The sequence below is a fragment of the Micromys minutus genome (assembly GCF_963924665.1).
Source record: "Micromys minutus genome assembly, chromosome: X".
Taxonomy (NCBI): domain Eukaryota; kingdom Metazoa; phylum Chordata; class Mammalia; order Rodentia; family Muridae; genus Micromys; species Micromys minutus.
In genome coordinates, this window is record NC_137970.1 from 101,196,495 (window position 1) to 101,340,022 (window position 143,528).

Below are 143,528 nucleotides of genomic sequence, written 5' to 3' on the forward strand. Positions count from 1 at the left end.
AGAATCCTGTCTTGAAAACAGGCCTTGTTCAGTACAACAAAAAATAAAAATAAACCACATGTGTTGACCTCATCTTTCATAGAGGCTTAATCCGACCCCCTTCAAATCAAGTGAACCTCCTCTTAGTTGCATCTTGCCAGGCTTAAAATATTAGGACATCTTGTGTCATGCCTTATGGGTAGCCAAGCAGCAATAAGAGATGGCAAAGCACCATTTGATAGCATGTGGAAAATGGCAAAAGGAACAGGGTTGAATTCAAGAGGGTGGGCTCCAAATAATTGGTATTCTGACAAAGCTCTGATTTTTCATCCCAGGGCATGTCTTGCCCTGTCCTGCATTGTGGTATGGCCCTGCAAATGATAGAGGTGATACTTGAGGCTAAACCTCAACTGGCACTGTGTTTTTCTGAAGTTAGAAATCAGACTGTGTGGTCTTCCATGGCCTAGGCTGATTAAATGTATACTGGGCAAATGGCAATTTATAGCAGTAGGTGATGTGATGGGGGAGTGAGCATCATTTTGATCAATTTCAAAGATCAGAGCCTGTAAGAGGCTCATTTTACAATCAAACCTGTCACCTAATATCATTCAATCAACCAAGAAGGACTTTGCCTGAGTTTTCTGGCTTATGGCATATGGTCAGCATCTTGGAGTAGAGGGGGCCAGTTTGTGATCTGGGGTAGCCTACAATTCCTTCAGAATAACATAAAGACCAGTGGCTATTGGTTGAGGGTATGGGTCAATCAATAGCAGCCAAGGCTCTGGGCTCTATATCTAGCATGAAGTGAGGAGAGAAATAGCATTACCCTGATTTGAAAATTATAGAATGTATATATATAAACCAAAATGAAAACATCACAAGTCACCATTTTTGTTTTGATGTATCAGCTTTAAAAATTAATTTAAGAAAATTTAAAAGAGCAATTTATTTGTTCTGTTTCTGTTTTGTGTTGGTTTCTTTGTCTGTTTGTTTCTGAGACAGGGTCTTACTGCATAGCCCTATCTATTCTGTACCTCAGTTTGTAGACCAGGCTGGCTTCTAACTCACAAAGAGCCACCTGCCTTTGCCTCCTGAGTGCTTGGATTAAGACTGCATCACCACGCCTATCTCATAGATGGAATGAAGCTAGAAAGAAATTAGCTGCAAGTAGAATAATTACTGGAAGTTGGAAATGTGGGAGTGGAGAAAGGGGCTTGGATTTGATCGGTGTATGTCACTGCATACATCTGTGCTACACTGGACTATTTTAATATACAGAAAATGTGTTAGTCGAAAAATAAGAATCCAGAGAGAAGACCTGGTAAGATGGATCAGGAGGTAAAGGTGCTTACTGTTAAGACTGACAACCTGAGTTTGATTTCCATGACTCACATGGTGAACTGACTCCAGAAACATGCTTTTTGACCCCACACATAAGCCATGACATGTTATATGTACAATAAATATGTGTAGTAAGATTTTTTAAGAAGTTAAAAGAACAATAAAGATTAAGGTAATAGTTGCAATTGGAACTCAGAGATAAGAGAAATCATACGTGAACACTAGTCCAAGGCAGGGTTTAATTTGGGTTGAAAGATGAAAGGGAAGGGGAATGGCATTTTATATGCAGTAGGAACGAGACAAAGTTTAAACAGCATAAGTCAGATGTGAATGTATTTGTATGCACATGTGAGTACATTTTATAAGTTACGAGAAAGGCCCGGGATGGTGGTACATACCTTTACTCCCAGCACTTGGGAGGCCGAGGGAGGTTAATTCATGAGTTTGAGGCCATCCTGATGTACATAGAGACTCAGGCCAGCCAGGGCCAGTCTCAAAAATAAAAATAATAAAAATAAAGTCATGAGACAGGACGTAGCAGGAAGGGTGAGTTGAGATCATGGACTGTTATAAGATACTTTGGAATTGATGTGTTGGTGACAGACAGGCACTTTTTGAAACAGCTGTGTAACCTGGAATTCACTATTCAATCCAGGTTAGTTTCCAACTCAGAAGTCTCCTGAAGTTCAGAATAAAGGTGTGTACCATTATGCGCAGCTCAAGTATATGTGTTATCCATATGCATCAATATTTGCATATGTGAGTATAAACTTGTAGGTGGCATGCCTGCATGTGGACATGTATGTGAAGGCCAAGAGCTAATAAACTCAGGAATCTTCCTCACTCTACCTGTTTCATCCACTGGGGCAGGGTCTCTCGGGAGAACCTAGAGCTTGTTGATACAGGTCATTAGATAGCTAATTTGCTGCAGAAATTCTGCCACTACCTTAAGATCACTGGAACAACAGGGTGTCAACAGTCACCTGGAATTTCCATGGGTTCTGGTGATATCCAGGTCCTCAGTGCTTTCGTGGCTAGCACTTTATTATTGACTGATTATTACCCCAGACCCACTGTACATTTTCTTGACTGGCTGGTCTAAAACTTGCTATGTAGACCAAACTGGCCACAAACTCGGCAGCCTCTGACTCTGGGCACTGGCATTAAAACCATGTACCACCGTGCCCAGCCCTGGTCATATTTTATGCATTTAACGATGATGGCATCTATCTAGCTCATTGAAGGCAACGGACATTGATTAGATGGAATAAGCCACTTAATTTTTAGTTCACTGCATTACAGTGACACAAAAACACCAGAAAATTAAACTGCACTGTTAATATCATAAAAACAAATACAAACCTGGTTTTCTTTAAAAGACAGGTTCACTATGTAGTCCTGGCTGGTATGCTTCTTGCAATGTAGACCAGGTAGGCCTCTCACTCACTGAGATCTGCTTGCCTCTGTCTCCTGAGACAATGCGATTTTTAAAAATGGAACTCAGTGAATCCTGCTGGAAAGGGAGAGGAAGGATTGAAGGAGCTAGAAGGTCAAGAACACCACAGGAAACCCACAGAATCAACAAGCCTGTACTCATAGGGGCAGAAACTAAACCTACAATCAGGGAGCCTGCATGGGTCTAACGGAGGTCTTTTGCATATATATTACAGTTGTGTTGCTTGGTGTCTTTGTGGGACTCCTAACAAAGGGAACCTGCTTTTGGGACCCTTTACTGAGTTACCTAGTCCTGCCTTAACATGAGGGGCGGTGTCTAGTCTTACTACAACTTGATATACCATGTTTGGCTGATATTCATTGGAGGCTTGCCCTTTTCTGAAGAGAAATGGAGGGAAGATGTAATATATGAGAGAATCAATCAATCAATCAATGATTTTGAAATGTCCTATTCCATCTATATAAGCATCAGATACTACTGCAAAATGATTCCTATTTTATAGGGTACTGAGGAAATTTCTATATACCAGTTGGACATGTCCTGAATGAGATCATAGTTCACTAAACCTGTTTCCACATAATAAGAACTTGTCCTAGTACAGATAATCCTTGTAATCAAACATGGTCTGTTCTGGTATTCAGAAGAAATACAATTATACATTTCAAGTTTAGTTGTTTATTTAATCAGGCAAGCAAGACTGGAGAGATGGCTTGGCAGTTAAGAGCACTGGCTACTCTTTTCTCAAAGTCTCAGGTTCAATTCCTAGCACCAACATGGCAGCTCACACGGTCTATAATCCTAGTTTCAGGGAACGCCCTCACATAGACATACACCCATGTAGAATACCAATGAATAGAAAATAAAAACAGTAAGTCATAAAAAATCAGGCAAGTAGCAATTTTCTGTTTATAGAGCTATTCATTCATAGCTGCATTCTCAATTCTGTGTGGCTGAGGACAGAACATGGGACCTTACACATGCTACACACAGGTGTTCTATCATTGACTGACGGGACTATTAAAAAGTAGTAAAAATTTTTCTTGATGAAACTAGATTTTACTTTAAAATTTTTACTTCTTTACATTCGAAGCTAGGGATTGAACAAAGTTCCTCCTATATTCTAAGTATACATTCTACCACTGGGCTACCATTGAGAACATTTTAGCACTTATATAATTTAGTTGGGCCTTTGGTATAGTTCTGTAATCACAGCTACTAAAGAGACTATGGTAGTAAGATTACAGGTCCAAGGCCTACTTGGGATATAGTAAGTTCAAGGTCACCCTGGACAACTTCATGAGATTATTTTGAAATAAAAGCAAAAAGGGAGACAGGATATGGCTTAGTTGTAGACTTTATTTAGAATGTAACACACACACACACACACACACACACACACACACACGACCAATTGACTTCGGGGGCAGTTATTTGTTCAATGTAAAGCTGAGTGTTTCACTTTGTTTATTTGCAGATATGGCCACGAGCAAGACCTTAATGTCATGGTGCCTGCTTCCAGAAAGCCATTCATCAGCAGTGAGAAAGACATAGGGTTGGGTTTGAAAGGCCAATGTGTTCTTTATAGAAAGAGTGAACTATAGAAGTAGAGCTCAAGCTGGGTATGGCAGTATACACCTTTAACACCAGCACTTGGGAAACAGAGGTAAGCATTTCATGGAGCCAACATGTTCTACACAGCAAATTCTAGACCAGAAGAGCTACAGTGAGACCCTACTTAAAACAAAACAAAACACCAACCAAACCCTTTCCTTCTTCCCTTATAGGGCTAGAGAGACGGACAGCTCAGTGGTTAAGAGCATTGGTTGTTTTTGTAGGGGACCAGTGTTCAATTCCCAGCATCCATATGGTGGGTCAGAACTCAAGTCCAAGGGGATCTAGCACCCATTTCTGACTTCCACAGGGACCAGGCACACAAGTTGTACAGATGTATGTACAGGCAAAACACACATATACATAAAATAAAATCCATGCTGTGGGCTGAGAGGTATTGCAGGCCAAGATTAGAGAGCTGACTGTAGTTAGTGTAGATTGTTGAATACATGGCTGAGAAAAATGATACACTTGCTAGTAGCTGCTGTCAGCTTGCTGGTATGCATATATGTCCCCCTCCATCTACTTACCCCCTTTAAAGGAAAACAACCAAATTGAAAAGAATCAGATTTTAATTTGTGATGTGTGCATTTATACAGATGAAAATATTCACAGAGGCTTGTTCGATTCCTGCTCCTACATAAAGAAAAAGTATGCTGAATAAAAAATGTTCTTTTATCCATCCATTCCCATCAGGGAGGGAAAAGTGCATGTGTATTCCATAATAGGGGTTCAATCTTCATGAATGTTGAAGAGTTTGGCTACTTCATTGAGATCTTCATGTTGCTCACCGTCCTTAATGATCTGAGGGATAGAGTAACAATAGGTTCTTAACTCATTTCATGTGCACTCTGTCCTGGCCCACACAATGGGGCTGCCTGGCCCACAAACTGGGCTAGTATCCAGTTACACACTGGGAGGGGATTGTGGGAACAGCTTTCTACTAACCCCAAATGAGCAGTTTGACAACCCTCAGGCTGCCCAGCCAAGTTTCAAGTAAAAAAAAAAAAATGCTGCTGAGGCAAGGCTATGCCTTTGTTTTGTTTAAGTACAATATGACCTTGATGGACAATGCATTTCAGGGTACCAGGTGAAGTCAAAGGAATGAACAACCCCCACTCTCATCTTCCTCTAAGGGCGCTGACAGGCACCTACCTTCCTTGCAATTGGCATTCGGTTAAAGACGTTCCATAGCACAATCCCCACTACAACTTTGTCCCTGAGGTAGAAGATGACACCTTTGCCGTAGTCCTCCCCTTCAACAGGGACCTGTGGGACTGCAAGGTAACTGGGAGGAATTTTGATTTCAGAAGCTTCTGACTCTGTCTCACTCTCCGAACGGATGCCAGTTCCTGTGGCCAATTGCACAAATACAAAACCAAAGTTTGGTCATTTTGAGCTTGAAAACTTCTAGAAGGCAAGTGGCTTTGTATATAAGTGTATAAGCACACATGTGTATGTGCATGTGAAAACCTTGGGTATCACCTCAGGATTGTTTGATTGTTTTTTTAAGAGAGGGATTTTCTCAATGGCCTAGAACTCCCCAAATAGGCTAGGCTCTTTTAAATAGGCCCAGAAAGTCCCAGCAAACCTGTTCCTGAGCCCCCAGCGTTGGAATTACAATCATGTGCCACTCTGTCCGCCTTTTAAAACATGGTTTCTGTGGATTGAACTCAGCTCCTCATATTTACAAGGCAAGCACTTTTCTCAACTGAGGTATTTTCCAGGCCTAGAAAGTTTCTTTTGAAATTGGCTTCAAGCTACTTCTAGATGTTTTTATTCTTCAGTGTATTCTCTTGCCATGTTTGATTAACAGAGCCAAGGGAAGTTCTTTCTTGCTATCTCCAGGGCACTGCTGAACCTCACCTTACATTTTACTACTTCATTTATATTTTGTGCTATAGACATTTCCAGGTATCTGGATCTTTCCAAACTATAAAGTCTTTGAACCCATCCTCTCACAAGCATGATTGTACTGGTTAGGGTTTTGTGCGTGCGTGTGCGTGTGCATGTGTGTGTGTGTGTGTATCAATTTAATACAAGGTAGAGTCATCTGAGAATATCTGCCTCCATCAGACTGGTCTGTAGGCAAGTCTGTGGGATACTTTGCTGATTAAAGATTGATGTGGGTGGGCTCAGTCCACAAGCAAGTACTGAGAATACCACCCCCACCCCCACCCCCCCCCACCCCCCCCCCCCCCCCCGCTGATGGTTCTTCCTTGTATCATCAGCTAACTAAGCCTTGGGGGGATCAAACCCATAAGCATATTTTCTCCACGGACTCTGCTTTAGTTCCTGTGGGGCTGCACTAAGTGATGAATTGTGACCAGGACATTTAAGCTGAATAAATCTGTCCCTCCAAGTGGCATGGTCTCTTATCACAGAAATAGAAAGATTTAGAACAGTAGCCACTAGCCACATACAGCTATTTAAATAATGAAAATTGTTTGTAATTAAATAAACGATAGAATCCTTTTCTGAGACAGGGTCTCAAGTAGATCAGGCTGACCTTAAACTTACAGATAATGTCCTGTTTTTTCCTTCTTAAAAAAGTGCCTTGTCCATGAAACATATCCAGCAAAAAAGATGGTTAAATAACTTAAGCCAAGGTCATGGAATAAGGCCAAAGAGCTAATGAAAGAGATGTCTATAGGAGGAAAGCCCATTCCAAGAGTAGTGCCTCCTCTCTGAAGCAGACCTGGCATCCACATCTGACAACTGGAATTAGAGTCAGCTTAAAAACTCCTTAGCCCAATTCTTTACTTGCCAGGATCCAGGGAAGGCAGCAGGTGCTGAGGCTGCTGAGGTGAGGCTGAGGCACTCACCTGGTTCTTGAGATTATTATGGAGTAGGCCATTTAAAGAAAAAAGTTCAGGTTTGCTTCATCACTTAGATTTTCTCAGCCCTGAGAGACAAACTAGAATCACTGAGCAGGATGCTGTCCACTGTCTAGGGTGGATACATATAATATCTGAGTCTCTGATTTGACCAGAATATCTGAACAGCAAAGTGTGAAAAGTCTGGGTTTGGTTACTTTTTTCAAAAAAGCACAACATAGAGGCTTTGGAATGGCAGCAGCCCTCTGGCCCATACAGAATCAACTTGTTCAGAACTCAGGCCCACTACTTCTCAACATTCTTCCTGAAGAAGTACTTGGACTTCCTTACCCGACTGCTCTGTGGCAGATTTTGGGTTGTCTTGTGCAGTTGCTTTTGCAAAAACACCAACTGTGGGCAAACTACTATCCACCAGACCAATAGCTTCATAGCCGACATCAGGACCCAAATCACTCCTATGGAAGCAAAGAGGACATTTTGTCAAAGGACCATAAGGAATGACAAAGAGATTTACTGTTACCAGGATATCTGAGGACATGCATGAGAGCAGGATTATCTCAAATAGCATTGTTTTCCCTTAAGAAGCTGCTATACACATCATACCCATATAATAAAGACTTAAGCTTCCTGAATTTTATGATTTTTATCCCATAACACATATGGGGTGGTATAGGTTCCCAACGTTGTTTCTTTTCAAGACAGGATCTCATTGTGTAACCCTGGATGTCTTGGAACTAGCTCTGTAGACAAGACTAGCCTTGAACTCAGAGGTCTGCCTGCCTCTGTCTCCTGAGTGCTGCGATTATAGATATGCACCCCCACTGCTTGGCCCAGGTTCCCTACTTGTGATACTCTGCGTTTCTTTAACTCACATTAAAACTGCCTTTTTGGAACTTTAAAGTGTGTCCTTTTAATGAAAATTGGAATCTAATGATTATGGTTTTATTAACTTATAGTATTACCCCTTGTTTTCACAGAGTGACTTCCTTTCTTCCTCCCTTCCTTCTCTGTGTGTGTATTCTTACATATATGCATGTGGTATGGCACAGGTGGAGGTAAGAAGACAATTTGCAGGAGTGGGTTCTCTTTACCATGTAGATCCCAGGAATTAGATTTAGATGGGGGTCAACAAGCTTAGCAACAATTTTTTACTTGCTGAGCCACCTCACTGTGACTCCCTTTATTACCTACATCTTTCTTAATATATCCGAGGGACAGACATCATTATAATGCTTTGAGGTATAATCTAAGTTAGTGCTTCCACTAGTACATGTTTTATTTTCTTTTGCTAAAATAAATTTAGTATGTTCAGAGGAGAATCAACAACAAACCCTTAGAAGATATACCTAAGCCCAGATAACTATATAATTCCAGACTCATTTTTTCTAATGGTGTTGTATGCACTGACCTAGAAATCTGTTACTTTTTGGTGGCTCACACATAAAACCATGTGTGACTGTCCTATAAAGTATTTCTATTAGCTGTGAATATCTCCAACATCAACAACTAGTCTTCTGAAACCTTGAAGCTTTTCTTTCCATAGTTGTAGAGTACTGGACACTGGCCAGGATCCTATCCATGCTAACTCTTCTCCCATTAATCTATGCTCCATCTCTTTAACATGAGACAAAACCCTACTAGATTGTTGCACACTAGCCTCAAACTTGACATTCTCCTGCCCCAGCTCCCTACTTAATAGGTAGGATTATAGTTAGGCACAGTTTCAGCTAACCTTATCTTTTAATTAAAAATCAAAATCAAAGAATACTAAATAGGATTAGCCCTGAGGACTTGAGAATGTTCAGTACCAATCAACTACTCGATAAATCATACTCTCTCTTTCCCTTTTTCCTTTTAGAGACAGGATGCTTCAGGATGCTTTTCCTGATTGGGTTGGGTTTTTGGTTTTTGTTGTTTTTGCTTTTGTCTTATGTGTCTGGGTGTTTTGCCAATATGTTATCTATCACATACATGCCTGTCACCCATGGAAGCCACAAGAGAGTACCGAATCATGGCCCACCCATAACCTTTTAAAATTCAAACAACTGTCTTATATATCTGTGATTTTTTTTTACATTACTGTAATAGGGCTTTACCATAGGCCTAGCTCGCCTCACACAGCTAAATCAGGCTGGCCTTGAACTCACAGAAATCTTCCTGCCTCTGTTTCCCAAGTGCTTAGATTAAAGGCATATGCTACCATTCCTGGCAAATTGCTGATTTTCAAGGTTACATGAACAGGCTGTGTTTTGCTAAGTATGTTGAGACCATTAGGGACACTAGTAAAGAATAATTAGAATACACTGCAGCCTACTCTTAAGGCTATAGCTTTGTACCAACTACTATCATTCACAGTCTTAGTTTCCCAGAAGCACTGGTGCAATTACCACTCATTTACAAATGTCCAACAGGGTACTTTTATTCAATAACCCCTTAATGGACATGAGGTGGAACCTTTTCCCTTATGTAGAAAGGTAAATGGACTAAAAGGAAACCAAATTACAAACCAAATTAAAAAAAAAAACTGTATTTTGAGCTCATTAATTCAGAATTCTAACCAGTTATGTCCCCAGGGCACAAAATTTTACCAGAACATTGACTGATGCCAGTATGGCTTAGCAGCTCCAGTCATATTTTCTCCAGCCAGTCTTCCACTCACAACAGCATGATCATGATGTTCTACTCGCCTTCGACCCAACTTTATATCATAGAAGCATGCAGCATCTCCTGCCTTCAGAAATAAATTATGGAAATAATGTATTTAAAAAAAACAAGTCAAAGGCAGAATATAAACTCTGGGCCCTAAAGGACCTTGCAATGTTAATGTTTACCATCTATAAGCTAGAATTATTCCTAATAAGCAAGACTCCATTAAAACAAAACAAAAAAAAAACTCCCTTAAATCTTCTTTCCTTTGTGTATGTCTATTTCTCCCCATTTCGTTATAGCACATAGGCTAGTTAATAATGGAGTATTGAAGAATACTCTTCATTATTTCAGAGATAGGGTCTCTCTATATAACCCAGGCTGGCCTCAAACTACTGATTCTCCTGTCTCAGCTTCTGAGATCACAAGCCTTCACCACCATATTCACCCCAGAATAATCTTTTCTCTATATGGAATGCAGTTTTCAGATGTGACTACATATTGCCTAGAAATCTTTCCTAAGAGGAGTTTTTTCACTATTCAGTAGTCAGTCACTATGTGGTTATGGAGTGTTTACTGTTTACAAAAGCTGGGTTATTGTACATGGGCTGGTAAGATAGAGTAGCATGAGTCTTTCCTATGAGGAGTGTAGAACCTAGTACAGGAAAGATACAGCATTGTTCTTAACCACAAGGCAATGTAAACAAGTACTATGCCCTAGAAGAGGTATAGATTCAACAAGCTAAGTGCTTCTGAGAACCCTCAGCTAGGAGTGAACAGGGCCAGCTTCATGCAGGATGTGGTATTTAAGCTCTTCAACTCTTGTTCATTTTTATAGTTATTTAGACTCCCCCAAAGCAACCTAAAAATCCAATAAGTGAACAACTGCAAAGCAAACTATGGTCAAGTTAATGGGATATTATGTAATCATTGAACTGTTTACAGAGTCTGAAGTGACAAGTCCGAAAACACTTACTTTTACAATGTTAAGTGAAAAATAGGAGAATTCAAATGTTTATATATAGTAGGCTCACCTCAACCACATAAAACGAAGGGGGAAAACCCTTATGTTCAAGAAAACAAAGGGAAGGAAATAAAATAAAACATTTCTGGTTGCTACAGGTGACTGACCCATTTTTTTCTTTCTTGTCTGTTTTCTATGATGAACATAGTACAATGGGCATAAAAAAAAATTCCAGACATTGGAGGAGGAAAACAACCTTGCCCATCACCTATGGCCTTAGTTACAGAAAATACATTGCAGTGTTCTAGCAAGGAGGAAGTTACCTCGGAGTTTCTATATATGAATATCTTGGTTTGGCAATAATAGGCTTTAAAAATAGCTGAAAATAGTACTCAAGGAAAATGCAAACAGAATGACTTTCCTTTCTAGGAACACACTGGGAAGGTGCTTCACCCTTCTCTGGACTTTAAGCTATGGGAACAGGAGGTATGTCTGAGAGCTGGAACTACAGAATTGTTAGGAGTTCAGTTCCCTTAGCCATACACTTTGCTCCTCTCACTCCTCCATATCTTGCAGATGGGGCCATAGGTGCTCTTCTAATACAAGCACTTCACAGGTTCCTAGTGTCTCTCCTCAGCCACCAAACACTTTGACTCTATTTGGTTAAGCTATTACTGACCTGGGTTTGCTTGCTTGCTTACTTTTCTTCTTTCCTACTGAGCTTTAGCGCTTGGCCAATGAATCGCACTAGGGTGTGCTGTAGCACACTTACCACCCAGATGTTAGAACGTGCTTGCAGTTCTGCGTTTACCCGGAAGCCACCAAAATCTGAATCTATTTCCAGTCCACCAGTTTTGGCCAACTCGACATTGGGTTCTAGGCCCACAGCTGTCACTATGTGGTCAGTTTCTACCTGAAAGGAGAAAGTGATTCGGTCGATAAGCAGCTTTCACTGATGTTCCTTCACATCACAGTGTTATACCACATTAAAAATCAGACTTTCAAAAAGCTAATGTCCTCAGGAGCCCAATAACTCAGGCTTTTTCTATTCTCAGTAGTAGAATGCTTTTGTAGAAAAAATAAAAATAAAGAAAACTGTATTAGAGCTTCATAACTAATCATAGATGAACTTATTTCCAGTAAAGAGACTTTAAGCTCTGCTTTTATAAGAACTCCCAAGCTCCACACATATTCCACGTCACCTGAACAGAAAGCTGCTATCCTAGGGAGGACTAAAGACTAACAGTCGGGGGAGGCTAAGGAAAACAGCTCCCATTGTGTCCACTCTAGTTTTCATTATCCTATTCTCACAAATCAATGATGTCAAGTAAAGAAATGAGAATAAGGAAATGGAAAGGAAGGACTGGAAGGCCTTCTGGCATTCTGTCTCCTTCTCCTTACCTTTCTTCCATCTTTCAGCTTAATGAGTAACTTGCCACCGCTGACTCCAACGGATTGTACAATTGCGTTGGGCATCACTTTCACTCCCTCTGTAAGGAAAATGAGACCCAAAACTCAACTCACAAGCCTGGGATCTCTGTGAAAAATAAGGAAGCTGGTTGGAGGCCTCCTGTGTGGAAAAAATCAGTCATCCTCAGATGCAGGCAGCTTTGAGGAATCAACTACAAGTACCTACACACACAGTCCACTTTTAGCATGTCTGGTAATGTGGTGCCTCAGATTCTGAATGCTTGTGACCTTGTCTGACTGAGCAACAGTGAAACATTTCCTCTGCCAGGTGTCAGGAATTATGTCAAGGGAGTTCCCAAAAAAAGCTAACTTTGCTTTTAGTTACTCTCTAAGAAAGCAGCTATGGACAGTCTTTCTACCTCGTTTAACTTTTTCCATGGTCCAGTTGCTGAGGTATTCAGGAAGGATCTTCCCCATATTTCCTTTCTCAGGGAAGAGCTGGATCACTTCTATGCCTGTGGCTTGAGCTGGGAAGGAGAAGGGAAACTAGTTATAGAAGGCAAAAGCCAGTCCCTGAAGTTGGAGGGGAGACAAAGGAGAGTTAGTCAATCCTGAGGCCACTGCTCCTGCCTGTGGGGCACTAGGGCAAGATAGCCTTAATGGTGGAGTTTATTCAAAGGCAAACACAGAGGTGCCAGAACTCTGTCCCTGGATTAAGGTACCAACTGTGAATTTAGTGCACATCTACTCAAGAACCCAAGGGTGACATAAGTGCTTTTCAAGCTCTGAATATAAAGCACTCTCCTAAGAAGATATCCAGAGTTTAGCATGTGCATTCACATAACCCCAGCCCCATCCCCACCAAAGAAACAAATAAATATCATTTAAGACAGAAACACAGTGGCCATGAAAAATTCAAACCAGAACCCACATATCTGTTTAGGGGAACCATAATATTCCATACAGTTCTTTAGTTTCTATGGACCTTTTCACCTTACTAACCCACTTCTTTACATACTTGATTTCTAAAAAGTCTTGTAGAGAAGGTACAGGAAAGGAAAGAAAGCCCTACCGTAAAGTTATTTATGTTACAATTTTCTGGTCACTGAGGGACTGTTCTTATATGGGAAGAGGAACCTCAACTGAGAAAATGCCTCTGTCAAAGGATATGCAGGCAAGTGTATAGGACATTGTTTTAAATTAATGGTTGGTGTGAATGGGCCTAGCATACTGTGGGATGTACCATCTTCTGTAAAAAAGCTCCTGCCTCCAGGCTCCTACCTGACTTCCCTCATTGATGAACAGTGATGTAGAAGCATAACCCAAATAAAACTTCCCCACCCTAACTTGCTTTTGGTCATTGTCTTTATCACAGCAACAGAAACTAACTAGATTGAAACCCTCATCCAAATCTTAGTACTTAGCTTTTTATTCTTTTTTTTAAAAGAGATTTATTTATCATTATATGTAAGCACACTGTCATTGTCTTCAGACACACCAGAAGAGGGCATCAGACCCCATTACAGATCTGATCTTTGAGCCACCATGTGGTTGCTGGGAATTGAACTCAAGACCTCTGGAAGTGCAGTCAGTGCTCTTAACCACTGAGCCATCTCTCCAGCTCTTAACTTTTTATTCTATAAAATTCTTATTTGGGGGAGAAGTGGGGTGAGGGAAGGTTTGCTTTGTAATTCCAGACTAGCCTTGAACTCACTATGCAAGCCAGTCTAAAACCTAACTCAAAATCTTCCTGTTTCTATCTCCTGATTTCTGGAATTATAGGCATGTTCAAACATGCCTGAACTCATTTTGTAAACACTGATCCAACCCTAACTCTTCCTGGCAAATATATTTCTGGAATTGTGACAGTTCACCAAGATGTGTGATATATGACTAGAGAAAGAAAGTTGAAATCAGTTCTCAATACTCACACTTTCTGCCAAGAGCACAGGCCAGTTCACTCCCAAGGAAGCCTCCACCAATAACTGTAATTGACTTGACTTCCCGTGAGATCTTCTCCAAGGCTCGAAAATCTCCAATCTGCAGGATCATATCAGTTTAGTCCACTGATTTCCCAAAGGGGCACAAGATAATAATCCAAGAAAACATTTTCCTCTAAATTTACTGCAACAGACATTTGCACATAATATTTTGTACAAAGTGGCTCAATTATACCCTTTATGTTATTAATGTGAATATTTTTCTCGACTGTAACATTTCTTCTAGCAACAGTGGTTGTCAACTGACATCAGTTTTTCTTCCCAGTCCAAGGTGAGTAGTATGTGGCAGTATCTAGACACAGTTTGGCTGTCTGGACAAGATGCTCCTAGCCTCTAGTGGAGAAGCCAGTGATGCTGCCAACATCCTATAATGCAAAAGACAGCCTCCCACACAAAGAATTATTCAGCCTAACAATCAAGAACTATAAAAGACAATACGAAGAAACTTCATTTGATATGTGTAGATAGAAAATTCTGGCAAGGCATAGGGTAAAGAAGCAAACAATCTCCTTTCCTTTGTCCTTGTATACTCAACCTTTTGCACAAGGAGTTCTGGTGGATCAAATATGAGAGAAACCAACTGTAGTAGGGCAATCAGAACTATATCAAGCAATGGAAACCAAATGTAGTTTTCTCCTAGAAGTAGAGAAGCCTGAGTAAAGTATTGGAAGTGCAAGGAGAAGTGACTTGCTCCAAAGCCAGACAGCAAGTCTGAGAAGAGCTCTGAATAGAACTTGGATCTCACAATTGGAGAGAGAGCACTTGGGGGGACACAAAAGTGTGTTACCCCTTCAAAACAACACACACTAATGCCCAGTAAAGCATTCACCTTTCTGAAGAGTGTTGTTCTACTCTTCACCTCTGCTCCAGCCCTATCAATGGCAGACAGACTTCTTGGAGTGCCTCCTGGAAATATAAGAAAGAAAGTCCTTTAGCCTGACAAGCAGGAGCTAGCCCAAATAACCTCTAAAGGTAGGAGCTCTCTGCTTTGACTGTGTCACAGCAGTGGTGGTGGTGGTGGTTACCATGGAGTGACTGACTAGTAGATAAGATAGTTTGCCTCACCACAGGCTCCTTCTCAGTTTCCTTTAAGGAGAGCTGACTCTCCTTTTAGGGGACCTTGCCTCAATGACTAGCCAAGCCAGAAAGGCTTCCTTCCTTTTCCCATGGCGTGTGTTTGTCTCTCTGTGTCAGTTTTCTGAGACAGGCTATTACTATGTAGAGCAGGTTGGCCAGAAACTAACTAAGATGACAGCCACTTCTTTTAATAAACTTTATTATAAAAATTGCAAATAAATAAAACATCACACACTGAAGCTAACCAGATATCTACATTCAAGATTCTGGACATCAGTTTTCTTAAGGATAAATTGCAATGTCTTTTCAAGAGAAGGGTACACTCTAAAGTTTGAATTAGCTACCACAGTAGAGAAGACAGCAACCTCCAGAAATACTCACCTGTTGCAATCAAGCACTTTTCAAAGGTAATCTGAGAGCCATCATTAAGTTTCACCATGTTGCCTCTGACATCCAGCTGTACTACCTGGTACAGTTGCATACATACACACAAGAGGTAGAGATGAGTAAGTTATGAAAAACCACTACGATATAATATTCACCACTTAAAAGTATACAGTTCATTGGTTTTTAGTCTACTCACACAATCTAATTGTAGAACATTTCATACCCACCAAATTAAACAAAAAAAAAGCCTCCAAACATATGTTGTCAATTCACCTCAATGAGAAGAATGTTTTTGACCAACACCACCCTTAAGAAATTGTTTCTAAGTAATTATTGGGGTTTTTGGGGGCGGGGTTAAGACAGGGTTTCTCTGTGTAATAGCCCTGGCTGTCCTGGAACTCACCCTGTAGACCAGGCTGGCCTCCAACTCCCAAGGATCCACCTGTCTCTGCCTCCCGAGTGCTGGGATTAAAGGTGGATGCCACTACTGCCCTGCCTAAATAATTACTGGGACCATAGTTTTTAGGACCCAGTTTCTTCAAGAAACCATTAGCATCAATAGGATCCCCAAACTTTCATTATGATTTACTGAAATGGACAATGGAGAACATCTTTTCTGCCTTGTCATTTAGAATCCTTATTTCTTTAACTCTACTGCATTCTGAACATCTCTGCAGAATCTTTCTTCAACTTCTAGTCTTCACTGAAACACAGCTATCCCTTTGGAATGTTACACTTAAGAGATATCACAAGTGTAGGAAGAGGAAGGTGTTCTAGAGTCTGACTGACATCTATTTACATCCCTTTAAATCACTGCTAGGAAACCACTTCCTACCACTGCTCCTTATCTCTAAGGACCCTAAAATTTGGCTCCTATTTTCCTCTGTGCCAGACTCTTGTTATCTCCTAAACTACTACTTCCACCTCAAATATCTTACCACAATTTCCTCTCAGGCTCACTGGTTGTTTGGTTGTCTGGTTGTTTGTGATAGGGTCTCATTATGTAGCTTGTCTGGCCTGGAACTTGCTATGTACACCATGCTTGTCTCAAACTCACAGAAATCCACCTGCTTCTGCCTCTTGAGCACTAGGATTAAGGCACACACCACTATACATGTACACAAGCCTAGCTTTGCTGCTTTCTTAATTCTCATTATTACTAACTCCTCAGTTTTTGTTCTGTTTGTTCGCTGCAGTGTGGAGAATGTACCTGGGGCTTTGTATATGTTTAGGCAAGCACTGTACCATGAAGCTATATCCTCAGCTCAGCCTCACTGTCTTCTGTATTTCCAATTTTCTGATTATTTGGTTGGTAGTTCCATTCCAAGTAATTTGGACCAATGGTAGACTATTCAAATGGCTCTTTTGTCGGTACTCTTAATCCCCTTGTCTTCACTAGGGTTAAGAGCTTGAATCTGAGAGATGAGTTTGCATTATCTGCTCTATTCCTTATTAGCTGTGAGACCATCCCATCAAGAAATACCTGTTAAACATCTATGGTTCTTTACAGGCAGTTCTAAGTGCAGGAGACACAGCAATGAGAGACATTATTTTCTCTGCCTTCAGAGTATAGTAAGACAAAAGCAGCAATTTAACAAAGATCAACAATAGTAAGGAGTGGCAAATCTGATAGACATGGGGCAGGGCAGGTGGCACTAGAAACATGGGGTGGGGGCATTTGAGTCAGGTTGAGTTGGGTAAAGCTTTCTGGAGGCAGCAGCATAACCTCCTTTGCTTTGACCTTGGTAAGTTCTATCTTTAATACACCTGACAATTCAACATCTTTTTCCCCTTGACAATCACTATACAGCCTGTTTTATTGTGAGATCAAGTGCGGCCATTAGATGTGCCTGTAGCACAAGCATGACACATGGTAATGCATCTGTAACCCAGTGCTATGGAGACAGAGACAGGCATACCTCAGAGGTTCGATAGTCAATTTAACTGAGTTAGTGAGCTCCAAGTTCAGTGAGAGACCATGTCTCAAAAAATAATGTGGAGAGAAATAGCTAAGATACTCAATGTCAATATCAAACTCCACATGTGCATACACATACAGTAGTACTTACATATACACATGCACACACATATGTATGCACACAAACCAACCCATACCTTTACTTCCTTTTTTCCAGCTATTGAATAAGGGGATCTTTCTATTCCTATGTGTCTCTCCATTTTATTCTCTTTCAGAATCTTCACCTGGTCCATTCATTCCTTTGCCCTCCCCTGTGTTCTTATATATCCAGTAAGACCAATCTTTAATCCTATGTCCTCCTCAAACTTTTGTCCAATTGCCATCTCTGCTTATTTAAACTTTTAATTTAGGATTTTCAAAAAATAATACCCAAACACTACCCATTATTTTATTTACTTACTTTTATTGTACTAAAATTGAACCCAGATCCTTGTGCACGCCATGTAAGCTCTCTACCACTAAGCTACACCTCTAGCCATTAAGCTTTTAAGAGATGGGGGTCACAGTTTTTTGCCCAGATAGGTCTACAATGTATCCCAGACTAGCCTTAAAATTGTAGCAGTTCCTCTGGAAGTAAGAGTGTGACCGACCATGCCCAAATTTCATTTAAACTCGTGTGTGTATGTTTTCATGTCTGTGTGGATACATGTGCTCATTCATGTACAAGACAAACGACAAACTTGGGTATTGTTTCTGAAGCCCTTCCCTGTCAACCATTTCTTTTTGTATGTTTGATTTTTTTCTAGGTCTCATATAGGAGGCCTGGAATTCACTAAATAGGTTAAGGTAGCTGGCCAGCAAGCCCTAAGGATCTACCTGTCTCTGCCTTCCAAGCACTGGTATTACAGACATTTTTCCACTACCTCTGGATTTGTTGTACATAGGTTCTGGATATTAAACTCAGGTCCTCAAACATTTTACCCTTAGATCATCTAAATCTACTGAAAGAATAGTGGAGATGATGCAGCGAGTAAAGCACTTGCTATACAAGCCTGAGGAACAGGGTTGGACCCCAAATACCCACATAAAAACACTGTAGTTGTAACCACTCACTTGCAATCCCAGTGCTAGCAAAGTGGAGACAAGACTTCCAGGGTGAGCCAGCTAGCAGACTAGCAGAACCAGTAAGCCCTACGTTCGACAAGAAACTGGCACAGTAAACAGGGTAGAGAGAGGTTCCATACGTCAACTTCTAGCCTCTACATGCATATGCACACACAATGTCAACATGAATATACACAAGCAAACAACAAAAAAATAAAGGTACTTTGACTTTTCAGTGTTATCTAAACCCCAGAAGCGGACACCTTATAGTTCTTTCCTTACCAAGTTCCTTGGCGATGTTCTGCTTCTTCCAAGTACCTAAAACCTTGGCTTTTATCCCAGGTTTCCTTGTACTTCTAAGTTATTTCCTGTTGTTTTTGTTGTTTGAGATAGGGTCTCATTAAGTAGCCTTGGCTGGCCTAGAAACTCTATGTAGATCAGGCTGCTCTCTAACTTGCAGATATCTACCTATCTCTGCATCCCACATGCTGCAATTAAAGGCATCCACCATCATGCCTGGTGTTCAAACAGATTTTTATCTTTCCCTACCTTTCCCCTTACCAGATTTTCCTCTTAAAATGTTTTTCTGAGCTGGGGGCTAGTGGTGGTGGTGGCACTATTACTCTAGCACACAAATAGATACTTTGTCTCTTTGTTCTCCATCTCCCACCTTTAATCCATCTTCAAGCCTTAGGGATGTTTGCCTTTAAAGCATCCCTCAAGAATGGCCCTCACTCTGATCAAGTATTTTCTTCCATGCTGGGAATCTAATGTGGTTCTATACAAGAAGTAATACATTATTAGGAACTTGGGCTCTGACTAAAATTTTTGGGTTCCTCCTCTCTAGTAAGATAAGCCTGGGTTCATATTCTGTCTTCCATTTACTAGTTGTACTAAGTTTAGGACAGTTAACATTTCTGTATTACATTTTTTCTCTCTGAAATGGAATTTATATGTTGTAAGGACAAAAGAACTGTAAGATAATGAACATAAAGCATTTAAAAAACTTGGCTTATAAGATTCTAACATGAAGGCTGGGAATATAGAGACTAGCACGCAGGAGGCCCTTGGTTCAATCTCCAGTAATGTGGAAAGGAGTTCAGAGTCACTGGACTGGGGATGTTGCTCAGTACACAGAGTGCTTGCTCAGCATGCAAAAAGCCCTGGATTTAATCTCCAGTACTGAATAAACCAGGTGTGGTGGTACTTGCCTATAAACCGCCACACCTAGGAGGTGGAGGCTTGGGACATGGAAGCAGGAGGACCAGAGTTCAAAGTCATCCTTGGCAACATAATGAGTTCAACATCAGACTGTGCTACGCAAGAACCCATCTTTAAAAAAGGGGGGCTGGGAGAGCTAAAGAGATGACTCAGTGGTTAAGAGCACTGACTGCTCTTCCAGAGGTCCTGAGTTCAATTCCCAGCAACCACATGGTGGCTCTAGACCATCTGTAATGGGATCTGATGCCCTCTTCTGGTGTGTCTGAAGACAGCTGCAGTGTACTCATATACAAAAAAAAAAATCAATCAATAAATAAAAATGAAGCTAAAATAGGTAACTACATGTTATCCCTTACAGTCCTCATCTTCATGATCATTACCACCCCATCCTAATGTGAACTCTGTTTTGTCTGAATTATTACAATAACTTTTGAAATAGTCTATCTCTATTTTTAAAATTTACATTATAGCTAGGCAATGGCGGCACATGCCTTTAATCTCAACATTCAGGAGGCTAAGGCAGGTGGATCTCTGAGTTCAAAGTCAGCTTGGTCTACAGAGCAATTTCCAGTATAGCCCTGGCGACACAGAGAAACCCTATGTCATAAAACTTTTTTCAAGTTTATATGGATGGGTGTTCTGTCGGCATGCATGTATGTGCACCATATATATGCACCTGGATTGTTGTGAGACACTATGTGGATGCTCTGAATTGAACTTAGTTTTGTTAGGAGAGCAGCCGGTATTCTTAACTGCTGGGCCATTTCTCTGGTTCCTCTATCTCTAGTTGTAACCCTCTGAAATCCATCACGTTCCAGTCAACAGTAATTATCAAGTGTCACCAGCTCACTAGTACACACTGAGTTCAGGCTCTCCTACATGGTGAAAAAGCTTCCATAACCAATCCCTACTAAAAAGTTCTCAGTTTTGCCTCTTGCTACTTCCTAACTTGAATAGAGATTTTAAATTCTTCTTGTATGCACACCTTTAATCTCAGCGCTTAGGAGGCAGAGGCAGGCAAAGATCTCTGTCAGTTCAAGGATTGTCTAGTCTATATAGTGGGTTCCAAGACAGCCTGGGCTACACAGAGAGACCCTGTTGCAAACTACCCCTCTAAAAAAAAACCCAGACAACAACAAAGTAAAAAGAAAAAGTTTTCTTATACTATTTCCTAAACTATCATTTCTTTTAAGGTAGACAATTATTCTACCCTAAACTACACCTCCAGTCCCCCCATCAAGTTTTCTGGTTTCTGCTTTACTGGTAACTAGCTGCTTGTTTTCCTTGAACTAAATTTGTTTTTCTGTACTGCTGGGCACTTGCTCATCATATTACTTCTTCCCTCAAAAGTTATTCTCCTGAATGTTCTTTGCTCCCATGTAGTCTACGCCTTTTCTTTAATATTTTCTGCTCTAGGACTCAGGGGGTAAGAACACTTGCTGTATGAACATGAAAACATGAGCTACAATCCTTGAAACTCATGTAATAAAGCCAGACATAGCAGTGTATAAATCTTTAAACCAGGCATTGAGAAGAGGCAGAGACAGGAGGATAACTATAGCTTGCTAGCCACCAGCTTGGCCTCAGGTTCACTAAGAGACCCTGTTCAAAAGGCATATATTAGGCAAAGTAGTCGAGTGAGACACCTGACACCCTCCTCCTTACACTACACTACACTACACTACACACCACACACACACGCGCGCGCGCACACACACAAGCAAACACTCATAGACACAAAATAAAATAAATAAATCTAAAAAGCATAATTTAGTAAGAGTTTAGGTCTATAAGAGTTTTTCTCCAGGAAGCTTCCCTTGCATTCATTACTGCACTGCACACCCTTCCTCCTACTAGCTCCCAGCACACAGATCTCCCAGACAGTTCTGAAATGTGATTAGTTGTCTGTGTTCCCGCTCATGTCTCACTACCAGCTCTATTACAGAAGGAGTGTCACAGTGAGTCTTCCAGCCATGCTCTTCATCCCCTCTATTAAAACACTGACATCAGTTTACAAACATAGTCTACTGTTTCCCATTAATAAAGGACAATAAAACGAAGCCTTCCCGGGACCCCACAAGCATCCTCTGATAACTGCTCTCCTTATTTAGGCAAAGTAAATTTTCCATGGTGCATTATGACTAAAGTGTTATATTATGCCAAATTTGGTCTAAACTCTTGTTATCAACAATTTTGGAGAAAGGTAAATCAAAACAATAGGAAGGAGGAAAATGCAGAAGAACACAGAAGAGTGGCAAGAGCATGTAGAATTCTAGTATCTGACAGTGGGACTTTCCCTGGCAAACCTTAGGACTTCATACTCTAGGCTTGGCTATGGGCTTTCTCTAAATAGACATACTAAACAGTATTAATCCTAAAATGCTTTGGCTTTTCCTTGATCAAGTACAACGAAAGAGGAAACATGAATTGAAGAAGAAAAGCACACCACTGTACTTGCTGGCTGATAACTACACTGAGCTCCAAAGAGAAAGTAGCCTACGAGCTCACCTTCTTTCCAGTGAGGACAGCCACACCACCATTCTCAATATGAGGCAGGTCCTGAGCAGAGACATAGAAAGAAGGTGGCTGGAAATATATGCTGTATGGGAAAGAGGAGAAAATTATAAGCATCTGGTATTGCTATAGGTTCACCTTATAGTTTTAGTAAAATAATGTCCATAGGAAAAATACATTCAGGCACATTTCTTCCAGAATGTTTCTAGGTACTAGAGTTTGGTGGTGACTTGCTTATTGAAAAGTATTATAGATCAATGGCTCAGTTGGGTATTTAGCCCCTTAAGACATTTGGCAATTTTTGGAGACATCTTGGATTGCAACTTTTTAAAAAGATTTATTTATTTTATGTATATGAGTACACTGTAGCTGTTTTCAGACACACCAGAAGAGGTCATCAGATCCCATTACAGATGGTTGTGAGCCACCATGTGGTTGCTGGAATTTGAACTCAGGACCTCTAGACGAGCAGTCAGTGCTCTTAATCACTGAGCCATCTCTCCAGCCCTTTGGATTATAATTTAAAAGGGGATGATACTCTATCTGGTAGCTAGAAATAAGGGTGTGTGCTATACAGGACAACCCTTACATCCAAAAAAATGATGTTGCCTCAAACAGCAATCAATGATGTACAAGCATGAAACTAAGCTGTAGATGTAGAACCATTTCAAACTAAGAAAAAGGGCATTCAAGGAGCTGAGATTCACACATTGACCCCCATTAATTTTTCAGAATGATGCTGCTGGTCAATGGAGCAAGCAAGATCTTGCTCCTAGATGTTTCTGTCTGAAACAATTAAGCTGGTGTGTTGGCATGTATCTAGAGTCTCAACTACTCAGGAAGAATGGGGTATATTGCTTAAACCCAGTAGTTTGGGGCTAGCCAGGGCAACAAAATGAGAACACAATTTTAAAAAACTAAGTAAATAATTATGATAGATTAAGCAGGTAACTTGATTGATTATAAGTATGCATTCTGTCTGAAAATGAAACATAATAGTAAAGATGAGGGACACAAACACATCTTGGTATTTAAATTTTTTTTAGATTTATTTATCTTTGTGGATGTTTTTCCATGCATGCTTGTCTGTGCTTGCAAGAGTCAGAAAAGAGTGTCCTATCCCCTAGAACTGGAGTGTCAGATGGTTGAGAAACCACTTTGTGACTGCTGGAAATCAAAGAAGGATCCTCCACAAATGCAAAAGTGCTTTATAATGTTAACCCATCTCTCTGGCCTAGATTTGTAAGATTTCAGAGAGAAAAACACTAGAGCCCCAAAAACAGTACTGGAATTGAGAGACCTAAGAAGTAATTTAGAAGAAAAATGCTCTGAGCCTATAGCTCCAAGACTTGAGGCGCTTTGTTTGCTTGTTTTGTATCTTTGAGACAGAGGCTGTTACTCAGAGGCTAGTCTTGAACTCCTGATTGTCTTGCCTTATCCTCCCAATGCTGGGGTTTCAGGCACCATTATGCCCACTAGCTCCAAGTGTTGTCTGTGCATAGATTCTGATAATGAGGCTCTTCATTATAGACTTCCCACTCTACCCTCACAATTGGGAATGCTGGCTAGAATATCAAAGTGCCATTAATGGCACTTTGTTTTTTTTTTTTTTTTTTTTTTTTTTGGAATACAAAAATAGAGCCTCTCTTTTGTTTAAAAAACAAAAACAAAAAAACAAACAAAACAAAAAAGAAAACCCCAACAGCAAACAATATGCACAACTAGAGGTAGCTCCCCAGCTCCTCCCCTTGGAGTCTGCGGACGGGCAGGGAGGGGCCAGGCAAGCCCCGGGGCTTGGGGCCCAAGTCCTCTGGCTGCCCCCGAAAGCTTCCTGTGAAGGGCTGGTAGTTGAGGAAATCGAAGCGCCATGGTGTGGTGGCCCCGTGGCAGGCGCTTCATGAAGTGCACCTCGAGCTGGTGCTGGTTCATCTTGGAGCCCTTGCAGGTAAAGCCATGTACCAGCCCTCGTACTTGGCATTCTGCAGCGCCGTGTAAATGGCACTTTGTTAATGCTTGCTGTAGAGGTATAAGGACCAAGTTTTAGCCCCAGAACCTGCATAAAGAAGCAGGAATGGTGACATGCACCTTTAATCCAAACACTGTAGGAGCAAGGACGAGAAAATCCTTGGTGTTCATTGGCTAGCCAGCCTAACCTTATTAGGTGAGTCCCAGACCAGTGAGAGAACTTGTCTCAAAAAAATGGTAGCTGGCACTTGATAAATAACACCAAAAGTTCACCTCTGGCTTCTACATGTATAAAGGCATGTATGTAATGTATGTATATGAGCACACATACATACACATGCCCAAAAATAAGTAAGGGTGTCAAAAATCAGCTTTACTTGCTTTTATGTGACATGCCTAGGTATTTATAAAGAACTGACAACACCATCTAAGCTAATCACCAACAGAGAAATCTAAACTAAAGGTCCTAGAAGTAGGACCTAACACTGTACAGTCCAGCGTTAAACTGCTGACTGCTGGTAGTTTGGGGAACAGAAGTTAGAATGTTCTTTGTGGTCAGTTGTCTCTGAGCCTGAGCACAACAGCAAACTCCCACGTACAGCCTTCCAATTTTTCATCCATGGTCAATGACAAAATCCTAACCTGCTCCCCATGCTCAGCTGAAAAGGATGGTCAGGCCCATTTTACACACCTTCTCTCTTTTCCATTCCACTGTCTGAACTGCAGTGTCTTTGTGACATTTGGATCATCTGAAAACCATAATTCTTTTGAAAGAGGAGGTCGCATGTATGGCAGTTCAGGATCTTCAGACACGATCAGGACCTGTAGATACAAAATGATACTTATCAGAGATGAGTAATTTAAGAGGAAAATATTAAAGCATCCACACTGGCTAAGTGCTTGCACACTGTACCCTCTACGCCAAGCAAAATAACATGCACCTTACCCTGGCCCCAGGATCCCGAGCCCGGATGGATCTAGCTGCTGCAAAAGCGGCAGTACCTCCACCAATCAGCAGGAAAGGGACGTGACTTGGTACCCTGATTTGAGGAACTGAGCCTCCCTCTGCAGGTGTAAAAGAAAGAACAAACAGAGTAAATCTTCTAAAAGGTTCTGATGAGTCCTTGGCACTGTTTTAAAGTCACTTGGCATTCATCTCACTCCTTTACATAAAATAAAACAATATACCTATGCTAATCAAAACCTTATTGATTTTAAGTTATAGCTCAGTGCTGGAAAGCTTATCTATAAGGTCCAAGATTCTGGGTTTGACAGTCAGAAATGAAAAATAATAAATAAAGACAACCCCCCCAAGCTTCATAACATTATAATGGAAGGGGAAAAGCAAGTATTACTTTTATTTTACCAGTACAAAAACATTTTAAGAGGATGAACGAACTGTAATGTCTTTCATTCATTAGGACTATACTAGCTCTAAGGCCTACCTTAAATATTAGTCTTTTCCTTATTTCTCCCCTCTTTTAAAGATATGGTCCTACTATGTAGCCCAGGCTAGCCTCATCTTCCTATATCCTGAGATTAAAAATATATACCGTCACACCTGGTTATTTTTTCTCAAATATATAAGAAAACATATATTAAAAGGCTTCTGCCCTTCTTATTATTTTTCTACTGACCACCAGGAAAATATCAAGTTCAGTTGCACCTTTTGTTAGCAATAAAGGGGAAACACCAAGGAGGTCAATTGGAGATTATACAATGTTCATGAAGAAGGGGGCATTATTGAAAAAAGCAATACAAACAGCCCACCCAGATTATAGACCTAATTAAAGGATTAAAATATTCCTCTTTGAAAATCCAAGTGAATCAAATAGAAGGCTAGAGCTTTGTGCAACAGGAAAACACATCAACAACAACACAAAACTCTAAAGACTCAAGGGAATTAATGTGATTGAAAAAGTTTAGTCACTGGAAAAACGGCTTTCTTACTTTTCCAGTAGTTTTTTTCACCAAATTTAAATCAACCTACCTTCAAAATTCTTGACCCAGAGTGGTTCTTGTCTAAAAGAACTACAGGACCAAAAAAACTTTGACTAATTCCAGGTTATATCTTGTTTTACATGTACTTTATGCTCATTGTAACTAGTAAGATTTTAATGCATACTATCAAACCTTTAAAAAAACCAAGTAGTGACAAAAATGTATTCATATACTTTTATGTAAAAATGCTTTTAAAATCTGTACATTTATCTCTGTTTTTTAAAATAAAGTTGTTCAATTAAAAAATAAATAAATAAATAATAGCTTAAAAAAAAAAAAACAAAAACTTCAGGAACAAAAATGGAGCAGAGACTAAAGGAAAGGCCATCCAGTGACAGGCCCAGGTTGGAATTCATCCCATGGACAGGAGCAAAACCCTACTACTATTACTGGTGCTATATTGTGCCTGCAGAAAGGAGCCTAGCATAACTGTCCTCTGAGAGGCTCTATCAGCAGCTGCCTGAGACAGATGCAGATACTCACAGTCATTGGATGGAGGTTGGTACCCCTATGGAAGTGTTTAGGATAAGGATTGAAGGAGCTGAAGAGGCTGGTAACCCCATAGGAAGAACAGTGTCAACTAACCTGGATCCTTGGGAATTCCAAGAGAACCAAAGAAAATACACAGGCACATATGTAGCAGAGGACTGCCTTGTCTGGCTCAGTGGGAAAAGACGTACCTAATCCTGTAGAGATTGATGCCCCAGGGAAGAAGAATGGGGGGTGTGTGAAGGTGCGTGGGGAGTACTCTCTCAGAGACAAAGGGGAGAGGGGATGGAGTGGAAGAACTCTTGGAGGGGGGACCAAGAAGGGGGTAACATTTGAAATGTAAATAAATAAAACAATTAAAAAATAAATCCAACATAAAAAAAGGACAGGTACCCACAATAATTTTATTCTCAAGCTTAAAATGCCAACCAAATACTTTAGGAAACTGCTCCCTGTTGTGGGTTAAACCATAGTTTCTAGACACTTACAATCTCATTGTTAAACTTCAACAAGATTATTAGCAAATCATAGTACCTCAGCCTTAATCACTTTTTCTTATTTAATCTCAAGTCCTCTAGAGACTTAGGGGAATCCTTACCAGAGGCAATGGCTCTTCTCTGTTTCTCTTCTGGTGACAGTCCTAATCCCATCATTCTTTCATTATATCTTTTTTGGTCTTCTTTTATAGTCTTGTAGGCCTGTAGACCCAAACATGGAGAAAGTTTATTTCATGAAACACGCATCTCATACCATAAGCTAATATCATTTCAATTAAATGAGAAGCTTTTGTCTACATTGAGGTTAGTTCCTTTGTGCAAAAACTGCTAAGACAAATTTTACTTTTTTAGTACTAGGGATGAAACGCAGAGCTTCATTCACACTAATCAAGCACTCTACCACTGAACTTTAACTCCAGCCCAAAGTTCTGTTGTCAAGAAATAAAACTATTCATTGTGCACATATTTGCTAAGGAAAGAATACTTGAAAGTAGATCAAAATGCATCAGGTTTTCTAAGTCTCTCGGTAAGAAACTCTTCTGATACTAAATTCAGAAAGTAGAACTAAAGGAAATGTAATTTTAGTAAGTATAAAAATGGCTATGCGGCTGGAGAGATGGTTCAGTGGTTAAGAGCACTGACTGTTCTTCCAGAGGTCCTGAGTTCAAATCCCAGCAACCACATGGTGGCTCACAACCATCTGTAATGAAATCTGATGCCAGCTTCTAGTGTGTCTGAGGACAGCTACAGTGTACTCATATAAATAAAATAAAATCTTAAAAAAAAAAAAGAATAGTCCTCTGAAGTTGGGGATGTGGCTCAGTAGTAAAATACTTGACATGAGGCCCTGGTTTTGATCCTTAATACCATATAAAAATAAATTAATAAAGAAAAAAAGAGACTTTCTGTGACCACTTTACAGAACAGATCGTTAGGTGACATGCTGAAAAATGGGGAACCTAAGCCTTGAGAGGTTATTAAACCAGATGGTTTAGTCTTATTAGGAAGAGTGAAGAGGAAACAGGCTGGAGCTTATGCTCACATATGGAGAGGGTCATCCCAACGGTCTAAGCCATTCTACACCTCCTGATGCTTTCACACTTGTAAAGAGTGGAGCAGGGACGATTTAGTGAAAGGACTAAATTAAGGTTAGATGTGGATTACATCAGCTTTTAAGCTCAATGTTCTAAAATGAAAGTTAGTTTACATACACACTAAGTAACAAATTCTATTCCCCAAAGGGTTTCTGTATTCCTAGTTTACACAGATTTTCAACTAGGGCGTAAATACATTCTGGCTAAGAAATACTACAAATTTATGAGAAATATTAGTAGAAACAACCTTTCTAAACAAATGGATTGCAAGATAAACTGCAATTTTTTAAAATTTCAAGTGCACTGGTGTTTTGCCTCCACGTATGTCTGTGTGAGGGTATGAATTACAGAGAGTTGTGAGCTGCTACGTGGTTGCTGGGAATTATTAAATCTGGGTCCTCTGGAAGAGCAGCCAATGTCTTAACTGTTGAACCATGTCTACAACCCCCTAAACTGCATTTCTTACTGTACATCCTGGGAAAGTGTTTTTCAAAGCCAATGGAACAAAGAGGGTCAGGATGATAAAGAACACTTAACATAGGAATTATTGAAGGATTAATTATAGTCGAATTAAAAACATTTCTTCAAATGAAAAAAGTTGTGGAAGGGATATTGTTAAGGACTGAATTCTTCAAATCATATGCTAAAGCCTTAAGTGCCAAAATGACAATATCCAGAGACAGGAGTGGTTACAAAGAGAGGAAGAGAAATCAGCACTACCTAATTCACTGTCAACATGCTATAGGTATCTCGCCAAATCTGGGCAGATTTTAAGTTTCTCCTATGACTAATATGAATTTCAGAGAAAAAATGAAGCCACTTGATAGCAAGTTTTCAACATATTTAAAACCTGAAGCACAAGTATACAGACTAATTTGATAAATGTAGACAAAAGCTTATCATTTAACCTGAAGGCATTATAATATGTCTATTACAATCAGTGTTTGGATAAACACAGAGGACAATGAAACATTTAACTGAATAACTTGAGAGAAATTTGTATTTTGCAGATATTTCTAAGACAGGAGAAAGCAACAGTGGCCAGACCATCTTGTGGCTTGGCATCAAGAGTATATGCATGGTTGACTCCGTGGGAGCCATCTAACTCTGGTCAGCAACACAAACCAGAGGTTTAACAGATTTGAATCATTATTAGCATATCTAATGCAAACACTTTAAAATTATTTTTAAATAAATGGTATAGAAGAGATATGAAAAACATGAAATGGAAAAGTTAAGGCTCAGAAGGTAGAATCTGAATCAATAAGAGGTGTTCAAGACAGCACCCTACACGGATGCTTCAGCCACTTGTATGACCAAATTAGAGGTAACAAAAGGGGACACTGCTGAGTGAATTTAGTTGGAAATAGACTGTGGTTTGGGAAAATACTCCAATCTGTATGGCTTTGAGGACCTCCTCAGAAGCATTCAATAAAATGCCTTTTCACAGCAAAAGCTGAGTTAATTGCTTGCCATTAAAAAGAAAAAAATTACATTTTAGCTAAAAAGATTCAAAGTAGATGGTGCTCCAGTTCCCTTTATTTGCTTGTTTCACATTTCCTGAGACTGTTGTGTTAGACATGCAGCACTAAAGCACAATATACTTCAGCAGCATCAAAAATCAGCACAAATTTGAAAAAAGTTTCAAAAAAGGTTGATATATTTGGCACTAAATTTATGGGCTTGGATTGATCTAGTATAATTTCAGTGGTTTAAAAAATAAGATTTGAGTACTCTCTAGTGACTGACAATGTCCCTTTAACAAATGTCTATAGAAAGCACATGCTGTGAATATTTTACTGTACTCTATGAACCAAGTTATTATTAGTACCATGGTCTTACCCACCCTATCCCCAAACATATTTTAGCATAAGCATCTTACATAATAAATTCCTGCCCCAGTCACTGTTGCTCCTACAATTAAGAAGTATACTAGGCTGCTGCCATCTTTCCCAGAAGCACCTGTAGACGCTAGTGATCTAGAAGGGGATCCTAGGAGATGACACTGCACAACTGTAGGTAAACATACAGTCAAGAAGGAGACAAAAAGAAATAGAAAAAGCACTAAGTATTAATGAATGAAACATTTAATACAAATGCAGAGAAGCATTTTGGTTACTGTGCTAAAAAAATGAAAAAGAAAAAAAAATTAAAAACTGCTCCAGGATTTGGAGGAGAATGAATGCCTCTCTTGTCAAAGTGTGTTATCAAGCAGATTTTTTCTATATCTTGCTCTGATCTAACTTACAGCTCGCAGGAGCTGGCTACTCTTTTTGTGTACTCTGGATCAGGTTGAACTATGAGAATATGGGTAACTTCAAATAATTTTCATGCCCCCCCACCTACTGACAGAAGAACAAAAATAACTTTACTATTATCAGCAGAGAAAGAACTAAGACTACACACTACAGTGGCATCCAACCTTTTGTTCTCAGTGTGCAAAGCAAACAGCTTTTTTTGATCAAGATGTTGGTTAGTATCATCAAAGAAAACTCACCCAACCTTGCAGTACACTTTGTCAAGTTAAAAGAAAAAACACCCACAGAATAAATCCTCTGTGACCTGCTAGGATGCTCAGGTCATTTAAGAGATGTAATTGTGCTAACAGTATGAAACAGTTAAGCTCCCCTAAATGCCATTCTACAATTGGAGGGAGATATTAGGCCCATTCCTATAATTTACTCTTTGAGTAGGACCCAGGGATTGGGTTTTCCTTTTAGGGATGTTTATTTTTTTTTTTTTTTATTACTGAAAGCTGTTTATTTAAGCTATCAATCTCAAGCTAAGAAAAAAAATCTTTTAAAAATTGACAAATTAAAATCAAATATTGTGCTTAGGAGCTGCAGTGAATTTAACTTTGTTTACAGGTTACTTCATCACTATCAAGAGAACAAGTGTAATTTTATGGGTTAGTCAAGCCTAAGGAAACACAGCAGCTTTCACACAAAGAATAAAAAGACAAGTAAAAAGAGCAAAGATCAGTCAATTCGAGAGTAAATATCAGTCATCCCCACACAGGCTCCCATAAACACTTTAAAGAAGGCCTTTGGAACTTTTCCTACAGGAGAAAGCAGAATTAGTTGCAAAAGTTTGAAAGCAGAGTACTGAGTTGCTCAATGGAGCTGTCTGGCAGCTTTTCTACATAAGCTGCTTTTTACTTACATATGCACCAGCTCCTATTGTTGATAAGCCCACAATAAGGACTAACACAGAATTATCCATTTTGCCCCCTGATGAACCAGAGCTAGCCATTTGTCTTGCCATCTGGAGTTCTAGAGGAACACGCCATTGCTGGAACAAGTTGCCTAAAGGAACACAATTTGTTAACACATATACAAATAGAATAGTTAACACATCTTTATGATTAAATATCAATGTATTATAGAAATAAAGAATTATACCTTGGGCTGCATGATGTTTACTGTTCTATGACCAAGAAAAATATAATCAAAACTATGCACATAAATACTACAGATATTTATATACAACTTTGGCTATCAGACTTCTTTTTTAAGGCAGGGTTGTGCTTTATATCCCAAGCTGATATCAAATTTGTAATCATACTAAGCCTAAACTACCATACCCAGTTGAGCTGTTGGAGTTCTCAAGAATACAATTTAAATGTTACTCAACGAGGACATTTATAGCTCGTGGAAAGTTGGTTTAAAAAAAAAAAGAGCAGTTCAACAGATCTTTAAAATTCAGTAAACACCAAGATAACCTATTTAGTAAATAGCCATCCCTTAGTATCTATGGGGCTTAGATTCCAAATCCCCAGAAGGAACTAAAATTCGAATATGCTCAAGTCCCTTATAGAATATAGTGTGGAATCTGCATAAAACCTATGCTTATAGTCACATACACTTCAAACCATCTCTGAATTACTTGTAATCATTCATACAATGTGAATAGCTGCTTTGCTATATTGCTTAGTGAAAACCAGAAAATAAAAAATAAAGCCTGTACATGTTAACCACAGAAATTTATTTATTTAGTTATTTTTTTCTTGAAATAGGGCCTCACAATGTAGCTAGCTTGCTAAGTATCCCACCTCTGCCTCCCAAATGATACATTAAAGTCGTACATCATCATGTCTGGCTTAAAAATACTTTTGTTTAATGGTTGGCTGAATCCATGGATGTAGAACCAACAGATATAAAAGGCAAAAAGTACACAAAATTGACCACAGGCTAGCTGGGACATTATGATGACCATTTCAGAAACAATCTACCAGGCTCAAACCTTGCTTAATTACAACCCTGGAATACACAGTTCTGTCTTGTGTGAAAAGTAACATGTCCTAGAAGAAAAAAACATTAAATATCAGAAGGAAGTCAAAACAAAAATTTCATAATGAAACTTAACCTCGCACAAATAACTGAAGAACTTAGCATATATTCCAGAATGACAAGTGCTGGCCAATATCTTACTGTTTCTCTTTCAAGATAATAGTCATTTTTATTTTTTTTTTAAAGATTTATTTATTTATTTCATGTGAGTACACTGTAACTGTCTTCAGATACACCAGAAAAGGTCATGAGATCCCATTACAGATGGTTGTGAGCCACCATGTGGTTACTGGGAATTGAACTCAGGACCTCTGGAAGAACAGTCAGTGCTCTTAACCACTGAGTCATCTCTCCAGCCCAGTCATTTTTATGTACAAATGCTAATTAATTAATTAATGCTAAGTAATAATCACACAACCATGACATACTATGAACATGAAAATGTAAAACATTTCCAGATTTTTTTTCCCAATGGATGATGACATTTTCAGATGTGGCCCATCCTTAGAACCTTCTCAGATTATTCCATATGGATATTCACTACTAATTTAGAATGGTGATTTTATTTTCAGCTTTGTGAGCAGTCTGGTCTCTGTAACAATCAATTCTGCTGGGTATGAAAGCAGCCCCACAAATACACAGGTCTATGTTCCAATAAAACTTTATTTATAGCCACTAAAATCTAAGTTTTAAATCATTATTAAGTATTACAATATAGTCTATTACTAAGGCTTTCTTGGCCATTTAAAATATATAAACACTGCTGTGTATGATAGCTCACACCTATAATCATAGCACAAGGGAGGCTGAGAAGGAGGATTACTGCAGATTTGAGGCAGCCTAGATTACAGTGTGAAAATGGCTGAAAAATACCTAAAAACTACAAAAGTAAATGAATAAATAAAGCCTTAGCCTAAGTTGGGTCATGCCTGTAATTTCAATTCTAGGACTTGAGAGGTTGAGGCTGGATAATACTATATTAAAAGACAAGACAGACTAGAACAAGACGTTCCTAGGCCAACTCAAGCTACAGAGTGAGAGTCTGTCTCAAAAAATAAAATACATCAACAACAAAAAGTAAAATGTACTTCCCTTGTGTACAGCTGTCTGATCACGTTTGGCTGAGGAGGAGGAAGAGTATGTACACTTTGATCAAAAGTGGTAGTTCCGGGGCTGATGGTCCCTCCTCTCCGTCTCATCTCTCTCTCTGACCTCCTTCTTCCTCTCTCCCCTCCCCCATTCTCTTTCTTTCTGACTCTATTCCCTTCTCAACTCCCTCCATGCTCTAAATAAACTCTGTTCTACGCTAAAAAAAAAAAAAACACCTTCAAAATATGTCAAAAATTTTCTGACATATTTGTTAGGTAGTCACTTATCAGGCCCTGCTGCCAGGATTTTTGACCTAGTAGTTCTAGATAGAACCTAATAATTTGCATTTTATGTTAATACCATGTTGTGTTTTGTTTTTTAAATTACCTTACTTAGTTTGTGTGAGTGTGAGTGTGTGTGTGTACAAGTATACAAAGATTTCAGAGCACAACTTGTAGGATTGAGTTCTCTTTCCATTATGGGTTCCAAGCACTGAATGCAAGACTTTGAGCAACAAGTGCCTGTAACTGGTAACACTATTCACTGGCCTTCTTTCATTTTGTGAGACAATGTCTAGCTAGGCAGCTCAGGGGAATCCTCTGTCTTAGCATGATGTCTTAGACTACAATTTGAGGCTTGGGGTACCACACAGACAGACAGACAGACACATACATACATACACACACACACACACACACACACACACACACACACACTACTTATCTCTAGTTCTAACAAGGTCCTGAATGATGATGATACTAACCTTATAAACAGGACACTATTGGAAAAACCACAGTTCTAAAGGCTGACAGATAAGTTCTTAAGCCTGACTAGGCTTTAAAAGACATACAGAAGCTGGGCATAGTGGTACATGCCTTTCATCCCTTCACTTGAAAGGCGAAGTCAGAGACCTTTGTTGAGTTCAAGGTTCCCTGGTCTACAAAGTAACTTCCACACTACCCAGAGCTATATGGTGAGACAGGGTCTTAATAAAAACAAAACAAACATACATGGAAAACAAGCATACAAACAAACAAACAGAGCCAGACCTGGTGGATCAGGCTTGAGATCTTAGCTACTCATGAAACAGGTAAATTCATAAATCCAAGGCCTTCCTGGGATAGAGTGAATTCAAAACCAGCCAAGCCAATTTAGTGACACCTTTTTTGAAAAAAGAATTTTGTTAAAGGGGCCGGGGTCACACCTCCAAGACAGGGTACTTACCTAGCATGTGCAAAATCCTAGGACCAATCATCAGTAGTGTTCAATTAAAAAAGCAAAGGCTTTGGTAGTAGTATCCTATATAAACTTACAGAGAGAGGAAAATGCAACAGTCTCCCTTTCCTTTCACAGTGTCAGGGCACACAGGGCTAACAACAAGTGCAATACAGGTCTGCAGTATCTTATTAAACTTCTTGGGAGCGTAAGTATTTTGGAACTCAGAGCAGATTTAAGTATACAGCACATATACCTGGCATTGGAAAGGGCAGCAACCTAGACTCAAACACATTAATTCTTCAAGGAGAAATTATACTATGGTACTTCAAAAACATGATTAGGAGCTAAAGTGATGGTTCAGTGGTTAAGAACACTTTCTTCTCTTTCAGAGAACCTGGCTTTGGTTCCCAACTCCCACACAGTGGCTCCATCTGTAACTCCAGTTCAGACATTCTGTTCTGACCACCATGGGCAATGAGCATGCATGTGGGGCACAGATATACATCCAGGCAAAACATTCATAAAGTTAAGGGAAATAAATCTAAAGCTATATTCTAAGTAGCCTCTTTCCAATGTAGATCAAATTTCATACTGGGAAGTGGGTTACACAAACATGACAGTCCTATTTCAACTTCTAAAATATAAATAAGAGACTTTAAACCTACACTCTCTGGCAAAGGAAATAAATTTTTCATTATTCTTATTGCTTCTTATCTGGCTTAGAACTCCTTGTTGTCATAAAATAAAATGGTTTAATTTTTAGAATAGCCAATTTTAAAAATAAAAACCCTAAGTTTATCTTTTCTTCTTTTTCTTTTTTTGAGCAGGGTCTTTTTTGTTACCCAGGTTAGCTAGCATCAACCTGGTAATTCTGCAGTTTCTGAAACCCTTAGCATTGTCCTCCATTTTAATCTATGAAACTATCCCAATGCCTTTGCTCCCTGTAGTTTTAAATTTTTATGGAATCAAGGGAACCACTGATCACAACTGAGACACACCTCTCCACTTGCCTTCTGAGAAGTAACTTATTTTTGACTTATTATTGCACCAGTTACTTGTTTTCGATTTTCTGCAGCAACAGAAATTATTTTGTACTTACACTTAGAATACAACTCCCAATAACTCAATCTGTGCTTCTGTAACACTTTCCTGATACAGGGTAGAAAATAGTATTTTAAGAGTGAGGATCTCATTATGTAGTCCTGACTGGCCCATATCTTGATATATAGATCAGGCTGGCTCTGAACTCAAAGAAATCTGTCTGTCTTAATATTCAAAATGCTGGTATTAAAGGTATATACTGCACCTGGCCCTGGTTTAATATATGTTGCTAAACAATGAAAGAGAAACAATTTTTTTCTAATTTGATTGATATTGACCAAACTTTCGTTGTTTGATTTTTGAGAATTTGGTATGTAGTCCTTACTTGCTTCAAATTCATAATCCCCAACCTCAGCCTCCCTAGTACATTAACTAGACATTTATTTCTATTTGTTTTGTTTGTTTAGGCATGGTTGTAACTCTTTGCAATCCTTCTCCTATTGGGGTTACAAGTATGAACCACGACTCTGGCATTGACTAAACATGAAAAATTATTTGAGAAGATTTCTAACCAGAACTCATTAATTTCATGTTGCTTAGTAGGAAGATATTGGTAAATTTAAGTACAACAGAGTATCACTAGAGTAATACTTTAGCCAGCAAGCTCATATTTGGAGGCATCAAATTTTTCTATTATCCATACTATCAGCCCTTTCTAGAAACACATTTATACACTGAAGCACTTAGGATTGCCACATCATTAAGAAGTCTATATGCTCTTAAAGCTTGATTCCTAAACATTAAATTAGTCTTTTCAACATGGATAAAACACAGCCTATTCAAGGTACATACTGTAGGTAGATGCCTTTCTGTAAAGAAATCAACAGCTATTTAATTTCATCAGCCTTTGAAAAATTATCAAGCCTTTCTGCAATTTTAGAAGAATAACTATCCCCTGAGATCTCTCAGACACTAAGTCACCAACCAGGCAGCATGCATGAGCTGGTCCATGACCCCTGACACATACACAGCAGAGGACTGCCATGTCTGGCCTCAGTGGGAGAAGATGTGCCTAATCCTTGAGAGACTTGAGACCCCAGGGAAGGGGAAGGTCTGATGAGGGGCATCCATTTGGAGGCAGGGAGCGTAGGAAAAGGATGGATACTGTGAGAGGGGGGACTGGGAAGAAGCAACAACTGACTGTAAAAAATAAAATAATTAAAAATGATAACTATAGTACCATATGAATCATCCTCACAAAAAGCACAAAAGAAAAAAAAATGCTTTAGATAACAAAAAGGGAAAGAAAGAAACCCTTCTCTGGGAACTCGGTATGTATCAGAATTTGTACAGAATGTTTGGAACACAAGACCAGATAGGACAAACTCCCAGTTCCTGGATTTAGGACACTGAAGTACCTATTGTTATTCTGAATATGAGAAAATATCCTTGATGCAAGTCACAAGAGAACCAAAGTTGCTCAGTTTGTCATAATTCTTAAGGCAGTAGAAAAGAAAAATAAGAGTCTCTTGCAGATCCTGGAATAAATGTGGGGTTTATCCTTTATTCAATTCATATAACTAGGCAACTTTCAGACACATGGTCTAGAAAATTGGTAACACATGCAGCAATTCCCTCAAAATATTAGAAAAAAATCTAACTCATTAACTGCTTAAAGAAGAAGTTGTCCTGTCAAAGATTTTCTTCTGGAAAGTCTTGAGTAGGCAGGTTGAGTCCAGAAGACTCATTGGGGCTTTAAAATGATGCCACCAAGCATAGTGGCTCAGACCTACAATTAAGAACTCTAGAGGCTTATCTCCTTGTACAAAGCTCAAGTGCAAGTGGGTTAAAGACCTCCACATAAAACCAGGTACACTGAAACTAATAGAACAGAAAGTGGGAAAGAGCTTAGAACACACAGGCACAGGGAAATGTTCCTGAACAGAACACCAATGGCATGTGCTCTAAGAGCAACAATAAGACCCCATGAAATTGCAAAGTTTCTGTAAGGCCAAGGACACTGTCAAGAAGACAAATGGCCGCCAAGAGATTGGGAAAGGATCCTTACCAATCCTACATCTGATAGAGCACTAATATCCAATGTATACAAGAAACTCAAGAAATTAGACTCCAGAGAATTAAACAATCCTATTAAAAATGGGATACAGAGCTAAACAAAGAATTCTCAACTGAGGAATACAGAATGACCAAGAAGCACCTAAAAAATGTTCAACATCCCTAGATATCAGGGAAATGTGAATCAAAACAACCCTGAGATTCCACCTCACACCAGTCAGAATGGCTAAGATAAAAAACTCAGGTGACAACAGATGCTGGTGAGGATGTGGAGAAAGAGGAACACTCCTCGGACTGTTGGTGGTGTTGTAAGGTGGTATAACCACTCTGGAAATTAGTCTAGTGGCTCCTCAGAAAATTGGACATAGTACTACCTGAAAACCCAGCTATTTCACTCCTGGGCATATACCCAAATGATGCTCCAACATCTAACAAGGACACATGTTCCACCATGTTCATAGCAACCTTATTTATGATAGCCAGAAGCTGGAAAGAACCCAGATGTCCTGCAACAGAGGAATGGATACAGAAACTATGGTATATTTTCACAAGGGAATACTACTCAGCTATTAAAACAATGACTTTATGAAATTCCTAGCAAATGGATGTAATTAGAGACTATCATCCTGAGTGAGGTAATCCAGTCACAAAAGAATACTCATGGTATGCACTCACTGATAAGCAGATACTAGCCCCAGAAAGCTCTGAATACCCAAGAAACAATTCACAAACCTTATGAAGCTCAAAAAGAAGGAAGGCCAAAATGGGGATGCCTCAGTTCTTCTTAGAAGGGAGAACAAAACACACTCGGGGAGGGAATACAAGGTCAAATAGAGGAGCATGAATTGAAGGAAAGATCTACAGAGACTGCCTCACCTGTAGATCCATCCCATATGCAGCCACCAAACCCAAGCACCATTGCTGATACCAAGAAGTACTTATTGGCAGAAATGAGATAGAGATGCCTCCTCAGAGACTCTACCAGTGTCATACAGATACAGCTGAGCATGCTTGCAGCTAACCATGGGACTAAACAAAGGGACCCCAAATGAAGGTGCTAAAGAAAGGACTGAAGGAGCTGAAAGGGGTTGCAACCTCATGGGAAGAACAACATTATCAACAGAACAAACCCTCCAAAACTTCCATGGACTAAAACACCAACCATTGAGCACACATGGAGAGACCTATGGCTCCAGTTGCATATGTAGCAGAAGATAGCAGTGTCTGGTATCAATGGAAAAAGAGGCCTTTGGTCCAGGGAGGGCATGTTTTCCCAATGTAGGGGAATGCTAAGGCAATGAGGTGGAGAGGGTGATTAGGAGAGAGTGCACCTTTGTGGAGACCAGTGGAGGGGGAGGGAGGATGGGAGAGGAGTGGGGGAAGGGGATAACATTTCAAATGTAAATACAGAGAGTATCTAATAAAAAAAGAACTCTAGAGGCTAAGACAGAAGAAGGACCATAAATTAGATCAAGATTATACTTAGCTACACAGTAAGCTGTAACACCTGGAATACATACCAAGATTTTTTCTCAAATATCAAAAATCAATGTGCCATTTGCCTGTATCCACAATCTAGGATTCTAGGCCACAAGGAGCTCAGTTTCTTCTTTAAAGATGCAAAAATTCAGGACACGCTATTGGTGAACATCTTTAATCCTAGTACTGAGAAGGCAGATCCAGGCAGACTTCCATGAGGCTAACCTGGTTGACACAGTGAGTTCCAGGACAATCAGGGCAGCATAATAGACCTTGTCTCAAAAAAAGATGCTGTGATTCCAAATAAAGAAAAATCGTTAAATATTTGAACCTTAGGTCAGGGAGTTAAGTGATCAGTTTGGTCACAATAGGCAGCATAATATTTGGTGAATAAATATTACAGAAAACAAAATATCTATTACCAACCCCTTCTCCTGCCCAGTAATAGATACAGACAGAGAGTTGTGACTTAGTTACCTTTAATCATTTCTAGAAAGAGGCAGAAAATCCAAATAAAGCAGAAAAGGAGGTATTGAGGTTTCAAGAAAAAAAGCAAAGTGTAATGGAAATGAACCTAACAATGGCAAGAGATATCGAGGACATAATTTTAATGCAGGCTCAAGGTTTACTGAAACATGAAAAATAAAAGCAAAGGATTGCTAACAACCTGGCAAGGCATTGGGGGGAGGGGATAAAGAGGGCAAAGTGGTACATCAACCTTGTCTCTTGCCCACCTCTGTGAAAATGAAATCAGATTAAAGGCAATTGGCAAAGTAGCCATAAAACATTAATTCCTACAATGAGAATTCGTAATTTCTTTAAGAAATTGTATCCCTACCCCCACTCATTTTTAAAGCAGGTGATGTCATACTCTGGTGCATGGACAAAGAAGTGTGTGCAAAAAGATGGATGGGTATGTCAGGAAGTCGTGGTATTTCCTACAGGGAGGCCTTCAAACAAAGCCAGGCAGTGGGGGAAGAACATTTCAGTCTGAATTTTGCCACATGTCTAATATTACAATCAAATAAATATTTAATTGATGAGAACATTTGGTTAGCCACCAGCATTCTGGCAAAAAGGCTATGCACTGAGAAAAATAATTGCACAATGTTAGAAAGGGTAGTATCTTTGGATTATCTAAATTTTTAAGTATTTCTCCACAATTTACATACAGTACCACCATTTCCTTGCACAGAACTCATACAGATTATAATTCTATTTACTGGGTTTTTAGGAAACCTAGAGGTGGCTTCTTTTTCTAAAACAGAAATTCTCAACTTCCAAGAGATAACTGAAATGGCATTTACTTTTTTGAGACAGGGTCTCAACTATATAGCCACGATTGGCTTAGAGCTTGCTTTGTAGACCAGGATGGCCTCAAACTCACTGAGATCTGCTGCCTCTGCCTCCAGAGTGCTAGGATTAAAGCCATAAGACATCATACTCAGCAGATAACACCCATTAAGAAATATTTTTGACTCATACCAAGTGGACAAACTATCCAAACAAAGGTCCTAACAATTAAAAAGTGTTTTCCATTTCTTATCCCTAAACAACACAAAAGGAATCTGCACATCCAAAAAGACTCAAGGGTAACAGTTGATATTATAAGTGTAATTACTCTAGGATGATGATTTTTTTTTAATGCTGATTTTAAAATACACCTTGGAGAAGGGGGGGGGGGTCACTCATTCCCACAAATCTGTATAGGTAGAAAAGAATATGACTCAAACCATGGATATCAGAAACACAATGGGCTAATTAGTGGAAAAAGAAGCTAATTCATTCTTAACTGTTTCAGGTGAAACTTTAGGAAGCAGGGTTGGGGTATAACAATAGGATATTGTTATAGACTTGCAGAGTAGATTTAGCTCTACCTACTAATTATGTGACCTTCTGCAAGTAATTTCCCCTCTCTGTTCCTCAATTTATTATCCATAAAATGAGTGGGTTGGTGTTTACCACAAAATCCCTTCCAGCTCTAAAGTTTGATGAGACAACGTTCCAGGGAACAAATATAGTGTGTTCTAAAAACATTCATTGAAGCATATAAGACCAGCAGGGATTGAAATGTCTGGTCGTCTCGAGTCGATTCCTAGCTAATTGTCCTGATGTCTGTTTTTTACTGGTGATACACCGTTTCCACATCGTAGGGCATTCAAATAAATATACAACTCTTACGCGGAGTTTTGGGAGGTAGAGTAGATAATCTGATTTACAGGAGAAACTCGTGACGGTGTCCCAACCACTAAATGACAACATCCATCTGACCTCAACGCTTTAAAAAGGCAAGGCGTTCTGTTATCCCCAAATCGCAAAGTCTCCCATGAGAAGGCCTCATGCTGACTTCTAGGATTCAAATCTCTTGAAGGTCAGGCCAGCATAAGTGTGCCTATTCCTCAGCTTGTAAACTCTTGGGTTCATATCCCGCCAATTTGGAATTCTTGCGACTGTGAAAAAAAGTTTTTTTTTGTTGTTGTTGTTTTATTTTGTTTTTTTGAAGGACAGGGGAGCTCTGCGAAGGATGGGGAGCCATTGGACTAGGCCATTGGACTTTGAAGTAGGGTAAGGGGTTGCCTGGGACGGGTCAACTAGTCACCTGGAAGCCGGTTCCTCTGTTTCAGCCTCTGGACGCACACGGTCCGCACCAAGGGCACCAGTTTCTGCTTGAAAGCACCCGCCAGGCCTCCACACCGGAACATTTCGGCGACCGCTCCTCGGAAGCTCCCGCTCCTTCCTTTTCTTTCCACACACCGCCAAAGGGGTCAAACACCACAGGCTCAGGTCCGCTCCCCCTCCCGTCACACGCACAGTACGCAGGCTCCTCCTCCCAGCCCCGAGTGGACATTGGATAGAGAACCCGGCCCGCTAGAGCCAGGGAAAATGCAATGAGGCCGGAGACCTACTGCGCAGGCGTAACACTCAGCGCCGCATTGCAATTGGTCCCACAGCCAGGAGGTCAGCGCATGCGTCCAGCTGCCCACGCGCTCTGCAAAGCCCCCGGCCCCGCCTCCGGATTTGCAAGTTTCCGTGAGTTAGAGGTGCTGTCATAGGTTGAGCCGCTTAGGAAACCAGTTCAAGGGAGACTTGTGCCCGGAGGCTGTGGGTGGTGCTGCCACTGTGTAGGTAATGGGAGCTGATAGCAGCTCACAAAACCAACCCCAGAACCTTACTTTCTGTTTTTATGTGGTTTAGGCAACTAGCTACCCAGCATTTAAGCCTTTCTGAATCTATTTCTGTGATCCAATTGGATCTAGCCTTTCCCCAAGTCCTACTCATCGTACCGAACTTCCCGAATCCTGAATAAACTTTCATCTTTTAAAAGTAACTGGCACTTGAGCAGCCCGGCTTTTTTTTTTTTTTTTTTTTTTTTGAAAGTGGGGTGGGGTTGGGCGTGTACTTCCCGTGTTATAGCTCCGTTATCACTTTCCTATGCTGCACCAAGTGCCGTGGATAGTCTCGCGCTGTTACGTCTTTCGTACTTGAGAAGAGGAGGCTGACACAAAAGTTTGCCTGACAGATTTTCTGTCAAAGAAATACGAAGCAGGACTTAGACAGTTGTGGGAGATATAGAGAACTGAGAGAAAGTGGGTATTTTGCTCTCGTGTGGGCGGAACACATACTTCCTTTTCAAAGACTTGAACTGCAGATTAAGTATTTAAGGAAGCTGTGTGTAATGGCTGCACTCCCAACACTGGGGAGGCAGAGACAGAGATAGGAGATCAGGAGTTCAAGGTCATCCTCAACTAGTTAGTGAGTTTGGGGGGAAAGCCAGAAACAAGATGGAACTGGTGGCACATGCCTTTAATCACAATGCTAGGGGGACAGATGCAGGAGAATTTCTCTGAGTTGAAAGCCAGCCAGGAGTACATAGACCCCCTCTCTCAAAACCAAATGGCAAAAAGACAGCCCCCCCCCCAGCTCCAAAATACAGTTAATGAGTAACATTTTAAAGATTTATTTTATGTGCATGACTCTTTTGCTTGCATTTACGTCTGTGCACTATGCACATGCTTGGTGCCCTCATAACATCAGTTATGTATAGCTGGATATGGAGGTGCCAAGAAGTAAATCTCAGTTATCTGCAAGAACAACCACTGAGCCATCTTTCTGGCCCTCATGAGTGACCTTTTCCCCTGTTTGTAGAAAGGATTTCTCTGTGCAGCCCTGGCTGTCCTGTAGACCAGGATAGCCTCAAACTCACAGAGATATGACTACATCTGCCTCCTGGGTGCTGGAATTAAAGACCCATACCACCACTTCCTGGCTTTGAGTGATATTTTTCATCTAAATCTGCTTTGGGGGATGAATACTGAAAATATCAATTCCAGAATAAAACACATTGTATATTTAAAGACATGATAGATATTGCTTCTTGTTATTTCTAGAAACTCACAATATACTGAAGGAGAGAGGCAAGAGGATCCTTAAGCCCAGCAATTTGGGGTCAGCATGAAACAACACAGTGAGATCCAATGGACCGATTTACAACAGCAGCAAGTTAATATAAGCACGAATAGGTTTAATACAAAATCAGTTATGTCTGCTAATAAAGAAAACTTTGGGGCTGGAGAGATGACTCATTGGTTAAGCGCACTGACTGCTTTTCTAAAGGTCCCAAGTTCAATTCTCAGCAACCACATAGTGGCTCACAACCATCTGTAATGGAATCAGATACCCTTTGGTATGTCTGAAGACAGCTACAGTGTACTCATATACATAAAATAAATACATCTTTTTAAAAAGAAAACTGGAAAATGCTATCAAAATTATGATCGTCATGTGCAATTATGAAACAATTGAACATACAAAAATAATTTAATAATGCATAATTAAAATAAAAAATAGGTGCAAAACATGTAATTTTTGTGATAGGTATAAATGAGGCATTTTTCTTGTTCTTTTCATTAAAAACTAGTAAAATATTCATCAAATATTCCAAAAGCACATGATAAAAAATTTAATTAGGATAAAAACTCATTGAGAAATATTATATTTCTAAAAATTAAAATTTCAAATTTACAAAGGTAGATCAGTGACAATTATTTTTTGCCAGAACCATCTGAATAATTTTAAGTACACACACACACACACACACACACACACCTGTGTGTATGTATATATAAACTCTACCCATAAGTTGGCAGCAACATCTTTCTACTGAATGTGAAGAATGTGACATTAATAGTTACTTCCTCTTTTTTTTGAGACAGTCTTCTATAGTCCAAGCTGGCTTCAAATTCACTATGTAGCCAAGGATGACTTTTAACCTCTGATCCTCCAGCCTCTACCTTTCCAGGGCAGGCATTGTACCAACTGAGCTAACCTGCCTATCTTATCATTCTAGTTACTCTTCAATGGGTATAGATCATCAGAGGCATCAGACTTCTTACAAGAAATGATCAAGTAATAATTTCTGTTTTTAACAATTGGTTAAGAACATTTGTTCTTGCAGATAACTGAGATTTAATTCTTGGCACCTCCATATCCAGCTATACATAACTGATGTTATGAGGGCACCAAGCATGTGCATAGTGCACAGACGTAAATGTAAGCAAAAGAGTCATGCACATAAAATAAATCTTTAAAATGTTACAATATCAATTAAAAAACAAAAGTACTATACCATGGTGGTTGGTATTCATAATGATGGGATTGGATTAACAAAGTCATCTCTTGAGGTTTTAATGTTGACTAGCATAAGTTATACATACATCTTCAACTTAAGAATAAGATTAAGTAGAAGGCTGTATTTTTAATAACTTGAACTTGGCTGAGCACTCACATTCTACTATACTGGCACACACACACATCACTCAGATACTGAAGTATTTTATTTTCCTGTAGAGGGGTTTTAATCCAGCAACATGGCTCCTCTAGCAAGGGATCACATCCAAAGATCTTCTGCATCTGTGTGGTTTGGCTGGAATATACAGATATACCTTTAATCCCAGAAGACAGAGGCAAGCAGATTTCTGAGTTTAAGGTTAGCCTGGTATAGAGCAAGTTTCAGGTAAAGAAAAGCTTAGGTCCAGGAATGATGGTACACACTTTTAATCCTAGCACTCAGGAAACAGAGGCAGGCAGATGGAGCCAGAAGATTAGAACAGATTGCCAAGGTTAGTATGAGGCCAGCAGAGCAATTCAGTCAGAATCTGAGAGAAGCCAGTTTAAATCAGTCAACTTAGAGAGGAGTTTGAGCCAGAACAGCTGAGTTGAACCAGCCACCAGAATTCAGAAAGAGCTAGAAAGGGTGATATTATTCAGAGGTCTCAAAGTCTGAAACCATTCTGGGCCTAGATTAGATTTTGCAGTGTATAGAAGCTTCCAGGACTAGGCCTAAGTTATCAGATGGAAGCTGCAAGCCTCTGAGATGTCAATTACATCAGGTGAACAAAAGTTACTTTTACATTTTTCCTTAGTGGAAATGGATTTAGTAAAATTTGACTCTTCCGGTAGATCAGCCTCACAAGCAAAATGGCAACTCATGTGTGCTGCTGGCTCCCCTGGCTTTGATGACATTAGCAATATCTCATATGTTGATGCTAACCGTGTATGTTAGTGATACCTTAGCTTATGAAATATGAGGGAGATGAGCAAATTCCTAAAACAATCATAAAACAGGGGCTCTTTATTGTATGCAAATTGTACCTAAGTTGTTTTCATACATTTTAAAGCTGAAAGTCACTTTTGGTAGAAGGAATATGGGTCTTGGCCAAGTTGTATGATGGTTAGTAAGCCTTGGGAAGCTGCCCTCTGAGACCATAATAAAAAAAAAAAAAGTTGTATTCATTTATCATCTTCCAAGCATAATCTAGGCTTCTGGCAAATTAGACCCAACCACTGTGTTCTACATTCACTTGTAGGGGGTGGGTGGAGCCTCCTTGGGATTCCAATTCCCCTTGAAACTCCACCATTCTGAAACAATGTATGGCACTGTTAAGGGCTCAGAGTATCAGGAATTGTGGGGCTTATGCCATGTCCTAAGTGCCCTCACCTGGGCTTGTAATTGTTAGCTACAGAAAGAAAGTCCCCCTTTGCTGGAACTGTCCCCACTAGTCTCCCCCCTACTCCTAGCCTCTGAACGGCCCTCTCCCGCGGCGGGCCTTCCCCATTGGCCAGTCAAACACAACCGACTGTGACAGCCAATGGGAGCCGCCCTCCTGAACATTCAGAGGGTGGGTGCTCGTGGTGTGATGAGGGGAGGTTGGCGCCTGGTACGCGCCCCCCCTACATCTGGCAAGTCTTTGACAGAAACAGTAACACCCCCTACACACTCACGCCCGTGCCCCGTGTCTGCCTCCGTTCAGCTGCGTGGGGGCCCTCCACAAGCCACTGCGTTTACTCGTGTCCTGGCAGTGCCTTCCCCAATTCCTTGGGCACCAAAGAGTGCACCTGCTTACTCAGTAAGACTGAATACCTCTTTTTCCTAAGACTTGGGTGGGGGGGTAGGGAACCACAGCGGTGCCGGGTGTCAGTGGCTGTGGAGGTGTGAAAGAGGTATCTCGGATCCCCTACCCCTTATTGCTGCACGGGACTCGAAACTCTCCTGTGACGCCTGAGGGTACAGTGCTCTTTGTCCTCCTTAGCTGTGCTCACTGCCCACCGACCCGGTGAGCTCTAAGTGGGGCCGGGAAGCCTGATAATCCATCACAGAACTGGGGACAAGAAGGGAAAGCTACCCTGAGGTGGTGTGCTCCACTCTCCTCATCCCTTCCCTGTTCTGATTAGGCTTTCTCCCTCCAGTGTGTCTCTGGGGTCCAGCAGGGGAGGGTCTAGGCGAAGGCGCGGCACAGTCTGAGCCTGCAGTCCCAGATCCCACACACAGGCAGAAGGAGACCTCTCAAGGCTGGCCCATTCTCCATTTCTTCCCTCTTAAGCTTTTGTGTCTGTGCCTTTGAGCTGAAAGGAGGGTGCACTACGGAAGGAGGAGGGGTGCCTGGGGTGAGAGCACCCTCTTCACGCGCGCGCGCACACACACACTCATACACGTTGCGGGCGCACGCACACACGGGCGGACACACACTTCCAGACGCGCGCACGAGCGCACACACACACACACACACACACACACACACACACACACACACACGCTCACACACGCACAAAGCTCTCTTGCTTTGAGCGCACTAACGTGGCCGCTTTCTTTGTGTGGAGCCCTCGAGTGGGGTTGGGACCCGGGTCCTGTCCCGGGGAGATGGCGCAGCCCATCCTGGGCCATGGGAGCCTGCAGCCCGCCTCAGCTGCTGGCTTAGCATCCTTGGAGCTCGACTCATCATCGATGGACCAGTACGTGCAGATTCGCATCTTCAAAATCATCGTGATTGGGGACTCCAACGTGGGCAAGACCTGCCTGACCTTCCGTTTCTGCGGGGGTACTTTTCCAGACAAGACTGAGGCCACTATCGGTGTGGACTTCAGGGAGAAGACCGTGGAAATCGAGGGCGAGAAGATCAAGGTGATCCAGCTGGTCAGGTCCGGGCAGGGAGGAACCTGGGAGGGGGTTTCCGCCTGAGGTATGTCGCTAGTGATAATAAATGACTAGCTTTGGTTGTGTCGCCACCTGCCGAGCTCAAGACCCTGGGCACATCCACAACCCTTTTAGCGTCTTTCCGGGGGCCCATCCCCACCTAACCCAAAATTTCTGGCAAACCAGAGTGGTTGCCTTTTTACCCTTTGCCCCTGCCTGACAGCTTTGGCCTGGAGAAGCAGGTTTGGAATTATCCTCAACCCTAAGTGGGAGAGAGACACCTCTGAAGACAGGAAGGCCTGAAAAGTCCTAGTTTTGTGAGATGGATCTCAAAGCACTTTATAATACATTTTGAGGTCTTTTATCTTTTCTCTCTTTTGGGTGTCAATACGCTGAGGAAAAAAAGTCATCCTGGCTAAGCTCTGTGGGAATTCATGGGGTAAGGGTAAGAACACTGCTTTATTTTAAATTTCAGTTTACATTTGAGACTAGAGCTGAGTTGGGCTGGACGTGGGGTGGAGGATAATTGTGTCACAAAGCCCTTTAAAAAATCGAGACACCATCACCCGCTGGCTCTTCATAATCTCCAAGAACTTGTTGGGGGCAGTCTCTCCTAGATTCTTGCTGCTTTCCCCGAGTGGGGTGAAGCTACCCATTACTCATTCCCCTGGTATTGTCTACAGAAGGCCTGTTGGGAAACAACTTATCTGAGAGTCAGGGGAAGTGCCTTGACTCCCTCTCCATGGTTTACTAAATAGACCAAGTACAAATATTTTTGTATGTTCATTTAGAGTAGTAAAAGAAACTCAGCAAGACAGGCTATGTCAGGGTGCTAAGAGGGGATCACAGGAAGCAGGGGATAGATAGCAACGACAGCTTTGTGCGTCATAGAAAGCTTCTAAGAAGACATCAGGACTACTAAACACCAAGTCCTCTAGACTCATGGCTGGCCTTTCTTGAGTAGGACCCCTGGGGGGCAGAGATGAAGGTAAACTTCTTGCTGGTCAAACAGCTGAAGGAACCACATGTCCTGTCCTGTGCTCTGAGTGACACAGACAGGACCCGGTGAACTGGAGAGAATGAGGAAACGTCCCAAATTGTGCAAGATTTCTTGGTGACTGAAATGATTACATTAAAAAAAATGACTTCAGCAGATGAGCCAAAACCCTGCACAGGTGGAAGGTAAGGAGAACCCGGGTCCAGGAGTTCTCATCTGTTTCAGCTCTTCCCAGTCCTTTTAAAGCCAATGCGGGTATCTGTCCTTATCTTTTTCAAGGACTCTTCATGTTGAATGTTTGCATGGGTCAGGGCTTCCTCCTCCACAGTGTCTAGTTTCTTTAATATATGGCTACAAGACACTGGAACGTCTAAGACATCTTTTTAAAAAAACCGAAGTAGAAATAAATCTAAGGATGCATTTTGAAACACCTTCCAAATCTTTCATGTTTAATGTTAGCATTTATTTAAGATCAAGTGTTACAGTGAGCTAAAGAGTTTGCTGGGCTTCAGAGGTGGGGCAGCATGTTAACGCCATCTGAAGTTCGAGTGGTGGGAAAAAAAGGAAGTGCACGGGAGTCTAAGGGGGAGAGAAAGATGAAAGGGGATAAAGGGAAGAAGGGAAATGAGGGCTAGGAGGTGAACAGAGAACAGAGTCATCACCCAATGGCCTTGGGGAGGGTTTTAAACCATTACCCCACCCCCTGTACTTAACCAAACTGGCTTTCAAGTCTCTGCCAAATATCCTAGACTTTTTCTCCCCAGAGGGCAGAGCCTGTGACAGTGTGACTCACTAGAAACAGAGATCAGCACATCCCATGCAGATAAGTGCTTAATATGGGCTTTGGGGGGAAGATGATATTTTCCAAGAGGACAAAGCCTTGCAACACAGTTCAAGGAGGAACCTTCGAGGACAAATTTGTCAAGAAATGTCATTGGAGTGTAGGACCTGGGACATGATGACCTTGCTCCCCTTTAAGCTGTTGAAACACTAAGGACAAAGCTGGCAGGTGAGAGACCAGAGTGTCCATGGGAAGATGGCAGAGCCTGGCAGTTGGCAGGAGATCAAGAAGGACATAGATGTGCTTCCTGCTTTTCCTGAAAGAAAAAAGTGCCAAGATATGAAGATGACTACTAGTTTCAGTTGCCCTTTGGGGGAGAGAAAGGTGCAGTGTGATAGCCCCAGAGTTCAGCCAGCAATAGTAGTCTGTCAGATTATAAGTAGAAGCCACGGCAGGGGACTGGTAGAGACTCCTCACTATCTTTTCTCAGTTCTAGAGTAGTGTATTACCTCTCCTAGGCTTGCCCCCTTGTGTCCCTGGAGTGGCACATACGACTATCTCTTTTGGAGAATGCCTGAATTTGCTCATTCAGAGGACTCCGTTATTCCAACTCTAGCTAGATCTGATGCTTTTAGCCTCCACAGATACATTCACTCATGAGCACATACCTACACATAATTAAAAATAATAAAAATAAATGTAAATGAAATAAAAACCCATTTATTAACTAAACAAAGCCCAAGCTAGGCATTTTATGTCTTATTTGATACAACAACCCTAAGAATTAAGATTTTAAAATATTTTTAATTTTTAAAATCGACAGTGTATGTCTCTGTCTCTGTCTATGTCTTTCTCTGTTTCTCTCTCTCTCTCTCTCTCTCTCTCTCTCTCTGTGTGTGTGTGTGTGTGTGTGTGTGTGTAAAGGTACATGGTGTTCCACAGAGCATGGTAGAGTTCAAATGACAAATTGCAGGCCCCATTTTTTCTTTCAGAAATTAAAGTCAGGTCATTAGGTTGGGTGCCAAGTACTGAACCATCTTGCCAGGGTAAAATTGGGATTTTTTTTTCATTCTCTTTTGACAGATAAGGAGACTGAGTTTGAAACAAATGAAATACCTTGCCAGAGATAGTTTGTTATTGCTAGCATTTCAATTGAGATCCAGAGTCCATGTTCTTTATATTGAGTTCTACTTTAGAAGGCAATCTAGGGCTGAAGAGATAGCTCAGTGGTTAAGAGCACTGACTGCTCTTCCAGAGATCCTGAGTTCAATTCCCAGCAACCACATGGTGGCTTACAACCATCTGTAATGGGATCTCATGCCCTCTTCTGGTGTGTCTCAAGACAGCTACAGTGTACTCACATACATAAAAATAAATAAATACATCTTACAAAAAGAAGGCAATCTAGTTTACTAGGATTGGGAATGATATGCTACCAAGCAGTCAGTCTTATTGTGCCTAGGCAGGGAGTTCAGGCTATGGTCCAAGGATCAAGGAGAACTTCCTCATTCAGGAGGTTTGGGGGTGAAGTCCAGTGGTAGAGTGTGTTTAGCATATGTGAGACTTTGGATTATATCCCCAGCGCCACTAAAGAAGTGAAAAATAATTATACAAAAAAAATCTATTTTGCTTGTACTCAGAACCCACAACTGAATATTCCAAGTTGACTTTTCATCCCCTGACTGTCTCACTGTAGGTATAATATATACAGGTGTCCAGAGATAGAAAAGAACATTGGGGCAAATCCCCTCTGATCCAAAATCCTCATTGTAGAGATAGGGAACTGGAGCTCAGAGAAAAAAAAAAGTGACTTACCTAAGATCAACTGTACAATGCCGGCCTCCTAATCCCTTTTCCGGTGCTCTTTCTGGGTTTCACACTGCCAGGCTTAGGAGAGTACGTAAGTCCTAAGTCCATTTAGCCCAGAAGGTTGTCTGTGCAAGCAACATGGTGGGACACCACATACGAAAGCTAGAAGCTTTTTCTGATCAATCTAGGAAAGATGGAGACATCTTCCAACTCCCAAAGGAAGGGTGGAGCTTCTCTTAATAACCGTTATGCATTATGTATGTGTCACCTACAGGTTTAGCTAAACCATATTGTGTCTGTCTCAGCCTAAGAGTATCAGAAACCAAAGAATAGGGTGGGGGTGGATAGACATTGTTGAAACATTCTTGGTAAAATTACAAGTAGCTCTTTTGCCTAGTTTGGGTACTCCCACATGCCCAGCACCCCCACTGTGGGTTGCCTATGTCTATAAGCAGGCATGGGCTGGACTGTAGAGTTCTTCCTATCTGCTGATCACTGGGGAAAACACTTTCCTGTGCTATGTTACTAAGTGCAAGGAGGCTGAGCTCAGTGTTCCTTACAAGCTCCCTGCAGTCAGAATGACATCATATCTGTGGGGGCTTCTAAGCTTCCATCTTCTGTCAGCTTAATGATTAATTATCCATCACTGTGTGTTCCTTGTTGTCTTCCCCTCTCCTTCTCTCCTTCCATCCTCTCTCTTACCCCTTTCCCTTTCCTAGTCCCTCTCTCTCTCCCTCTCTCTCTCTCTCTCTCTCTCTCTGTGTGTGTGTGTGTGTGTCTGTCTGTCTGTCAATCTGTTTTTGTCTCTGTCCTTTTTATTGCCACATGTCTCAGGTTCATGTATGTGTATATCTTAGATACACATGGAACAGTCCAGTTAATTAATAAAAAAATATTTCTTTTGAACTTTCCATATCCACCAAAGGTTGTAAATGCTTTTTGTCCTCACTTATGCCTTCTGCCATTGGCTTTCAACAAAAGAATACCTATGGTTCATTTATAGAATGATGCCAGCTATGTCCCCTGAGGGAAAAAATACTTAGGTCAGCTAAGAGACTGTTCAGGGGTTGGACGGCTTGCTGAAACTCATTTGGGCAGATATAGTTCTCAGGAAATGGTTAAAAAAGGCAGTTTCTCTGTGGCAGCTCTCCATACTGTGCCCTCCCCTCCCCCAGCCTTCATCTCTTCCCCATTAATCTGGGCCTATCCCAAGCCCGTCATGGCAAATTGATACATCTTTCTCCCTGTCCACCCCACTGGCTGCCCTTTGCCCCGTTTCAGCTTCTAGAGCCAAGCTTGCCAGAATGAGAAACAGTAGGTCCAAGGCCCAGTCCGGAAAGTTTCTGTTCTTTCTGAAACAGTGATAACAGCTAATACTCACTGAGCACGACCCCTTCTACCAAAGCCGTTTCTTGTGTGTCATCTCATTGGATCACCCTAGCAACCAGGGAAGCTCGTGTGCCCATTATAGAGATGAGGAGAGTGAGGTGGCAAGACTGAGGATTTATACTGAATGATGGTCATCGATCAGTCCTACCAGATGGATTTCAACATTTTTAACCTGGAGACTTGCTCGCGTCTAAATTAGAGTGTTTGTCCAGTAATAAAATTATAGTCCTTAAAAAAAAAAGAAAAAATCTGTATATGTTTAGGGTAGATGCATACACACATATGTATGTATATATATGTGTGTGTGTGTGTGTATGTGTGTGTACACTATATATGCTTTAGAGATAAGATCTTATATAGCCCAGACTGGCCTGCCTTGAACTCCTTATGTAGCCAAAGATGACCTTGAATTTCTGATTCCCCTACTTCCATTTCCTGAGTGCTAGGATTTCAGGATGCCCCACTAGGTAAGGACTATGTGTCACTAGGATTGAACTCTGGGTCTCATTCTTGCTAGGCAACACTTTACTAACAGAGCTATACCATCAGTCCCGCTCTCCTTTTCTAAACATTTTATTCTCAGTTGGGCTCCACGAATACAGAAGGGCAACTATAAACAGTCTTCTTTCCACCCAGGCCTGACACATAAATCTATCTACATGGCACTACACTGAATCTACATGGACAGCCAACAGAGTGAGAGCAGCTAGAAAGACAGCACACTGGCTTCTAGTTAGTAGCTGAGCAAATGAATAGTCATTCCTTAGCTGACCCTCACTCTCCTCATCTCTATAATGGGCACACGAGCTTCCCTGGTTGCTAGGGTGATCCAATGAGATGACACACAAGAAACGGCTTTGGTAGAAGGGGTCGTGCTGAGTGAGTATTAGCTGTTATCACTGTTTCAGAAAGAACAGAAACTTTCCGGACTGGGCCTTGGACCTACTGTTTCTCATTCTGGCAAGCTTGGCTGTAGATGTTGAAATCCTTTCAGACCCAGCTTCCTTCTCCTCCAGTGTCTTTTCTTAGAGTTGTACCTGATTGTGTTACCAGTTTTCATCTGAATCCACTGAAGAATAGGGCGAATTTGCTTTTGTTTCTTGGCCAAGAATCACTTGGTTCTGAAAGTCTTGTGAGACGACAGGGCGAGAAGCCGAATCAGGCTTAGTGCGTTTGAGGGCGGAGCAAAGGAGAAGAGCCAGATTGTTTCTTATTCCATAAGCAATACATTAAACCAAGCACTTTTGATCATTTGCATTGAATCAAATATTTTAAGAGATAATTTAAAACATGAAGAAGGGGGTGTACAAGGCAGTAGGTAAACAGTACACCATTTTATAGAGGGCATTTGAGCGTCCATGGTTTGGGCACCTGGGGGTTCTGGAATATGTAGTAGGCAGCATCTTGCATAGCCAAGGAATGGCACCAAAGCATACCCGCACAATTGCACTTACTCACTTCATTTTCCAGATGGGGATGCTGAATAAAGGACCCACAGCTAGCACGAGATTTGGACAGAGATTTTCATTGCAGTTGGTCTGACTCCACTGTACCCTACTGGTCCTCTGAGAGTGATGAGGATCTCAGGCATGTGTAGCTAAGGAGCAGGCCTCTACCATGTCTACTGGGAAGGAAAGAGAGGGGAGAGGGAGGGAGGGAGGGAGGGAGCATCTACTTTCACTTTTTAGCAAGGATGAAGGGATTGTGAGACTATTGAAGACAGGAAAACACAGAGAGTCCATTCCATGTGCTCAGTGAGGCCTGACTGATGCACTTCCTGTTCAAAGGCGCTGAAGCCATCCGACCTAGTTTTCTGTTTTCTGCTGGGTGTAGCCTGCTTCCGGGCTTTAGTCTCCTCATGGCCCGGGTGTCCAAACTTTGGATGTGGTTTCTATAGAGCAGGGAGGGAGAAGTAACTACTCCTGAACTACCAAGTCTCTGCATCATAGCTTTCTTTGTAGCTTTGGAAAGGTGGAGGCGGTCTCCAGCAGAGGGGCTCTCCTTACAGTTTTGGGGACTTGAGTGGCGTACACAATTAGGACGCCAAGGAAAAGTCAAGCAGTCAACCTTACTCAGCTTTAAACACCTCGCACATTCCCACCCGTGTTCCTGCAGGTATTTTTAGCATCCTGAGCTCATGGTGTTAAAGCATCTGCCACATGCCTTAGGGCCGTTAGGAATTCAGCTTCACTCAGAGGCAAGAGTTAAGACTACTGGAGACTGGGGGTGGGAAGTGGAGATCAGGAGCCAAGTGGAAATGATATTCTTGGACTAGGCCTGTTTTCTTTTCCCTGACCTCCATCCCTCTCCCCATCTGCCTCTCTTTCTTCCTGTTCAGAGCACCAGAGAGGTAGAAGGAATAAAAAAAAAAATAGATATATTTTTGTCTCTTCTTACAGAAACAAATAAACCTTTGAGGATTTTTTTTTTTGGTTTTGTGTGTAACCACAGTCAGATGCTTTCTCTGAAACGGCTTTGGCAGATACCTGAACTGTCCAGTGCTGGGAGTTCTAGTGGCTCAGGCCAGGACTGCTTTTGATCGCCACCACCTCAAAGATGTACAGTCCAATGCTGAAAAATACTGCTGAGTTTAGTCAGCAAGGGAGCAGCACTCATGGACACAGAGCACACATATCTATTCTAAATGCTATGATGTAGACCCAAAGTGCAATTGCTAAGAGAAGTTAGACACGATTTGCAGGTGTGTGTGGGCGGGGGAGGGGGACGGTTTGAAGAGATGGCTCAGTATTCAAGAGCACTGGCTGCTCTTCCAGAGGTCTGGGGTTTCATTCCCATCACCCATATGGTGGCTGATAACCATTTGTAAATCCAGCTCCAGGGAACCCGAATTCTTTGACCTCTGCAGGCACTTGCATGCACGTGGGGGCACAGGCCTACATGCAGGCAAAACACTTGTACACATACAATATAAACAAATGAATAAACGATGAATAAATAAATAGTTTAGAAAACATGTTTGAACCAGGCATAATGGCACATGCCTTTAATCTCAGCACTGGGGAGGTAGAAGCAGGTTAATCTCTGAGTTCAAGGCCAGCCTGGTTTACAGAGTGTGTTCCAGGAAAGCCATGGCTACACATAAATATACGGTTCCCCCCAAAAATGCCCCCTCCCCCATCCCACTCCCAAAATTCAGGATGATGGTGGAGACACCAGTTAAGTCTTCAAGAATGGGTGAGATTGGGATCAGGAAGGGGAGGCAACCAGATCTACTGTGGAAGGATGAGCAAGTGAATCAGAGTCACAGAAAGATGTGGCCAAGTAGCTTGAACGTAGACTGAAATAGGTCAAATTAAGAGTGAATGAAATACTTGCATTTGACACCACATGCAGTTAGATACCATAGTCTCCTGAAGAGGCAGATGCAAGCAGGGGTTTAGGTGACTATGGGACAGCAGCACTCATAGGGCAATGGAGGGGAGACATCCAGAAACCTAATGACTCCTGGTGTTCACGGATGGGGAGAGGAGAGCCTGGCCCAGGGTCCATGAAAATCTAAATAGAAGCTGAAGGTGGTGACAAATTACAGTGACTGGGACAGAAGGACTGAGGCCAAGCCAGGCTATAGTGAGCCGTCAAAGCAAAAGTCACTAAAAGATCTTGGAAAATGAAGGAGAGCCTGGAAAATGGAAACCGGTGTTCGGAATGATGATCTTAGGAGATCTTCAGTCGGCCAAGAGTCAATTAGATTCCAAAGATTAGACACAATGACTGCTAAGTCCAAATAAAGACTGCATACTTCATGTGAAAAGTCACAGTCGTCAAATTAGTGGCCACAACAACATTTTGTTTCTTAACTGAGAATTTTATAGGGTCTGGAGATCATCATTCTGAGCGTGAATGTCTGTTGCCCCAGGCCTTGCATATATAACAGAAAATAAAATTGGACTTGAATATACGTTGACTCCCAGAGTAATCCCCCTGGGAATTATGTCTGTGCATATGCTACTGATACCAGATTTTTCTCTTCATAAATTGGCCTTTATCCCAAAAGCCAAGATGCAGAAGAAAAATAGAGCGAATTTAATTATCTTTTACATAACAAGGAAGTGAACTTAAAAATAAATTGAAAAACAGGCATGGTGGCTCGAACATGTAATTCCAGGTTGGCTGAGACAGGAAGATCATGGATTTGAAGTCAGTCTAGACTGCATAATGAGATCTCAAATACATAAACAAACAAACAAAATTAAATAAATAAATAAATAAATAAATAAATAAATAAATAAATAAGACTCGATGGTGAGGATTTAAACACTAATTTCACTTTTCTGGTGGGAGGAAAGCAGGCTCTCATATAGCCCAGACTAGCCTCCAACTTGTGTTGTAGCTTAAGCTAGCTGGACTCAGTCTTTCTTGTAATGCAAAGAAGGTGCACGCCTATAATCCAATAGCTCAGAAAGGTTAGTCAGGAGAATCACTAGTTTGGGGCTAGCTTGGGCTATATAGCAAGTTGGAAGCCATCTTGAACTATATATACATTAAGACCCTGTCTCAAAACAAAAAAACAAAAAAACAAACAAAAAAAAACAAGTATTTACTGTATTCAAATAACCATCACCATTCTGATGTATACGATTCTAGACTTTTCTACAAATATGTTTATGTTGTATATTTTTGGAAATTGAGACTATTATCTATCATATGAAACAGATTTGGGACTGGTTAAAAACTGAGCACACCAGCCCTGAAATGTTCTTTTATATGTTTTTTCTCTTTCTCACTTTGTCTCTCTGGTCTTTTAAGACAGGGTTTTGTCATGTAGCCCAGGCTGGTCTTGAACTTTCAGCCATCTTTTTGCCTTAATCTTGTGGATTGCAGAAATTGCTGGAGTTGCAGGTGTGAACTGAGGCCAACATTACTGTGTGTGTGCTATTCCCGTCCTGGTGAACGTTGTTTTCCTCCAGGAGCAATAACACTGTGATGAAGACAGTCTCACAGACTTTGAGGGCATCCTTTCAATGAAAGCAGGATTACAGGACTTAAGAGTTGTGAACATCTTTAAGATTATTGATAAAATTGTCATATTGCATTCCAGAGAATTTGACCAATCTGGGTACTATTTTTTTTTTACTAATTTTTAAAAGATTCATTGTTTTATGTGTATGAATGTTTTGCTTGCATATATGTGAAGTGCACTAGCCTGGGGCTAGCCAAAGTCAGAATAGGGCATCCAATCCTTTAAGACTGTAGTTACAGGCCGTTGTGAGTTAGTAACCTTATGGGTGCTAGGAATCAAACTTGGGACCTCTTCAACAAGCGCTATTAACTACTGAGCCAACTCTCCAGCTCTTGTGTACTATTTTTATATTACAATCCTTTAAACTTCTCTCACCAGTATTTTTATCCAGAAAAAAAAAGAAGAAGAAAAGAAAAACACCTAGAAAACTCTAAAACTTTTTCTGGGGTCCATACTGCCAATCTGTCAAGAAGTTCTTGTTATATCAGGACTTGTAATCTCGTTTTCTTTTTTTTTTTTTTTAAACAACTTTATTTTACAAAACAAAGATAAATGTACAGATTTTAAACATTTTTTGCTTAAAATTATACATTTTTGTCAGTACTTTTTTCAGATTTTAACATAATTTTTACATAAAACTATATGAATATATTTTTTAGTCAGTACTTGATTTTTTTCAAGGTTTGATAGTATGCCTTGAAAACTTAATAGTTACAAAGAGCATAAAGTACATGTAAAACAAAATGTAACATGGAAATAGTTAAAGTAACCTCGTTTTCTAATGCTTTAAAGAATATGCATTTGTTTTATTCTTTTGAGACAGGGTTTCTCTGTGTAACAGACCTGGCTGTTTCGGAAATCGGTAGTTCAGGCTGACCTTGAACTCAGAGATTCATCCATCTTTGCCTCCCGGGTGCTAGGATTAAAGGCACCACTGCTCGGCTCAGACTATGCTTTTTCTCTTCTGCTCTTGTTTCCTTTTCTGACTTTACATTTGGGTTTTTGTTGCAGGTTCAGGTGTGGGACACAGCAGGACAAGAACGCTTCCGTAAAAGCATGGTTGAGCATTACTACCGCAATGTGCATGCCGTGGTCTTTGTCTATGACGTCACCAAGATGACCTCCTTCACCAACTTAAAAATGTGGATCCAGGAATGCAATGGGCATGCTGTGCCCCCACTAGTCCCAAAGGTGCTTGTGGGTAACAAGTGTGACTTGAGGGAACAGATCCAGGTACCCTCCAACTTAGCCCTAAAATTTGCTGATGCCCACAACATGCTCTTGTTTGAGACATCAGCCAAGGACCCCAAAGAAAGCCAGAATGTGGAGTCAATCTTCATGTGCCTGGCTTGCCGACTGAAGGCCCAGAAATCCCTCTTGTACCGTGATGCTGAGAGGCAGCAAGGCAAGGTGCAGAAACTGGAGTTCCCACAGGAAGCTAACAGCAAAGCTTCCTGTCCTTGTTGAAACCAAATGGTGTAAATACTCGAGAATTAGCACTGAAGTTTTTTTTTTTCTTTCCCTTTTTTTCCCTGTGCCTGCATAATGCTTACACCTGCTTGTTTCCATAAAAACTAATATCAAAATAAAATTTGTATAGATTATCACGTGGTTTTGTGTCTTGCTTTCTTCCAGGAAGACCTTTTCGTTTGGGGTGCTGCCATGAGAAAGCAGAGGCTTGCATCTGATAATAGTAGAAGTCCATCACTGAGTTACATATCCACCCACACGGGAGGCTTTTTGACAGTCAAAAGCCTTTTGTTTGTCTGTTTGCATGTCTGCTTTGTTTTCTTCCCCCAAGACGGGGTTTCTTGGCATAGTCCTGACTGTCCTGGAACTCAGTTTGTAGATGCGGCTGGCCTCAAACTCAGAGATTCTCCTGCCTCCGTTTCCCAAGTGCTAGGACTAAAGGTGTGCGCCACCCTGAAGTCTTGAGAGGAGATATGGATTTAATGTTTTTCCCGGATTTCCGAGGTATGTGCCTTTGATGCTCTGCTTCCTTTTCTAACGTGTAAAAATAGGCGGCTTCACAATCCTGGTTCTTTCACAAAAACTCCATTCCCCACACATTTATTTCATCATGAGAAGTTGATGTTTGTTCCCTGTAAGTCTAACAAATACATACTATGCAAAGAATGCCATGGAATATATGTCACAGGAAGACACATCCTGTCCAAAGGTCGCCATGACCCAATTACAGAATAACAAAATTACTTAGAAACAAGAATTCAACAACCGGGGCTGGTAAGATGGTGCAGTGATGAAAAGCACTTGCTGTTCTTGCTGAGGACCAGGTTCAATTTCCAGCATCTACGTCATGGCTCACAACTGTTTGTGACTTTAGTTTTAAGGAACTCATGCCTAATTCTTATCTCCTCTGGCACATGGTGCACATTCAGGTAAAAACACTCACGTGCATAAAATAAATCTTTTAAGAATAATAGAATTAAGCCAGGCAGAGATGTAGATCTCTGTGACTTCAAGGCCAGCCTACCTTACAGAACAAGTTCCAGGGCAGCCTAGGGCTATTCTATTACCTAGAAAAACCTTGTGTCGAAAATCCAATAAAAAAAGAATCAGACAATAGTGAGTATAAGGTTATGTTGTAAGAATATAGAACACTGTACACTCAACACCAGTGACTGCTTCCAGAAAAAGATTGTATTTATCTTTTTATGTTTTATTATATTTATTTATTTGTGTGTGTGGTGTGACAAAGCATGCCAATATGTGTGTGGAAGTCACAGGACGGCCTGCAGGAGTTGATTGTCTCCTTACACCATGTGGGTTCCAGGAATTGAACTCAGGTCATCAGATATGGCAGCAGCACCTTTACCCACCGAGCCATCTCTCCAGCCCATATTTTATTTTAGTTTTTAAATGGAAACTAGGAAAGGGCATTGAGTCAAAAATAAAATCTTCTAGAAATCAGACAATCATTCAAAGGATATACTTTTAAATCATACAAAGCAAATATAGTATTATATATGATTTTTTCAAATCTTTTTTAATTAAAATTTTTATTGGATATTCTGTGTTTACATTTCAAATGTTATCCCCTCCCCCCCACTCCCATCCCTCCACTTGCCTCCATGAAAGTATTTCCCCTCCCAACCACCTTCTCCATCTCAGCGCCTTGGCATTCCCCTACACTGGGAAACCGCACCTTCACTCCATGAATTTATTTTTATGTTAAATAAAAATAGGGTATTTGCTCCTTTGGAGAAGGCCAGTTTATCTCCTGAACTACCTTTAAGTTTCTCAAGGATCCCAGCATGATTCACACAGTGAAACCACCTGGGTTAATCCAAATCCTTTGGCTGCCCCATGTCCCTAAGGGGCTATGCAGGGGTGTTAGGTTCAATGAAACATCTCATTCGGGATTCTCTTGAATGAGTGGTTCTCAAATGCTGGTTCAAGCTAACTGTGGGGTCGCAAATGGCTGCAGTGCAGATTTCCAACCCAGTCTATTTAGAAACTCTAAAATGGGGCTCAGAAATTTGAATTCTTAAAATGTTCACCGATGATTCTGTGGTGTCTCCATGGCTCTTTGTGTGTACCTTTCTCTAAGCTTTCTGACAAGCTCTGAAAGCAGAAGCTACCTTTCTTGAGTCACAATAGTAAAGCCAGCTGTGTGAACAATAGGGGCACTCTGGGTTTCCAGGGAACCCAGCTGGGTGAAGTGGATCCTTTCAGGCTCTAAGCAAGAAAAATGAAACTATTTTGGTCATGCCCATTGTCCGTGGGCTGTTTGCCTGAAACTAGTAGGTAAGAGCCTCTTAACTTCAAGAGACTTGGGGAGACTAATCCTGAGTATACTTCCACTCTGAGAGCCACTCTAGATGCAAGAGACAAAATTGGCTCTGGAGGGGAGGAGCGCATGTCTAGCACACGCCCCCTGCTGGTGAAGTTAATTAATGCAGCAAAGTGGGTCTGTTCTTGAACAGTGTCTGAATTTGCTCAAGCTGCAGGAACAAATCCTAGTCCCAACTCAGGCATTTAGGCAACAGAAGCTAAAATAGTCTTACAAAAGGAAATGGCCTGAAGGTGTTCAGGAATTACTCCGTCAAATCGCTCTGGTTTCACTCTCCCCAGGGAAGCCTGTTAAGAGCCATGGCATAGCAGCAGAGTGGACAATCAGGGAGATTAAAAAACCAACACTTCACCTGTGCTGGGAACAGATAGGAAGCCAGGGAAAGTGACTGGGCATATTGAGTGCCTTTGAATCAGTGTCTCACTCTGTGCTCAGGCTACCCAGGAGCTCACATATGATGCAGCTGAACCAGAACAAGAAATGAACTTTGTGCTTACCTCCGATTCTGTGATTGGTACTTACTTCTTCCCCAATAAGTAGTGTGACTTTGCATTTAATCTTAGAAGAAGCTTTAAGCAGAATCATGGGTAAGAAACCTGGCTGACTTGAGCCTACCCAACCCCGTATGGAAATCCGATAAAGTGGTATCAGGCGGCAGTGGCACATACCTTTAATCTCAGCATTCAGGAGGCAGAGGCAGAGGCAAGCAGAGCTCTGAGTTCAAAGCCAGCCTGGTCTATAGAATGAGTTCCAGGACAGCCAAGGCTACATAGAGAAACCTTGTCCTGAAAAACCGACAAATAAAAATATAAAACCAAAATCAAATAAACGGGAGCTACCTCCGATACTGTCCTGAGCATCCTTCCAGTGACCTCACAGAGTGGAATCAGACTACTCGACAAAGAGGTTAGCTCTATTCTTCTTAGTTTGTGTGTGGGTTCCTTGGCAAGATCAATTCATACAAGAACTGATTGACACAATCAGTTCTTGTCAAGATCATTGATTTTTTTTTCTCAGTTAATGTTACATGTACACAGAAAATTTCAAAACACCGGATTCTGAAGAAATGACCCAAGCATGATTGATGCATTCATACTTTTTAGGTCAAGGATAATAAATCTGTAAAGTTTTATTTTTTTATATCTGAACTAGGTTATTAAATCCTAAGGTTGTCCTTATAGAGGTACGTGGTAGGGATGTAGTCACTACTGGAAGATAAGGGTTATGTCAAAGAGTTTGTTTATTCAAGGTCACTGCAGCCTTAATGACCAGTGTCTTGTGACCAAGGCCTTTTCCCAGCTTTGGTATGTGAAGGCCATTCCTCCTGAAAGAACCATTATGACTTGCTGTATGTCGAAAATGCAGGTCAAATGGTCTTTCCCGAAGTTACATGTCCTCTTGGCTTAAAATAATCAAGTGCCCAGTCTGGTTTATTTAGCCATGTATTAACTCAGTTTGCTGCCTTTGTGGTTCCCACTGAATTAATGACAGCTGTAAGACTATTAATTGGCTTTTTGAAATAGTGTGTCACTCTGTAACTCAGGCTGTTCAGGAGTTCAATATGTAACAGCTTAGGATGAAACTTTCAATTCCCGTGCCTCAATCTCTTGGGCACTGGGATGGCAGGCATGTACTACCATTTCAGCTGGGGTACAGGTCAGTGGTAGAGCACTTGCCTAGTATGCATGAAGCCTCTGAGTTCCATTTCTAGCACCACCAGAAAAAAAAAAAAATCAACCAAACCCAAAAAATCCTACCCCCAATTCCCTAAAAACTTTAGTATCAGGAAGAAAATGATCTGATTTTACTAAAAACAAAGCACAGAAAATGGTATATCATGCAAAAATGTTAGCACTTTTGAGAGGGAGCAACTGGGAGGGGAAGATGAAGGGAAAGCTGCATTTGGGATGTAAAGTGAATAATAACTTAGTCAATAAAATATTTCATATTGTCTTTAGGGCATTTTGATCCAATCAATAGAGAAACAACTCGTTAAATAGCCTATTCCTTTACTAACAATTATGTTCAGAGTCTCTGAAGATTTGCTTAATGGTAATACATCATTCCAGAGCTGGTGAGATGGCTCAACCAACAAAAGTGCCCATGGCCAAACTTGAGTTTGATTCATAGAACCCACATGGTAGGAGAACAGACTTCCTAAAGTGTCTTTCATCTCATGAACTATAGCATGTGCACACCCATACACATAACTCAAAATAAATTATTATATAAGTGAATGTAATAAATTTAAGCAAATTATAGCATACTAGACTATACTATAATTCAACTAATTAGATAGATTTTGATGGAAAACTATGGAATAGAGGGAAATGGAGATCATGGGTAAAGAATGATCCCAAACATACCTTTTAATTTTTCAAAACAAGGACATTTTACTATTGATATAATATGTTTTCAAAAATTAAAAGCATTGAGTAAATAGCCAAGATTTCTGGAAGCGAATTCCTGGTAATAATTAATAAAACGTTTTGGAGCAGGGATTCGAACTACAGCATAGAGTAGCCTTACACTATCCTGCCTCCGTCCCCATCATGCTGAGATTACAGGTGTTCACCACGCTCAGCCAGAATCCTTCTGTCAATGGATTCTCAGTCATCGAATCACATGCCTACAGTCCCAACACTTGGGAGGTTGAGGCTGGAGGATGAAGAGTTTGAGGCCGAGCCAGGCAGTGGTGCACACCTTTAGTCCCAGCACTCAGGAAGGACAGGCAGAGGGATCTCTGTGAGTTCAAGGCCAGCAGCCTGGTTTACAGACTGAGCTCCAGAACAGCCAGGCTACATAGAGAAACCCAGTGTCAACAAGCAAATTACCACCACCACCACCACCACTACCAACAACAACAACAAACCCCAAATAAAGGAATCAACAACAACAAAAAATTTTGAGGCCAAACCTCCACTAAAGGCTATGTAACTGACAGTGTATGCTTAGCATATGCAAGGCCTTGGGTTCAATCTCAAGCACCACAAAAAAGCATTCTTTTTCTAAATGTAAGAGGAAGGTTTTCTTCCAAATGAGATAGGATTCTATAGTGCTTTTTCAGCAAGGTGGTATCATCTTAGTTTTCAGATACACACCTCTAATCTCAGCCATTGAGAGGAAGAGGCTAGAGTGAGCGCTCTCGTGCACGTGCGCGTGCACACACACACACAGACACACACACACACACAGACACACACACACACACACACACACACACACACACACACAAAAGAATTCAAGGCCAGGCTGCTCTACATAGTAAATCCAGTGCTACATAGTAAGAGTTTGTCTCATCCCATCCCATTTCAAAAAGCAAAACAAAACAAAAAACCCGCAAGCAAACTAAGTCCCCCATGCAGCACCATGGTATTGCAAGACCTAGGACTGATAAATGAAAGTTATGACTAGCCACAGTGATGATGAACTGCTAGATTTCATTACCATGTACATTCTGGTGTCACTCCTCAGGATTATTATTAGTAGTGACAGTAGTTAACACATAGTATCATTATTCAAGGCTGTTCTCTAAACACACCACCATACATGACAGCCATATATATATATATATATATATATATATATATATATATATATATATATATATATATATATATATATACATACATACATAAATATACACATATATGTATATTTATATATGTGTATATATACATATATGTCATACACATAGCTATTTATATAGCTGTATATGTAGATAGATATAAATATGTGACAAATATATTTATTATGAATGATTAAAAGCAGTTGGGAGAAACAAGAAACCCCTTAAATTTGTTCAGGAAGAAAACTCTTCCCACTGGTCAAATACAAAAAGCACTAAGAACAAGACATTGAGTTTCAGAGAACTAAGGCATATGAAGTTAAAAATAGGTATATGAGGTGTTGTTAAAAATAAGTTCTTCACAACTTAAGGAAAAGTAAACTCAAGCTCTTTATAAAGGAAGAAAATAGGACTAGCTGGAGAGTAGACTCAGCGGTTAAGAGCACTTGATTGTTCTGCCTGGGACCCAGGTTCATTCTTAGCACTCACAGTGTATGGTTTACAACACCTCTAACTCCAGTTCTAGAGATGCTGATACTGACACTTCAAGGGCACCTTAATGCACACGGTGTACAGACATATATGTAGGCAAAATACCCAGATGTATCAAGAAGTAATGTTTCATTCTAGTTTTCATATCATCATGATGTCTTGTTCTCTCTTCCATAGTCCTCTTCCTTCACATGCATGCACACACACACACACACACACACACCCTCACACCACTTACTTTCCAGATATGAAAGAAAAGGTGATATCTTTCCGAGTCCGACTTAAACACAATCAGCTCCACTCCTATCTACTTCCGTGCAGAGGACACAGTTATCATCACCTTTATGGCTAACAAAAACTCCAGAGTATATGCACCACCCTTTCTTTACTCATTCATTTCCACATTCACCTGTTGAGGAGCATCAAGGTATTTCATATCCAGACTATTGTGAATAGACTGGCAACACATATAGACATGCAAGGAGTTCTGTGGTTCCTTTAGGTATCTAGGCAGAAGAGGACCAGCTGAGTTATATGGCACCTCTCTTTTAGATTTTTGGGGAACCTCACCGAGTTCCATAGTGGTTTCATGAGTTTACATTCCTGCCGGTGATCGGACAATGTCCTCTCCTCACAACCTTATGATGATGGCCATTCATCAATTGTGGCAAGATGAAAATATCAATGTGGTTGAAATTCGCCTTTTCCTGATGGTTAAGCAAGTTGAGCATATGTTTTTGTGTTTATCAGTCACTGGCATATCTTTTAAAGGAAAAGATACATTATTTATTGTGTGTATATGCATGCCAGGGCACGTGTGTAGAGCTGAGAGGACAACTTGTAGGAGCCAAATCCCTCTTTCCATCATGAGAGTTCCAAGGATCAAATTCAAGTTATTAGGCTCGGTGGCACGACTTTTTCTTGCTGAGCAATCCTAACAGTTCTATTCTTTCTTTAAAAATAAGACTTAAAAAAAACCTTTTTATTTACATCCCAAATGTTTTTCCCCTTTCCGGTCCTCCTTCCCAGAGTTCTTCACCCACTCCCCATTGCCTCTGAGAGGGTGCTCCCCCTCCCAACATCCTGAGCATCCCCCTTTGCTGGGGTATCACCTTTCTACACAATTAGGCAAATCTTGTTCCACTGAGGCCAGACAAGGCATTCTTCTGCTCCACATGTGCCAGGAGGAAGACTCAGCGCAGCCTGTATATGCTCTTTGCTTATTATTTTATGCATATGGTTGCTTTTACATGTCTGTTCACCACATGCATGTAGTGCCCATGGAGGCCAGTAGAGAGCATCTACTCAGTACAGATGGTTATCAATGTCTTTGGGTGTGGGAAATTAAAACCTAGTCCTCTGAAAGAGCAGCCAGTGCTCTTAACTGCCAAACCATTTCTCCACTTTTTTTTTTTGGAGAAATAATACATTCACTTATTGATTTGATTTGTTCAATGTTTGTATTTCTGTCACTTGTTTGGCGATTTTATACTTTGTTGTTTTTGAGACAGAGTTTTTCTGTTTAACAGCCTTGGCCACCCCGGAGCTTGCTCTGTAGTCCAGGCTGGCCTCAAACTCAGATATCTGCCTGCCTCTGCCTCCAGAGTGCTGGGATTAAAGGCATAAACCATCACTGCCCAGGTCAAAGGTACTGGAGAGACTGCCATGGGTGTTGGGAACCAAGCTCTCTGAGACTAGCCCTTAAATGGCTGAGCCATCTATCCAATTCATTTCAGTTTTATTAGCATATATTAACTGCTCATGGATTGGCTGGATTAATATAGTAAAATTGGCCATCTTACCAAAAGCAATCTACAGATTCAATGCAATTCCTATCAAAATTCTAACTCAATTCTTCATAGAGCTAGAAAGAGCAATTTGCAAATTCATTGGAATAATAAAAAAACAAAAACAAAACAGGATATCAAAAACTATTCTCAACAATAAAAGAATTTCTGGGGGAATCACGATCCCCAACCTAAAGCTGTATTACAGATCAATTGTGATAAAAACTATATGGTACTGGTACAGAGATAGGCAGGTAGATCAATGGAATAGACTTGAAGATCTAGAAATGAACCCACACGCCTATGGTCACTTGATCTTTGACAAAGAAACTAAAACCATCCAATGGAAAAAAGACAGCATTTTCAACAGTTAGTGCCAGTTCAACTGGCAGTCAGCATGTAGAAAAATGAAAATTTATCCATTCTTATCACCCTGCACAAACCTCAAGCCCAAGTGGATCAAGGACCTCCACATAAAATTTGATACACTGAGACTAATAGAAGAGAAATTGGGAAAGAGCCTCAAACATATAGGCACATGAGAAAATTTCCTGAACAGAACAGCAATGCATGTGCTCTAAGATCAAGAATCCACAAATGGGACCTCATAAAACTGTAAAGCTTCTGTAAGGCAAAGGATATTGTTAATAGGACAAAATGGCAACCAACAGACTGGGAAAGGATCTTTACCAATCCTACATCTGATAGAGGACTAATATCCAATATATACAATGAACTCAAAAAGTTAGAATCCAGAGAATCACATAACCCTATTAAAATGGAGAACAGAGCAAAACAAAGACTTCTCAACTGAAGAATATGGAATGGCAGAGAATCAGTTATTAGCCATCAGGGAAATGCAAATCAAAACAACCCTGAGATTCCACCTCACACCAGTCAGAATGGCTAATATCAAAAACTCAGATGACAGCAGATGCTGGCGAGGATGTGGAGGAAGAGGACCACTTCTCCACTGTTGGTGGGGTTGTAAACTGGCACAACCACTCTGGAAATCAGTCTGGCACTTTCTCAGAAAATTGGACATAGTACTACCTCAGTACCCAGCTATTCCACTCCTGGGCATATACCCAAATGATGCTCCAACATCTAACAAGGACACATGCTTCACTATGTTCATAGCAGCCTTATTTATAATAGCCAGAAGCTGGAAAGAACCCAGATGTCTTTCAACAGAGGAATGGATACAGAAAATTTGGTACATTTACACAATGGAGTACTACTCAGCTATTAAAAACAATGACTTCATGAAATTGTTAGGCAAATGGATGAAAGTAGAAAATACCATTCTGAGTGAGGTAACTTAACCCCCCCCCCACACACACAAACCCACACATGGTATGCCCTCACTGATAAGTGAATATTAGCCAAAAAGCTTGGAATACCCAAGATACAATCCACAGACCACATGAAGCTCAAGAAGAAGGAAGACCAAAGAGTGGATGCTTCAGTCCTTCTTAGAAGGGGGAACAAAATATTCACAGGAGGAAATATAGAGACAAAATGTGGAGCAGAGACTGAAGGAAAGGCCATCCAGAGAAGGCCCCACATATACAGTCCATATACAGATCCATCCCACATATAGTCACCAAACCCCACATACAATCACCAAATCCAGACAATATTGCTGATACCAAGAACTGCTTGCTGACAGGAGCCTAATATAGCTGTCTCCTGAGAGGTTCTGCCAGAGCCTGACAAATACAGAGGCAGATGCTCGAAGCCAACCATTGGACTAAAAACAGGGTCCCAAATAGAGGAATTGAAAAAAAGGCCTGAATGAGCTTAAGGGGTTTTCAAGCCCACAGGAAGAACAACTATATCAGCCAACTGGACCCCCCGGAGCTCCCAGAGCCTAAATCACCAACCAATGAGCACACATGGAGAGACCCATGGCTCCAGCTGCATATGTAGCAGAGGATGGCCTTGTTGGGCATCAATGGGAGAGGAGGCCCTTGGTCCTGTCAAGGCTCAATACTCCAGTGTGGGGGAGTGCCAGGGCAGGGAGAGGGGGTGGGTGGGTGAGCACTCTCATAGAGGCAGGGGAGGGAGAAAGGAATGTGGGACTCCAGAGGGGAAACGGGATAACATTTGAAATGAAAGTAGATCCTAATTTCATGTCAGATATACAGTTGGACTGTCTCCCCTGTCTTAGGCTGTCACTTCACTCTGCTTCCTTCGCTGCTTTGCAATTCTTTTACCCATTCTTCTAACCATTTATTGAGCTGTTAGGTATTTTCGGAAAGTCTTTGTTCCTTTACTGAGAGGCACCTAAGACTATTTATTTTCTATTGTCTGTTCCCCCAACTATTGAAATACAAATTTCTCAAGGGTAGTGATTTCAATTAAAGAGTGGCAATCAGTAAGTTCTCATTAAATATTTGTTGAACAAACCAAAGAGATTCAACTCTGTGTTGTCAAAATGGGGGGGGGGGGGAATCTAAGTCTCTGTTATTTAGTAATTATTTTTATTATTGGGTTTTCAAGGTAGGGTTTCACTGTGTAGTACTGACTGTCCTGGAACTTGCTCTGGAGACCAGGCTGGGCTTGAACTCAGAGATCTGTCCTCCCCTGACTCCTGAGGACTGGCACTAAAGGTGTGCGCCACCACCACCACCACTGATCTAGTGATTATTGTTCTAATAATTGTAACAACCTGAAAGTAAACCAGTTGTAGTTCTTATTCAACTGGGGAACAAAAGCCACCATGAGGTTTCATGCCATGGCGACATCGAACTGGAAAAACCTGGACTAGCCTGAAGAAAAAGGAGGAGTGTCAAGATAAAACGCTTTACTAACAAGGAAAACTTATATAAGCAAGCTTATAGTGATTGCCTGAAATGTAAAGTTAAAAAAGATTACAAGACACAGAGCTTTAAGGAATAGTCTCACGGAATGTCAGAAAACCATATTCTTGACTTACACACTGCTACATCATATTTTTCAACTATATTAGAAAGAAGTTACTTTTTGGTAAGAGTTTAACATTTAAAAATTGGGATTTCATTAATACCATTAAAAACAGAATGTTTTAAAAATTGAATGGAAAAATGGTAACTGACAAAAAAAAAAAAAAAAAAAAAAAAAACAAAACCCTGAGTTAGGCACAAAAATATTTCTAGAGTATGTTTTAAAGTCCAGTCATATAGATCTGATTTCAAGTAAAAACAGCATAAAATAACTGGCTAGCCAGTTAAAACCCTTATTATTGAATTGGGACTCGAGACTGTCTCCTTTAATCACAATTAAGAAAACAAGTCCTTTGTTAGCTTTTTTTTTTTTTTTTTTTTTTTTTTTTTTTTTTTTTAAGTTCAGTTGTGGTGACACATGTCTTTTAACTCAGCATTCAGCACTCAGCAGAGGCAAGTGGGTCTCTGTGAGTTTGAGTTGTTTGTGTTCGGCCTGGTCCACACTGCACGTTCTAGGACAGCCAGGACTACATAGAAAAACCTAGGGTTTTCAATTTTTCTTTTAATTTTTATGTTTATGTGTACGGGTGTTTTGCCTGCATGTACATCTGTATTCCAGATGTATGCTTAGTGCACGTGGAGGCCAGAGTAGGACATCAGAATCTCTGGCACAGACGTTGCAGATAGTTGTGAGCTACTATAGGTGCTTGTAATTGAACCTGGGTCGTCTGGAAGAGAAGCCAGTGTTCTTATCAGAGTACCCAGTGTTCTTATCAGATGAGCCATCTCTTCAGCCCATCTTTTGCTTGCTTGTAAAATAGTTCACATTAGTAAAGTATAAGTAAGTGTGCTTAAGGAAACAAAACGAGATGCATTCGATAGATAAAGATAAAAATAGACAAAGCAGGCAATCTTCCATGTGAGAAGAAAAACAATTCTTGTTAGACAATATAATCTATAGGTTTTTATATAATTTTATTTATTATAAAATAATTCCCAAGAGTGTTTAACAATACAAATTTTATTAAAAAAATAAGTAACATCAAAACTGTTCAGAAAAATCTCTATTTGATGTAACCAAAATAAACAAACACCAAAATAAAAATATACACATCTCTCTATATATTTGTGGGCAAGAAACAAGTGCATTTTTGGTCCCAATATTTTTGAATATATTATATTTATCTAAGGAATTACATTAATGGCTAAGAAGATAATTACTAAGTTAATAGCAATGTAGCTTAAAACTTCTTTTAAAATCTGTAAGCGGAGTTTTTGTTCTTTGTCTTGAATTCCTGACCACTAAGATGTTATGATAGTCTCAACATAGAGAGAAATACATTAATGTCTAATGAACTGAACAAGTATCACTCATGCCTTTAAATTCAGCACTTGCGAGGAAGAGGCAGGCAGAAATCTATGAGTTTAAGGTTAGCCTGATCTACATAGTGAGTATCAGGATAGCCAGGGCTATAATATAGACCACGCCTCAAAAAAAAAAAAGGAAAAAGAGAGAAATTAACAATAGGTAGATGCATGAAATATGTAGAGAGTTTTAAAGAAATTTCTTGGCATTTTAAGCAAACACAAAAGAAAAGAATTAAGCAGAAATTACAAATGTAGATAATAAATTTGGTGAATGACAAAAATTAAACTATAAAATGTAATTGTCAACAATTATTCAACACTAGAATTGTCGAGAACTCATGGAATAGTGGCTACAACTTTAAATGATAGCATAAAGAACTGTTACTTTGGAGACATAACTTCACAAAAGTTTGTTTTTCCAAGAATATAGATGTAAGCTTCACTCACTTGATGGTCTTTCATGATTAGAATAAACTCATATGCTTATACTTAAGAACCAAGGCCCTCTGAGGGAAGTTGTGCTCAAATCTATTTGGTGCACTTTAGAGGCATTCATGGCCCGTATCCATATCAGCCTTATGGAAGGCCAGGCAGGTAGGAAGGAACTCTGCCTAAGAACTGATAAAATTCTAAGGCCACACATTAAAACAGGTCTCACAGTCAAATAAATCACATTCCTTGGAAAGAGAGACCAAGCATCAGTTGTGTCCACTGAAGGGGGGCACTGTCCAGGAGGACACTGGACATTTCTTTTGAAATTTCTGTGTTGCCTTTGTATCTGAAAAATAGACCAATGGCAGACAAAAAAAAATATGAAGGAAAGAGAAGGTATTCGACAACCAAGACTTAAGAAATTAAGAAGCAGATAAAACAGAAAAAAAAAGGAACCAGACTAGCTATATATACCATCTGACATATAATATTCTGAAGGCAAGTACAGCAGAGAAAAATCCAAATTATCTGAAACAATGAGAGAATAGACTACAACAACTAAAGGTCCTTCTCTGGAGCCAACTGGAGAAGAAAAGTATGTTAAGATCTGCTAACCCGAGGCTAAGATAAGATAGAGTAAGGATCTACGGCCATCTGTAGCTAATGAGAGCTAGTGTTGTGACTTTTAACTGGCTTCATGAAAACATTTCAGAACTTTGAACTTAGGAAACTGCATCTGGGAAAGCAAATACAGCAGAACTTTGAACTTAGGAAATTCCAACTTGTCTTGCACCAGGTTGGACGAGCTTCATAGAGCAGGAATCTATTTGAACAAGCCACTTTAAAACAAAAACAAAAGACAAAGCCACTTTAATATTTTTCATTGCTATTAGTGATCCATTTGCAGCAGTGCTCAAAATCTGTCAAATTTGTGCTGAATGAAAATTAGACTTACTCAGAAGTGGATTCAGAAGTTACGGTTCTTTCAGTAACTGCAATCAGAGAAGGTTTTATGGTTACCGATGTAATACATGAAGGCAGAGTATCAATTTGAATTTTAAGAGCTCACACTGTGATAGAGAAAAACTACTGGCCCCATAGATCATAAATTCAAAGGAACAGACGCATGTACATACCATTCTCTATTACAACTTGGCAAGTATGAGTTTTACGTTGATTTAAGTGTTTAGCCATACGGTCTAAGCCAGAAGTATCAGCTAGGAAGTCACATTTAAGGCACACTAGAGTGATGCCCCTATGAAAAGAGAAGACTAATAAGACAGAGGATCGTATGTGGAAATCCATGCATAAATTCAGTAATTGTTCTGTGTAATAACCCCTGATTTTTATTTCAAGTGCTATCACTGTCATTTCCCAATCTGCTGTAAATATGATCTATCTAATATGTTTCACAAAGGGTTGGGGTTGCAGGCAGTATTTACTTTGCATGTGCAAGGCCCTATATTTACAGGCCCCGAAAAAAAAAAAGATTCTCAAGAAAATAGCCTAGGCATTGCTAAATTATGCTATCTTTTAGTATTTTATAAATTGTATATTCTCAATTTGTTGCTAAAATATTCAAATCCGGAGACCCAAAACAGTCTTGGCTCAACTAGCAACTTGTATAAGTTGTATAATCACAGTGATTCCATGCCTTGGCTTCAAAGATAACATTTGAAGCTGGAGAGATGGCTCAGTGGTTAAGAGCACTGACTGCTCTTCCAGAGGTCCTGAGTTCAATTCGCAGCAACCACATGGTGGCTCACAACCATCTGCAATGAAATCTGATGCCAGCTTCTAGTATGTCTGAAGACAGCTACAGTGTACTCATATACATAAGATAAATAAATAATCCAAAAAACAACCCCAAAAACCTAACAAGAACAACAAAAAAGAAATATAGAGGTCTGAAAAAGATTTTAAAATCTCTTTAAAGCTAATAAGCACTATGATGTTCTCTATATACAAAATTATTAGGTATTTTGGACACATCAGCAAACAAAAAGGTTCAGTTTATGAAGCATATAATCCAGTGTATTTAAGTCAGAATAAAGTTAGAAGAGGTATAAAGACTGTAAATTCAGTAATTTAATATAATTATTAGTTTGTTAACAAAGCATATACATACCTGAGATTTTATTTGTGTTTTGTGTGTTTTGAGATAGGGTCTTACTATTAGCCCGGTGGGGCCTTGAACTCAGGATGTTCCTGCTTCCTTTCCCCAGTGCTGGAATTATAGGTGTGAGCCACCACACCCAGCTTCATCATATAAAACACCTCAGATTTTTATAAGTCTAAAACTTAGTAGTATACCTTATGCTAATTCTTTTCATCTGCAGCTCTGGTCTTAACATCCTATTTTAGATTTACAACCAGGTGCGGTACACATAAGAATCACGTTTTCTCTCCTAAACCACCTTTCCCCTGATTCCTCTTATGATGTCACTTCCTTGCCACTAAGGTTTAATAAAAACACTTCAGATGTTTTAAATATTTAATAACTTAATATGTCATTCACACTGTATTAAGCTGAGGCTTTTAGACCTATCTCTTCTAAACAAATGACCTAAATGACCCCTAAAAGACAGGCATTCTAAAGACCACTTTTCTGAAGAGGATCGTGTCCTGTTTAGTAACTTATCTAAGGCCAGCCCCATGTTTGAAATGTAGCTGTTTGATTCCAGAGCCCACTTTTAGAGTAGTATATGCAATTTGTTGTAAGATTTTTCTTTCATTTTAACAAATGAGCTTCTTTTAAAATTATTTAATTAATTTAGTCTTTAGGGCTTTCTATCCATCCATCCATCCATCCATCCATCCATCCATCCATCCATCCATCCATCCATCCACTCACTCTACATCCTGATTGCAGCCCTACTTTTCTCCTCTCCATACCCTGGAACACCAAGTGGCAGCAGGACTAAGCACATCCTCTCCCTCTGGGGCTAAACAAAGCAGCTCAGCTAGGGGAAATGGATCCAAAGACAGGCAACAGAGTCAGAGACAGCCTTTGCTACAGTGGCTTGGGACCCACATGAAGACCCACAGCACTTGTGCTACAAATGTGTGGGGACCTAGGTTCAGCCTCTGCCTGCTCTTTGGTTGGTGATTTAGTCTCTCCGAGCTCATTGCTTTATTTATGTTTATTGTTGTTTTGCCTGCAGGCATATCTGTGTGAGGGTATTGGATCCCATGGAACTGGAGTTACAAATGTGATCTGCTATGTGGGTGGTGAGAATTGAACCCAGGTCCTCTGGAAGAGCAGACAGTGCTCTTAACTGCTGAGCCATCTCTCCAGCTTCTCTGTTCTTTCTTTTTGGCTTAAAAAAGACTTATTTTATTTCCTGTGTATGAGTGCTTTGCCTACAAGTATGTATATGTACCATGGAAGTTGGAACATCAGATTCTCCTGAAACTGGGATTGTGAATGGTTGCAAGCCATGTCCTTGTATATGTGCTGGGACAGGAACCTAGAGTCTCTGCAAGAGCGACAAGTGCGCTTAACCTCTTCACTGCCTCTCTAGTCCTAGCCCAATTTATTAGTAAATAACAGCCTTAGCTACTCTGTGGTTTATGAAGCTACAACTCACTATGTTTACTCCTCCAAATTCATCTTCCTTCTAAACCCTTGATTCACCCGAAACATCTGTGACTTTCTCAATGTCTTTCAAAGTAAAATCAATTCTTAATTCTTTAGAACATTCTTGGATTAAAAAAGTCTGCATCTAAACTCAAAAATTATTTCCCCATATTCCAATCTATGCTTTCTTCTTCGTGAATCTTTATAGATCTTTTTTTTTTCTTTTTAAATTTTCAAGACACAGTTGCACTGTGTAGGCCTGGCTGTCCTGGAACTCACTCTGTAGACCAGACTGGCCTCCAACTCACAGAGCTCCACCGGCCTCTGCCTCCTGAGTCCTGGGATTAAAGGTATAAAGCATCACACCCAAACTTTGTACATCTTTTAAGCAGACGCCTCTATTTCTTCTGAAGTAAGTAACCCTCATTGTATCTATAATACATTTCCTGATATTATTGCATCTATTTATGTTCACTTCTTTATGTCCTCCCAATAAATTATCTATTTTTTGAGATAGGGGCTCCCTATGTAGCTCTGGATGAACTGGAACTCACTATGTAAACCAGGTTGGCCTTGAATTCACAGAGATCCATCTGCCTCCGACTCTCAAATGCTGGGATTAAAGGTGTGCATCATGTTACCGGATTTAAATTCTACCTTTTTAAAAGTTGGTACCAAGTCATCTTCATCACTGTGATGTGTGCACTTTTCTCCCATAAAAAGCAAAAGCGAGAGACTGGAGAGAAGGCTCCATTAAAAGCACTAGTTGCTTTTCCACAAAACCCAAGTTTGATTCCCAGAACCCACATGATCAATGGCTCACAACTGTCTGTAACTACGGTTTTAGGGCACTCCAATGCCCTTGTCTTGTTTGCATGGGTGCCTACATGCATGTGGTGCACATATATCTATTTATACAGGCAAGACACGCATAATAAAATAAAGTACGTTTTAGCAAGAATAAAGCTGAGATTTATAAATAGTATACATTAATTTTAAGTATTACAGCATTTTAATAAACTTACACCCAATCAAATATTGCTAAAAGACTCTTTTTCATTTTACAGTGTAAATACATGAAAGTTTCAACTCAGTATCTGGCATCACTGAAACAGGTTAGTCATTTGTTCTAAGAATATAGCAACAAACATATCACGTCCAGTGACAATCATTTAGATTTTAAATTAGGTATACCTAATTTAAACACCTGGTTAGAAAGTGTAATTACAATTTTTAAATACAAAGAACAGAAAAAGATCAATTAATTACCTGAGAGCCCGCGAATGCTTCTTAAAAATATAAAACTGCTTATTTGGGTGGTCATTGTGAGAGCTGATAGATAAAAGACAGACGAGATTTTATTACCTTTATGATCTGATAATTTATATTAACTTTGAGCATGTTTTCAAGTCTATGTTTATTTTCTTACTTTTGAAGAGAAGCTAGTGGTGACACAAGTACTGAGGTTCTATCAATCACTGGTACAGCCTGTGGTCAGTTCCCATCCACTAATGTTACGATTTAACCTCCTGTCGCCTCAATCAATGTGATGGCATTAGGAAAGACTTTGGGAAATAATTAGGCTACAAAAGCAGAATCCTTCCACACAGGATTTGTGTCCCTATAAGAACGCACTTGTCCCTTCTCCTGTGCAACATAGTGTGATGGCCATCCACCAGAACACCTCTTCTTGTTGGCATGTCTTTTTCTACCATTTAATTTTTCTCTCTCTCTCTTTACAAGTTTTTCTCTTTTTTAAAAAAAGATTTATTTCTTTATTTTATGAGTGTTTTGGCTGCGTGTGTAAGCCTGTGCGCCACTTGCATTCCTGGTACTCATGGAGGCTAGAAAAGAACATCAGATCCCCTGATGCTGGAGTTACTGAATCTACTTATGAAGAAAAAGATTCTTTTCCCAGATAACATTACTGTTTTTAGAGAGTAAGCACACATTTGGGTATAAGTTGAGTTTTCTGTGTTTGCCACTGAATGAAGGCAAAGATGGAAGGTTGACGTGAAGGAGAAGCAATGAATGCTCTCTAGCATCATTAAAAATCCTAGAGCTTACACAGTAGAGATGGCTCAGCAATTAACAGTACTTGTTGCTTTTTTCTTTTTAGAAGACTTGGCTTCATTTCCTAGCACCCACATGGTAGTTTGAAATCTTCCGTGACCCCACTCCTGAAAAATATCTGACACTATCTTCTGGTATCCGTGAGCACTACATCAACTCAGCGCATGTATACATAAGTAGGCAACACATTAATACACATAAAATAAAAATAAGTTTTAAAACATGCACTTACTTAATAAACCCATTGTACTTTTATTAATTTAACTTTTTTATAATTTTTGTCCCACTGTTTTTATAAATTATTACACTTAAAAACATACAACATTCTAGACATTCTCTACTTCTATGTTCCTACTTCCCTGATAAGACACACTTGCTTGCAATAGGACAACTGTGTCTTTAAAACAAACAAACAAACCAACCAACAAACTCCTTGAAGAGTAGTAATTTTTGATAGCGTCTCATGAATTCCAGGCTAGCTTTAAAATTAATAAACAGCCGGAGATAAGCTCGAATTCCTGATCTTTCTGCCTCTACCTCCCAAGTGTTAGAATTATAGGTAGAAGCCATTAAATCTGGATGGCATTTTTTTTGTGTGTGCTGGGGATTGAACCTAGAACTTTATGTATGTTAGGCAGTGATGTACCCTCTCAGACCAGAATGGTAATTTTGACTGGCATGTTCAACTCACCTCATATGATTTGTAAAGGCTTTGTTACAGTTAGTGGTATACTTGCAAAAATCACAATTTATATATGTAGAAAAGTGGCTTGAAAAATCCTTTATTTTGGAATGGCACTCAATACACGTGTGATTTCCCTGGTGACACCTTATGGAGATGGAAAAATATATTATACAATAAAAACAAGAAATTAAAAAAAATAAATTATTCATTTATTAAAATTATCAGTAATTTGTATTCATAATAGAAAATTAAAACGATTTTGACATTAAGAAATTGAAAGGATGTATGTATTACAAGGTTAAGCAAACCCTTATTAACAATTAATCGATGGAGATCTTTAAGATTATTTAAATTTTGAAAAGTTGCTTTGAAGCAAGTAAGTTAAAAGCTTAACACATGTGAATATTGTGAAAGTGGCCAACCAATGACCCAAGTCATGAGAGGAAGCCCATGCCAACATTGCCTAGGTGGCTGGATGGCTCAGAGACCTGAAGAAGAGCTAACTTGACTGAACAAAACAACAACAACAACAACAAAAATCAATGAAACCGTTCCTAATACTATTCTGCTATAATCATAGATAGGCACTTAGCCCAACTGTCATCAGAGGCTTCCTCTGGAAGCTGATGGAAGCAGATACAGAGTCCCAGACCCAAACATTAGGTGGGGCTCCAGAAACCCTTCAGAAATGGGGGAGGAAGGATTGTAGGAGCTAGAAGGGTTGAGAACATCAGACCAGGGACACAGAACTAAGCAGGTCTCATAGAGACTCACAACTAACTGAAAAGGCAAGCACAGAGCCTTCATGGGTCTGTTCTAGGTCCTCTGCATAATCCTGTGGTTGTTTAGCTTGGGGGTATTTGTGGGCCTCCTAACACTGCGAGAGGGAGCACCTTTGATTCTTTTGCCTGTACTCGAGACCTTTTTCAACCAGTAGGTTGTCTCATTCAGCCTTGATATGAAGCTTTGTTCCTAGTCTTATTGCTGTCTTATTATGTCTCGTTCAGTTGACATCCCTGGGAGACCTCCTCTTTTCGGAAGGGAAATGAAGGAGCAGTGGACCCAGGGGAAAGGGAAAGTTGAGGGAGGGAACTGGGAGGCTGTATGACAGAATAAAAAAGATTATCAAATAGATATTTAAATTTTGAAAATGTGCCTTGAAGTAATAAGCTAAAACAAGTGCAAAATGTCTAACACATGTAAATAGTTCCCTAGGGGAAAAAAGACTTAGTTAAGCAATTAAATGTCATAAGGCAAAAATACAATGTTTAAGATTAGTGCAAAAGATTAGAATCACAGAATAATCACAGCAGTTCTAATTCTGCTCACCAGCTGTAAAAAGTACCATTTTATTATCTGCTAAGTCTTCATAATAGAAAAATGATTGTCAAGTAAGTGTGTAAGAAGGTTCTTTGACATGGTGATACGCATTTAACTTTTGAAATTACATTAGTATCACATATAATGAGTAAAGGGAGTACCTTAAGTTCTTCAAATCTATGCTGAATTTATTTTTCCTGGTGCGCTGTCTCTTTTGCTTGTAGGATGGCTTGGCTTTGGATTTAGTTGGACCTGTACCTGGCTTACTTGCACTGGGCTTACCAGCCGTGGTTGAACTTGTTTGAGGGTTAGCTTTATTTGCAGATACTTTTGAGTTGTTCTTAGTAGTTGTACTTTTAGACTTTGGCACTGAGAGCTGAAAAGAAGGGCTTGTGACAGTACTAGAAGGCGGGCTTGACGCTCTTGATTGAACAGATCCTAATGAAGCTCGAATGGTAACCTAAGAAAACAAATCAGAATATGTTTAGAAGGTTATGAAAATGGTACTAAAACACTGTTTGTAAGGCCTTACATTCGGTTATCTAATATGTGTGAGTGTGTTTACATGCATATATTCTGAAGCAGGCTCTCACTTGAACACAGAGCCTGCTGATTTGGCTAGCCTAGCTAGCTAGCTAGCTTGAACCACAAGCATCCCATCTCTGCCTCTCACATTCTGGGACTACAGATGGGCCATCTCTCCAGCCCGACAAAAATTATTAATGTCATTATATTACAATAGGAAAATTTTGGAGGTTTGCAATATTCACATTAGTATTTCTAGTCTCAACAGGGAATAAATGGATTGCAAGAAGTTACACTGGAATGCATTTCTTACTCTAGATGTTCATAGTATTGTTCTATATTATTTTAGGCCATTCTAATAGCAGATATAAAAAAATGTATGCACTAAAACCCAAATATAAAAGGAATAATTTGGGGGGCTGGAGAAATGGCTCAGTGGTTAAGAGCACTAACTGCTCTTCCAGAGGTCCTGAGTTCAAATCTCAGCAACCACATAATGTCTCACAACCATCTATATGGGATCTGATGCCCTCTTCTGGTGAGACTGAAGATAGCAACAGTGTACTCACATAAATGAAATAAATTAATTAATTAAGAAAAAAATAAAATAAAAGGAATAATTTCACTTTGGATTATCAACCCATACATCTGCTGGACCAAATATTCAAGAGCAAACTTTATATAAAGTAGCCAGAGGGAAAAATATGGCAAACAGGGAAAACGAAGTTTATAGTCAAATGTCTGCTTAGTAAGTAAAAAACAGTACTGTTATCCAGGGAAAGAATCTGTTTCTCTGTTAGGGGATTCAGTAACATGAACTTTCACATGTCTATGAGGCTCAAAGCACTATGATAGATGCTTGGAACACAATAAATGAAGCGTGACTTTCAGTCTCAAAGGCCTTGTAGTTTAGCAGGTAATATATTTAAATAAATGGCTTATAGAATACAAAAACAACTCAGTGACTCAGCTTCAGTGAGTCTACAGAGGAATGTCTCAAACCATATGTCAACCAACTCAAACAGCAGTCCAAAGTTTTTACGTTTGGAGTATAAGAACAATACAACTTGGTTGGAAACACAGATGGCTCAGCAGTTAAGAACATTTGATGCTCTTGCAGAGGACCAGAGTTTAGTTCCCAGAATCCATGTAGGCCAGCTCACGACTGCCTGCAGCCCCATGGCATGTATCTGATGCCTTAGTTTGGCCCATACAGGTACATAGCACATGAGCACGTGAGCACGTGAGCACATGCTCATGTACACACACACACACACACACAAACACACACACACACATACCTGTGGGTTAAAAAAGTAGTATAATATTAACTTTAGTTCTTAACACACACACACACACACACACACACACACACACACACACTAAAAAGAATAAAATCTTAACTTTATTTCTTAATAACAATAAGAAAAAAATTAATATTCTATTCAATAGATTTTAAGACCAGATAGGAGTTTCTCCTCTTCCTTCCTTTTTTTCTGTTTTTGAGACACAGTCATGTAGCCATTATCTTCAAACTCAGATATCCACCTGCCTCTGCCTCCTGTGCACTAGGATTGAAGGCATGCACTACCTTACCTAGCCCAGGAGCTTATTAGACAAAATGGAAAAATACAACATATTTAATACTTACTTTTGTTCCAGGAGGCAATCCTTCTAGTTCTTTAGGCTTTATAAATGTACGATGTTCTAACTTATGATCGATTTTCTCCTTGGAGGTCAAAAACTGTAGTCTGCATTTTGGGCAACGATAGATTCCTTTTTTCTGTTTATAAAAAAGTTAGAAATAATATTAAAATATCTTTTCTTTTCTCTTCTCTTCTGAAAAAGAGTCTCACTATACAGTCCCAGTTGCCCTTAAAAATCTGCATGTGGTAGACTTTGTTGGTGTCTTGTGATCCTCCTGTTTCAGCTTTGCAAGTGCTAGGATTATAGATATGCACCATATGATCAGAGATACAAAAACCTACCTCTAACACTGAGACCTGCTCTTTGACTATCTCTGTAATTTAAAATCTGGATGTCAGCATGTAGAAGAATGCAAATTGGTTCATTCATTCATTCGTTTGTTTTTGAAATACTGGAGATGAATTTCAGGTAGGTTAGGCAAGTGCTTTAGTCCATCTTTTTAAGCAACTTTGATTGTACATTTAATATATAAACTATCCAAGCATTCAAGATTACCACAATGAATTAATTTTATTTTTATTCTTAGAAAATATAAATATTTTACTTTGATATCTTCATTTGTTTAACCAGTTAATAAAGCAAATTAAACTTTTAAAACAAAAGAAAAATAAACCTAGGTGGGCATGGCTGTACATGCCTTTATCCCTAGCCTTAGAGGTCAGGGGCAGGTAGATCTCTCAGTTTGAGCCAGCCTGGTCTACATAGCAAGTTTCAGGCCAGCCAGAGATACAAGATAAGATCTTAAACAAATGAACAACTTCAAGAAAAAAACAAACCAAAACAACCAACCACCAACTAACCAAAAACACAAAAACAAAAACAAATTCTAACCAGAAACTCTTAAGAAAGTTATAAATAAAATAGAAATAGATTTAAATGACAAATCTGTCCAACAGAACATTTTGTGGTTTCATTGTCCATGGTAAAACCTACCATTTACAAGTGGACAGTGAGTTTAAATGTAAGAAGAGCAACTGAGAAAGTAATTTTATAATTTCTTTGTGGGTTTAAACTTAAATAGACACACATCAATAGAGGTTATGAGGTTGAGCTGCATGCATATGGACACATAAAAGAATTCTTTCCAATTTACTGTTTGATAATCCTTTCACTAAGTCCTCAAACAAGCAAATTATTATTTTGCTAACACAAAACAGAACTCTAGAGAAACTAGGTCACTTGTTTATAGCCATCTAGTGTTCTTTCTATATCTGTTAATTGAAATATTTATACATTCTCATTGACTGCACATATTATATGTGTATACATATATATAATTTTTGTGCATAAAAATGTAAAATTTCTTTATAAATCTATATTTCCACAAGCATATAAGTGTTTCTTTATAAACATATAATCATCAAGGAAAACCAAAACAAAGAATTGTACAAGAAAGTATCTAGTACAGTTACTGGTGCCCAGCAGGCAAATATAAGTTCTTCATGATATTCAAAGTGATGTACAGCATAAATGTAATATTTCTATTTTACATAATATTATACTATTTTATATAATATTCAGTGATATCATGAATACTCAGAACCTGAAGATTTCATATGTCACTGACACAAATTCACCTATTCCCTTGGCAATAGTAACTTCTCTTTCCTGTTCAGAATGGAACAGAGCACTATATACTTCCCTGTAAAAGTATCACAAAAGAGCCCCCCATTGTTTATCCAATACCTCCTGGTTAGTCCTGAGATCATATGCATACAGGTAACATTACATGGACTAAGCAGATTATATTTAGAGGTGTGCATATGTCTGTGTGTGTTTGGTGTGTGTAACAAGTAAAGAAAATGAAGCTATGAAGTTGAGAGACAACAAGAAGGCAGGGTATATGGGAGGGGTTGGAGAGAGGAAAAGGGGCAAGATAATATTAAAATTTCAAAATATTATTATACATTTAAAAATCTACTTGTTCCATATTTTTTACAGTATCTCAGTATATGGAATTTCCCTTCCTTTAGCATCTCATAACAAAATGGACTTGGTTACTCTTAATTCTTCTCTTTCTTACACATTAATATAAGCTATATACTATGTTATTAGCAATATGGTTAAAACATTTATCTTTGTATTTTCACTACCTTCAACCACTGCTACCACCCATACTAGTTTAAAGCCACTATAGACTTTGAAACAGGCTCCTGCTTCTCTCCTTTATCCACTACTATGGTCCTTTCCAAAGCTGTTGGGGTGATCTTAAAAATGTTATGCATTTTTTAGTTGCTGAAGTCCCTCTACTGGCTTTCCATGAACACTCAGGAATCCTGATTCTTACCCACAAGGCCTACTTAATCTGGTTTGCCATCCATTACCACAACCTCAGCTATGACTTTTCCCATTGCTTCTTTCCTTTGCTGTAGTCACATTAACACCCGTGCTATTCCACCAACATCCCAAGTATATGCTCACCTTACTATCTAACCCACTTAAAATGTTCCTACTGTTTGGAATGTTCTCTTTCTGATGGTCATATTACATATTGTTCTATCCCCTATGGAGAGGCCCTCGTTGATCAACTCATATGAAAAAAGAGAACCTATTTGTGGTGGCTTGAATAAGTTTGGCCCAGGGAGTGGCACTATTAGGAGGTGTGGCCTTGTTGGAGGGAGTATCTTACTGTGAGGGTGGGCTCTGAGACCCTCCTCATAGTTGCCTAGAAGCCAGTCTTCTCCTGTTTGCCTTTAGAACAAGATGTAGAACTCTCAGCTCCTCCAGCACCTTGCTTCCTGCTTTGATGATAATGGACTAAACCTCTTGAACCTGTAAGTTAGCCCCAATTAAATGTTGCCTTGGTCATGGCGTCTCTTCATAGCAATAGAAACTCTAGCTAAGAAAGGCACGGAGAGAATGAACAACACATATCAGCACTGAGCACAATTCAAGGAGTTTAAAATGTCTCCTATTCCATTCAGAGAACATTTCCCCACAGGCTTGGGTTGGAGATATTAATCTAATATCTAATTAATTTGAATTAATTAACTAAACGTAAATTTTGCACATCTTTCTTATGTATGTATGTTGCAAGATACCAAGGTTGAGGAAGATACAGAAATAACATGACATTCAACCAGAGAGACAGTGATTTGTCTCAAAGGTTAACAAACAAACAAACAAATAAAACAAGGGATAAAGCAGAGCACAAAATGTTCCCTGTACTAAAAATTTTGACAAGCATATAATACTTTTTGATGGAGTTGAAGGGTTTTCAAGAGTAGAATTAACTATGTGCAGTTTCTGCCTTTTTGAACCCATCATTGTTGATTTTGTATAAAGCTCTGTTTTCTCTTCTATAAAATAGAAATAATCATATCCTCATTTCACAGGATGTCTGTTAAGATAATGCACATAAAGGGATCATTGGTCATCATAATGCAAGTGATTAGTTGTTTGTAATTACTTTTACTTCTAAGAAGTTTATAAAATTATTTAGCACATACAAAAACTTTAATCTTTCTTAAATATGTACACTGTACTATTTCTCGTTATCGTCTTTTTAGAAAAATGTTATAACCAAAATCTTCAAAAATAATAAACAATAAGTTTAATAATACTTAATGTATTAATAAAGTAATTTCCAGTACAAGACTAAAACTGCTCAGCTCTGGCTTTTTGGTCTTTTGTGAATAATGACTCAAACTGAATATACTTGAGAAATACACAATACGCTTTATCAAAAGATTTGTTTCCTCTTTCCTGCTGAATGTCCATCTCTTAGGTATTCCAAACTTAATAAATGGAGCCACGAGTATAGCAGTTTCTGAGTCTCAGACACTTACACAAATTCTTGTGTTGAAATCCTGCGCTCCAATGTATTATCTTTGGGAGACAGAGTATCTGGAAGGTAATTAGATCATGAAGGCAAAACCCTCCTACATGGGATAATGTCCTTAGAAAAGAGAGGTTTCTTTGCCTTTGCTGGACACAATTCTAGTGCCTTGAAATCAGACTTTTCAGCCTCTAGAACTGTGATACATAAATGTTTATTGTTATTTGAGCCATTTGGTTTATGACAGTGTGTCATAGATAGACGCCTGTGTAGATTAAGAGACTACTCAACGTTGATATAAGGTATATCAACGATCTCTGGGAATATCGCCCGGTGTGTTGATTCAGTAGAATAACTTCGGAGACTCAGAAGTTGCTATACTCACAGTTTTGTTTATTACAGTGAAATGAATTAAGAAAAAGATTAAGGATAAAGGTACACTGTCAAGATTCTGGAGGATACCAGGCACCAACTTCTAAGCATTCTCTTAGATTTGTTATTAATTTACCCCAAACTAATCACTGAAAACAGAACAGAAACTGTCTAGGGGAACAGAGACTAACAATAGGGTCCCGATATGAAAGAGGAAGGTGGTGGACAAGGGAGAGAGATGTTCAAAGCACATTAAAGACTTTGAATGGAAATAACTTCATGTAACCAGGTTTAATAAAATAAAAAACAATTTTCTATTACTTCTTGTTTATGAACATAAACAAAAAATTTAGACTAGTCACCGTGGCACATGCCTTTAATGCAAGCAATTAAGACAGCAGAAGGAGCTCAGTGAATTCAAGGCCAGCCTGGTTCAATATAGTAAGTTCCAGGACAGCCAGGACAATATACAGGGACCCTGTCTCAAAACATTGTTTTAACTCTGAATTCTGAAAGTCCAGTCATTTCTTTTATCAGAAAGTATTTGATAGGAGAATTATCTAAGGGAAATCCTTTACTAGATTTTGTGGCTGGGTATGGAAGAGAGTGTCTTCAATGCTAGTATTTGGAACAGAGTCAGAAGAAGGTGGATCTCTGTGACTTTGAGGTCAGCAGGGTCTATATAGAGAGTTCCAGGCCAGCCAGGACTACACGGTGAGTTCTTGTAAATGAGGGGGGAGGGGAGGTAAAGAGAGGAAAGAGAAAAGAAGAAGGTAAACAAACAGATTGATTTTTTTTTGTCAGACTTTTTTTAAGGGTGAAAGGTTTTTTTTTCCCCCAGTTAACAAGAAGTTAATTTTATTATTTAATGACCGAAGCAAAGTCATGTTAGCAGCAGGGCTGAGGAAATTGGCAACAAAATACAATTGATAATAAGAAAATACAGTGAGAAGACAAAAGTTTAGTACATGTCCAGTAAATCCTGTTCAATGCTCTTTCAGGCAAATAAATGAAGGGGTCACAGTTTCGCCAAAGTTTTCAGACAAAGGCCAGGCTAACAGTTTCAGAAAAAGACTAGGTGAACTCAAAGTCAGAACTCAAGAAAGATGTATAAACACCAATACTGGTATCTTAGAAATTATAGAGTAGAATTGGCAAAATCCACATAGGAGGCAAATTACACTCTAAACATAGTTTACTAATCTGGTTATAAGAGTCACAGCTGTTTCCTCTTAGCAGCTAGTATTAGAAACCATCCTGGGTAAGCGATCACAGATACTTATAGCCTCACAGCAAATACAACAACGGACTAGGAAGTGGAAAGGACACTTGAAGAGGAAGAAAAGCAAAATCCTTAGCTTCCTCACTTCAAATGCTTTCCTCTGCTCTTCAAAATCACCACAAGATCATAGTTTCTACTAATATTGGATGCTTCAACACCCCACTTGTTTATCCCATTTCCCTCTTTTTTATTCTGTGGTTCCTGTTTCTAGTGATACCTTTCAGAAAATTCACTGGTTATGGGCCTCAGTATTATCTGAAAGCAGGTGAAAAAAGAAGTTAGATGTTTCGTAAGTCAGCATAAATTATAAATTAAACATGACACTTTGAACATGTTTGCTTTCTGTCAGGAATAAATGTAATTACTGTTCTAAGTCCTTATGCCTTTTCAATAAGACCATGTGAAGAACTAAAGTAGACCTCACCTGATGTCTCATGTAGTGATTCATATACGGGGTTGCCATTCTACTAACTTTGAGGCAGAACGGGCACAGCAAGTTCTTAGTGTTTTCGTGAGATGATCTAAAGTGAGTTTCTACATCAGAAAATATTGATGACCTAAACTGGCAAACCTAGAAATATAAATAAAGTCAAGTTCAACACAACATTTTATAACTTGCATACAATATACGTCAAATTAGTAGTGATATATCATTGGGTTAGAAAAACATCCTGCACTAGAGATATTTCGAACCATAGCCAGACATGATTCCTCTTTTCAGATCTACCATTCCTCAGGGTGACTTACATTTTCAAGCACTTATTTATGTTTTTCCTGAAATATAAAAGATCATTTCTTCTTCGTATTTTAAAGGCTAAGCCAGAGTCACTTCAACCTCTGGAAAAACACTAGTCAAAATATATTTCATTAGTTTCTCTAGTATTCCTATTTCCCTGACGTGTATAATCTTTGTTATATGATAAACAAGTCCATGTTTGTCTTTCTCCAGCAAGACAGAGAACCATGAACAGGAAGGCCAACTCCAGTTCAGTACACCCATATACAATGCATGAGTTGGGTCAAGTGTAAGTCACTGAACACAAGGGCTTTTCAATTTTAGTATACTAACTCATTTAATTGAAATGCTTAAGAAATCAAAAGAAACAATACTACTTCATGTAAGGCAGACATTGAGCAGAGAGCAAAGTATCTGATAAACATGTGTATACCTGGCAAATATACGGCATTTCACCAGGTTTATGAGTGTCCTTCATATGTTGTAAAAGCAGATGCTCTGTTTCAAATGACAATTCACAGATTTTGCAAATAGCTGAAAGGGGGAAAAACACATTACAGCATTTTTCACATGCTTATGAAAACAGGGTTCATTTTGTATAATTAAATAATACAGTAACACTACTAGAACAGGTGATTCTAGCGATCTAATCACTACTGACTAATACTGTTTGGAGGAACTGTGGATGTAGCCTGATTCTAGAGCTGCACAGTGCTATGCTACCTACAAAGCAGGAAATAAGGGCGTTGGTTTTAAATGTGAAACATCCTCTATAAACTTTCCAACAGAATCCTTAATGTTCCCTCATGATCAGATAATTAAATGATGTAAAAATGTCACTTACTAGAAAAATCATGAGGAGTATGTGTACTCTCAATGTGGCACTGTAGCTGGAAAGGGTTGGGATACTGCCGGTAGCAATGCTGGCACGTAGTGTGGCTTTCCCAGGTCTCATTGTTCTGCTTTTCAAATTCCAAGTGGTGTTTCATGTGGTTCATAAATCTACAGATGATGGTAAAACATGGACAAAATGTATAACAACGAAAGATTTACAAATAATTATCATATCCTAAAATTTTTAAATGGCTGATAGTGAAAATATTACCTATAAGGCTTTAATATCACCTAGAAAATCATACACTTGTAGTGTGATTGGCATGAGTTCACCCCCATAGGCGCATATAATCCTGTTTGGATTAGATTAGGTGTAGCTTTGTTGGAGAAGGTGTGTTGCTGGAGGCGGGCTTTGAGGTTTCAAAAGGCCTCGCTATTCCCAGTTAACTTTCCGCCTCTCTGTGTGCCTTATGAGGTCTCAAAATGTAAGCTGTCAGCCTGACTGTCCACTGCCACGCTCCCTGCCATGGTGGTCATGGACTCAATTACCCTTTGTAATCATGACCACAAATTAAATGCTTTATTTTATTAGTTGCCTGGGTCATGGTATTCGCTCACGGCAACAGAATATTAATAAAGACAATACTTTAGCCTGGCATGTGTCCGTACAACTAATTACTAGGAGGTTGAGATAGCAGGATTCATTAGAGTTTATGAACTTACGGTTAGTCAAGGAAATATATCAGATTCTATTACCAAATAATTGTCACAGTGTCAAAAATTGTAATACAAAAAATATTTTCCTTGCAGAGTGTTAACCTCTGGAACACCATCATCCACTTGCTCAGTTTTACATTCTGTTATCTCAGCTTCCCTAAAAAAGGATTCAGATGAGAGGGAATTCTAACGTTTCATGGGAGAGCTTAATATATAAATGGGTATACCTGTGTTGAAGCCTTTACCAGACTGAATTTCAAAGTAAAACAACTCAGTCAATCAAAATGCTTTTGCTGGTGTGGTGGCTTACACCTGCTATATTAGAACTGGGGAAGCTAAGATGGGAGGGAAAAGAAACAACAGCAACATGTAGCAATTGTAATATTAGGTTGGCTATTTACAATAATTCACTGTGAGTCTCTACAGAAAACCATCCTAAAAGAAATTATCAGTGTAAAGAAGCAACTGCGAAGGGTTTGGGCATCAACGCTTTTCTCACCGCCACCAAAGCACTCCTTTCTGTTGAAACAGTCTCACATAACCCAAGCTGGCCTTAAACTCATTCCATAGCTGAGGCCTGTCTTGAACTTCTGATCCTCCTACTCCCATTTTCAGAGTGCTGGGATTATAGGCTTTAAACTGATAGGCTTTATAAAGAACTGTGAGCTATAGCTGGCCATAATTACAATCTATAATATCTACTTTTTTTTTTGGAGACAGGGTCTCTAGGTAGCCCAGGATATTTTCACAATCCTGTTGTTTTACCATCTCAAGTAATGGGATTACTGCCATGCACCAAATCAAATATTATCAGGCTATAAAAGCAATAAAAAAATCAGTTATTCTGTTACTTGCTTTACGAATGATGATAAATACTCAACATGCCATGTGATTTTGATAATAAAATCCAAGTTTTTAAATTTTAAGACAAAAATTTATAACATTTTTTGAATTTCAACCAGGCATGGTAGCACATGCCTTTAACCCCAGCCAGTAGTACTAAGGAGGCAGAAACAGGCACATCTCCGAGTTTAAGGCCAGCCTAGTCTACATAGTGAATTGCTATAGAGGGAGACCCTGTCTCACAAAGTCTTTAGAACTCCATTGGGAATTATATCTGTGTTTAAAATGTTTCAATTGTACAAAAATCAAAGCAGAAATGTTGTGTACATCGTGAACTTCTCTTTTTTTTTTTTTAGCTATTTGAAAAATTAGAACTGGGTAGATTCAGGTATCAAACTATGAAAATGGAAGAGAAAATAAAGATACCCAGCACAAGAAATAGCTTTTCTTAGCAGAAGTATTACAGTGATTTACCCAGGATAACAAAAAAAAAAAAAAAAAAATACGGTGCCTATATTAAAAGATCAAGGTGCAAATTTTTGTTTCTTTTCAAACAAATGAAAATGAATACCTACATACCTAATATTATTTTTAAGAACTTTTGTGCAACTGAAGCATTTGAAAGTTGTGGGAGTCTTCAGGTCATCCCCTTTAGTTCCTTCATGTCTTCCATAATAAAAATCACTAACTAGCATTATCAGTTTTTCTTTATCTGAGTCAAAGATCACTTTGCTTACAGCCTTTGAATTTTCTGACTTGAGAGTTTCCAGAAAGTTATTTATCATGTTTGGGCAGCAACGCTGAAAGAGGAGAAACAGCATGTTTTATTTGCAACTCTTATAAAAATCTATGCTTAGCAATATGAAAAGATACCCACCAAAACACTAGCTTCCTTCCTTATGCAAAATATTCCAACCATAAACACCAGCACTTTATTTAATGAAAGAAATAACTTCCAAAACAAATGACAAACTTTAAGTCTGAAGAGATTTATATATGTAGTAGCTTGTAACTTTTCTTTTTGGAGTAATATTTAATCAATTGCTTTTTGGCCCATAACCATACATTTTATACTAATGTCAAATATAATTTAAAAGTTACATATATCATTATATATGAAGCCCAATTATCTTTTTTTAATTTTTCCTTTTTATTGGATATTCTCTGTATTTACATTTCAGGTGTTATCCCCTCCCCCCAATCCCATCCCCCTTCCCCTCCCATTGCCTCCATGAAGGTGCTCCCTCTCCCAACCACCCTCTCCCACCTCAGCACCTTGGCATTCCCCTACACTGGGAGAATGAGCCTTCACTGGACCAAAGGCCTCTCCTCCCACTGATGCCAGACAATACTATCCTCTGCTGCATATGCACCTAGAGCCATGAGTCTCTCCATGTGTACTCATTGGTTGGTGTTTTAGTCCCTGGGAGCTGTGGCAGGATTGGTTAGTTGATAATTTTATTCTTCTCATGGGACCAATTATCTTTTTTTAAAAAAAGTTTTTTATTTAATGTCTGAATATCTGCATGTACATCTGCAAGCCAGAAGAGGGTCCAAGATTTTACTATAGATGTGAGCCACCATGTGGTTGCTGGGAATTGAACTCAGGACCTCTGGAAGGGCAGCCAGTGCTCTTAACCGCTAAACCATCTCTCTAGCCTGGTGCCTAGTTATCTAATGACATACTAATACTTGAGTAAAATATAATTGGAACTAGACTTTGAGCACAGTTGATATGTCATTCTCCTAACACAAGGCACTAAATAATGTGCGACTCACATAGTGTTTTCAGTTACATTCTTAAAATCTCAGTATGGTCTATCTATAAAACCTAAATGTTTCATGGGGGATATTTGCCTTGAAATAAAATCAAAATCTCATTTAAGAATAACTGGAGCAGACTGGAGAGGTGACTCAGCAGTTAAGAGCACTGACTATTCTTCCAGAGTACCCAGGGTTCAATTGTGAGCACCTACATTGTCCTGTTTGTAACTGTAGTCCCAGGGGAGCCAAGGCCTATTCTAGCCTCTAAGAACACCAGGTATGCAAATGGTGCAGACATTCATGTGAACAAAGCACCCAAATACATAAAATAAAAACAAGTCAATCTTTAAAATAATAACCGGAGAACAAAAGTAAAATGGGAGAAAGTATTTGCAAATCATAGAATTTTAATTGCTGGATATATAAACTTTAAAGTCTTAGGAAACATTGTGAGAATTTTATAATTCAGTAGCACCTCAATAACAACAACAACATTAAATACATCCTAAAATAACTTAAAAATAGACAGAGATGGCAGGACAATGGAAAGGAGCTTATGCATGAACAGGAGAAATTTACTTTCAGAAAAAAATTACCATATAATTAAATCTCGGGAAATTTTATCTGTGCTGTATTCAAAACCTAAAGTCATGGTTGATTGCATCTGGCCACTTCTGAAAGAGTTTTACATCACTGACTGTGATGGCTAATCTTGGCTGTCAAGTTGACCACATGTGAAATTACCTAAAACCCAAGCAGCTAGGCACACCCACGAGGGATTTTTTTTTTTTTTGTTCGTTCGAATTATTTGACAGGGGAGAGCCACCCTAAATCTCAGTCAGTCTATTGGCAACCCACATAAAAGAAAAGAGAAGCTTTTTGGCTGCTTCCATTCTCTGCCACCTACAAATTCGTCTATCCTGCTCCTGAGTCATCCCTTTGCTGGTACTAGAACACCGTTCTTTGGGATTCCAATGTGACCTGCAATTTGTATTTGGAATTTTGAACACTCATTGTCACCCCTTTACCTTTCTCCCGGATTAAATAAAAAATCTTTTGCTTTGGAACAGTGAGCAGGATCTTTTCCCAAGCCAGTTCTGTGCACTCTTCCTATCTTGGAATTCTACTGTTTTTCCTGCCCCCTCCTTCACTGCCATTTACATGGGGCAGGCAAAGATAGGATGGACTATCTTACAAAGATACCTTAGAATACTGTTTTATTAATTTATCAATAAATAACATATTCTAATTAGAAATCCCTCTAAATCTCCTATTTTTAGTAGCTTCAAATTTATCTAAAAATTCAAGTTCAGGAGCTTGAAATACCAATATAAAGCCAGAATTCATTTACAAACCTTACTCTGGATTGAGTTAAAACTATCATTTCATAATGCTCCATTAGGAAATTGTGGAAAATTAAGATATAAAATGAAGATTTCCATTGAGAAATATAAAATGACTGTGACACCATGTAAAAATTAAAATAGAAATTTTAAGTCATATGAAAGATTAATTAGTAAAATACCTGCTTTATGAGAAGTATAAAACTGGCATGATTTAGTCAATAAAATATTATGGTTTATTCATTTTCAATTAAAATCACACATACCATTTAATTTACTGCAAATTTAAAAACACATATTATGGTGTATACATGATGAACTTAAGTTTTATAATTTCATGGCCTGGAAGAATTTAAATTTTGTATAATCATTTTGAAAATTATTTTTTTACTCATATAAAAATGGCAATAAAAGAAGTCTTATCATTTAAATATCTAGACAACTATTTACTGTGTATTGTTCTTAATAGTTCATCATTTTCAAAACTCAAATTTGAAACTATTTTACCTTCATGTGGCACTTCAAAGGATCCAAAAGACTGAACTTAACCTTGCACTTCGGACAAGATCTTAGTGAAGGTGATCTGATTGCAGACTGAATTGTTGAGGTATTCATATCTAAAATATATTAAGGACTTTAGTGAATAAAAAATGCTCTTTTTAAAAACTTAAACATCTTTTAAAAATATAATTCCTAAAATTTGTCTCTAACTTATACATTTCCCATGTAAGATTTCATACTTACTTGATAGTACAATCTGGGAAGATGCCACTGAAGGAGACTGGGTTAAAGGTAACAAAGAGCAAGGGCTTGTTTCAGAAATGCTTGCATTAGTCTTTGGCTTCTTTGGATTAACACTATTTACTTTGGAAGTGGAAGGATGTTTTAATCCTAAAGTTTGATCGATACCTACAAAAATTTGAACACCAGAAAAGATATTTATAAATGCTTTAGCACAAAATATTACTTATGTAAATTTGCTATGAAAATGGCTTTAACATTTAAAATGTAGCAAAAATGCCTCAGAGCTAACTGAAATGACGAAAACTTATATAACTGAAAAGCATAAACTGTACAAGAAAGCAATTTAAGACTCACAAACTAAGCTTTATGAAAAAATTAAAAAGATACTTTCAAATGGAGCTATTTACTAAAGAACACAGGCAGAGAGGACAAAAGCATACACACCACAGAACACAAAGCCACAATAACAATGATATAGCAAAAAAGAAAGAGACAGAAAAAAGAATCTTTTTCTTTGAGCTAAGTTCTTACAAATGAATCTATGTTTTGTTGATTAAATATATTTTAACTTACAAAGTAATCATTTTAAAATTCAGGAGAATTCTTTAAAGGTGTTTAAAAAATCTTAAGATACCTAATAAAAATTGAATTTGGTCTTCTCCCAACTAATAACCTGACAAATAATTTATTTGGTTGTTCCTTATGTAAGTGGTAGAAACAAAAACAATTCACTCATTCATGTGAAAAAAAATATCTAGAGTTTCCACAATGGTCTTCCAATTATTATCCCTGGAGTGAATTAAACATAATGAGTAATTTAGACAAAGCCTTTCCATTTATTTTATATGACTTTTGTACTCTGAATAGAGATTTCCTTGGAAGAAATGGTTGTATTTGAAAATGTATCTTAGCTCCCAAAGGATTATAAAATTCATAATTATGTTTTACTCAAGTATTAGTATGTCATGATATTACTAGGCACTGGGCTGGAGAGATGGCTCAGTGATTAAGAACACTGGCTACTCTTCCAGACGTCCTGAGTTCAGTTCCCAGCAACCACATGGTGGCTCACAACCATCTATAAAGGGATCTAGTGCCCTCTTCTGGCATGTAGGTATATGTGCAGACAGAGCACTCCTACATTAAAAAAACATAAATAAAAGGCACACACAACACTTATATACATATATATAATCACACATGAAAAGCATTCAAGAATGATTAGCGATATTTCCACCATATAATATATACAAAATATAACATGAAGGCCCTTATTTCAGAAGAAAACCATTAAAATATATGTAAGTATGTATGTGAGTACATTTACATCATGGTATACCTGTAGAGGTTAGAGGACAACTTGCCAGAATCAAAGATCATACTCAGATCATCAGGCTTAGTGACAGTCACCTTTACTTGCTGAGTCACCTTTCTGGCTTTTAAAATCTTTATCAGTTTGTTTATTTAATGTGTATCTGTACATAGTATGGAGCTGATTCTCTACTGTGACTATGTGGGTTCTAGGGACCCAACTTAGGTTATCTGTCTGTCTCAGGCACCTTTATCTGCTATGCTCTCTTCAGGATTCCATACAGAAATTTCGTATGTATATTAATTAAGTCTTTTTTTATAGATTTTAAGAAGAATGTTAAATCAAACCTGTACTCATCTGCAGTATGTCGGAGGATAGTATATTCTTGGTCGAGTCTAAGTGTAAGACAGAAGAAGCACCTGAATCATCTGGTGATGAAGTCTTTAAAAAGTTCTGTAAAATGTTAAAATTATTTTGTTATTATTCTGTTAATAGTAAAGTATAAAATTAAATGTTAAAATTATTTTATTATGACAAAAGTAAACCAAACTTATGCTAGTACTACAAAGACAATTTAGAAAATACAAATGCAATTACCCTTCTCTGCTAAAAGAACCACATACTGGGAGAGAAGCATATTGGCATTCATTATTTTTGTAATTTTCTTAGACAACTAAAATTAGCTGTGAATAAAATGTTAAAATAAAAAATGCAGTGATAACATTGGCAAGGCAGGGGTTTTATTTCTGGTACAACTTCCCAAAGAACATTTAAGCAATACCTACTAAAAACTTTCAAAGGTCCATATCCCTTCACATCTAAGAATTTGTGTTAATGAAATGAAAATGTTTAAAAGACTGTATAATATCAAAATATGAAAACCTGTGTGTTCAACAAAGGAGGAATGGTTAAATAAGCTTAGCAGACTATTATGTATCCTTATACTTTTGAGGAAGATACAATAAATGACAAAGAAATATATTCTCAATACAATATTCAATGATAATGAAGAATAGACATCAAATCTATGTATTATACGGTCCTGACTGACACACTGCACTATCTACAGAAAACAAACATCAAAATATGGCGGCACATTCCTTTAATCCCAGAACTCAGGAGGCAGAGGTGGGTGAATCTCCAATTTTGAGGCCAGTCTGGTTTACATAGTGAGTACCAGGACAGCCCAGGGCTAAATAGTGAGACCCTGTCTCAGCGCACACACACACACACACACACACACACACACACACACACATCCATCCCCCTCGCACGTTTTTTATATCCTGCTCTTTTTTTAAATTTAGTTTTCTTACACTGTAGCTGTCTTCAGACACACCAGAAGAGGGCATCAAATACCATTACAGGTGGTTGTGAGCCACCGTGTGGTTGCTGGAAAATGAACTTAGGACCTCTGGAAGAGCAGTCAGTGCTCTTAACCACTGAGCCATCTCTCCAGCCCCCACACACATGTTTTTAATGGTACATGTATTACATCAAGTAGTTGTTTTAACTGTACTAATAAAGGTCTTAACAACAGACTCCATCTTAAAAATAGGTACTTAGTGTGGTTAAATAAGGCTCTACGTAAAATCTGTCCTGTTTGTGACGAGGAAGCTGGAATTAAATCCCAGGTTTATTTAAAATACAAGGCCTGTGTCCTACAGCCTACCAATTTTAAGCTGTATCTCACTGACTTTTAAAAGAGACAATGAGAGCTTTATGCTGTGCCACATGCCTTTAAGTCCAGCACTCAGGAGGCAGAGGTAGGCAGAAATCTATGAGTTCAAAACCAGGCAGGTCTAGCCACAGAGGGAGTTCCAGGACAGCCAGGGTTGTTACACAGAGAAACCCTGTTTCAAAATTCAAGGGGAAGGGTTATGATAATGATCTTTTTCTTTGACTGAAATAGTTGTTGGGAAAAGAAGAGAGTTGAAATACTTTAGAGAGCTTATCAGTTAAGAGCTGTAGATGCTTTTCAGGAGGACCCGGTTCAATTCCCAGAGTCCACATGGTATTAGGTAACAACTATCTTTAATTTTAGCCTCAGAAGATTCCCAGAAAATCTGATTCCCTCATCTTCCTCTGCAGGCAGCAAGCACACGTGGTACACAGACAATACATGAAAACACAACACTATACACACAAAAATAAATATTTTTTTAAATCTAAAAACTTTAGAGAAAATTCTCACACAATATGCACAATTCATTTCAGAACAATTGTCACTCTCAACCCTGACTTCACCTAGAGACTTTAAAAAGCTATCACAATGGAAAAAAAAAAAAAACAAGATCACAGTGTTATAATACTTTTAGTATCATGAGCCCCTGGGAGTCTCTTGGACCTTAAAGGTCTATAAAATTACACTACTTCATAATACTGCCCTAAGGCAATCCTTCCATTTAAGTACATACTTAAACATATGGTCAGATATATGTATAAACCTGAGTTAATATGCTTTGAAATCCCATGTCTGTTAGTTACTAGTTGCCCTTTAGTGAGTCATTTGGGTTCTCTGAGTTTCAGTCTCCTCAATCATAAAATCAGAATAATAGTGCCTCCCTCATAAGGATGTCTTAAGAATTATGTACATATTACAGATAGTATTTAGTACAAAGATTTACACATATCAATAGCTTTCCTCCAAATGTTAAGTATTACTGCTATTTCCTACTTCTATTAAAAGTCTTTCATTATTGTTGTACTTGGGGGTTACTTTGTCCTGTGAGACAGACTCACACCATGTGGTCTGGTCTAATATGGAATCATTTTCAACTCTAGCCAGATAGATTCTATCTAATGTGTTCTTGAACAAATCGTAAAGTTTAAAAAACAAAAAACAAACTTACAGGTTTAGACACAGTCTGAACATCAGAACTCTCTGGAGATTTGAGTACAGGATGAAAACTTGGCAAATCAACCAGTGGATTAGATGATGGATTTCTGTAGTGTAGATTTGTAGGCTTGAATATATTAGAAATAGCTATAGATGTTAAAAAAAAACAGAATATAATGAACATATGGGTATACAATTGTGCCAAATAGTTTAGTTTAAAATAGTAGAAACTAGAGAGATGGTTTAGCCATTAAACACACTTGCTGCTCTTGCAGAGGAAACGGGTTCAGTTCTTAGCACCTACATCAGGTGGTTAACCACCACTGGTAAATTCTAGTTCCAGAGTACCCAATGCCTACTTCTGCCCTTCATGGGCACCTGTACACACATGGTGCACAAAAAAACTCATACAGGCACATGTATATACACATAAATAAAACATGAACAAATGTTTAACATTAAGACAGTACAATAATACAGTACCTGGACTGAATGAGCCGTTCTTTAGTCCCTTTGAAGATGAACCAGGGCTACATCTGTTCAAAATATCTACAAAAATATTTCAAAACTCATTACTGAAATGAAATATATTAAGATAATATAAAACTATCTAAAATGTACATATATACTCATTATATAGAAATATATTTATGCCCCTTAATGATAACAAGATTTTATGACTCAAGTTCTTATTACTCAAAAATCAAGCCCATGCCCAATTCTCATGTACATTTGACACCCCTAGATTTCTGGAAGTTTCACTATGGACCAGCTGATTGGATTGCTTCTTCTAATTCTCAATATCATTACTTGTGTTCTGAAAGGAAAATTACCAGATTAACAGATTACATTAATCCTAGATACTAGTATTTGACTAGTTTCAGGGGTTTAAATATACTACTCTAGAAGTCAATCTGGGCTTGACAGGATAGACCATTTCAGACTGTTATCTCTTGTCTTTGTGTGTTTATAATTTTCTGATTACTGAGGAATCATATTGAAATTAAGAAGGTAAAAATTGATTAAAACTTCTCATCACAAGAAGGTAATATCTAAATTATGGTTTCTATTGCTGTATAGAAGTACTATGAAGAAAACTCCAACCTAAAGAGATTAATGCACCCAAATAGAAAGAATCAATAATTCTAGACCAAGAATTCTAGATAAATAATTCCAGATCAAGAGGACACCACACACACACACACACACACACACACACACACACACACACACTACAAATACCACCACCACCACCACTGCTGCAATTATTATAAAGGAAAACATTAAATTTGGGGCTGGATTACAATTTGAGAAGTTTAGTCCATTACCATCATGGTGGGAAGCATGGCAGCATGTAAACAGACAAGGTTTTGGAGGAGCCAAGAGTTTTACATATTGATCCCAAGAAAGCAGAGGGGACTGGAATGTGCTTCACATCAGGAAAATCTTGAGCATTTAATACCTCAACGTCTTATCTTCACAGTGACACACTTTCCCTAAGTAGGTCACATCTTATCCAAGGGGGCCACATTTACTCTAACAGGGCCACACCTCCTAATAGTGCCACTTCCTATGACCAATCACTCAAACACATAAATCTATGGGGACCATACCTATTCAAATCACCACACCAACCAAAACAGTATTTACACTGGAGTCCCCAGGCTAATGCTGGGGACCTTCCCCAATCTCTCTCTACTCTATCCACAGAGGCAAAGAACTGAACCCAGAACTTGTCAATAAGACTGGAGTGTATCCTGTCATTTCCCTGTCTCTGTCTCCTATGAATTGAAACTATAGGAAGGCTGCCTGCCATTCTGACATGGCATTTACATGGATTCTGGGGATGCAAATTCCAGGACTCATGCTTTCGGCTTGCAGAGCAAGTGCTTTAACTTAGTCCTACCTTTTCATCTAAGTTCTTTCAGAACAAATACATCAATTACTAAAAATAAAATAGTCACAGGTTTTTTTCCATTCCAAAAAAAAAAAAAAAAAAAAACAACAACAACCATCACATGAAACTTCATTGAAATAAATGCTTACTTGAAATGGCTGGTTTAGAACTTGATATCTCTCCAACAAAGATCAACTCATCATCGTCGTCTTTATTTTGACTTTCTTCTACTTTCTGCTGCCATGGTTCCAACTCCTCTTCTTCACATTCCATAAAAAGTTCAGCCATTTTTGAATTATCTGATATCCAAGAGGAGAGAAACAGCCCTTATATTCAAAAGGAAAAATACATATTTGCAATAGGAAGCATCCTAACTAAAGATAAACTTTAATAAACCTAAAGGAAACTACTGAATAACTACATAATAGCTATGAGTTGATAGTCATAGCTGGTATATCATATAGGAAGAATAAACTGAGAAAAACCCCTGCAATATCTAAAGTAGTAGCTTAGTGCAGTGGTGTACCCCTGAAAACCTACCTACCATTCATTCAGGAGGTTGAAGTAGCAGGGTGACATTTTTGAGGCCAGACTGCTCTATACATGAAGCCCTATCTCAAAACAAAACCAGTAAAAAATGGCTAGGTATCTAGAAGATTGGGGACAGCAGTTGAGTTACAGTGGTCAATTTTTTTATTTTTTTAGGTTTTTGATTTGTTTTCTTCGTATGTATGTTTGTGCTCCACGTGCATGCAATGCTTGCAGAGGCCAGAAGAGGGCATGGGTCAGCTGTAATGGGATTTACAGACCGGAAGGAGTTGGTAGCCAAGTGGGTTGTGGGAACCAAATCCGGTCCTCTGGAAGAATAAGTAATGCTCTTAACTGCTGAGCCATCTCTCTAGCCCCAGGTAGCCAACATTTTAAGATAAAACCTAATCAAACTAAGTTTATGCTATGTGACTAGGATATGATTATATGTACAAAAAGGAGAGTATATAATCATTACCTGAGACACAAACCCATCACTTGTATTTAAGAAAGGAAATAAAACAAAGATAAGTGGCAATTAGAATGAAAGGAGGATAAAACTGCACTAGAGATATTAGGGTACAAAATAAAAATATCCCCTTCCCCACCAAGATACTAGAATGGAAATAGGGGAAATAGAAAAGCTTATCCCATTCCAGGAAACAAAGAATGTACTACAAATACTATCAGTTCTGAATAATCACACAGCTCAAAACAAACATAAGTATTTTAAAAATCTAATAACAAACAGTAGCAAAAATAGCTATGGATAATTAATGAGCACCAGAAATATGAGAAAATCCTCTAATGTGAAAGACCAAAGCAATAATGCAAATTAGAAGACCTTAAACAAAACAGATAATACAAATGACAAGAGAAATGAAAACAATATGATAAGATTCTAGAGAAATTTGACAAAATGTAATAATGGGGGATGGAAAGATGGCTCAGTGGGTGAAGGTGCCTATTGCTTCAGCCTATTGACCTGAGTTTCAATCCCTTGATCATGTCATGTCAAAAAGAACTCACAAAAGTTATGCTATGACTTCCACATGTGTGCACACACACAGTATATCCACACACACCAAGAACAGTGAAATAAAATTTAAATTTATTTTTTAAGCCAAAATTAAATTTTATTTCACATTGATAGAAACTGTGAAAAACATGACATTTTCCCACATTACAGCACACAAATTTAATGGAATATTTCTTACCCCAAATAAATCTTTACAGATAGAATAACTGAAGTAGGGCTGGAGAGATGGCTCAGTGGTTAAGAGCACTGACTGCTCTTCTAAAGGTCCTGAGTTCAAATCCCAGCAACCACATAGTGGTTCACAACCATCTGTAATGAGATCTGATGCCCTCTTCTGGTGTGTCTGAAGACAGCTACAGTATACTTATATATAATGAATAAATAAATATTTAAAAAAAAGAATAACTGAAGTAAATTTATGTTCTTCAAAGTAAAGCAAAATAGTAAATGATTGTCTGAAATAGTTTTAAATCCAGACATAAACATTCAGCCTCACTGTTAACATTCTATCAAGAACATACCAAATGATCTCCATCAGTTAGCACCTGTTTATAAAGATGCTTCTTGGTTGGTTGAAAAACAGCAGGGAAAGCAACCATTCTGAAATAACCTTAATTTTTACAACATATCCAATTGTGTGGTAACAGTTATAAATATGGGTTTTATATATGTGAGTTCTAACTAGTCCTTATAACCCATGAATTAAATAATTTTCACCAGTATTTTGAATATGTAGATGATTTAAAATCAAATAATTATTTTAATGTTTGCACAGGAGACTGATAATCAAAAGCTCCTTTACTTAAGATGAAAATTTCTAATTGACATGTTACCCAGATAAAAATAAAATAAAAGTTTGATTGTTCATCTTGAACAGTATTTGGTTTTAAGCATAACATGTACAGAAAATGTAAACTTAAACTCTGCTATAAGATGTTTAAGAAATTATATTTTAAACTCAGTCACAAGTATTTCTAAACATGCCAAGATATTATTTACCCTTTTAAGTTTTTTTTACAGAAAAATAAAACCACAGATTTATTACCAGGGCTAAAGATTCTCATAACTCTACAGCCTAAAGGTGCAGTTATTTGAAATATGTAAGCTTAAGTAACGTTTGGTTTATTTTCACATTACCTATATTAGAAATACTGTATGTCTGTTTAAAAATGTCAATATAATATATAGGAACAGATTTTTTTTTTTTAATGACAGACAGGCAAGATTAGTTTTCTATGAAAAATCAAAAAAGAACCTTTTTTTCTTCTTGAGAAGAAAAATTACATACATGGGGGGAACAAGCCTGGTCCCCAATAGAAGGGCCATCAATTGAAGAGAGTGGTATTACTTTCTGACGCTTAAAAGCATTGTCCGTTATTAGGGATAATGCAATACCATGGGATTTGTAGGTATTACAGTAACGTATGTATGAACACAAACCAAAATACACACACTGCATGGTGACTGAACAACTGTGGAGTAAAAATGTAGTCTAACTCAGAGAATTAAAAAGTCACATCTTAGCAGCTTGTTTAGACCTGAACAAATTTTCACGTAGTAGTAATTTTTAAATGATGTAATAAAACTCTGCTTGTGTTATCTTATTTTGCTGAGTGAATGACAAAGAAGCGAGTTGCTTCACTTACCTGCGGTAATACTAGTATATTCTGAACCATATGATACAAATATATGCATAGAAACTTAAAAGGATCATACATTTCCCATGAGGGCAACAGCATTTAGTCTGTATCATTGATATGTGTTTGCAAAACATTTTAACACTGCGAACATTAGAAGTTTCATGATCAGTCATGGGAAAAGGTTTATTATACTCTATTACTGTGATGCTGGTGAGCTTCTACTCAAGGCCCCTCCCTTTGTGACGTCAATCAATTGGAGGTAGGAGCTTATCAATGAGTGCTTGACATCCATCATTTCCTGTCGGCATGAGCTGCACATCGGGCCTTCATAGATTTTGAAGGTTACATTGGCTGAATTTATCAATGCCTTCAGTCTTTCAGCAGTAAGAGAACCAAACATTAGGGGAACTAAAGGGTCACAATCTCCATGGCATTGGAGCACAGCAGTGTCTCCGTTAGCACTATTGATAGGCCCCTGTGAAAACGAAGCCGGAAATGGAAGCCAGCAACTGAGTGCAGCGACGCCAGCCAGTTTCTGCTGTGTGGTGAGAGCGGTGTACAAAGACAAGGCGCCTCCCTGAGAAAATCCTCCCAAAATAATCCTGTGAGAAGGAATCCCATTCTTCACTTCTTGATCTATCAAGGCTTTTACAGTTTCTGCTGCCTGTTTAATTCCAGATTCATCCTCCTGGGAATCTGGTGAAAGTCCAATAATATCAAACCAAGAAGGCATCGCCATGTTCATATTTAACGTGACTGTCATAACAGGCGCATGTGCACAGATGTATTTGATGTGGGAACTTTTGATACCTGCAAAGGCTTCTGCCCATCCGTGCCCATATCTCCCAATCCGTGAAGGAAAATAACCGCAGCGGTGGCCTTCCGGGCGGCGGGCACTACGGCGGGCATCGGGGCGGACATGTTGCCACACATCCACCTGCTGGCGGACTGGCGGACTGCGCGTCGGAAGCGGAAGGGAGCTCGGGCTCCCGGCAGCCGAAGGGTGTGCGAGCGGAGAGTCCCAGCCACCCCCACCCCACCCCACCCCACCCCACCCCACCTCCGGGGGCCAAAATTTAAATTTATAAACAATAACATTCAGTAAATGATTAAATCAAATTAGGTGATACTAAAACGTATCCTAAAAGCAAAAGTTGAGTATATGTGGGACTGAAACAAACACACACACACACACACACACACACACACACACACACACACAAATGATACATTTTTAAAAATCAATTTTCTTGAGAAAAAATCTGACTTTGTAGTTTTGGCTGACTTGGTATTTGATTTGTAGCTCATGTAGTCTTCAAAACCCTTGGTAATCCTCTTGCCTCAGCTTCCCAAATGTCAAGAGTTACATGTGCCCCTCCCATACTCAGTTAGAAACAGAAATGTAAAATTTAAATGTACAACAGTTTTCTAATGAAAATTCCAGAAAACATTAATAGAGAAAAAGAGGGCCAGGTTTGTATCTCAGCTTGTAGAATAGTTGCCTAGCATTTATAAAAACCTAGATTCAATTTTCAGCACAAACTTTTAACAGTCTCAGTATTCTGGAGATGAGACAAAATTTTAGCAGTTTGGGCTGGAGAGATGGCTCAGTGGTTAAGAGCACTGACTGCTCTTCCAGAGGTCCTGAGTTCAATTCCCCCAGCAACCACATGGTGGCTCACAACCATCTGTAATGGAATCAGATGCCCTCTTCTGGTGAGTCTGAAGACAGTGACAGTGTACTTCATATACATGAAATAAATAAATACATGTTAAAAGATAATCCTTGGTGTTGCCTGAACATTTTTCCTAAACAAAACAGGGTGCGTACTCACCCCTGACAAAGAACCAAGAAAAAAAAAACTCAAGTGTAAGTTGGTTAAAGGCTATTTATTTACTCTTTTATACATTCCAATATCAGCTCCCCCTCATCCTCCTAGCTCCTAGTCTCCCCATCACACAACTCCTCCCTCTTTTCCTCTTCTTTTTGTCTCTGAGAAGGGGGAGCCCCAACCCTCCCCCCCAATCATCCCATCTAGGCACCACAAGTCACTGCAGGACTAGGTGCATCCTCTCCCATTGAAGCCATATAAAGTATTAGCAGTACTACTGCATTTTTCAAACAATGTATTTAAGTAGATTCTCTCCCCTTATTTTCCCAATTACACTGCTACCCTTGTCTTACAACTCCCCTTCTATTTTTCTCTTATGTTTTATATGTACTTTTGCCCACTTTCCTCTTCCCATATCCTTAATCACCTACTTTTACTCTCTTAGTCTCCTTTATAGATAGATAGTCTTGGTTGGCCTAGCAGTGGCTATGAAGACCAGGTTGTTCTTGAGCTAAGAAATCCACCTGCCTCTGCCTGTATGTGGTCTTTGCTACTTTGTGGGTTCTTCTTTCTTCCACTCCTTTTATATCCTTTCAACTCCCTACCATCAGATAATAGGATATAGAGAAAGGCAAGAGGTTCCCGAATAAAGTCAGGAGTTGGAAAGAAGGTAACATTATCACCATATTACTTCCTGCTGATTAGGGCTGTTGATTTCTTTGGGGCAAGTTTGACCTTTGTCATCAGGATATTTAATTTCTTGTTTCTTCTTTGCTCATGACTACTTAACAAACTGCAACCAACAATAGCAAATAACAACCCACAACCTACCATGTTTTCAGGGGGCCTAGTATTTATATACCCTCTAAAATGTTCCCAGGATTCCAATTGACACACAATTGCAGAAACTATCTGCTGCTGGCAAAATCATGCCCCTGCTAGCACACAAGTAATTCATAGTCAGATGCCATAGACAATCTGAAGCAGCCCCACCTGAGATTAAAATGATAATATATTTTTATATTTCTGTGTTTTTAAAGAAACCAAAATTCCAAAATTGTCACTACATCTGCCCCTGGAGCAGTGGGATTAAGGCGTGTGCACTTGACCTCTAACCTTTGTTTTTTAATTGGGGGTTATTTACAAGATCATAGCAAAGATCAGCTACAATTCTTCTTCCATCATGTGGGTCCCACAGATTGAACAAGTCATCAGGCTTGGTCCCACTGAGCCATATCACAGTCTCAATCCCATCATTTTTTAAATGCCTATAAATCTTTGGAGAAGGAAAAGGCCTCATGAACTCTTCCTAGCATCTATTTGCCAATAAATCCTTGGGGAAGAATGAGTCCCCTCCTCTAGTAACTGTTAGCTCTCTATAAAACCTTGGAGTAGGAAGGGAGCAACAAGAGTTTTTTTCCCATTCTATGAAGAAAAGTTGTCAGTCTTGTGTAGGTCTCCTTCAGGTAATCATAGCTGCTGACAGTTCAAGAAAGAAAAGGCTGTAATTCCCAGATGTCAGGAGCCAACATAGGAGAAGCTAATAACTAACAGGTGATCTTTGTGAGATGAGTTCACCATGGATTATAATCCATGATAGATTTATTCCCATTGGCAAGGCCCATGAGAAATTTATATTAGGAAATATTCCAGCTATTAACATGCCTTTCCTGTTACTTTATAACACATATAGAAATCACTAGGTATTAGCTTACCCTTTTTAGCAGATCTCTGCAGAACAATGAAAATGTACTACTACTGTCTTGTAGTGATGTTATATAGACAAATAGATGACTTATTAAGTCTTAATGATGATCCTATAAGAATTCCTAAAATTAAACCATTATTTATTAAGCTCTTTTATATATATTATAAGCTTATATATAATAATAAGCTATTAGGTCCTTTCTGATAGTCAAAATTGCAGTAAGAATTCTGCCAGTCTCCTATGTGTTACCAGTTACTTGCCTCTTAGATAGTAAGCAGACATTCAACTACTTAGAGCATATTCCAAGAGGTTGTAAAAGAATCAAACAAAGGTCATAAAAGGGGAATGAACAATTTATCATAGGTGCTAAGACAGAAAATAAAATATTTACTGGGTTTATTTATACTTCGAAATGTTTTTTAACTATCCCTAGATAGAGCTATGACAGGTGATGAATGTTTAGTCAGATAATTACTCCTAATTGATATGCATGTAAACATTATCTGTTGTAAACTTCTATTTCAATTTATGATTTGATTTTTTGTGTAAACTTGTGATGAATTTTTAAACATGTGATCATGTATTCTGAAAGATGTATAAGTACTGAGTACAATGAGATTTTTTTCCTTTTCCCTGTCTGGAAAGTTTTTTCCCTTTCCCCACTTAGAAGAAAAATTCCTCCCCCACTTAGGATCTTTCTGTTTTTTCCCTTAGATACCTTTCATAGAAAACTTTTTTTTACAAGTTAGTAATAAATTCTATGATCATCTTTCAAAGTGTCCCCTTTTCTTCCTGTGATTTATAATTTGAATTTATGTATAAACTAGTGATGAACTTTTTACCATGTGACCATGTGTTCTGAAAGATGTATAAATGCTGAGGACAAAGACGGGAGAGCAATTCTCCTTGTCTCACTTTTCTTAACATTTTCCTTATCCACTTATTTTAGATTCCTTTATCTCCTTTTTTCTTAGACATACCCTTATCTCCAATTTTCTTAGAATCTGTTCCCCCTTTTCTTAGAGAACTTTCATAGGAAATGTTTTAAAACTTAAAAATAAACACTAAAATCACTTTTCAAAGTGTCTCTTTTTCTTGCTGTAACTTTAACTAGCAGGCTGAAAGTTAGAGATGTGCAGTTCCTGTGGAGCTAGAAAGAAGACTGTAGCTTTAGGCCTAACCCCCAGAAAGAGCAACAAAGTTTTTAGGACCTTTTAGAAGCTATCAACAAGCATCTAGTATATAGTTAGAGAGCTAGAATGTCTGGAGAACATCAGTCATTAAAGCTACACCTGAGTCAGACTCTGTGTCTCATTTCAACAAGCTCCAGGCCAAGAGGCTCCCGGCACACAGAGGACACAGTGTTCCACAACACTTGAATAATTGTAAATGACGTTAAGGTATATCTTGAGATACACTGTAAATGATGTTAAGGTATATCTTGAGATATACGAGTCTCTATAACCAATAAAATAAATAAATAAATAAATAAATAAATAAATAAATAAATAAATAAATAAATGGAAGGATGCTTACCACCAAGTCTGTCCACCTGAATTTCCTATGTACCAGGACCTACATAGGAGATAAATGATTCTCACAAACTGTCCTTTGACATCCTCATATGCCCCATGCCTGCACACAAACCCACACATGCAATAAATAAAAGGGTGAGAGGGGAGATGGAGGGCAGTCAAAATACTCAGTAGATACAGGACTTACTATGTAAGCACAAGTATCAAGGTTCAGATCCCAGAGCCCACAATACAAAATCCAGGAAGAGGAAAGGTGGTGCAACATGTAAGGGAACTTGATGCCATACCTGACAACCTCAATTCAATCCCAGGAACCCTGGACAGGCTACTTGCAGGAATCAGTTCTCCTCAATCTTGTGATTTCTGGTGATCAAATTCAAGTTTTCAGGTTTGGTGGTGTCAAGTACAGTATCATCTATTCAGCCCAATTCTACTTAGTTTATTTAATAAATAGTAAATCTAAACAATGAAAAATACTTTTAGAATATACAAAATAAGAAAAATGGAAATGTATAAGATACAAGTACTAACAGCATACTAGTATTAGGATCATCCATGAAAAATATTTACTTTGGTCATCATAACAAATATAATTTAGCCAAAAAAAATTCAAATGATTAACTATACTTATTCCTTTGGTGAATGCTTGCAGAGAGGGCTACAATGTTGAAATTAAGAATTTTTCATCATCTGTAAGAATAAGTCATTAGCTAATGGCAACTGATGATTCAAGAGAAAGTTATAATCATATGAGTATTTATTTTAGTTTTATAAAAAAATGTATGTGTATGAAGATGTTGACTGCATGCATTTAAATGAGCCATATGCATGCCTGGCTCCTGCAGATGTTAGAAGAAGGTGTTGGATCCCGTAGCATTGAATTTACAGATGGTTAGGAGCCCACATGTGGAAACTGGGAACGGAACTAAATAAAGTCCTCTGCAAGACAAACAAGTGCTCTTAAGTGATGAACCATCTCTCAAGCCCCATTATATGGTATTTTCAAAATAGAATGCAGAAATGATTATGAGAAAATCATGTAAGTAATTGAAGGCAAACACCTTGAGGAAGAAAGAATTAAGGAAGGAAGGAAGGGAGAAAGAAAGAAAAGGACATTCTAAGGGCTAGAGAGATGACCCAATGATTAAGAACCCTTGTTGCTTATCCAGAGAACCTAAGGTTGGTTCCTAGCACCCATGTAGGACTGCTTACACATGTCTGTGCTTATAACCATGGAATGTGACACCCCATTCTCACCTCTACAGGTACATGTACACATATGCATATACAAACACATAAATCTATAAAGAACCCTTAGAACCTTTTCGGTTTGTTTAGCTTTAAATAACTGTGTACTGTTTCAGCTAAATAAACTGGAAATTTAAACTAAAGTAATAACTATACAGATGTACATATGATGGAATAAGATTTGGCTAGGGGCAGATAACTAATAATGTAAAATAACCTTGGGATTTGGGTTTAGACAATGATATTTTTTACATTTAAAATACAGTCATGAGCAATAAAAATTGTTCTGCAGGGAAAGTGCTTCAGTGCCCAGAACTACCATGATAGGTGGAAGACGAAAACCGATTCCTTTTACTTCTACGTTTGCAACAAGGCATTCATCACTACTACCCTGCCATATAGACACACACACACACTCAAAACACAACACATTAACCATGATGATACATACAGTCATTTCTAAAGAGATTTATATTACAATAACAACGCATCTGCCTTTGGGCCAAAATTAAGCTGATAATTTAGAATTGCCTTAAATGAAACCACTAACAAATTGGTGGAATTTTCCAAAATTTTAAATTTCCCCTCTTATAAGTATGACAACTTTTTTGTAGTGCTGGGTGGGGACTGAACACAGAGCCTCATGCATGTTAGAGATAAGTGTTCTGCTACTGAGTCACATTCTGAGTCCTAAAATGATTTCTTAGCACAATATTTCTAATGTTTAGTAGTTATCCTATGCCCCCAAAACAAACAAACACTTATCCTCCAAATGTAACCAATATTATAAACCAACTGCCTTCATTTTAGTCTATACCCTAAAATGTTATGCAGAATCTTCTAAGTTAAATAAAGCATTAATTCAGAGTTTCACATCTTTATATTCAATGTGCTTTCTTCTACCTCTAATCAAGTCAGTCTATTATCAGAAATTCAAAATTTAATATGACAGCTCAAACTTTTCACTATTTTTAATGCTTCTTAATTGTACATGTTCCACATCAGAGGGAAGGATATATTATTACTACTTTGTTTACTGCTTAGAAAGCAGACATTATTCTACAGGCTAAGAAATCTGACAAATAAGGTGATACTGAATTTAAAGAAACAAAGGCAACTTTGTATACTGATAGTTTACCTTACATTTTCGTGTATGTGTGATGTATGTTCACATGTGTGTGCTCATAAAAACAAGAGGAAGACCTCAGGTGTCCCTGCTCTATCACTGTCTACCTTATTCCCTTGAGAAAAAAATTTCTCATTGAATGTGGAGCTAGGCTGGCTACCCATAATTCACTTTTCTTTGGTCCCTTTATCAAGTGCTGGGATTGCAGATGGAAACACAGCCACACGTAGCTTTTCACATGGGTGCTGAGGATTTGAAGAGACTCATGCTAGTGCAGCAAGCAAGCAGTGAGCTAATTTTGTAGCCCATTTGTTCATACCTTTGTAGATCATCCAATTTTCATTATATGTATAACTTTCATTAATCTAAGTAAATTTAAGTAAAAACTAAATGTACTCACCTCTCAGTGAACCTATCAAAGAAAGGTTATCAGTATAAATGCCATTTACGGGTTGTCGATGGCATTTGCCACCAAGCCTGATGACATAAGTTTAATTCCCAGGATCCAAGATGTAAAAGGAAAAACCTCCCCCAAGCTGTCCTTTGCACACACATGTACGTACACACACAAATAGGCAAGTAAGTAAATAAATAAATGCATGTAATTAAAAAATCCATATATGCTAGTATCCATTGCAGAAACAACACTTACTTCTTTTTTGAACAGAGTTGTCTTTATCCATCAAATTGAAGGACCATCTAAAAACAAGCACAGGACGCCAATTAATTTTATGAATTCCAAATAATACTAAATACTTGAAACTTGAAACATGAAACTTGAGTCAGAAATCTTTGGGTCTAATTTTAATCTTAAGCAAACTTATATTAATCCTGACAAGGTAGCAGGTTAGGACTTTGTTTTCCACTTTATAAAATAAAGGTATCAGGCTGGTAGTATTTCTCACTAATACAGGCACTTCCTGCCAAGTCTGAAAACCTCAGTTTAAGAAAAAAACCAACTTTTGCAAGTTGTTCTCTGATGCTGCAAGCATGCTCTGGCATTCACACTCATATACATGTACACACACACAGACACAATCATTTTGATATCTTTAAACTCAAAAGTTGAAGCCTTATCATACTAACATATGTTGGTTTTCATATTTTTTATATATTTATGTTGTGAGTTTTGCATTTATTAGGTTCAGGGTTGTTTATTCTTTTCTGGTATTGTGTGGAGATCTTTTGAGTGATTGGTGTGTGTGTGTGTGTGTGTGTGTGTGTGTGTGTGTCTCTGTGTGTTAATTAAATAAAAAAAGAGTGTGGACTGGGCATATAGCTCAATATAGTTCTTGCCCTTCAAGTATGGAACCTGAGTCTGATCACCAGAAGCAATAGCAGAAAAACATGCACTTGTAATTCCAGAGCTGAGGAGGCAGAGAGAGGACTCCCGGGGCTTATTTTCCAACCAGTCTATCCTAGTTGGTGACCTTGTTTCAAGGAGGTAGATGGAATTTCTGAGGATGACACCTGAGGATGTCCTGTGGCTTTCACATGCACTCATATATACATTCACAGGTGAACCTGTGCATACAAATATAATACATGATAAAAAAATTAAAATATGTAGCACTGGGGGCTAGAGAGATGATTCAGCACTTAAGAGCACTGGCTACTCTTCCTAGCGTACTGCGTTCAATTCCCACCAACCACAAGGTGATTCATACTCATCTATACAGGGATCTGATGCTCTCTTCTGGTATGCAGGTGTACATGCATACAGGGCACTCATATACATCAAATAAATAAATCTTACAAAAAAGCAAAACCACAAAACAAAATCCGGGCATGGTTGCTTACAGCTGTATCCCCATCCGTAAATGGAGACTGTTTATAGGCATTTAAGATTTTATTTTTGTGGTGTTGGTGGTTCAATTTAAGGCTTTATACCTGCTAAGCTAGTGCTTTTCCATAAGCAACATAATCCAGTCCTATTTGGACCTTTAAAAACAGGTGTTACATTAAAATAACCAAAAAATTGAATAGTTTCATTAAAAAGAATTTCAGTTTAAATTATATCTTGAGTTCTCATACTCATACCATATAGCCTACAATTTCTTTCTCCCTAAAAAAATAATCTTGGTTATAGTTAGATGTGGTAGCATTCATGTGCAATCCCAAAACTTGAGAGAGTGAGGCAGGAGAATCATGAATTGCAAGCTGGGCTAGGCTATATAGGAATGTTTAGGGTTAGCCTGAGCTACATAGTCAAGTCCTGGCTTGGAAAATTAAGAGTTAGTATGTAGCTCAATAACAGAGCAATTGGTTGGCATGCACAAGGGCCTGGGATTTATTCTTAAGATTGGGAGGGGAAAAAAAGCAGATTTCTCAGCCCCTAAAATGCATTACTTGGGCTAGGCAGATAGCTCAGTTAAGTAAAGACACTTGCCACCAAGCCTGATTATCTTTGCTCAAATCCTTGGAGCTCACAAAATGGAAGGAGAGAAACAATTATATAAGTTGTCCTTTAACCATTGCTTGAACGTTGTGGAGTAAGTGTGTATGTACCAGGCTGGCCTTAAACTTGCAGTGATCCTCCTGCTTCTGCCTCCCAACTGATCACAGGTATGCACCATCATGCCTTGATGCTTTTCATTTTTTTTTCTAGGTATAAAAAAAAAGAGTATCAGATCTAAATTGTTATCAAATAGCTGTTTCTGTAACCCTTTCATCTTTATGTAAATTATTAAAGTAAAATCAATTTGTAGAGAATGAATTTTAAAAGTCTAGAGGTACAGTTTTATTCAGGTTACTGGGTAATTCAGGCTTCCTAAAGTATTACTTAATTTAATCTAAAAACCAATTATCTTTCAAAACTGTGTGTATGTGTGTTTGCATATGCCACAGCATGTGTGAAAGTCGGAAGACAACCTAAAGAAGGCTCCTGAGATCGCTTGCGCTCTAGTTTTCAGGTTTGGTGGTAGCCATTATACCACCTTTCTAGCTCCAGAAAGACCAAGTCCTCCCTGAAAGTAAAAAGAAAAAAATTATTCAGCTATAATTAGTATATACAAATTGATTCCTAGTACTTCCAAAAAAAAATCTGTAATGGTTCTAAATGTTCTCCTAGAAAAATAAAATGGTGGAAGAAAAGGAAGGCATAGAATTCTATATCCTTACCCTTAATTAAAAAGGTAATGCTTAAAAGACCAGCCTATATTGAAAATGTTAGCAAACTGGAGCAAAGTGATTGAATAGGAAAAGTTGAGGTTGAAAATTCTTCATTATCAGAGCTTTTTCCAATACTTTTTCTTCTTTAGGTTTTCAACATACTTGATGTAGTATTATTCAAATGCTAAAACGTACAAAAACATAACACCTTTAAAAAAATGTAGAGACAAGGGGCTGGGGAGGTGGCTCACAGATTAAGAGCACTCGAGGCTCATCCAAAGGTCATGCGCTCAATTCCCAGCACCTACATGGTGGCTCACAACCATCTATAAGGGAATCTGATGCCCTCTTCTGGCATGCAGGCATATATGCAATCAGGATACTTTCTATATAATAAGATACATATTTTTAAATTTTTTGCCAAATCACATTCTAAGTTTTTTAAAAGATATATTTATTTTATTAATATGAGCATACACCAGAAGAGGGCATCAGATCTCATTACAGATGGTTGTGAGCCACCATGTAGTTCCTAGGAATTGAACTCAGGACCTCTGGGAAAACAGACAGTGCTCTTAACTGCTGAGCCACGTCTCCAGCCCCCAATAAATCTTTGTAAAAAAAGGAAAATGATTTTTAAAAATAGAGACAGGAATTGAGGAACACTTCTTAAAAATTTTAAGTGAACCTCCTTGCTTTTCTTTCTCTTGTACTTCAAGATGCCTATAAAAAAATTCAATTTAATGAATTGAACCTTAGGTAAAAGCCAGAGGTCACTGGCTTAAGAACTGGCTTTAAGATGCATCTAACACTCAAGAGACTGGAAGCCCCATGGAGTGGAGAGGTCTGGTGGGCTGGGGGTCGGGGGATGAAAACATCATTGTGGAGATGGGGGGAGAGGTATGGGATGTGGAACAGTCAGAGGGTGGACCGGGAAGGGGATAAAATCTGGACTATAAAAAAAAAGATTAAATAAAATTTTTAAAAGAACTGGTTTTAACATGACAGGCAAAAATCCCTGTGTTTGGGAGGCTGAGCCAGCAGGATCAGGAGTTCATGGATAGCCTCAGTTACATGTCAAATACAAGATCAGTCTGGGCTTTATGGGACCTTCTCAAAAATAAACAAATAAACCAAAACAGCAGGAGGTCTGTGAGACTGGCTCAGCAAGTAAGGGGGTCTGCTCCCCAGACTCATCATCCGGAGATCCACCTGCAGGACCTATCCAGTAGAAGGTAAGAACTTACAACTACCACGTTGTCATCTGACCTTCAAACTGTGTACACACACACACACACACACACACACACACACACACACACACACACAGTATTTAAAAAAAAAACACCACAACTGGCTCTATTTACTGAGCACATAACCTCTTGAAGATCTTCTTCACCTTTTGAACAGTTCTCTAATTCCTTAGGACCCTGTAAAGAGCCATCAATCCTGCATTCAAATGCCAACACAACTGCATTTGCATGGATATTAAAGCAGACACAGATTAGCACCTTCACAAACACAGTGTTTCTTCCTTTCCTTTCTTTTTTACTTGAAGATGGCTTGAATTACACTGTATCTCTTTAAGGCACCTCACAAATTCCTAGGGAACTTCTGTAGTTTAAACCTGGACTTATGTATCAAATATAGTTTTAGAGGCGCTAAAAGACATTAAAACTCATAATCCAACCCCCATACAAAAAAATTAAAAATTTAAGCTCATAGACTTAAAAAAAATAGCTAATCCTCCCAAACAAAGAGAGCAAGGTCCCCCACATTTGAAAGAAACTGGTTCACTTTCACATTGAGACTTTTTCCTAAAAGAATTCCAACTTGAGGAGCACTGAAAGGGACTCCCATGTCTACAGCAGGTTTTCCTCCTCCGAACGAAACGCTTTCCCTGTTGCTTAAAAACGAAAAATCCGGCACAGCTCACTAATGGAAAATCGTGCGTCTAAGTCTTTTATCTTCTAGAATCTAGACAATAACCCGAAGAGAGCAGGATTGCTGTGACAGAGGAAGGCAGTCCCTTTGGGAAGAATAAGGGTGCTTGCTAGGAGGGGAAAACCGCTAGCAGTCCTGGGCAAGGGGTAGGGCAGAACTTAAGGGCCACAGGAGCCTGAGGCTTGAAAGTTGGGCATGCCCCATCAGCCTTCCCAAGACCGAAGAGATCCGCGGACAGGAGGGTCCCGTCGCTATCCAATGTACAAAAGAGCAGCAAGAGCTGACTCCAGAAAGCAAAGCTAGAGAGGTACTAGGAGCCAGACCACCTCCCAGGCCTGGGGAGTCCCGCAGATCGGGGCCCACGCGGCCACCCAAGCACAGGTCAGGCCTGGGAGGCGGCCGCCTGCGATCGCTACGAGCTGCCCAAGCTCCGTGTTGCCCAGGCGACCTTTCCCTCCCCGGGGCCTGAAACAAGATGGTGGGCCACGCGCCATCGAGCCTCGGGTCCCTAGTATCCAGGGCACGGAAGCCCAGCGCGCATCGCCGCCGCTTGGCTCGCCTTCGAAGCGGGGTGGCACGGAGAGGCTTACCCAGACCGCTGCAGGACGTGCGGAGCTCAGAGGAGGAGGAGCAGCAGCAGCGGGAGGAAGAGAAGAAGGAAGGACAGGAGGAGGAGGAAAGAGGTACGAGGAGAAGGGGAGGAGGCGGAGCGAGAAGGGAGGGGCGCAGAAACACAGGGTGCTTGCCAGTCAAATGGCGGCGGCGGTGACCACGGCCGGAACCCTGGAGACTTCCAGCGCCAAATGAGTTACTGCTGTGAGAGCGCCCCAGCCTATAACAGGACGCACTGCCTGATGGGTAAACCACCACCCCCCAAAAAACGTGTACATCCGGGCACCCCAGTGACCGGCCAGCAAGCCAGTGATGAGGGCTAGCATGTGCACTGCCACCAGCAGCTTCGAAGGTATTGGCCCAAGAGACTGGGATAGCGACCTTGGGAAAGCACAACAACCCCGTGAGAAACAAAGACCATGCTGCTCGCCAACCCTGGGCGGCAGCTCCAAAGCAGAGCTCCAGATTCTGTCTGAATGAATGCGAATACAAAATCTGTGATCGCCCTGGGAATAGACATTAAGAGCCCTGGTTTAAAAAAAAAGAAAGAAACACCACACTTGGTACACCTTTCATGTTTTTAACAGAAAGGGGGAATTAAATCGACTTGTTTATATCATTAGCCGATGGTACCCGCGGTTGTTTTAAATACAATTTTGTTTTCCCCTTTTCACTCCTCTCATATAGGGTCCTGTAGCTACATAAACTTATTTTTTTAATTTACAAGAACACTTGCTAAAGTACTGCTTACATGATAATTTTCTTTTAAAACTTTTTTTTTTGTTTTTATTTTGTTTTATGGGTTTGGTTGTCGGTGATATAGTTTTTTTTTTTTTTTTTTTTTTTTTTTTTTTTTTTTTTTTTTGGTTTTGTTTAATTTTTGTTTTCTGTTCTTGATTTGTTTGCTTTTGTCTCCCCCTGACAAAGGGTTTCTCCGTGTGGCCCTGGCTGTCCTGGAACTCTCTATGTACACCGAGCTGGCCACAAACTCAGAGATCCACTTGTCTCTGCTTCCCGAGTGCTAGGATTAAAGGCAGCCGACACCACAGTCTGGGTCACCACAGCCATCCTCACAGGATCCCTTTCTAAATCTTTTTCTAAGTCTTTTAAACGTCAAACAGTATTCCTGTCGTTCCTACCTTCTTCTTTGGTCCACCTTAAGGGATTGTGCTTTGGCACATCCAGCAAGTTAAATAAGAATCTGGGTGGGCTTGTCCGACGTGGTACCCCTCACTTTTAATCTGCACTCAGGAGGCAGAGGCAGGCAGATTTCTGAGGAGGCCAGCCTGGTCTACAACGCGAGTTCCAGGACAGACAGAGCTACACGGAGAAACACTGGCCAAAATAACAAAAATCTGGGACCTGTGAGATGGCTCAGTAGATGAAGGTCATCCCTGGGGCGCACGTGGTAGCATGGCTTCGGAGAACAGAATTCCTCAAGTTAGCTTTTGATCTCCACATACAAGCCTTAGCATAAACATGAAACACACACACACACACACACACACACACACACACACACACCCCTACACTCACACAGGCACACACATGCACCATACTAGGCTTCTTGTAGCAGAATTTTAGCAGAACCACTGTTTCTAGCGTGAATCTGGAGTGATGGCATGTAGGCTTTGAAGTAACCTTCTGTCAGTGATTGTTATCTGAAACTTTACGGGGCTAGTCATTCAAAGGATTCTCAGGAGTCTTTGCATAACTTAGTCCTTAGCTGTGCCTGGAGAACCAGGATGTCACACAACCCAGGGCTCAGATAAGATGCTTTGATAGCGTTAATTGACTCGCTAAAAGCACCTTTTGTCTAACTATAAAAAGTGCTGAAGCTGCTAGAATTCAGTCCTTGAAAGGTTGATTCCCCCGCTGCGTGAGAAGCACTGGGCAGCTTCTTCTGTAGAAGGTTTCAGTCTTTTCCCTCCAAAATCAAAGACTGCTGCTTGAACCGAAAACTCTCAGAAAAACAGGTCTCAACCAGTCAGTTTAGGGAGAGGCAGTTTTATGATGTGCCAATCAGAAACACAGTTTTAAAATTTTAAAAGAAAAAAATGCAACTACATTTATGTACAGGATGGCTTGATTCATTGTTACATTTTAGCCAATATAAACATCACCAAGCAACAGAATAGCAAATGTGTGGTCTGGAAATTCTTAGTGGCAACAGAATTGTTTTTTAGATTAAAAACTACCTGTATGGACGAGCATGTGGCAAGCGATTTCTGATGGTGCTTAACAAGGAAAATCTTTCAGTTGTTATTCTCACCAAGGTTTACAGCTTGACTAACAATGAAATGTCCCGGAACTATCAGAGGAATGATGGTTACCAGAATATCTTGAGGGGCTGATGAGTACAGAGCTACTTATAGGAACCCTTCCCTCAGGCTTCATTTCATATCTGCTGCCACTTTTTAATTCCGAATTTGCAAATTCCCCTAGAGCCTTGGCCTACAAAATAAACTAGGGTGCATCATGGAACTGCCGGAGTCATGGTCCAGAGGAAAGCCAGTGTGTACTTCTGAATGCTAGGAGAACATACTTAATCTCAGTTAGATCAAACCAACCATAAGAAAAATATTCTTGATACAGTTGGAAGCATATCTGGACATTGATTATCCAGCCTAGTATAAAAATATTAGTGTTATTACATCTTAGAAAGTGCCAGTCAAAGCACTGTTATCTTTGATTTTGATGAAACATAATTTACCCACTGTTTAAATTCTTGGTTTTGTATTAGAAATAAGAAACCAATGTCTAATCCAAACTCATGAAGATTAAAACCTAGGTTGCCTACTTAATATTTTATACTTTAGAATTCTGACTAAGGTCCCCCTTTCTTCAGTTTTTGTTTAAGTTTGTATTACACAGTGGGCATGTTCCTTTCATATTTTCCTAAGTGTCTTCGCTCACTCTTCCCCTCTTCTGTCTCTCCTGTTGCCATTAATGCTTTTTATCTCTATATTCACACCATATATACATACATGACTTTAATTAATTAATTTATCAGAGATGGGGTCTCATTGGGCCCAGTCTGACCCTAAACTCACATAGTAACTGAGGCTGACCTTGAATTGTATACCACTTTCAAGAATATGACCATTTTAAATTTGTTGCCTGTCAGTGGATCCTGTTCCTCTAACTGGGTGCTTTTCTGTCCTCAGTGGGAGAGGATGTGCCTAGACCTGCAGCAACTTGATGTGCCAGGGTGGGTTGGTACAGGCTAGGGGTGGGGAGGAGGATCTCCCTTCTCAGAGGAGAGGGGGAAGGGGAGGGATGGAGCGATGTATGAGGGAAGGACTGGGAGGAGGGGTGCTTTGATCTGGATGTAAAGTAAGTAAGAAAGTAAATAAATAAATGGAAAAAGGAGACTATGACAGTTTTAACAATATTACTTATGCTGATCTATTAATATAGGCAGTCATTTATCAACTTTTAGAATATTATTCAATTTTATATTTTTCTTTGAGACGGATGGTCTTACTGTGTATCCCTGGCTGACCCGGAGTTTACTTTGTCGTCTAATCTGGCCTTGAATTTACAGAAAACCACTTACCTCTGCCTCTCTAGTGCTGAGATTAAAGCATGTGCTATCACCCTCAGCATGCCCTTCAGTTTTTTATCTTCAGTGCTTTATAGTTCTCTTTGAACTCTCTCTCCACCTTTGTACTTTTTTGTTTTGAAGATGGTTGTGAATAAGATCTGCTTTTCCCCTTTGTTCTCACTGGATTGATTATTGCTGTGTAGAAAAGCTACTGTTTTTTTTTGAATGTTGACTTTATATTCTGCTATATTTCTGACTTTAAAAGTCAGCTTTAGATGTTCTCTCTTTACCCCAACTACTGCGAGAATGAAGACCATTTTCAGCAATCAGACGGTCCACATTCCAGAAAATGTCAACATCACTCAGAAGGGGCGCACAGTCATCGTGAAGGGCCCCAGGGGAAGTCTGCGGAGGGACTTCAATCACATCAATGCAGAGCTGAGTCTTCTTGGGAAGAAAAAGAAGAGGCTCCATTTTGACAAATGGTGGAGTAACAAAAGGAACTGGCCACTGTCAGAACCATCCGCAGTCATGTTCAGAACATGATCAAGGGTCTTTTTTTAAAATTAAAAAAAAAATGTATTTATTCATGTGTATGTGCTCACAAGGGTGTTACACCGGACTTCCGTTACAAGATGAGGTCTGTGTATGCTCACTTCCCTAACTTTGTTATTCAGGAGAATGGGTCTTTGGTTGAAATCCAAAATTTCTTGGGTGAAAAATACACCCGTAGTGTTCGGATGAGGACAGGTGTTGCTTGTTCGGTCTCTCAAGCCCAGAAGGATGAATTAATCCTTGAAGGAAGTGATTCAGCAAGCCACAACAGTTAAAAACAAGGAGATCAGAAAGTTTTTGGATGGCATCTATGTGTCTGAGAAGGGAACTGTGCAGCAGGCTGTTGAGTGAGGTGTCAGTTTCCTAGCTCCAGAAACAAGACCCTGATCACAAGTACAACTTGGGGACAATAAAAAATTTAGATATTAAAAAAAAGTCAGCTTTAAAAGTTTTTTGTTGTAATGTTTAGGATAGTCTAAATATAGGGTATTGTCTGTGAAGTCATAATGTGACTTCTCTTCATTTCATTTTCTTGTATTATTGCCCTGGATAAATGTGCAAGTGCTGCATGGCAGGAGAGTAGCTAGTGTAGACATCTTTGCTTTCCCGATTTTAGAGAAGTTACTGTCAGTATACCTCCATGCAATCTAATGTTGACTTTGGGGTTGTTGTGTAAAGCCTTTATTACATTAAGTAAGAGGTTTCCATATCATAAACTATGTCCCTGAAGACTTGACAGTTATAATCACAATTAGTTGTTCTTCCTTTTAAAAAGATTATTATTTTTTAAGGATTTATTTTTATGTACATGTACAGGTATGTGTCTGTGTGTGGGTATGTGTGTGTGTCTGGGTGTTCATGGAATCTATAAGAGGCCATCAGATCCCCCTAGAACTGGAGTTAGAGGCTGCTTTGAGCCACCAGAAATGGATCAAGCAACAGAACTTGGGTTCTCTGTAAGAGCAGTGTGGGACCTTAATTGCTGAGCCACTATATCCAGCCCCACTCCTTTCTTTAGTGCTATGTAAACATATGAATTTCTCAATCTTGCCTTAGATTGCTGACATTTTTCTTTCATTTGGTCATAGTATGTTGATGTTCTCCACTGATTTTTTTGCTTGTTTGTTTGCTTGTTTTTTTTTTTTTTTTTTGGTTTTTCAAGTCAGGGTTGTTTCTTATCCATTGAGTTTTTAAATTGAATTCCAAATGCTGTAAAACACTAAATCACCTCTCCATTCCTGATGTAGCAGTGCTTTGTTTGTTTCTTGATTTTTGTCTTCTCTTTGTTTTAATTTAAATGTTTTTTGAGATTATAATAAAATTACATCATTCCCCACTTCCCCCTTTCCTCCCTCCAACCCTTCATGTACCCCCTTGTGCTCTCTCTCAAATTCAGTCTTTTATTTTTTAAATGTTGTTGTTGTTGGTGGTGGTGGTGTGTGTGTGTGTCTGCTCACGGTTTGTTGTAGGCTGTGTATAATATATATTTTCCTACATTACCCTTTGGTGTGAAGTTTTTTTCTCTTACACCTTTGTTTACTCCCCCAGTGGGGGGGGGGGATTGCCTCTTGCTGCCAAGGAATGCTTCTGGCTAGACGTTACCTTTCCTTGATTTAGTATTCTCAAGGACATTATGAAAGCCATTCCTATTCATCTGGAGTGAGACTTTCTCCTTCCTGAGAACCTTGTGAAAGAGATAAAGATTGCTTTGCTTCTCACTCACTCTCTGTCCCTGCTGTGAATCCTGAGTTATCTTGGAATAAAAGCTTCAGCAAAGTCAGTCCCTTTTGGTAAATGGAGGGAGTGTGAGCAAAAGGAGTCACAGGACAAGACAGGAAGCTAGAACACATGCAGTATAGTTGAGGTTTTTCTTTTATGAAATTCTCTCATGAGAACTAACCAAGGCAAAAGGGATCAACATCAGTTTCTTCTGAGGCTAGCACCTCAATGATATAAATACTTCTGGGGCCCCATCTCTTTAGTTCCCCTTACTGCTTAACATTGTTATGGTAAAGGCTAAATTTCAAATACGTGGACCCTTGGGGAACACAAACACATCTAAACCACAGGGTCAATATTGTTGGGCATAACTTCATGCATTTGCTAGCTATTATTTTATCTTTCCTGGAGGAATATTGAACTATTGAAGTCTTTTTTCCATTTAAACTTTTTATTACATTTTACAAGTGTGTGTAGGTGTGTGTGTGTGTGTGTGTAAAACTCCTAGATTTTTCCGTCTACCTCATGTATTTTAGGGATTGGATTTAGGTTGTCAGTTTGTCAGTCTTAGCAGACTTCTTTACCTTCTGAGCTATCTTGCAATGTCCGGTTCTGCTCTTATTTTAAAAATTAAGTTGTTTATATTTTTGACTTGTAGGAGTTATTTTAATCATCTTAATCATAATTTTGTAGAAATCATTTTAAAATATTTTCTCTCATTGTGTGGTCTCACGCATAAGCAGTTTTTATTTTGATGAAGTTCAATTTAACTGCCTTTTCATTTGTGCCTTTGGTATCAAATTTAAAAACCATACAAGGTGAAGGTAAGTTACATCTATATTTCCTTTTGAGATATTGAAAATCTTTATGTTTTGTTTACTGCATGAGTGCTCTGTCTGAATATATACCTGCATGCCAGAAGAGTACATCTGATGAGCCATCATGTAAATACTGGGATTTGAACACAGGACCTGTGGAAGAGCAGTCAGTGCTTTTAACCACTGAACCATCTCTCCAGCCCAAAATATTTAAAATCTTAAAGTTTTCATTAAAGGGAGGGTTATAAAATTCTAGTTTGTTATGTGGAAATACTATTTTGTTCATCATGGAATGGTTGGGACATGTGATGCATTCTTTTTTAAAAAGATTTATTTATTATTGCTTACATGTACACCTGCAGGCCAGAAGAGGGCACCAGATCCCATTACAGGTGGTTGTGAGCCACCATATGGTTGCTGGGAATTGAACTCAGGACCTCTGGAAGAGCAGTCAGTGTGTTCTTAACCTCTGAGCCATCTCTCCAGCCCAAAGATTTATTTATTTTATGTATGTGAGTACATTGTCACGGTCTTCAGACACACCAGAAGAGGGCATCAGATCCCATTACAGATGGTTGTGAGCCACCATGTGGTTGCTGGGATTTGAACTCAGGACTTCTGGAAGAACAGTCAGTGTTCTTAACTGCCCCCAATGTGATGCATTCTTAAATGGGATATTATTTATCCTAAAAATGTAATGAAGAAACCAAATACAAAAGTCACAGGTTGCTTGATTTTTTTTTTTAAAAAAATCATATATCCAGAATAGTTGAATTCATAGAGCCAAGCAGGATATTAGGGGTTGCCAGGGTGAGGGTTGAAAGTGAATGAGAAGGGGTTACTTGTGAGCAGAAATTGTTCCTAGGATGATGAAAGAACTCCAAACTCTAGAGAAATGATTGATGTCTAGCATAATGAAAATATTGTATGCCACTGTACTGAACACTGGAAAACAGTTCTTTGTGTATTAGGCAAATTTCATCCTTAAAGTAAATATGAATGCTAACAGAGCTTAGAGAACTCCTTGTATGTAACAATGTCAATAATTATAAATGTAAATAATTTTATCAGGAAACCATGTAAGTGGTATGGTCTTGCTGTCTGATAGAGGAGAATAGTGACAATGCAGCTGGCATTAGTATGATATGAACTGAAGGATTTGATTGTTATTAAACCATTTTAAGAACGTCGTATTGTTCTAACACCATGTGGGCAGTTATTATAGGAACTATATTGGTGGGAATAATATCTTCCTATCAATATGACACATGCAAAGGCTGCATTAGAGCATGAAATGAAAATCCTCAAAATGGTGTATGTCAAAAGATTGATAGCTTTTTTGTTTTCCTAGCCCTCGGTTTTTGAGTGTCCTGTTATTTCACTGAATGGTGCAGAAATGATGCTTGACAGCCCTACACTTCAAGGAATTTGTTGTATAATAAAGAGAAGGAAATATACAGCCAACCATTATGGGTTATAATAAATATGAAAACATTTTGCTAGCTAGTCCCCCACGGGAGCTGCCATGACTGACGATTTGAGCAAATGGCTGTCTCTTCTGAATTAGTTGTCTGGCAAGAGTGACAAAGTGATAATCATGCCTCTGGAAAACGAATGCTACTCTATTCGATCAGATTGCATGCCCCCCTCCCTTGGGCTTTCCCTGTAGCCTCGTCACTAAGCTGTGGGATTATACTACTTACTGATTATGATTTTGGAATCAATACTGGAATGAATCCTTAAAAGTTACCGAATACATATACTCATTTCATGTTTGGGTCTTTGTTACCCCTCTCCCCCCCCCCCCGAAAAAAGGCCATTGGACCTATAGTAGTTAGAAATACTGTATTCTAAGCAACAGGCATCTCAAATCTTGATAATCTAATCAGTAAATACAAAACTATATTCAGAAAGTTTTTTCTTTTTATTTGATGGCTTAATCATGGCATCGAAGAAGATGTTCAAGTTAGGGCTGCTATTGCTGTAATGAAACATCATGACCAAGCAAACTGGGGAGGAAAGGGTTTGTTTCACTTATGTTTCATCATGACTGTTCATCATCAAAGGAAGTCAGGACAAGAACTCAAATAGGGCAGGAACCTGGATACAGACCTGATGCAGAGGCCATGGAGGAATGTCACTTACTGGCTTGCTCTACTTGGCTTGCTCAGCCTGCTTTCTTATAGCTCCCAGAACCAGCAGCCCAGAAGTCACCCCAACCACAATGAGCTGGGCCTTATCTCATTAATCACTAATGAGAAAATGCTCTATAAATTTATATACAGCTCAATCCGATGTAGGCATTTTTCTCAATTGAGGTTTTCTCTCTCCAACGACTCTATAGAGCTTGTGTCAAGCTGACATAAAACTAGCCAGTACATTTTTTCAGAACAAGAATATAAAAAAGAAGCATTCTTTTTTATTAATTTTTATTCTCACATATATTACATTTTGACCTCAGTTTCTCCTCTGTCCCTCCACCTCTCACTACCTCCATCCCCAACTCCCTCCCTATCCACTTTCCCAAAATTTCCCTTCAGAAAAGTCAAGCCTCCCAGGGATACCAACCAAACATGGCATTTCAGGTTGTAATAAGATTAGGTACCTCCCCTCATATTAACACTGGAGGAGGCAACCCAGTAGGAAGAAAGGGTGCCAAAACCGAAACACCAGAACCCCCCCCCCACACACACACACACATTGTCCTCAGTTGCATCAGGGCCAGAGCAGCCCAAGAACCTGGAATGTACCAATTCAGATTTAATGAGCTTTGGTTCTGTTCATTTGTGTATATTGGAACTCTACATACACAGACAAGTAGTGTCACTAATGAACTGGGGGTGGGTGCTGTAGAGGGTCTGACACTGGATTAAGGTTTAACCATTGGTATTACTGGTTCTCTCCAAAAAAATTCCTACTGTCATTTTCGATTCCTACTCCCATTTTCAAATTGACCAACATGGAAGTCTATTCCTTTCTGCTCTGTTTTAAGCTTCTTCCTTAGGCCAAATACAGACCTGGTATCAGAAAGGTAGCCACTCTTACTCTGCAAAATGAAGCTTTTATTCTAGTCTCCTTCCCGCTCTGTTATTCTGCAGCCCTAAGTCATACTGGAAAGTACTGTAGACATGGGAAATTGAGTGATGTATTTGGAAACGTGAAGCCCACTTTGCCTTGTGAAGACTAAAACACCTGGACATACCCAATTTGACCAAGGACACTCTGACTTTCTATGAGTGAAGCATCTTCCTGAGCTTCTTAGGGTTCAGTCCCTCTGGGTCTATGCTTCCCAGAAGTCAGGAGAGCAGGATGACAACCATCACCAGCATAGACAACATGCCTTTGCAGCTATGTCTTCTGGTCCCATTTTGAGAAACTATAGGAGGAAGAGATGGGAAAGGTCTTCTATGCCCGCAGCTCCATGACCTTAAGGGGACATTGTTCCCCTGGCCTGACTTGCAGAACTCTGGAACTTTCTTCCTATCCCCTCACCAAGAGATTTGGTCTATAATCACTGACTAGGCTTTCCAAGTTTTTAAAGACACCCCCCCCCCCCACGTGCCTGCTCTGCGGCCTCACATTTGCTTCCAGCAGGTGGCAGAAGCAAACTGGGAAGTAAAGGGTAAACTTGGAGTGTTTCTCCAGGTTGGGAGGCATCTGGGAGGTGCTAATGAAACCACCTTCCTTGAGGCATGTGGGGGAGGGGGCAGCATGTCCCTTAGAGAAGAAAAGGCCCACCTCTCTTTTCTTGGGGACAGAGAGCTTCCTCTTCACTTATCCAAGGGCCTATACTGGACCCAGGGACTGTTGGCATTTCTTCTAGACTCTGCCCCACAGTTACCTGGCAATAGCCAAGTATGCCTGGCTCAGTATAAAAGGGGCTGCTTGTCCCCTCCCCTCCTCAATCTCTTCCCTTCTCTTGTTTTTCTTCCTTCCTTCCTTTCTGTCCCTTTCACCCCCATTCCACCTCCCCCACATGGCCGGCCTCTACTCCACACATTCTCTCTCTCTGTCTCTCTGTCTCTGTCTCTCTCTGCCTTTCTCTGTCTCTACTACCCCAACGCCCTTCCCCCTGCCCTGAATAAACTCTATTTGATACTATATAGCCCTGTGGCTAGTACCTGGGGAGGGGGGAAGGGATGTCTTAGCATGGGCCCGCAGAGGCACCCGCTTCTCCCACACTACACTGTGCCTCCAACAAACCTATCCCTGGCTTCTTTTTCTTTTTCTTTTTATAAAACACAACACTGGTGCCAAGTGAGGCGGCTTTAGAAACTCGAAGGTTCACATCTGCCACTGGCATATGGAGAGCCATCTCTCACTAGACCTACCCAAACTTTAGGGAACTAGTAAGCCCCGCCCTTCCCCTACTGGTCCTTGTAAATGTTCCTTAGACCAAAGGGAGTGTCCTTGAGCTCGCAGCCACCCCCTGTGCTGTCCTTGAGGATGGAGACATTCAATCTTTATGACTGGTCTTTTCATTGATCCTTGTTACTGGATTTTTGTCTAAGCGCCACCCCACAGATATCTGGCAACGGCCAGGTAAGCCTGACTCACTATAAAAGAGGCTGATTACCCCCCTCCTCTCTCTTGCCTTAAGGCTCTGGCCTCTCGCCTCTTCCCTCTTCTCCCCATTCCCCTTCCCCCTCTCTCCATGTGCTCATGGCCTGCCTCTACTCCACACATTCTCTCTCTCTGTCTCTACTACCCTTGAAGCTCCCTTCCCCACGCCCTGAATAAACTCTATTCTATACTATACTGTTGTGTAGCTGGTCTGGGGGGGGGGGGGAATGCCTCAGCATGGGCCCTCGGAGGCACCCCTTTCCCTCACACCTGACTGCACATCCACCAAACATTCCTTCTCTTTATCTTTTTATAAAACAAAACACCTGTTCTAGGAACTCTAACCCTTGGGTGACCCTCCCTCCTCTCAGAAGCGGTTTTTGTGACCCCTTCTTCTTAGACCATCCCTGAACTTGTTTGTTATTAATTTTGTTTTCTGCACGCTAGTAGGAACATTTTAATATACCCAATGGGTTGGTCTTTGCCGCCTTTTCCCTACTTACTGGGATTCCCCCCCCCCCCCCCCCGCGCCCGGTCTAATTCACACTACCCAGCAGACACTATCTCTACATGGCCACTTGACTGGCACTTTGCAAACAACTCTCTCACTAGTGATCAGTAAGCTCCCCCGTCCCCATTTTCTAGATGCCGGAAAAGCAGCCATCTCCCCCACCCACCCACTTCTGCTGCTTGGGCAGTTTTGCTGAGATGTGAATACATGCTCCCCCACCCCCACCCCCCTCTCTAGCTCGCTCGCTCGCTCTCTGATTCTCTTGATCTCGCTCTCTGGTCTCTCTGGCTTCCCATCGCCTGAGCTGAGTTGCTAGGAGACAGAACACTTCTCAGGTGCTTCCCTCCCCAGCAGATTCCTAAGGGCTGGGCCTGGGGCTTCAGGCAAAGAGGAGGGAGCTCTGGGCTGTCGCTGTCCTTGTCACTCTTGCTCTGGCATCTCACCGCCTGAGCTGAGTTGCTAGGAGACAGAACACTCCTCAGGCGCTTCCCTTCTCCTGCAGATTCCTACGGGCTGGGCCTGGGGCTTCAGGCTTTGAGGGAGCTTGGCCCTGCCCCTTAATTCTGCCGGCAAAGTAAAGCAGCCACCCCACCCCCACCTTTCCCACCCTCACCCCGAGCTCTGCCTGGGACCCTGTCCTGCAGATACTTTCCCGCCGTCAGTCTCACCCCCCCCCCTGCGCTCTCTCTAATCCTGCTTGGGACTGCTGCAGCACTAGCTCTCGCCCGCCCCGCCCCCCATCAACCAGCACTGCTTGCTTGCACAGGTGCCTCCCAGCCCCCTTGATTCTGCAGCCACTACCTTCGAAGCCCCGGGCTGCAGCCCCCACTACCTGAGCCACCCAGTGGCAGAGGCTGAGAACTGGGCCTGTGCACCTGCTCAGCCAGGTAGGCTCGAACTCAGCCTGGGTACACTTGTTTTTTCTGTCCCTGCCCACAGCTCATGCCATAGCTGTTAGCTCTCTGGTTTCTTTCCATTCTGGTCCGCATCAGCTCTAAGCCAAGTGTACACTAGACACAACTCGGCCATTTGTCTCTTTGCATGTGTTTTCCCCTGATACATAGCTGCTAGGCTGGGATGTCTAAACAGTATAAAGGTTAAAGATCACTATTATATAATGTATATAATACACACACATATATATATATATATATACATATATATAATATGTGTGTTTAACCTTGTTTATGCTACTGTCATTAAGTTATAGTGTGCTCTATTTGCTAGACACATTCTGAAACAAGTAATTAAATAAACACAGGTTGTCTAACTCAGATTATGCTTAATAGATACTGCTCTCAATCTTGTCAGAAATCTGCTCCTGACACAGCTCCTGGAGCCTGGCCCAGCTCCTGTGGAGTGAGACCACGGGGGCTGGTAACAATAGAAACTTTTAAATATTTACTGCAACAAAAACATTTTCACAGCTAGGGGTGTTCTTGGAGCAATGGTGTGTGTGTGTGTGCGCGTATGTGTGTGCTAGAGGTGGAGAACCTTGATCCTGTGCCTCTTTGTTGCTCAGGAAATGGGGTGAAGGAGCGTGCGCGCGCACGCGCGCGCGCGCGCGCGCACACACACACACACATACACACAGGAACAATGTATGTGTACATGGCTCCTCAAGCCTGCTCCTGTCTTTCTAGGAGCTCAGGAGGGCAGGCCATTTAAAGTTCCCAACCTAGTCAAGGTTTAGAGCAGGCCAGTTGTGGCAGGGTAGCAAAGTGGGGAGAAGGGTAACAGGAAAAAGGGCTGACTATTATAAGAGGCTCTGCCAAGGGCAAATTATCGGCAACTATGCATCTGGTCAATTTCATTTTTACCTTGAGAGTAGGACATTGCAAAGCTCCTCTTGACCATCACTCTCTTCAGCAGAAATTAAACTGGCCACCCATGCCACAGGGTAGGGGCCACCAGGTGATATAAACAGGACACTTGTGAGAGAGGCAAATAGTTGTGGGACTGTTTGGTTTCTGGCAGCACACAGAAGCTGATAGCCTCTTTCACCAGCCTGGGCACTGAGTTGTCCCCACCATTTTGAGGAAGATGGGACATAATACAGGTGGCCCTGGGACCCAAGATAGTGTGCCTATCCCATAAAGCCCCGAAGGCAAGTTTTATTTACCCCTTTGGGTTTTGGTTATCTCTCACTGAGCCATTTTCTTTTATCTTAGTCTGTGCTAGAACTGGCTCAGCTGCAGCACTTGGCTGCTATAGGGACCAACAGGTTGCTAAGCCTCCCTCTGGACTGTAAGGCAGTATGAACTTACTGAGGACTTTGGGATTGATTCTGTTGAGGATTACAGAGAAGAAAGAACAAAAAGACCAAGCAAACAAGCAAACGCCGAAAAGCAGAGGATCAATATGATTAGGTAGTATAAACTACATCTAGCTTTGAGAAGGAGGTAGTCCAGCTTCTCTCGAGTTTGGACATCTGTACTTTAGCTTCATGCATAGATTTAGAGATTTCAAACTGGAACGCTAGATTGGTCATTTTGTTTATGATTTGAAAGGACAACTGCATAATCAGTCACAAGTTACCCTCTCTACTTGATATTTAATAGAGATTTGTAAATATGGAATTTTATATTAAAAACATTGCTTTTCAAAATTCCTTTTTCCATTCTTCTTCCCAACATCCAGTTGATATAGTTTATTATAATGGAAAGATGCAGTTATAAGAAAGCTCATTGAGGACTGCTTTGTAATTCTTTAAGCTGTGTACTTTTCTTCTAAGACACTTGGGATTTTTTTTTCATTTAGGAAATAACTTAATTATTTAAAATACCAGCTGAGGGTCAGAGGTATGGTTCAGTGTACAGAGGTGCTTGCCATCTTGGGGTTTTATTGCCATGAAGATACACCATGACCAAGGCAACTCTTATAAAGGAAAATATTTATTTTTGGGCTGGCTTACAGGTTCAGAGGTTCAAACCATTATCATCATGGATGGAAGCATGGCAGTTTATCCGACTTGTTGCTGGAAGATCAAGTTCTACATCTTGATCCAAATGCAGCCAGAAGGAGACTGTCTTCTACTCTGGGTGGAGCTTGAGAATAGGAGGACTCAAAGCCCCCCTCCCCCCACACAATAAAACAGTTCCTCCAGCAAGGCCACACCTACTTCAATATGGCCTCTCTGTGTAGGGTTATGGGCTCCAGAGTCTGCTACCCCATAGGGCACTGCCACTGGGGAGGCAGGATACGTATTCCACAGACACAGGAAGTTTGAATCCTCCTTACCCCACCCTGTTGCTGGATGGGTGTTATGCTGTTCAGAAGCTGCGAGGAGACATGACCCCAGGGGTGGGACAGCAGGAGCTGGCTTGGGGGTCCCTGGCCTGAAAGAAGGCTGGGGACATCTCGTTCTTTCGCTCTCGGACACCTAGGTGCTGCTGGATGCCGCGGAAGAGCTGAGAACGGAGTGGGGTCCTACAGGCTGGATCTAGCTCCCAGCCAAGGGGGAAAAGAAGGAGGCTCTGGCTGGTCCTGCAGAGAGAGAGTCCTTGATTTGACAGCTTTCCACTTGGGCTTGGTGGTGCTTGTGGGTAGAGAGGCCTTCTAAGGTAGATTAGACAGCAGCTCTGTGGGTGAAGACCTAAGGCCTTTTCTGTAGCTCCCCATGGCAGATCCCAATGAAAAGAAACAGTCCATGGTTTTAAGACATTGTCATGGCAGAAAGTGGACCAGTAAAACTGTACCCCACTTCTCAGGGTGGGCCTGAGATTAAATACCTTTTGCAGAGAGAAGTGTCTGGGAAGGAAAGTTCATTGGCTAAGCCTCTAGGCCTATAAGTACCTCATTATAATGGAGATCTATCTACCTTGAGCCTATGTGACCTGTGACCAAGTCTTTTACCTGTGGAGGGGCTTGGGGCATTGTCCTTATGTGATTGATGTCCACAAATTTATGTAGAGCCATGGCTAGTGACAGGCCTGGTTTCCTGGGAGTCAGGTGAAACGTCTACCATCCGTTGAGGGTCACTGGAGTTTCTACCCTTAGTTCAACCAGGAACCAGGGTGCCTTTCATGATCCCACATCTCTCTATTGCCAAAAATTCAAATACATGAATCTATGGGGGCTAAACCAGTTCAAGCTACCACACCATAAAACACTTCAGTTCCTAGAACCCATGGTAGAAGGAGAGACCCTACTTCTAAAAGTTGTCCTCTGACCTCCACACATACACCATGGCATATATGATCCTAAAGCCTTTTCCCCCCATCATAATACAAACAATAACCATAAATCTTAATAAAACAAATATTAGTTGAAAGAAAATTGCCCATAGCCCTTACCTAAAATACAAAAATAATGATTTTGAAAAAATTAGTTGGAATGATTGCTTGTATAAACATGCATTGTTTTATCAAGGTCTTCTTGGACATCAGGCTTGAGCATGGCCCCAGTATTCTTATTACCCTATTATCCGACAGCAAATACATCAGAATGTGTAGCACACAACTTAGTGTGTAATGGAAACTTCTGTGATATTCATATACCTTCAGTTTCTGGGTGCCATTAGCATCTCCTGATTGTGCCCGCTTTATCTTGTATTTTGTACTCAATAAACTAGACATCAACAACCCAAATAATCCAATTAAGAATGGGGTGCATATCTAAACAGAGGATTCTTAATAGAGGCAACTCAAATGTTTGAAAAACATCCAAAGAAGTGTTTGTTATCTTTATCCATCAGAAAAAATGCAAATTGAAACGCCATCATATACCTGCTAGCATGGCTAAAATCAATAAAACAAGTGTTAGCTCTTTCTGACGAGGATGTGGTTGGTGTAAGGGGAACAGTCATCAATTGTTTATGAAAAATAGTGTGACTGTTGATTAGGAAGATGGGAACTAATGTAGCTATACCACTCTTGGGCATATACCCAAAGGACCCTTTATCCTACCACAGAGATACTTGTTCAAACATGTCTATAGCTGTTCATTTCATAATAGCCAGAAATTGGCAACAACCTGGTTGTCCCTCAAAAGAAGAATGGATTTTAAAAGTGTGGTATGTTTCCACAATGGAGTATCAGCCATTAAAAATACAATCATGAAATTCGTAGCTAAATTGTTTAATTAGAAAAAATCATTCTGAGTGAGGAATCTAAGCTCAGAAAGATAAATATGGTATATATTCATTTAAATGTGGATATGTTATTAAGTCAATGACAACCAAGCTACAGTTTGTAGAACCACAGAGGTTAGATGTAGACTTAGAGTAAGGAATTACAGGAAACTGATAGAACTTCCTAGGAAAGAGAAATAGACTAAATTTTTTTTCAATATTTATTTAATGTATATCAGTGCTCTACTTGCATGTACACCTGAATGCCAGAAAAGGCCATCAGATTACATTATAAATGGTTATGAGCCACCATGTCACTGCTAGAAATTGAACTCAGGACCTCTGGAAGAGCAGCAGGTGCTGTTAACCTCTGAGCCATCTCTCCATCCCTAGAAGACATAGTTATGAATGGATGGAGGGCCTGGAATGGGAGGATCAGGTTGATAGGGGGAAACAGACAAGAGGTAGGAAATATTGGAAGAGACACTTAAAGTTAAGGGTCATTTGAGGGGTAGTATGGAAATCCAACACAGTAGAAGCTTCCTGAAATATATACATAATGAAGATAATCTAAATGAAATTGCCAAATAATGGGGGAGACCAAGCCCCAGATAGACATATCTTGTCAATAAATGAAGCTTCCAGTACTGGGATTGGGTTATATCTAGAGGTTGGCTAAAAGTGTACCATAGGAACCCCCAAGCAACCCAGGCTGTTGCCAAGAGTATAGGTTGCTCTCTACAATAGACAGCAAGAACCAATTGCTGAAGACAACAACTACAAAAGTCATTGAACATGGAGAAGTCAAGTTGGTGCCTACATGGATACTTTATCCCTATGTGCTAATTAATGCTAAGGTACTCTGCATGTTACCAAAAGAGAAACATAAACACCGATCCAGCCACAAATCCTTTAATCTACAGTGATGTCCTGCCACTATGATGCCTGTATTACCTCACAGAGATTAAGACAGCAAGCACAGGGTCTCCATGGGTCTGCACCAGATGGATCCTACCTAGTTCTGGAAGAAGTGTACACATGTTCCCATCCCTAACCCAGAAAATATCTCTGATTGGTAATTACTTGCAAGTGAAAATTTAGTTTTCTCTAAAGGAGTCTCACTGGGAAAATAACTCTTAAGGGTATTCTACCTACCCACAAATAGATGGCCAACAGAAAATGAATTCATTGATATCATAATGTTATGTCAGGGCTTTAATATTATATATATTATATTATGGCCCCCAGCTTAATGGTTTTATGAAATTCCTCAGTGTAATAACAAGTGCATTTCTGTCACTTGTGCCTTCTTTTGGGTTCCTTTCCTTTTGTTTGTTTGCTTAGTATGTCTTATTCCGATGTGTTAGCTTTTGTTTTATTATATTTCATTATTATCTCTGAGAAGCCTGTTTGATTTTTAATGAGAGACAGAAAGAGGGTGGATCTAGATGATAAGGGATACGGGGAGGAATTGGGAGGAGTAGAGGAAGGGGAACCTATACTCAGAATATTATTATGTGAGAAAATCAATTTTCAATGAACTGGGAAAATTAATAGAAACAACATTGAGCTTTAATTATAGAGTTTCATAGCTATCTTGAATCTACACATAATATACGAATACATATGCTAATGTGTACTTTGCACTATATTGCCTCACATTTGTGATGCTACACATTCTTCATTCTTTAGTTTTGCCTAGACCTACACGTGTTTAGTTTTTGAAAGTATAATCTAAATGCTGGCAGATCTATACATATATTAAGGACATAAGCTTTGGATAGTAACTCCTTCTTGCAGTAACACTTAGTTCAAGTGCTTCACTTCAAAGTCTGGTGATTTTGCAGGAACTAAGTAGGTCACACCATTTTACTGTAGTTGTTTAAATGTAACAGAAAGCATTTGTACATTTTAGTGAGCTACATACATTTCATTTATTCCTTTCACTCTTCTCGAAGTGAAATATATGCTCCATAATTAAAAAGAAAAAAGAAAAAGAAACGGTCATAGTCAGGTTTCTATTCCTGCACAAACATCATGAACAAGAAGCAAGTTGGGGAGCAAAGGGTTTATTCAGCTTATATTTCCACATTACTGTTCATCACCAAAGGAAGTCAGGACTGGAACTCAAGCAGGTCAGGAAGCAGGGGCTGATGCAGAGGCCATGGAGGGATGTTGCTTACTGGCTTGCTTCCCCTGGCTTGCTCAGCTTGCTTTCTTATAGAACCCATGTCTACCAGCCCAGGGATGGCACCACGCACAATGGGCTGGGCCCTTCCCCTTGATCACTAGTTGAGAAAATTCCTTACAGCTGGATCTCATGGAGGCATTTCCTCAATTGAGGCTCCTTTCTCTGTGATAACTTCAGCCTGTGTCAAGTTGACACAAAACCAACCAGTACAGAAACTAATGCATTTGTGTGTAAAGTTGACAAAGCATGGAGTTGTTTAGTTTTAATTTTTAACCTGATACAACTTAGAACCACATGTAAATAGCACCTCAACGTACTCATGAAAACTTGATGGTAAGACCCTCATGCTGAAGACACCATATAGATTTGATTGTACCATATACCTGAAGAGCTATTGGCAGTTGGTGGCTGCTAGGGAAGGGAGAGCCAATTTTCTTCAGTGCTTGAACTCCAATAGATAGCCCCGCACTTCTGAACATGTAGGCAGCACACATAGGATTCAGTTAAAAAAGGAGTGTGATGTTTTGAATATGCTTGGCCCAGTGAGTGGCATTATTAGGAGGCCTTTTTGGAGTAGGTGTGTGTAGGTTTATGTTAAGGTGATACATGATTGGACAGTAGAGAGGTAGGTAGGGAAAGGTCTAGGAAAGCGGCTGTTTTGCTGCCATTCTGAATGCTTCTTAGTAAAGACAATTTAAAAAAGAGAACTTCTAAGTTACATTAGAATTAGATTCCATGATTCTGTCCTCTTGATTATCTTATATTTTAGGTAGATCATAAGTTAAACAAAACTCAAGACAGAATATGCCTGGTCAAAAACTGAACTTTTGGGGAGATACTAGATAATAGAAGGTAATTTATAAAAAAAAATGGCCAATTTTTATAAGGAGGATTAAGTTTTTGTGCACTATAGCACTGAAGATGCTAAAACTGAAAGAATGCATCCAAACTGCAAATGTATTAGTGTCCTGTGTGTTTATAATGTTTCTACAATTGCTCTTTTTTACTTACATGTAGAATTTTAAAAATGAGTCATTTGCAAACAAAGGGCCTTTAAAAAATTTACCTAGTGGATAACTAGATTAACTGTTGGTAGAAAGGGCCAAGTAGAAAGATGTGGTCTTGTACAAAAGCTAAGACAGCAATTAGCTCAGGGGACAGATCATAATTTTACAAGTTTCAGTGATTTGGATGGGAAACACAAGCCTAGGCGGAAGCTAGGTTTGTCACTGAAGAGAGCCCAAATTTTCAAGTTATAAGGACTCTAAGATATAGTTTTCCATTCCTCATTTGTCTGAAAATATGTTGCTTTACTGATGTCTAAAATGAAAGAGAATTCACCTTTGAAACTAAAAATAATATTTTATGTGTTTTTTTTCTATATGAGTTTTCTGCACACCACATGAGTGCCTGGTATCAGTGGAGGTCATTGGCTCCCTTGGGATTGGAGTTACAGAAGTGTATTAGGGCCTTGGGAATTGAGTGGTAGGGATTCTCTAGAAGAACACCTAGTGCTCTTAACTGCTGAAATGTCTCTCTAGCCTCAGGAAATTCACATTTTGTAATAATGAAGTTTCAGATATTAGCAGAGAGCTTGGGCTCTGCTTAACTTTTATGACCTTATTTTTCTTAGTTATTAGGACGGGAAAATAAGTGTATCAACTTTATAAGGAAGTAGCAAGCAAAAGAGCTCTTGCCATCACACAACTGTTAACTGTTAACATGGTTATGTACGCCATAACACTATCTATTATCCTGTGTGCTGCTGTAAGAATTTATTTAAGTGAACAAAGAATGATGCGAATAAGATGAGGAAGATTCTTTTGGAATAAGTGGATTTAAAAATTCATTCATCCAATAAGTAATCTCCTGAGGATCATGGGCCTTGAAGTCACTGATTTATACTTGTGTAAAGAACAAACACTATTATTAACTCTTGTGTAATTGTGGAAACTGTGACACGTTTAAAAAATGGAGGTAGTCTTAATTTAGCTAATGGACTCACCAAGAAGTTTGTGGTTCTCCTTTACTGCCCTTTTATCTTAGATAGGGTTTTATTGCTGAGAACAGACACCATGACCAAGGCAAGTCTTATAAAGAACAACATTTAATTGAGGCTGGCTTACAGGTTCAGAGGTGCGGTCCATTATCATCAAGGTGAGAACATGGCAGCACCCAGGCAGGCATGGTGCAGGAGGAGCTGAGAGTTCTACATTTCCATCCAAAGGAAGCCAGGAACAGATTGAGCATCCTCAGGGAGCTAGGAGGAGTGTCTCCAAGCCCATTCCCAGAGTGACACACTTCCTCCAACAAGACCACACCTTCCAATAGTGCCTCTCCTTGGGCCAAGCATATGCAAACCATCACACCCTTGGGGAACTGGGGTCCTAAGCTGGTGTTTAAGCTATTCTGGTGATTGTGGTTGAGAGATATGGATTAACTGCTACACTCCATTATTCTCTTCAGATGCATTTGCCTTAACTTTTCACAGTTCCCTTTCTGTTTCCAGCTTGTTCCGAAGTTTGTCTGTGGGCTTTGAGAACAAGGCATGTGCATAAGTTTTCAGCGACTGCTGTCTGACATTCAGCAGATGGGGGTTATTTGCTTCCCACATTCTTATTTTCCTCCTGAGCCTAGGTTCAGTCTCTAAATTCTGCAGTTTCTAGTCCTCACTTTCATCTTAGAATCTCACACTTTAAAAAAATCTACTTATTCGTCTATCATCTAATAACAACCTAACCACAGTTTTTCTCCCTCCTCTTGACCCAGTCCCCTCTCCTCCACCTCCCCTCTCCTGGATCTACTCCTCTTCTGCTTCCCTTCAGAAAAGAGCCAGCCTCCCAGGGCTATCAACCAAACCCGGCATATCAAGATAAAAAAAGACTAGGTACAAACCCTCATAATCAAGGGTGAATGAGGCCACCCACTGGCGGGGGGAAAGGGCCCCAGGAGCAAGCAAAAGAGCCCCGCCCACTTTCAAATCTTAAATCCTTTGCTCCACCTCTCTCCACGTGACGCCCCACCCACCCTCAAGCTTGTTTTTTAAAGGGCAAAGAGGAGCCTCCGCTCTTTGCTTAACTCAGGGTGGATGGGTGGGTGGGTGAGTGAAAATGCACCTCCTCTGCCCTCCCTGGTGAGCACCTTAGCTGTAGAAGCTACTACACTCTCACACCTTAGCTCCCTCTCCTGAAGCGGGTGGCGGGCTGCCGATCTTTTTGCTCAGGCTTCTGGACTCTGGCCATTTGAACTTACTGGTTTCCTCTCCTTCGCGCCTTTGCTTCTCCCCCCTCCCCCTGACTAGGAGGGGGCGGAGTTAGGATGGCTGCGCCACTGTTGCCGAGGCGACGCCTTGGTTACTTCCGTCGGTTTCAATGCTTCCGGGTTGGCGCTGCGGTGGCGTTTCCTACTGTGGCAGCCTCGGCTTCCCAGTCGTCTGCTTGAGCTTGAGCAGGTGAGGGGGAAGCTCCTGGACTTCCAGGATGGGGAGCGGGGCTGGGCCGCGCAGGCCGCGCGGGGCCGGGCTGGCTTGGTTCCCGGCCTGGGAGGGGCTTAACGGTCCTTTGATCTCTCTCTCCCCTCAGCTGAGTCCCTTCCCTGTCTTTTACTCTTCTGGCATCGGTGGCTTTACTTCTTCGATTGAGCTCTGCTTCCTCGACCCCCCCGGGAGGCCGCCTCCTTCAGGCGCCTCCCTTCTCTCTACGAACTCGCTCTGACAGCCGAGGAACTGGCAAGATCCTGTACCCAGAGGGTGAATGGGTATCTTTCCCGGAATAATCCTAATTTTTCTAAGGGTGAAGTTTGCAACGGCGGCAGTGATTGTAAGCGGAGTAAGCAAACACTTCCATTGTATCAGTGTGAGGGATGCTGTCGATAAATGCTCCCCATCACTTTCTATCTCCTGTCACTCCTGAGGTTGAGGCATTGAAGGCATCTATTAAAATGCAGTTCAGTTACTTGATTGGGGTCACAGCTATTATCAACATGAATTTCGTTTCTCAGACAAGGTAGTAGCAGGCACATTTATAGTTTTCTACCAGTATTTTTTTGCCCAACCCTAGAAATGCTTAGACTAGATATTAACTCTTGCCTCCTCTTCATTTATATCATGAAGTGTCTTTTCAACATTTCAACAGTTTAACCTCATTGTCAACTAGCATTCTTTTCTGCCTGCTTCCCCCTCTCCTAAGCTATTTATTTCCCTACTTCTTCTCTTTGCAATCCACCTTGCTCAGGAGTCCCTAGTAGTTAATTACAATAGGCTATTACCTTAATTCACTTGCCTATTAATAGAACTAGTCTTCCTCCTGCACCTTGCTCCCAAGCCTTTCAGTAGAACCCACCCCTTTGATTTGTTTCAGCCAACAAGTTTATTTCGAATTCTGCCTTCGTTTCAGTCTCAGTGCAAATCATACTGACTCGTACTTCTACATGATTGTGTGTGTTTGCACATTTGTCTTTAGACATTCTGTTTACCCCTCCTGGTTGTCTCTTGTCTAGATTCAGTCTGCTCTGTGGAAACCCAGCTTAAGTTCTCTGACTTCTGAAAGCTTTTAGAAATTATTTACACACATGCGATTGTTTTGTGTTCCATGCTTCTCTTACTCTTACAGACTGCTATACATTAACACTTCATTTTCCCTCTAACAGTACTTTATTTCATCCACCAGATTATTGTGCAGGAAATATAGGAAGAATGGCAAATACTGTCTTATGTTAGATTATATTTGTGAATTCTTTTTCATTTTTTTGTTTTGTTTGTTTGTTTGTTTTTATGCCACAGGGCCTCACTATATATATAGATAAGGCTGGCCTCACCAAGATCCACCTGTTTTTATCTCTTCTGAACTGGATTCAAAGGCAGGCATCACCACCCCCGGCTGTGATTTAAAAAAAACATGACCAATTAGATTAATAACAGATTGGTGATTTGAGTAGTGAGTATGCCTTCAACACATAGTTTTAGGCTCCCAATTGCTGTCTCCCAAACATAAGAATCTCTAATACCTACTCTTTCTTAAAGGAGAAACCAAGAAGGTTACCCAGAATTTCCTGACCAGACTTTGAAGTAAGTGTAGGGGCTATAGAATATGGATTCCAGGATATTTTTATCATCACTTGTTAGGCTATTGAGATAGCCATAATCAGATCTCATGAAGAATCCTACAAATCCTGAAGCCAAATTTCACTGGCACCTAATATAAAGATTATATAAATAAAAATATTTAGGGGACTGTGTTTATATTGTTTCTTAGACATGACTTTTGTACTTTTACCCCAAACTCAGGTTAGCCTCTACAAGTCAAAATAACTTCATGAGGAGTTTGGCATACTTACACAGCAATTCTCTGCAACAAAACCAAGAGGCATGGGTTTGTAGGTAGAGAATCTGGAAGTGAGAGTATTAGCAGGTTGTATAGTATTGTCCAGGTCCAGCAAATTCCTTTTGTGGCTTCCTCTGTAATTTTTTATGTGCAGTTGCATACACAAGACAGTCAACTACTTGTTTGTTTCTTGTACAAATTCTTTGATAGCCCCATGACATTTATAAGAAGTTTTGTGAAATGTGGTGTCATCTTTTTGGGAATCTCGCCTATTTAAGAGAGGCAGAGACAGGAAACCTAGAGAATAAACCCCACCCTACTTATCATTTTAGGCCTGAATTTAAGATGTCAAAGAAACAAATTTCTCAAAATATCGCCTAGCTGTAGAACAGGTGGGATATAACTTGCATACACGATTCTGCTTTATCTGGAAGACTCTGGTATCTTCTTGGAACATTAATGTTTCAGTTGTGTGATAATGTCTCTCAAAAGAAACAAATTTTCAGCTATAGTCACTGAATTAAAACACATAGGATGAAGAAAATGATCAGGATTATTTAGCCTGAGAAAGAGAAAATGTAGAAACAGGACAAATGACTTTAAATATTTGAAGAGGACAATTAATTTGTTCAGTGTGACTCTAAATTGTTCCAGTGAGAAGAAGGGTTGTATAAAGGGGTATAAGACTTCTCTCATGATTTTCATTGCTGACATTGGGTTGAAAACTATACAGGGTGACTGGGGAGGTGCTAGCTATCAGGGGCAGTCTTGATTTTGGTCACTTGTCTACAGGGTTGTATAATTTTATGGGCTAATGAAATTGAAATCAAAGTGTGGTAGAAGGGATACAAATAAAGATCACTATGCTTATTTTATTAATGGCATTAAATATTATCAACTATTCACTACCATTATCATTTTATATAAGGTGATTTGTCAGTGTCCCTGGGATAATGGTGTAATAGCCATTTAAATAACATATATTTAGCTGAAAAAACAGCTCCAGATGTTTTTTCCTAGAACCCCTGAATTGTGAAAGCTTCATTAGAGAAACCCAGAGCTACCGGACCTAGGATCCCGCCGTGACTGATATTTCTGCTTCCTAGTGTGACTCTGTCCCCAATTTTCAGCAATTCATTATTTCTTCTGCACCCTAGGCACATTTTCCTTAATTAAAAGATTAGATAGGGGTTAGAGAGATGTCTTGGCTGTTAAGAGTAGTGTTATGTCTTTTTGAGGATCTGGGTTCAGATCCCATCATTCACATGGCAGCTCACAACCATCTGTCACCAGTTCCAGTGAGGCATGCGTGCCGTGCAGAGACACGCAAGCAAAGAAACAGATTAAATGTTGAGTAGTAGGTAGTAAAGTTGTGATAGAGTTCTTTTTTTCCCCCTGTACTGACAAAGGATGTATAAAGTTATAAAGGGAAAATTTGGGGGGGGGCAGCACAGCAGACATCTAACACATCAAAGGCTATTTAGGGGAATCTCGAAATTTGACACTCGAGAGTAATTTCCCTTCTTTTTGTGTATGCTTTTAGGGACAGAATCTTCTCTGGCCCTGGCTGGTCTCAGATTCCCTATGTAACAAAGGGTGACTTTGAACTACTGATCCCCCAGACTCTACTTCCCAAGTGCTGGAATTACAGGCCCATGCCACTACAGCTGATCTCAAATTTCTTTTTCTGGTAAACTCAGGAGGTATGCCATAGTCCATAGAGCAAGAAGCAAGGTGAATGGCTGCTTAGGTCAGCCTGAGTCTCACTGAGTAGCATATGTAGTGTATAGCTAGCTCAGTTCTTAGAACTGAGATGCTAAATTTCAGAGGAGGGCTGAGAAGACTGAGACCATGAGGGGTTTGTTTGGGCAGCTTGTGCTTTGTGCCTGAATCAAGCTAACTGAATACCATGAACTGCTTTTATAAGATGCCTCAGCCTATGCAACTTGAGTTCCGGTTTCCTTGACTTGTGGTTGTCTAGTTGAATGTCAGAGATGGATGTGCTGGGTGGGCTGAAGCTTCGATGGGTGGGAAAGAGTG

General features: G+C 39.7%; 3 protein-coding genes and 2 pseudogenes across 7 annotated transcripts; 2 read left to right on the forward strand and 3 right to left on the reverse strand.

Moving 5' to 3' along the window:
- Positions 1-4,941: 4,941 nt before the first annotated feature.
- AIFM1 (apoptosis inducing factor mitochondria associated 1) lies at positions 4,942-42,491 on the reverse strand. The gene is made up of 16 exons (XM_080910910.1): positions 42,303-42,491; positions 31,674-31,816; positions 27,519-27,618; positions 25,377-25,495; positions 25,122-25,252; positions 22,460-22,550; positions 15,703-15,787; positions 15,074-15,150; positions 14,176-14,284; positions 12,664-12,771; positions 12,236-12,324; positions 11,607-11,747; positions 9,813-9,955; positions 7,555-7,679; positions 5,543-5,739; positions 4,942-5,191 (listed from the first exon to the last, which is right to left on the reverse strand). The coding sequence occupies exons 1-16, from the start codon at positions 42,403-42,405 to the stop codon at positions 5,120-5,122; spliced, it is 1,833 nt and encodes a 610-aa protein (XP_080767036.1). The 5' UTR covers positions 42,406-42,491; the 3' UTR covers positions 4,942-5,119.
- Positions 42,492-47,900: 5,409 nt separating this feature from the next.
- RAB33A (RAB33A, member RAS oncogene family) lies at positions 47,901-59,597 on the forward strand (the record flags this gene model as incomplete). 3 transcript variants are annotated; one of them, XM_080909942.1, is made up of 2 exons in its annotated part: positions 47,901-48,161; positions 59,142-59,597. In XM_080909942.1, 2 exons carry the CDS (start codon positions 47,901-47,903, stop codon positions 59,595-59,597), a joined length of 717 nt encoding a protein of 238 aa, XP_080766068.1. The 3 variants fall into 3 exon arrangements, with proteins under 3 accessions (XP_080766068.1, XP_080766069.1, XP_080766070.1); XM_080909943.1 differs by having other exon boundaries at positions 59,148-59,597; XM_080909944.1 differs by having other exon boundaries at positions 47,901-48,178; positions 59,142-59,250.
- Positions 59,598-73,239: 13,642 nt separating this feature from the next.
- Positions 73,240-112,208, reverse strand: ZNF280C (zinc finger protein 280C; the record flags this gene model as incomplete). The annotated part of the gene is made up of 18 exons (XM_080911001.1): positions 73,240-73,357; positions 73,474-73,510; positions 73,655-73,773; positions 77,368-77,430; positions 78,863-79,000; positions 80,338-80,636; positions 82,353-82,484; positions 88,265-88,411; positions 89,010-89,110; positions 89,421-89,578; positions 91,550-91,770; positions 94,585-94,694; positions 94,822-94,986; positions 96,481-96,586; positions 98,986-99,119; positions 99,456-99,521; positions 101,019-101,168; positions 112,178-112,208. 18 exons carry the CDS (start codon positions 112,206-112,208, stop codon positions 73,342-73,344), a joined length of 2,193 nt encoding a protein of 730 aa, XP_080767127.1. The 3' UTR covers positions 73,240-73,341.
- LOC308414700 (acyl-protein thioesterase 1-like) lies at positions 104,322-105,009 on the reverse strand (annotated as a pseudogene). Its single transcript has one exon. The product of its transcript is annotated as an acyl-protein thioesterase 1-like (transcript).
- An 8,837-nt stretch (positions 112,209-121,045) lies between the features above and the next one.
- On the forward strand, positions 121,046-121,645 carry LOC308415158 (large ribosomal subunit protein uL6-like; annotated as a pseudogene). The gene is made up of 2 exons: positions 121,046-121,281; positions 121,348-121,645. The product of its transcript is annotated as a large ribosomal subunit protein uL6-like (transcript).
- The last annotated feature ends 21,883 nt before the right edge of the window (positions 121,646-143,528 follow it).

Excerpts from the sequence above, each read along its gene's own strand:
- AIFM1 (XM_080910910.1), bottom strand. The coding sequence starts at position 42,405 with ATGTTCCGGTGTGGAGGCCTGGCGGGTGCTTTCAAGCAGAAACTGGTG. Across the intron at positions 14,285-15,073 it reads GAACAACACTCTTCAGAAAG|ATTGGAGATTTTCGAGCCTT; the intron begins GTGAATGCTTTA and ends ATGATCCTGCAG. Across the intron at positions 9,956-11,606 it reads CACGTTCTAACATCTGGGTG|GCAGGAGATGCTGCATGCTT; the intron begins GTAAGTGTGCTA and ends TTATTTCTGAAG.